Below are 144,179 nucleotides of genomic sequence, written 5' to 3' on the forward strand. Positions count from 1 at the left end.
TTAGTGTCAAGATGCAAATTAAATTTGTTCTTCCATCTGTTTTGAAAAGCAACCAACATTAGTTGGGTCATCATGTCTCCAGCTGCGTGTTACAAGGATACGATGAATGCAGGGCTGCTGTGCAGTGACTGGAATTCCAAACATGTTGTATGTCTCTAAAATTTGGATTGTGGCTGCAACATGCCTGGGGATCCTTGTTCAATTGCAGAGCACTTGGGGGGAGGGAAGAGGGAGAAGGTAACTCTTCCCAGCACTGCAGCCCTTCCCAGCAGCCCTTCCCTGGTCATTTTTTTGGCTGTTCTGCAGGCTGTTTTTAGGGTCACATTACCTATCTAGAGTTCCCATTGCAGAAGTCCAGCATCACATGAAGTTTGGTCCTGGGAAGAGATACAGCATATTGTGACTACAGTATTTTAGAAGTTCAGATAGAAGAACAATTTCAACAAATGTTATGTTCACTTGCAAAGACATCCACTATCTCTGCACATCATACAAGCGTATTGGGTTGGTGGGTTATTTCCCGCTGGTGTAAGGGTGCTTCCAGCAGTGCAGAGAGAACAACTTTTGCCAATTTTGGGGAAGAGGGGTGGATTCTCCAATTTGAGGGGGGGAGGTTTCCACAGTATGTGTACAATAGCTGGAAAAATCCTAGTTTGTTTGCTCTCCAATTTCCCCACCGTTTATGTGGACATTCAGAAGTAGGTTCCTCCAGAAGATATGAAATAACATGTAGATTCATCTAGGTAAAGCTGCTCCTTCAGGTTCCCTGGACTGTTTAAGGCTCTAAATGTGATCACCTGCCCTTTGAATTTCACTGGAGAACAAATTGGCAGTCAATGAAGGTGAAACAATAATGGAGTTATATACTGTGTCCATGATGGACAGCTGTCAGAATCTCTGCCTCTGTACTCTGCATCAGTTGCATTTTCTGAACATTTTTCAAACGTGGCCCCACTTTTGCGAGCACCGTGTTGATTCTGTATGGTCAAAGGGTCACAATGCACCGCAACGCTCTTTGTAATTTGTTCAATAATTTCTTGTTCTTGGTCACTGTGCAGGTTCACAGTTTGCAATTTATGGAATTTGCAGAAGTAGAAAATCACGATGATTTTTATACCACAGAAGACGCATACATTCACACACAGGATCAGCGAGGGGTTTATGTGATGTATGATGTTGCTCTCCAGGATCTGAAAGATCTAGAAAAGGAGCTTTTACTCTTGGCAACACAGTGCATCGAAACGGAGAAGGGTAAGATGGCCGCATGATCCCCCAGTTCTGCAATATCTTCAGTACAGACATTCAGAAGGGGACAGAGTTTGGGTGGGGATACTGATTGTACAGAGCCACATTCTGCCTGATTGTTTCCTTTACTGCACTAACTCTTTAGGTTTCTTTAGTTTGAGTTTGTATGTGTGTATAAACATCTGCATATCATTTTGTGAAAATGAATGTGACAGGTTCTGCATGCATACAGATAAAGCTGCTGAGGTTCTTCAGGATAAGATGTATGAAACAGGCAAGGCAATGCCTTTATTAAACCATCTTTTGTATGTGTAAGATTTTGAGAGCTCTATCAGAAAAACTTGCCTCCACCTTCCTGTAGCAATCAAGTCCATTAAGGGGTACCTTTATCTAGTCTGCATTTCCAGACAGCAGCTTCCTCCAGAGGGTGAACTATAGGTTAATTTGGCAAAGTTTAGGGTTGCCATTTTCTCTAGGTGAACTGATCTCTACCCGTTGTAATAGCAGGAGAACTCCAGCTAGTACTTGGAGGTTGGCAACCCTAGCAAGGTTCCCAAACCTATATTTGCCATGGCAATGTGACTAAGCAGGCATTGATGGCATGTTGTAGGAGGGAACTGGCAATGAAGGTTGCTTAACCCTTTCTGTACCTACCAGTTCTGCATGCAACCATACCTCAGATATGCTTGTTTCCAGTCTGGACAGGACCCAGGTGAACAAGTGGGGGACACAAGACCTTGGGTAACTTACACATGGTTGTTTACCCCATCTTGGATGGTACTTGGGAAGCAGGTTTGCTCCCATCTTCCCACCATTGTTGCACTTCAGTGCACCTCTCAGGTTTTCCCTCTCTTTCTTGTGATCTTTCCCAAAGATGCTTTGTTCCAACACTTTGTGGAATATCATACATTGTGGAAGTGAAAGTCCAGATCTTCCTGGTCCCACCCACATTGGCACCAGTTTCCGTGCCTTCGTTCCCCATCACCACCACTATGGCCGTTTCCTTTACCCAAGTGGAGGGCTGGTTTTTTCCCCCCTAAAATCAATAACTGAATATTGTTATAACATTATGACTCTGTCTGTCAGGTTCTCTGAATTCATAGCTTTCATGAAAAATACAAGTATTTTGTGGAGATACGCCCCAGGGAGTAACTATTTACCCCGCTGAGACATGTGGGTGAGATGAGGAGTATAAAATGTGATTAGGATGTATATATAGACTGCTGATTTATGATGAATTGTGTAAAGCAAGGAAGCCTTTTGCCAAGAAATGTGGATGTGAAGAAAAAAGCTTGTTCATATTTGAAATAGACATTATTACCTACAACTGGGTGTGATTGTTTCTGTGGAAGTTATTGTTGTGCTATTCTTTTTCTTTCAAAGACAACACAACATGCAGCGATTCTAGTAATGGTGCCTATTCTGGGTGGGCACATGCGTCTGTGGATCGATCTGCAATACTGCTTGACCTATGGACTTGTGAAAAAACTTTCTTAGAAAATAAATGGCAGGTAACACATATGCATTGATTCATAGGGTCGCCATGAGTCAGAAGCGACTTGACGGCACTTAACACACACACACAACACATATGCAACCCTATTTTGATTTTAAAATGAGAAATCTGAGAATCCACATTACAGTTCATTTGATAGATTTACCTGTGTGTTATAAAGCACATACAAAAAAGCTACACTGACTATCTTTTGTTGTGAGCTAAGGATGGGTGCTCAGAAAAATGGTTGGAGGAAAGGGGTTAGTCAGCACTTTCTCTTCCCTCTCCCTGCAAATATTCCACTCAAGATCCCATCTTTCTGTGACTGCTTTTGGTGATTATTTCCACGTTGTATGGGAGGAGCTGGGTAGAAACAAACACACAACTGTGTGAAATGCAAAAAAGTGTTAACTCTGAGCAATGGATGTCAATAAAGAGCATTTGTGGAATATAGTAATTTTATCCAAATTATTTTGGTGGGTTTTTTTTCCATTTTTCTATATAGACCAAAAGAATGCTTTAAAAATTATTTTGTTTTGCATATCTCTTCAGCTTCTGGATAGTTACTTTGAAGCTTATAATCATGCCTTAGATTCAGAAGAAAGATTTGCTTTGGCCCAAGTAATAACTGACATTATGTACAAACGCCCTCGATTTGATTTCCGCCTTGGATATTTCATAAACATCTATAAAGATGAGTGCATTTGCCTAAGGCTTCACCTACAGCTCATAAAGGATATATTGAACAAACAGGTAAGTATAATCTGACTTTTAAAAAACAGTATTCATGATTAATCCAAGACTGGACGTAAGCTTTGCAACTTGTTCTGAGTTCCAGGAATGGTTCTGATATTAGAATTTCCCCTTACAATAAATGATTATCATAGTGCATGTTTGAATTTCTGAAACTTTCTATTAGCAATGTAAATGTTAAATATGTATCAATCAATAAATCTAATTCTCAACATGGACAAATCTGTGGATCCGAAGACTGGGCCACAAACACAGAGTTTTCTACAAACCTGAAAAGAGCCCTGGGCTTGCAGAAAAATTTGAAATCTATAAAAAAATTACACTTGGTGTGATTTAAGATCCCCAAAAATAATAAGAAGCAGCACCTGTAGCTTTAAGAAACACTATCCCAGTGGCCATTATAGGGACCACTGTATTGCCAGCCCTCAAGCCTTGGTTTCCATCAGTAAAAGGCAGGGGTAGGGCTCTTTCCAGGACTGTTTTGGTCTTTGAAGAATGGTTTATAAGGGCCAAACCCAACAGCAACCACTGGGTAACTTGCTACCCATGTATGACTCACCCAGGCTTGGCAGCTCGCCAGTTTTCAACAGCAGCCATCCCCAAAAGCCAGTGTGGTGTGATGGTTACAGTTTCATAGTGGGATGTGGGAGACCCAGGATCAAATTCCTACTCTGCCCTGGAATCTTGCTGGGTGACCTTGGGCCAGTCGTACATTCTCAGCTCAACCTACCTCACAGGGTGGTTGGGAGAATAGAATAGAGGAGAGGAGATGTAAACTGTTTGAGTCCCCGTGAGGAGAAAAGTGGGATATAAATTAAGTAAATAAATATAGCTGAAGGAGGGGAGCAGATAAAAAATTGGTTGGTGGGTGGGTGGGAAGGAAAGAAGGAAGGAAGCAGGAAAAGGGAAGGGGCCATGGGGGCTTTCGGGGAATGGAAGAAGGAACTAGCAGGGGAAGGAAAAATTAGATGCTCCCTGCCAAGTCCTTGCAGGGCCCCCATTTATATTTATTGTTTCTCAAAATATTTAGTGATAAAGAGTATGGAAGGTGTTTTCACTAGTTAATTGCTGCAACTTGATTTTAAATACTTGTGCTGACATACCTAGAGAGCCACTGTGGTGTAGTGGTTAACAGTGTCAGACTAGTATCTGGGTGAACTGGGTTTGAATCCTCACTCGAGCCATGGAAGCTCTCTGGGTGACCTTGGGCCAGTCACTCTCTCTCAGCCTAACTTACCTCACAGGGTGGTTGTGAGGATAAAATGGAGGAGAGGAGAATGATGTCAGCCGCTTTGGGTCCCCACTGAGGAGAGAGGTGGGGTAAAAATCAAATAAATAAATAAATACATTCTTGCAACATCTCTGAAATACTAGCAAAATATTATGTTTTTTAACATTTCAAGAAATCCCTTCATTTAATCTTATGAAATATTTTTGTTTGGTTTGACTTGCAGATAGATAACCAGCGTAAATATAATCATAAGATTTGGCGTGATGGTCCCAAAGATGGCATCAGTGAATATGGTTTCCCCCCATATATTATTGCAAAACAATTAATTGCTGTGAATAACAGTCCGTGAGTAAAGTCAGTCTGTTTGGCTAAATGAGTCATGTGTATTATAACACAATCTGGTTTTGCTATCCTTGCTTAATTAAAATCTTGCAAACTCCCCAAAAAGTCTTGTTATTTACTACTTAATTTAAGCATCTCTGGATAAAATAAGCTGCTCAAACTGATCAACTGATAAATGGATCTCTCAGTTTAAGCAGTGCTATTTCTCATGCTTGAATTTTTAAGAACAATTCACCACTGGTAGGTGGAGTGGTGTTACTTGTTTGCCATGTATGTACATATACAATTATGAATTGATGCATATACATACATACATAGATACATACATACGCATCTTATTTTATAACTTCATAATCTAATTAATCTTCTTGCATGAAAATCTTGCATTTCAAGGTGATCCAATTAAAATTATCATGCTTGTATCACTCCATTTAAGATAAACTCATTATATAATGCCTTATTGTTCTCCTTTTGGGTTACTTTATTCAGTTCCTTTATCCTGAGCTTGACTAGGAAGATGATACACCATCCCAAATGTTTGTCCCTCCATTATATTTTAAAAGGGCCCTTTCTTTTTTTATTGTTTTTAAAGTCCAGCTTTGAAGAATATTTATTTGCTGGAGTTCCACCCCTCCCTTGGCCTGGTATCTTTAATCTCTAAAGCTTTGGATCACGTCCTCCAGGAATTCAACCAAATCTGTAGGCCAAAAACTGCCAGTGATGTAATTAATCTGGAGAAACGTGTACTGCAACTTGCATTGGATGAGTGGATGACCATGGAAAGTCCAGCGTCTTTTTATGGCCCTCAGATCCAAAAAGATGTAAGTTTTCCTTGTATCTCCTAAAGCTGAGGAAGGCTCATATTATATTTAAGCAACTTGATAATTTGCAGCCCAGTTCACAGATTATGATGTTTACCATAAGGAAAACTTCCACTTCGTGCAGTAATTGCAGCTATTTCATCAAGGACTTCAGAATAGTACTACACTGAGCCACTTTGAGTCTGAGGAAACAAGGTGGGATATAAACATTAGAAATAAACTGAAATAAATTGAAATTGGACAGGATCCCTCTATGTAGGAGGGATCCAACTTGGATTGGGTTACAGCAAACGAACAAATATGAGGTGAGATCCAGTCACTACCTTCCACTGAGTTAGTCTTCTTCTGATAGGGAAAAGGTTTCTCAGTCAGTGGACTGGGCGAATTCAGGGCTTTCCTTTGCTTGTGATGCTTTAAAATTCTCATGGCCCCTGTTACTTGCCACCCGCAACCACATTACTTCTAATGAAGATAGGATTGTCAGGTCCCTCTTTGCCACCGGTGGGAGGTTTTTGGGGCAGAGCCTGAGGAGGGTGGGGTTTGGGGAGGGGAGATACTTCAATGCCATAGAGTCCAATTGCTAAAGCGGCCATTTTCTCCAGGTGAACTGATCCCTATCGGCTGGAGATCAGTTGTAACAGCAGGAGATCTCCAGCTACTACCTGGAGGTTGGCAACCCTAAATGAAGAACTGATCTTTTAATGAAATAGCATATGAATCTTTCTGTTTCTTTAGTTACTTTGGCATCAAGCAAGGTCTTCAGAATAAATCTATATGTCTGTGAGCTCTTTTTTAGGGTGGCATTGCCATTAAAATAAACCAGAGCTTTCTCTACTAGGAGAGATACTACTATTTGTTTATTAAAACCTCACCAGCATTAACTGTTTAGCGGGAAACTGTGATGGCATTAAGATGCTTGATTTGTTTTTATGTTCACCAACCTAGTTCATCTTTTTCCAACAATGTGGGCAGGATTTTAAAAAGTTAGTGACAAAAGTGTATTAAATATTCATTTTTCTTGATTGTTTATAACTAGTATGCTTTCCTGATAGTTGTTCATGGATGTTCTGGTTGAAGATCCTTCTCTTGTAAGAGAGATTGCTATGTCAGCGCTGACATCCACAACAGAAGAAGAACAGAAACAGGGCAAAGAAAAACACACATTTGTTGTGAATATTTTTTCAAGGCTCCTGGAACTTCTAACTCTTCGTCATCGACTGATAGAAGCAGCAGTAGAGAGTGCACAGCTGGGCAGGTTAGCAGTGGCCTCTGAAGTTGACAATTATGGAAGTTCTACCAAATTTTCTGTGAATAAATATTGATAAGCATTTTTCAGCTTTTACTTCCATCTTTTTGCATCTTTTTATAAAAATGTGCATTCTGGTTTTGACCAATTATTATACTAGCATTCTTGTTGATATTTATTTCTCTCCTTTCTTATACCCTTAACTAAAATGCCCCATAGACACATGAAGCTGCCTTATACTATATCAGACCCTTGGTCCATCAAAGTCCGTATCATCTGCTCAGACAGGCAGCGGCTCTCCAGGGTCTGGGCAGGGGTCTTTCACATCACCTACTTGCCTAGTCCCTTTAACAGGAGATGCCAGAGATTGAACCTGGGGGCTTCTGCATGCCAAGCAAATGCTCTACCACTGAGCCACAGCCCCTCCCCAAATGAACACATGAAGTTGCCTTATATTGAATCAGACTCTTGGCCCATCAAAGTCAGTATTGTCTACTCAGTCTGGCAGTGGCTCTCCAGGGTCTCAGGCAGAGGTCTTTCACATCACCTACTTGCCTAGTACGTTTAACTGGAGATGCCGGGGACTGAACCTGGGGCCTTCTGCATTCCAAGCAGATGCTCTACCACTGAGTCACAGCCCTACACATTGATTCACACCCACTATGATTTTTAAAAATCCTCCTTTGGCTCTAGTGCTTGTAATTCACACCCACTATGATTTTTAAAAATCCTCCTTTGGCTCTAGTGCTTGTAATACAAATGTTCACTGCTTGTAGTGCTTTCTTTTGATTGCAAGTTGGGTACTTTTACCCTCAAACTCTTGTAATTAATAATTATGGTTCCCAAGCAGCACTGGAAGAACAAGCACCCAAAGTTATAAGTGCATTTAGATCTCTTTTTTTAAGCAACCATTTTCAAATTGTTCACTTAGTAAGCTTGTAATTTGCAGCCCACATATGATTCAAGTGGAGTTGGATTCATCCATCACTATTTTACACCCTTGTTAGTAATCTTATCAATATTAATGGACAGCCATCATGGTGTAGTGGTTAGGAGCGGTGGACTCTAATCTGGTGAACTGGGTTGGTTTCCCCACTCCTACACATAAAGCCACACCTGCTTGATGACCTTGGTCTAGTCACAGTTCTCTCCAAACTCTCTCAGCCTTACCTACCTCACATGGGTCATTTATGCTGGATAATTAGTAGTGCGTTCCAGACTGAAGTGCCTTGCATATTTTTTTGAGTTTTTCACACTGAACCGTCATTCAGGAAGTGACTGCGAAGCCAGCGCATACCTGCTTTGCATTTCTTAAGAGCCCCTTTAATGCAACCTTTTGTGTTTGCTCCGCCCCCACCTCGAAGAATCCCCTCAAAAAAGCATGCAAAATCACAGCCACGAGTTAGCTATGCAAACGGCAGTTGCTAATGGAAGGAACGAAGGAGCAGGCGAGTGGGGGGGATTTCTCATTTTTCGTCGGAACCATTAAAAGGCATTTTAAAGGTCACATTTTTAAAAAGAGCTTTGAGCGAGCATCAAAATTGACCCTGCATAAATGGCCAAGGTGTTTGTTGTGGGGAGAGGAAGAGAAGGTGATTGTAAGCTGGTTTGAGACTCCTTAAAGGTAGAGAAAATTGGGATATGAAAACCAACTCTTCTTCTTTAAATACATTTTAACAAGGTGGACATTGTCAGAAGAAGCAATACTTGCTATATTCTTGATGACACTGTTAGTAAGTACAAAAAATTACAAAGTGAATCCTGTTTTGTATGAAAAATATTACAATGGGTTTTGGAATATGTGCATGTTTCCTTTCCTGTAGACTCTACAAAGAATTTGCAGGAGAAATGGGTTTTGATGAATTCCATTTGTACTTAAGGCCTGTGTTCTTTGAGTTTGCAACTCACAAAGAGAAAGCAGATCATCTCCCACCAATATTCATTACTTCTCTTCTTGAGGATGACAGTGGTGTGGATAGGTAAGCTACGAGTTTTTTACACCAGACTCAAGAGTTTTAGTCTACTTCAGGATTCCTTGCCCAGCAATATTTATTAGCACAAACAAGCTGAATGCTCGTTCCAACTTAGGTAGAGTATAAAAGAGAGTCTGGAACAGTTGTTGAACCTTGGCTGGTTGTACTCTGAATGGAAAGTCCATGCAAATATAAGTACACTGGAAGTCAAATATGCACAGCTGCCAGTACCTAACCTGGCCACCCAGCCAATGCTCAGTTGCAACAAAGGGCCCTTCACTATGGCCATTCTATCTGCATGCCAATGCATCAGGTTATGGCTTTGCCCCCCCCCCCCCGCCCTTTCAGGAATGGGCTGCCTATTCTCAAGTTGTTTAGGAAATATTTCTCTCTTGCAGGTATATTCCATCCAGCTTAGTGTTAAGCATCCAGGATATTGACAGTCAAATTGGAAAATTTAGCTTTCATACAAGAGAGAGCGTTCTTCAGGTGACAATGTTTTTCTATTAATCACAACACTGCACAATAAGTGTATTTTATTTCTTCCCATGAGGGTCTGTTTTGCATGCAGCACTGTAATTTGTATTATCTTTTATAACTGCTACTTGATAATTTCAGTCAGCTTTTGTAAACAAGGTTGGTACAAGGAGAAAGACTGCAATGTGGAGCATCTGTATCCTTCGACAAGTGTTTTTTGTCTGTCCTGAATCTATTGTCCATCAACTACGTTGGGTGGCCTCAAGTGCTTGTATTAGGGGAGGGAGAGAAAAAGTTATCTCTATCTACTTTCTCTACCCCATGCACAATTTTATCATGTCCTCCTTCCCCTGGCCATCTTTTTTCTAAATTGAAAAGTCCCATACTTTTTAGCCTTTCCTCAGAGGAAAAGAACAGATCATTTTCAAAGCCATGCTATAGAACTACGCAGTCCTTCTGGATCCTGCAGTATAAATTCAAAAACTACAATCCAGCCCAAACTGAAAACACTTCTTTTCATGGGAAAATTCACTGTTTAATTTGGTTGCAATTTTTTTAATCCTCAGTTAGAAAGAAAATGAGTTGTGAGTGTTTTCCACAGAAACTAACTTTAAATTTCAAATGTAGCACTTATGAGTTGAAGTAACTAATTATATACAATTAACACATAATAAATATTGCGAACAATATGGAATAGATCATGTCTCTTGTGGGCCTTCCTTCTGGAAACTACACCAGAAAAGTTGTGATCTTGGGGAGGAAACATTCATTATTCCCTGAAGAAAAAAATAATGCCTGAATTACCCCCTGCTCTAAATTGCCATTAGAAATTTTCTTACTTATACTTCTGATTTATTCCATGTCCTTTTCCCACTTTATAATTTTGTGTTACATTCTAAATTCCATATTCCCAGAATCTGGAACATGAAAAAGACATATACTCCTTAAACATGTTTATAGCACTTTTTGCGAAACTGAAAGTTTATGTAGCAATGCCATGGATGCATTTTGTAACTTTGCATTATAGATATATAACTATCCATCTTTCTTTGCCTCTACCTTTCAGCTCTTATTGCACTCTGGAATAGAAAACTTGCAGATCACTCTTGCCTGTCAAGTCACTCAGAAAAATACGCTCCTTGTTGCTGTTCAGCAGGCTGCATTGTGCCATATGATGCAGCCCACACAAACTGTAGACGTGAAGGTAAGTTGTGTTTGCAGAATGCGCCTCTCCTTCCTGCCGAAGCCTCCTGCATCCCCTGAAAGGCAGGTCCTGAGGCATGGAGGGCCCTTAAACAGCTTGAAATGCGGCCCAGGTAGCTGGAGAGGAATTGGCAGAAATCCCATCTCCCTTCGTGGCCACAAATATCACATAGGATCGCTTATCTGTCTTATGTAATAGGCGGTGTTGGTGTTCTGTGTAAAGATGGGATACATGTCCCTCAAATTTCAGGAAGGGAGCCAGAGCATGAGGAGTCAGAGCAGCTCAGCAAGTGAAAGAAGTTCAACTGTCGGGACAGAAACAGAAAACCAATTCCTGGCAACAGCAGCACTGATCTCTTATTCCCTTGTGCGTTTTGCAGCTGGACACTTGAGCGTAAAGAGGTAGTTTGATGCAATAATGGAGTACAGAGACCCTTCCAAGCTTGTTTCTATGTACATAACTGCTCATTAAGATTTCATTGTGAGGCTGTAATTCTTAGTGTGCTTACCAGGAAGGGAGTATCATCTCTTCCAAAAAGTTAATCAGCACTTGCATAGGCCCCATTCCATTTACACTTAACTCAACAGCATGTGGGAGTTGCATCCCCATGATGCGATCTTAGGATCTATGAAGGACTGCTGGGGCTGAGTGGATGGAGCCCGTTGCCTGGGTCTTTGCCAGCTGATCATTGTCCTAAGGCTATGTGAACCACGATTAATATCATTTAATTGCATACCAACATGAATATAACTGGAACTGCATATGTGATGGAAGTGTTAGCATAATTTATTCATAGCTGCATAGAATAGACCAGCGGTTCCCAAACTTTTTGAGTCATGGAGCATTTTTCAGGAGAGAAATTAGTCACGGAGCACTAATTTTCACCTAGCACCTATATACTAAACTGAATGACAGTCGTATTTTTCTTTCTTATCTCATCACAGAGCACTAGGAGATGTTTCCGTTTGGGAACCACTGGAATAGAGTATATGGGGGAGTACAGAGTTAGAAAACAGCAATTGGGATGGGAGGAGAGGAAGATGTTAAGGATCTTAATAGATTTATTTAGACAGATAAGGAATTATTAGAGAAACCAGATAGGGCATCACGGGTTAGCTGGGGCTGAAAGATTCTTTGTACTGATTATGTGTTGCAGTATGAGAAAGTGACTTTTACATGGTTTGAATGAGGCACATACATATATGTTCAGTCTGTTTAACAGCATAGGTATTTAAAATCTATAGCTATCCGATAAATATTCCCAGCTTTCAAACATCCACCTTGCCTGCAAACAAAGTCTATATTTCCAGTACTTATCTCAAAGACAGCGCTTCCATTTATTTTCCAGATCTCCAGAAGCTTTTATTTCAATTCAGTTGGAGAAACAAGGTCCCCGGGACATTATGCTGAACGCATTCATTCAAAAGAAACAAATACTGGGAAGCAGAATGCAAAATCCAGTAAGTCAAGAGATTTTTTAGGCATTTTAAGAGATCTTTAAAATACCCTAAATAGAATTGACAAGTATGTTCAGAATTTTGAATGTTTAAAGAATCATATCAAGTCAATTCTGTCGTCTCATTTACAGTAAACAACCACAAACTTCTTTTTAAAAAATAGAGCTAGATCAATTATACAGTATTTATCATTCGTATAGGATAAAATTTTATAATTCTTTAGTTGGCACCCACAGGAAGAATATTTAGATCAGCTTAAAACTAGCTGCTTTATACACGTCAGCCACTTTCTGCTACTATTAGAAAGACACCTTCACTGTTACTATAGTAAATCTGATATCCATGTTGTCTTTATCCATTTGTCTTTATCCTAACAGCTGGGGATAATTAGTGCATCTTTTAAGGAAGGCGGGGTACCAGACAGTGAAAGGTTGTTGGCCCCCACTGAAAAAGCTGCACCTTGAAGATTTACTAATCAGATATCACCCTGTTTCCAGTATTGTCTCTTTGGACTAAAGTTGCGTAGTGAGTTTTGGCTTTATGGTAGCAAGACAGATGTCATCACCCCACATAGAGAACACTGCAGTAATCTAATCTAGGTGTAACGAGGGCGTATGCCACAATGGCCAGATCATTTCTGCCCAGGAAAGGCCATGGCTGACTAACCAGTCGAAAATGGTAAAAGGCACTCTTGGCCACATCTGCCACCTGCTTATCCAGCAGTAGCACTGGGTCCAAGAGCACCCCCAGACTATGGACTTGTTCCTTCAAGGGGAGTGCAACCCCATCCAGACCAGGTGACACCATAAATCTTGCATCAGACCTTCCGCTCACCAGTAGCACTTCCATCTTGTCAGAATTAAGCCTCCCATTTACTCCGCATCTACTTGAAAACTGCCTTTAGGCATTGGTTTAGGGTTTCTACAGTCTCCAAGGGATCAGCCAGAAGTGTGAAATAGATCTGAGTGTCATCCGTATATTGGTGACAACCCATCCCAAATCTCATGATGACATCAGCAAGCATTTTCATGTAGATGTTAAAAAGCATACGGGGCAAGATGGAACCTTGTGGGACCCCACAGCATGGAGGCCAAGGGGCCAAACAGCAGTCCCCCAGCACCACCTTCTGAAACCTACCTGCCAGGTAGGAATAGAACCACTGCAGAATGGTGCCTCTCAACCCCAGTCTGAAAAAACGATCCAGAAGAATACCATGACTGATGGTATCAAAAGCCTTTGAGAGGTCCAGGAGAATCAACAGAGTTCAATGAATCATAGAATCATAGAGTTGGAAGGGGCCATAAAGGCCATCTAGTCCAACCCCCTGCTTAATTCAGGATCAGCATTGAGCATCCCTAACAAGTGTTTGTCCAGCCTCTACTTAAAGACTGCCAGTGAGGGGGAGCTCACCACCTTCGTAGCTAGCTGATTCCACTGTCGAACAACTCTTACTGTAAAAAAAGTTTCCTTAATATCCAGCCAGTACCTTTTCACCTGCAATTTAAACCCGTTATTGCGAGTCCTATCCTCTGCTGTCAATAGGAACAGCTCCCTGCCCTCCTCTAAGCGACAGCCCTTCAAATACTTAAAGAGAGCAATCATGTTCCCCTCTCAAACTCCTCTTATCCGAACTAAACATTCCCAAGTCCCTCAGCCTTTCCTCATAGGGCTTGTTCTCCAGCCCCTGATCATCCTCATCGCTCTCCTCTGTACCCACTTGATTCTGTCCACATCCTTTTTGAAGTGAGGCCTCCAGAACTGCACATAATACTCCAGGTGCGGCCTGACCAATGCAGTGTACAGCGGAACTATAACATCTTGCAATTTGGATGTTATGCCTTTGTTGATGCACCCCAAGATCTTATTAGCATTTTTTGTCACTGCATCACACTGGCTGCTCATATTTTACTTAATGTTCACCTGTATCCCAAGATCTTGTTCACACACACTGCTACCCAGAAGTGTATCCCCCATCCAATATGCATGTCCCTCATTTTTGTTACCCAGATGTAGAAATTGGCCCTTATCCTTGTTGAATTGACTCTTGTTCACATCCACCCACTTTTCCAATGTGTTCAGATCTCGTTGAATTCTATCTCTTATCTTCTGGTGTGTTCGCCGCTCCTCCCAATTTGGTGCCACCTGCGAATTTAATGAGTAGTCCCTCCACACCCTCATCCAGATCATTTATAAAAATATTGAAAAGTACAGGGCCCAGAACCGAACCCTGTGGAACCTCACTAGACATCTCTCTCCATTCAGATGAAATGCCATTGACAACTAGTCTTTGAGTGTGGTTCTCCAACTAGTTCCCTATCGACCTAACTATCCTAGGGTCCAGTCCACAGTCCTCTAGTTTACCCATCAGAACATCATGGGGAACCCTGCCAAAAGCCTTACTGAAATCCAGGTAAACAACATCGACCACATTCTCTCAATCCAGTAAGCTCATCACTCAATCAAAGAAGGAAATGAGGTTGGTCTGGCAGAACTTGTGGGGACAAATCCATGCTGACTTCCCTGGATCACCAAGTTGTCTTTCAGATGCTTGCCGACTGATCTCTTTAATATCTGCTCCCTGTGTCCATCTTTGGGTGCTGGTCATCTGCCCAGGTGACCAAGGCTGTTCAGTCCCATAACCAGCTGGAAAGGATCCAAACAATTTGCCTCATCCAAGAAAACTTGAAGTTGTCAAACCACCACGTGTTCCATCACCTTGTTCAAGAATGGAACATCTGAGACTGATCAGTAGTTATTGAGATCTCCTGGGTTCAGGGTAGGCTTCTTTAGAAGTGGGTGCACGACAGCCTGTTTCAAGGATGAGGTGACCACCCCCTCCATCAAGAAGGCATTAACCATCTCTTAGACCCAGTCAACCCTCACCCCAGGCAGATTTAATTAGCCAGAAAGGTCAATGCGAATAGGTGGTAGGCCTTGAACCTCCAAGGCTACTGTCCACATCCTCAGACTGAAAAAACTGAAAAGTATCCCAAACAACTGGTCTGGTTGGCACCCTGGCACCATCTGATCCTGTCACTGCTAATGTAGAGTTCAAGTTGGGACAGTTATGAGAGAGCTAGATTATCTCAGCGGGCCAACTCCTCTTGTATGCCAGATCCCAACAGGCCTCTAACTTCCCAGAACATTTCTGCTGGCCTACACTGCACACACATAATGGTGGAGGAAAATGTTATTTCTTTGCTGCCATCATAGGGTTGCGGGTCCCTCTTTTCCACCGGTGGGAGATTTTGGGGGCAGAGCCTGAGGAGGGCGGGGTTTGGGGAGGGACTTCAATGCCATAGAGTCCCATTGCCAAAGCGGCCATTTTCTCCAGGTGAACTGATCTCTTATCGGCTGGAGATCAGTGGTAATAGCGGGAGATCTCCAGCTAGTACCTGGAGGTTGGCAACCCTATACCTACAATGAGCTTTTGCCCATGTCTTATCAGACTCATTTTGAGTCTTTCTCCACTGACTCTCTAGCCACTTCCTTTGCCTTCTCATCAGCAGCAGGCCCCTCAGTAAACCAAGGAGCTACCTGACACTTGAGAGAGTGCTTGTGGGAGCCATCATGTCAATCACTCAGGTCATTCATTCCAGAAGTCCACCGGGGCATTGACAGGAACAGTCTATTCAGTCTGAATATACTGGGTTTGATCCAGTTCACTACACTGAGATAATATTCCTTGAAATATGTGATGTGTGTGTAGACCTCATATCCCCTGAAACAGCCTGGCATTCTGAATGACTGTGTGGTGCCCCGTAAGTATTCTTTTGCAGACAGGTGCTGTACCCACAGCTGATCAGTGGAGGGGCATGAATAAAAATGTCTATGATTAAAACATAATTTTGATTAGTGCATGAGAGATTAATACATTTTCTGGTGAAACTTTCTCTTTGGGATAGTTTTTCTTTTATATGCATAATTATGTAAAATTGTAGGACTCTTATGCAAAGAATAAACGATATAACTAATTACAGGATGAAGTTAACAAAGTCAAAAGGGAAGTGATTGCTGAATACTGTCATAAGTAAGTACATGGAATATATACAGAATATGTCTCCAGTAGTCATCAGTGTAAAGTTTTGTTTTGCTGCGATAGGAAAAACAGTTTGCAGTGTTACCAGAACAGGGTTGTCATCCAAAAATGATACCTTGGTGCCAAGGTAAGAATCGGCCTTCCTTCAGCAACCAGGAAGTTATATGTTCTCCACTTCTCTGATGGCCTAATTTTCATTTTACATGTCTCCTCCCTGGATCCTCTATGAAGATTTTCTACTGGATATCAGCTGTGAGTTACCCACTGGGAGCTCAGCTCCCAAGTGCGTGGGGGCCTGGTTTAGATTGCAACCACAGTGCAAGGAGAGAAAGGGCTTAAGTTCCCCCCCCACACACACACCATTATCCCTATGATCTGAAATGGCTCCAGGGAGCTACTGTTTTCCCAGCTGTGTGTTCCATGTGTAATTATTAGGGTTGCCAACCTCCAGGTAATAGCAGAAGATCTCCTGCTGTTACAACTGATCTCCAGCCAATAGAGATCAGTTTCCCTGGAGAAAATGGCCGTTTTGGCAATTGGACTCTATGGAATTGAAGTCCCTCCCCAAACCTCGCACTCCTCAGGCTCCACCCCCAAAACCTCCCACCGGTTGCGAAGAGGGACCTGACAACCCTAGTAATTATGAGGATGTACTAGTTTCCCATCAGGACCCTGACTGTAAGGAAATACTTGAAGTGTGAGGTGTCCTAACTTGCATTTAACATGTGACTTGGGAATCACCTTAAAAATAAATTTGTTTGGGGGGGATCAGCTCCCACACATGGCTCAGCTGCTGGAGGAGCTTCAGCGTTCCCTCCTTTCTACCCAGTATGCTTATGCTAGAAAAAATAGCCATGGGCCGGTGTAGTCAACTGTTTGTTCCACTGCCAGATTCTATGCCAGTAGAGCACATATGAAGGAAAAGATCTACTCCTGCAGGTCATCATGTAACATTAGTGCCCACCGAGAAACATTAACATTGTTCTGCCACCACCCACAAATTGTCACTTTTGTTCAAACTTATAGTCAAACACAAACCCATTATTCACCAGTAACCAGACAACAAACCCATAGCACTATGCTAGCAATTCTGGATCAGGGTGTACAATGGGTAGAGCACAGAAATGTGCCCAGAGACACAACTGGCAGCCAGTAGGAGCTGTGTCCTGGAGAAAAGATCTGACAGTGGGAGATTGTAAGTTGGAAGTTAGGTTTTAGGTGTCAGGGGTTAGATGTGATAAGTGAGAGGGAAGGGTTAGTTTATCAGTAGTGTGAATTAAAGATCTGAGGAGATATTTGATCTTTGGTTAAGTTTCCTTGTCCTGGGAACTGAGTGTACAAACCTATGCCAGCAGGGCTGCTAGGTGGGGTATGTAACTTAGTTGCAGCAGAATGTAATAATTAAATGTATTAAAACTGCTAGGGATTTGCACAGTTTAAAGCCTATCATTCCATAACTCCTGTTAATTGTTAATAAATTTATTTATCTCGTTTGTGTGTTTCTTTCTGAATTAACTTTGTTCTTATTTGCCTTTAAAAAAGCAAATCATCTCATGCCTGCCTGTTTACCTGGGGCCATTTATGCAGGACTGTTTCCCCATGGTCACCTCCATGGACTGCTTCGGGGCTTCCTTTTGATCATGCATGCCTTTCCCAGCCATCGGCAGTCACCTTGCATTCCTCATGCATTTCCCCTCGTTTTGCCCGTGTTTTCTGGATTCTGGCTAAAACAGCATCCAGAAAACTTGGGCAAAATGCGTAAAAACATGCAGGGAGAGCGAGGCGACCTCTTACGGTTGGGAAAGGCATGCATAATCAAAAGCAGTCAGTGGGGTGACCGTGAGGGAAACAGCCCTGCATAAATGGCTTCAGTTATCAATCCTGGTTTTGGTGCATATCTATTCAGGCCCAGATTTTATCCCCTCAAACTATTTTTTTTAATTTTTAGTTTATTTTTATATTTGCAGTGGGATAGGTGGGAAAGTGTGTGACAGGGGGAAAATGTGTGTGGGGTTGTATCTGGCCCCCAGGAAATATGTCACAGGGTATAACTGGCAACTTATCCAGCTAGTTAATAATAGAATAAGTCCAGATGCATAAGTCAAAGACAAAACATATTGCCAAAATGTAACAAAATGCCACAAAATGTTTAGAGTACCATCAGTTCATAAGCTGTTTACACATCTGATACACAAAAATCTGTAATAATAAATTACTTGGGGGCAATTAAAAGTGTAGATGCCAGTGAGAGTGATCCGGGAAAAGCAAACTTAATTGTGACAATCCAAGGGGTATAAACTTCAGTTCTTACAAGGTGAAATGTTTTCATTTGAGACATTGATTCTGGATCTTGTAATGTCACTGGCAATGACTTGTGGTCTTGGTGTTACAGAAGCCCGAAGAACAATGCCCAAGGGCACATGAGAAAGCTGTGGCCAGAGAAGGGCTTTGGGTACTGTTACAAGCTATATAATGTTTTGTTAATGCTAGTTTTTGATACAATTTAGGGTTACCCGTCGTATGTCACAATACTCTCTTCGAAGCCAGATCATTGCATATTACAACAGTATAAAAGCTTTGCTAGAAGATTTCCCCAGTGTGAGAGACAAATACTTCATTATGGGGTTACCACAAGAGAAGAAAGGGGGAAAGGAAAAACTTGAGAACGATCCCAGGTTTGTAACTGCTTGAGTGGTTGTTTCTGGTTTCTACAGACATATAAAAAAATCTTACAGGATTGAATGTATTTACTGCTGCTAGATTGGAAGATAGCTGAATGCTGATGAGTTTTTTTGAAAATGGAGGATTTCGTGGGAAAATAAAGATGAATAGACCTTGGAAGTTCTATTCCTAAAACAGGTTGAACACTTCAGTTTCTAAATGGTTAACTAGCACACTTGTTTTCGGCCTTTTATGCATGGCTGTTTCCCTCACTGTCACCCCTCTGATGACTTTGGGTCTTTGCTTTGATTATGCCTGCCGTCAGGGGTTGCCTCACTCTCCCCCGGCATTTCTGCGCGTTTTGTCCGGGTTTTCAGGGACCTGTTTTATCACAAATTTGAAAATGTGGGCAAAACGCGGGGAAACGCAGGGGGAGAGTGAGGCAACCCCTGACGGTCGGAAATGGCATGCATAATCAAAACAAAGACCCAAAGTCGTCGGAGGGGTGATAGTGAGGGAAACAGCCATGCATAAAAGGCCATAGAATAGCAGAGGAAGAGGTGGACCATGGAGAGGGGCTGTTATGTTTGTTCATTTGCCTTTTTGTAACCAGCTCTTTCTTGCAGAAGCTCAAAGTAAATTATAAAGCTAACAGAAGTCTCCCATTTAGGCACTGATCAATTCCATAATGTTTACTGAATCAGTGTCCACAGTACATTTGCTTGGTCCGCTACTTTAAACAGTCCTCTAAAAGGATTAGGAGAAAAATCCAGGACTTTGGCAAACTGAGCAGCTTCACAGAAGCAAAATTTTGGTGCCTTTCCCTTTCCCCAGCAGCCTTCTGAAGAGCTGTTGCTGAGGCTCAGGGGACCTTTCATGACCATATTCTACAACAGGGGTGGGGAACCTTTTTTCTGCCAAGGGCCATTTGGATATTTATAACATCATTCGCGGGCCATACAAAATTATCAACTTAAAAATTAGCCGACCAAACCCCAAGCAGGCAGCTGCCCCAGCTGCCCCCCCCCACAGGCAAGCAGGCAGGCATCTAACCAGTGGTGCACTTGCCCGCCTGGTGGAACAGGATGGTCTGTTGCACCAGCCGGGCGTAGCCATCCAGCCACACGCTGGAGTTGCTCCTGCTCCGCATGGTCAGGGCCAGATTCTACAGCCGGCTCCTGCTACCTTCGCCTGCAGGGATGAAATGAGGACACGCTGGCTAAGAACTCCCCCCGCCGCGCATTCCGGCCCTGCACCCTTTAACCCCTTTATTGTCTCCACCTCCACCCCCAGGCCTCTTGTAGTACAGAGGGAATATGTTTCTCCATGGCCCGGGTGGGAAAGGGTTAACACAGTTTCTTGGGTGGTCCTAGCAGCTCCATAGCTAATGACTCTTCTGCAAGTGGGGAAAAAAGGTTCCTTTTCTCGGCAAAACAAACTCACATCCGCCTTGAGATAGAGGCTATTCCTGTCCGCGGGAGGGGGCGGATCACCAGTCTTAGAGCCTTCTGAGCTAGAGAGTTGCCAGGACCCACAAAGGGCCAGACCCAATGATTTCGCAGGCCTTAAACGGCCCCTGGGCCTGACGTTCCCCACCCCTGTTCTACAATATAGGAGGCTGCAAGGGTAAACAAGAAAAACTGGTCAAATTAGCCATTCTTCAGTCTTGCATGAAGAAATGTTTGCTCCATTAACAGAGCTTGCTTTGCCTGCACAACAATGAGGGGGCAATTTTGGCCTATTCATGTTGTTGATGCAGCTCCCTGATTGTCTAAGTAACTCAGATTCCTTTTGTAACAATTCAGATCATTCCATCCACGCCCCCGATGTTTGCTGTCTGCTGATGGACGATCCTTTTTGAATCTGTGGTTCATTCCCCACCCCTCAGAAACGCTATTTATGTTTAAAATGCTACCAGAGAAGGTTAGTATGTTTACAGGCCTCGAAACAGTCAAATTATAGAGATTTAACCAGTCTGTTTCATGCATATAATGAAAATTAGTATGGCTTGGCACAAGAAAGGTTGAAAGTTCAACATTGGCATTGGGATTCTAGCCATAGTGTTCTATAGTTGAGATATCATAGTGTATAAAGATTCAGAGATATTCTGGTGCACAGGTATTCTGGTGCCCATGTGGAAACATAATTATTTAAGTAATTGATAACATTTCACTGTAACTGTAGAAGCAAATTTGCTTTCATGACTGACATAAGGTTTAGCTATGCTATGCATAACTCTATTCTGAGAAAGAATAGCTTTCCACAACTGACACAAAGACCCGCAAATTATAATTGTGCAAATCTTGTTTCTCCTCAAGGAGTTTAAAAAAAAAGCCCCCCACATGGAATCTTGAGAAGGCTGTGTCTCCCACAACTATGCCAAATGTGTTCCCAAATTTCTACAATTATACATACAATTATATATGTGTGTAGCTGTCCTAAGAAAGCGACATCTTTTGTTAACAGCCTTGCTCAGGTCTGGCAAACTGAGGGCTGGTGGCTTCCTTGATTGAGTCCATCCATCTTATGTTGGGTCTTCCTCTTTTCCTGCTGCCTTCAACTTTTCCTAGCATTATTGTCTTTTCCAGTGAGTCTTTTCTTATTATGTGACCAAAGCATGATAGCCTTAATTTAGTCATTTTAGCTTCTAGGAGTATTTCACAGTATCCATAACACTCTCCGCCAACACCACATTTCAAATGAATCAACTTTCTTCTTGTCAGCTTTCTTCACTGTCCGATTTTCACATCTATACATAGTAATGGGAATACTATAGCATGATTTTTTAAATATATTTTTTATTTTTCAAACAGATAAACAAAACATACGAACATACACATCAGATTCTTACATTATATTGGACCTTACTCTATCATTTCAATTCGATTATACATTCTTTGGATTATTATGTTTTTATATTTTACAATAGATTTTTTTTACTTAAATTCTTACATTCTGTTATTTTTTATTAATTACTATAGCATGAATTGACTTGATCTTGGTCACTAGCAACATCCTTACACTTAAGAATGTTTTCTGACTCCTTCATGGCTGCCCTTCCCAGTCTCAATTGCCTTTTAGTTAAAGATTGAGCCAAGGAATAGAAAATCTTGAACAATTTCAATTTCTTCGCCATCAACCTTAAAGTTGTATAATTCCTCAGTAGTCTTTACTTTTGCCTTCTTGATGTTCAGCTGCTTTGGAATGTTCTGCTTCAACTTTCATCAGTAGTTGTTTCAGGTCTTCCTTATTTTCTGCCAGTAATGTGGTATCATCTGAGTATCTCAAATTCTTAATGTTCCTTTCATCAATTTTCATTCTACCTTCACCTAAATCTAATCTAACTTTTCTTATATGTTCTGTATATAGATTGAAGAGATGGGGAGATAAAATACATCCTTGTTTGACACCTTTGCCAATTGGAAAGCACTCTGTTTCTTCATATTCTGTTGTAACAGTAGCCTTTTGTCCAGTGTATAGGTTGTGCATCAAAACAATCAGGTGTTGTGGCGCACTCATTTCTTTTAAAACCAACCATAGCTTTCCACGATCCAGTGAACATAATCTATGAAACATAAGCATTTTTTTTCTTCTGAATTCTCTCGTATTAAGTGAGCTTGCTACTCTCCCATGCGGGATTGCACAGAAGCCACGAAAATGAAAACAAGGTTGCACTTACCTGTAACTGTTGTTCATCGAGTGCTCTTCTGTGCAGGCACGCATCCCTACCTCCTTTCCCCGCTGTGGGCTTTTAATCTTTTTTATAGTTGTCGTTGCCTACAGGTCCTCTGCCATGGCGGCGAAGGGAGAACTGAGGGGAGGAGCGCTCCCTCCCCCTCCGTCATGTGATTGTTTGGGTGGGAAACCGCAACCTTGTTTATTCTCCAGTTTTTTGCCGCCAAGTCACATCTGATTTATGGCAACCCCTGGTGGAGTTTTCAAGGCAAGAGACATTCAGAGGTGGCTTTCCATTGCATGCCTCTGTGTCACTACCCTGGTATTCCTTGGAGGTCTCCCATGCAAATACTTGCCAGGGATGACCCTGCTTAACTTCTGAGATCTGATGAGATCAGGCTAGCCTGGGCATTCCAGGTCAGGGCATTAACCATCATAAATTTGCAATATGATCTCTAGTGCCTCTTTCTTTTCTGAAGCCAGCTTGAACATCTGCTATCACTTGTTCCATATTTGGTAACAGTCTTTGTTGTAAGATTTTGAGCATCACTTTACTCGCCTGAGAAATTAATGCAGTGGTCCAACAGTTGCTGCAGTCTTTGATGTCTCCTTTTTCTGAATTGGAATGTGGATTGAGCATTTCCAGTCTGTAGGCCATTGTTTTGTTTTTCATATGTGTTGGAATATTCTTGTCAAGATTTTGATGGACTCTGTTTCTGTGGCTTGAACTAACTCTTTTGATATCCTATCTTCTCCTAGTGATTTGTTTCTCCCAACTGCTTTGAGTACAGCTTTCACTTCACTTTCTAAAATTGCAAGTTCTTCTTCAAAATATTCTTCTTGGAAGGAATCTGTCATCCTTTCATCTCTCCTGTATAGTTCTTCAGTGTATTGTTCCCATATTTCCTTTATTTTGTCCTGTTTAGTTATTACATTTCTGTATTGATCTTTCAGCACCCCTAGCCACACTGTAAATTTCCCTTTGTTTTCTTGGATCTTATGGAAAAGATCTTTCATCCTTCCTTTTTTGTTGTTCTCTTCTATTTCTTCACACTAGTTATTATAATGGCTTTCTTTGGCTCTATGTGCCAGTTGCTTGAATGCTGCATTTAGACTTCTAATTCTGTTCCTGTCATCTTTACTTTTGCTTCTCGTCTACCTCCAGCAATTTTAAGAGTTTCATCAGTCATCCATTGAGGCTTTTCATTTCTTTGGCTATAGGAATAATCTTTATGCATTCTTCCTTGATAATATCTTTGGTTTCAACCCATAGTTCTTCTGGTTCCCATTCACTTGAACTTGGTAATGCCAGTCTGTTCTTAACATGGTCTTTAAATTCATCAGAAATGTTGTTTAGATTGTATTATGGCATTATGAATGTTTTAGTGTTTTTCTTCAGCTTATTCTAATTTTTTATATTAACAGTTCGTGGTCTGTACCACAATCAGCTCCTGGTCTTGTTTTAGCAGACAGAATAGAGCTTCTCCATCTTCTGCTTCCAATTATGTAGTGATGTCCCCATATACAATCGTCTGTAAGGTTGCCTGAAACCTGTGTTCCCAATGAACAACTTGCTATCTTCACAGAATTGTGTGAGTCGCTCTCCTGCTTTATTTCGTACTCCTAGTCCAAATTTTCCAACAATATTTGATTCTTCTTTGTTTCCTACTTTTGCCTTCCAGTCACCTATGATTATCAGCACATCTTGTTTATGTGTATGATCAATTTCTTCCTGGACACTTGCATAAAAACTTTCAAGGTCACCCAGCTGGCTTCATGTGTAGGAGCAGAGAAACAAAATCAGTTCACCAGATTAGCCTCCGCCGCTCATGTGGAGGAGAGGGGAATCAAACCCGGTTCACCAGAACACACTCCACCGCTCCAACCACTGCTCTTAACCACTACACCACGCTGGCTCTCATTATCTCATTGCAGAGTGGCAGTGAGAATATTATTGAACTTCTTTTTAAAGCTCTAAACCTGATAAGATTCCTGTTTTTATATTTTGATAAAGGAACAGGAGCTCTCCCCACCAAACAGGAGGGTGAAATCATGTCAGACAGGAAGAAAGAGGTTGTGTGTGGAATAAAAAATATATAAGAAAATTTACAGAATAAAAGAATGAGACCTCAGAAGCAGAAAAAAAACAAAGATTTGTTCCGTGGACAGGGTGCTTACACTAGTCCAATGAAGGCTTTGTGGTTGTGTTTTATTTATCAGACATATGTCCTGCCCTGTTTCAGGAACTCAGAGGGCCTTGCTCAGTTTTTCCCCTAGTGCAAACATTTCTGTCCCTAAGAGGCTCACGGTCTAAATCTGTTTGTACAATACACTCCCATGTTATGTCAGAGATTATTTGTAAAACTCCCTTCCCTTGCCATTAAAACGTTTAAAGGCTCCTTGGGATCACCATCAGAACTATTTTCATGGTTCTTTGGATTGTGGCCATGCCTATCTCTGTTTTTAACCGTAAGTTTTATTCTACTTGGGCAAGAGGTACTTTCACTTGTGCAAGATTTCCACCAAGTTCCTCCTGCGATTGCCGACCGCCCCCCACCCACCCACTCACTCTATTTGCAAGAGTCCATGTCCTTGGGAACTGCATTTCAGGGTGCACTGCAGGTCAAAGTGGCGTGGAAAAGCTCTATTCAGTGAGTACAGCTCTACTCACAGTGCATGGGGTTCGGCCCATCTCCTAAACCTGGTGCAAGGTTCAGCAAAAACTGAAGGACTTGTTGAGTCCAACCAGAAGTGACTGAAATTTCATTCCCAGTTTCCCCTCCTCACATGCATCTTTGTGAAATGGATTTTGAGCACTTAATGGTGGGAATCAGTTCTAGGGTAGATGGAGCAGCCATTGCTAAACACCAACAATATGATCTGTGAAGATTTTAAAACATTTTCCTCCCTTTTTTGTCTTTTCTGTAGGCTGGCTACAAAGCCCTGAGACTGACGCTGCAAATTGTAGCTGCTTTTCATGACATAGTCTCGTACATTTTCAGCTTTGCCCAACTAGGAAGTGCTCCAGGCTGCTTTGACTACCTCTGTCTTGAGCATCTGACTGCAGACTGGGGAGGGACTGAACAGATTGGTTAGTGGCAGTTGCTCTGCTTTTAGAAATGAGAGTGTCCAGTTTTAGATGTGCATTTCGACAGAGTATATTTTTATGTTGTCTGTGTTGATTTAAAGAGATAAAAACATCCAAATTATTTTTAAAAAAATATAAGACCAGAATCAAACATAATGCCTGTTTACACAGTGCCGTCCAGATAGATCAGTTTGTGACCAGTAGTAAGGGTAAGTCAGAATGCAGCAGGATTAGCAACACATTTCGCTGTGGTCTGCAAAGTGCTGCTTTATTGATTTTTTTAAAATTATGCGTCGCCTCTCATCCAGTGGCTCTTGAAGCAACTTACAATATAAAATAAACATCAAAACCAAGTTCAAATACAATGTTGCTTGGATGCCTTCTTGTGACTTTCTTCCTTGGATCAGTAGAGCAAAAGACTGGCAGTGTTTTGTTGTCAATGGTAAAAGTGAATAGATGGAGTTCTAGAAAGACACTTTATCCTCATTCACCAGTCAGCATAGACTTCTATCAAAACACAATTAATTATTTATACAAATCACTTTCGTAGAAATGAATAAAGTAGTATAAAAGAGTCATTCCCCTCCTCCCTTTCCTTCCCACTGTTCTTACCTGAGAGGCAGAGGGGAATCCATGTGAGGGGGCTTGCCCCACTTGCCCTGTACTGTCTGTTGTACAAGGTGGTGTGACCCCACTCAAGCTTGCCCTTCCTTTTTCTACCCACAGCTTGAGTCACAGATAGGGGCAACGTGTGTTCAGATGTGTGCTGTTCTGTCTCCTATACCTCCTGCCCCCTGGCTAGCTGTCTATAGAATAGAATAGAATAGAATAGAATAGAATAGAATAGAATAGAATAGAATAAAATCATAGAGTTGGAAGGGACCACCAGGGCCATCAAGTCCAACCCCCTGCACAATGCAGGAAATTCACAACTACCTCCCCCCTCCACCCCCCTTGTGACCAGAAGATGGCCAAGATGCCCTCCCTCTCATCATCTGCCTAAGGTCACAGAATCAGCATTGCTAACAGATGGCCATCTAACCTCTTCTTAAAAATCTCCAGGGAAGGAGAGCTTACCACCTCCCGAGGAAGCCTGTTCCACTGAGGAACCGCTCTAACTGTTAGAAAATTCTTCCTAATGTCTAGACGGAAACTCTTTTGATTTAATTTCAACCTGTTGGTTCTGGTCCGACCTTCTTGAGCAATAGAAAACAACTCGGCACCCTCCTCTATATGACAGCCCTTCAAGTACTTGAATATGGTTATCATATCCCCTCTCAGTCTTCTCTTCAGGCTAAACATACCCAGCTCCTTCAAACTTTCCTCATAGGACTCCGTCTCCAGACCCCTCACCATCTTTGTTGCCCTTCTCTTGTCTACATCTTTCTTAAATTGTGGTGCCCGAAACTGAACACAGTACTCTAGTTGAGGTCTAACCAGAGCAGAGTAAAGCGATACCATCACTTCGTGTGATCTGGACTCTATACTTCTGTTGATGCAGCCCAAGACTGCATTTGCCTTTTTAGTTACAGCATCACACTTAGCTTAGCCAGGAGTTTCTGGTCTGCTCATGGAATGAGCAGTCAGGTGCATAGGTGAGATTTTTCATCACAGTCTGAGATCTCTAAAAAGGAAAAGATCTTTGATCACTAAAATACGCTTTCAAGACACTAGGGCGCAAGGCACTGAAAAACTATATCAAAACACTACAGTGTATTACAAATTCAGAAAAACATAAAACATATGAGGCTAACTAGGTTACATAGTCACTAGTATTACCTTAGCATTCCCTTCCTTGGAATGGATGTAAGCCCGCAGGAACTGTAAAAATAGAGGCTGGACAAGGCTTCACTCCATTTGTTTCCTGTTCCCAGCCCTTTTTGGAGGAACCCCTGTAAAGTAATAAATTCTTTGTCTCTGGCTTCCCTGCCAGCTTACCATTTGGGGGTATAAATCTAGATCTTTTGGCCATTCATAGTGTGTGTGTTCTGGATCCATGCGTGCACCCCCACTTGCGAGCGGGCTCTTTCCTTTCCTCCTGGAAATGCTGGTCCTTTTTCTCTTCAGCATTGCTTTCCCTGGACGTCCCTTCAAGACTGGTAACTATCGCCCATCCTTGAAACCATATCCAGCTTCCTCCCGGTTCTCTTAGTCAGCTCTTGTATGCTTCATGTGTGTATGCTCATTGTTATATATTTCTTGGTTTTATTATTTAATTCTTTAATTTAAAAAACTCTGTCAACTTTACAAGCACCTGTTCATTTGAGATTTTTTGCTCAGGACTATCCTGGCATACATAGGTTGTAGATCCCATTTACCCCCTCTCGGTCTCGGTCACCAGCTAATTTGCCCAACTTAACTGGAGACTGCCTACTCAGGGTAACAGCCTGGCTTGCAGTAATAGCAGTTCACTGGAAGAGACACATTGGATGTAGGCATATGCAGCCACTAGCTGGGTCTGAGGCCCATGAGGTGCTTGTTAGCTCTGTTGGTGCTTACATGGCTCAGGAAGAAGTGTGTTGTCTTTCAGGCTCATGTTGGTGCCATCAATTGGGGGTAGGTAATAGGATGCCTCAAATTGACCCCGGAACAGAGCTGATTTGTTGCAGTCTTTGAAGGATGGCAATAAGTTAGAAGCCACCAAAACCATCTCAGACTTGCTTCCTTCTATTAAGCCTTCAAGTCTTAGCCCTGAATTGAATTAGGTAAAAGGCTTCAATTTGGAGATAAGACCAATAAATGGCAGTGTACATATTGCTCTGTTTGGCCTTTTAGGAATGGAGTTCCAAGAGCTACAGAAAATGATCGACAACCTTCATAATCCCTCAGATCCAAACAAAGTTGCCCAGATGCTGAGCTTGCACAGAGAAATTATTTTTCTGCGATTTGATGCAGCCCTACGACACTCTATGCGGTAAGAGACCACGGTTGCTCACTTCTTCAAATCCTAGTTGACGGATAAGTGTATCAAAGGCTGGTTGGGGTTTAGCATAGATCAAGAATTAGGATGTTGATTCAAGTTGGGGGGGAAGTGAAAAGGAAAAACTGTGTTAATACTAGATGCAACACACAACTGCATGCAACTTTTATCTTTAGAAGGCTGAATATCTGGGTAGAAGAACAATGAGGGGCAGGGGATAACTTTTATCTTTTCACCTCCTGCTATCTGTGTGCTTAAAATCATACTATGACTTTTTTTAATACCTGAAAGAGAAAGTACACCAGTATCTTTTTTCCCTTTTCAGTGGAAAAGCAGTGGAGAAAGAGGAAATTTTAGGCATATAAAAGGCCTGAGAGGAAAGGGATAAGTAGCTCCTCACCTATGCTGTTCTACCACTTACATCTCTAGCTTCCCAAGGCTATATTTAGTTTTAAAGAGATATTGGTGGGGGTGGCATTTTCTATCTACTTTCAGGCTTAAGAGATCATTGTTGAAGCACCTGGCTATTTATGCTTTCCTTTTATTGGGAACTTCTAAAACACTATAAAAAGCAACTTCGATACTTTGTACTGAAGCCACTTGATAAGATGGGATATACTTCTGTTAAATTACAGTAGTGTATAATCAGGTGTCCCTGAACTGAATAAAACAGAGCTTGAAAACACGTAGTAATTCTTTGAATTATATATTTCGCTATCTAAGCTCATTCCCACACTTTGCATCCAACTGCATCCTGAAATGCAAAGCTGCCACTCATTGGTGGAGACATCAGTAAGCATAGATAACATCACTTCCTCCTAAGGAACTGCACATTTTTTTTGAGCCACATTGCAGCAGAAAGTTTTTAAGTGCACTGCTACCTTGACCAGTCATCCTATCCCTAAACGGTTAGAAATTCCAGATAGATAATCACTGCCGGAGTCCTAGGGTATAGCTACACTATAGAATTAAAGTCATTCCCTTTCCCCAGGGACTAATAGGACATAAAGTTATTTGATGATCTAGCAGAATTCTCAGCATGCTCACCAAACCACAATTCTCAGATCTGGGGAGAAGAACCCAAGGAGTTATAAAAGCATAAAACTTTTATAACTGCTTCATAACTTGTATAAAGCATTATGGTACAGACATGCCTCCTAGTCCAATAAGGCATTATAAAGACCTACTTTTTATCACCAACATTGAGCTGATTAGTATTCTAGTGGACTACATTTGACAAGGAGAAGATTCTGCTTCAGGAAATGACAGATTGATTGCTATGTTCACGGGGAAAATATTCTCTCTCATTAAGACCCAAAATTGGTGTCATTTCCAAGAAGGTCTTGTTAAACAAACCTATCCCGCCTGACAACCGTAGACTTTCAAAAAGCATCAAAATACACTACAATAAAACTTTAAAAATCACTTGTTAAAACAGCATGGCCCAGTATCAGCACAGATGCATCTTTCAAGCCTGCAGCTCCATTGAGTTGCTTTTAAAAGATGGATTCATGGAGGCGTTTTGAAAAGCAAAGAAAATAAATTACATCATTAGTTTCTAAAATGTGATCGTTATTTTCTGTGATCCTTCAGAAAAGCATTTTTATCATCTGGAAAAGTCTCTGCCTATCAGAGTGTTACAGACCACATCTACCATGGGTTACCTCCCCTAAGTAGCTGCGTGGTCAGGAGTGCCTTTGCTTCCCAGCTCCTGCTTCCACAGCCACTGGATCCCTATGGTCACAGGGTGAGTACAGAGGAGTTCTAAAGATTTCCCCCACTTTCCCCCATAGCCTTTTTCTTCTCATTTGTGTCACTGTTCACTGTGTAGTGACAAACTAGTATGGGTCTCTCTATGCCCTGAAAAATGCCAAAGCAAAAAAATATATTAAAAAAGAGTGTAGTGGGGGACATTTCCATTATGCTGCCCCTATGTGTTTCACCTATGATTCTTCAAGGAGATCTATAAGAATACAAATAAAAGCAAGAATAAAATATATTGCCATTTTAAAATGGCTAGGAAAAGATACCGCATACTGAGCATGTGAAAAAGTGCATAAATGGATACAGAACCAGACAGATGTCATACAGGTAAAATACATGGTTGGATACACCGTTCCTAAAGCAAAGTTTGTGCACAACACTCCTGAACTTTCACAGGTTAGAACAATATATACGTTAAAAATGACCTGTATAATAATCTCAAGCAGTTCCCATAGCAACAGAATTTTAGGGAGGGAAGCGCTCTAGTCTGGTTTGGTTCTTTTCTCATATGAGCAATAACAGTTTGAGGCTCTCGTTGAACCCATGAATGACCAGAGTTTTCAATCTTAGGATTCACTCTGCCTCTTTTTTCAGTAGCACTTTATCCCTAAGGCATTCACATTTGAAGATAGCTCAGAATGTAAATTCTGTTGGACCCTGGTTATGTTCTAGGAAATGCTGAACCAAGGGGGTCACTTGTTTTTCAAGATGGATGTTGCTTTTGTGTTCTGCAATGCATATTCTAAGTTTCCTCGGGGTTTCACCGATGGACAATTTCTCAAAAGGATGTTTAAATATACACTACCCCAGAAGAGTTATCTCAGTTTAAATGGAATCTCTGTTTTTCTTCACATCCTGTTTTTAACCAGCAGTGATAAAACTCCACCTGCAGTAGCCATAATTAAAGTTCTGATGTAAGGAAGATACAGGCTGAACCTTTCAATTCTTTTGGCCATTTGGTTGCCCTCCTTATGGTAACCAATGCTCTCCTCTCCTATGGCAGCTCCTTCCTCATAATGAGCAGGTGTCCCAGTTATTTTGCCATGAGCAGAAGCTGTCTGTCTTTCCAAACCACATTGGTATGGGTTGAGTAGCGGCGTATAAAACTGAATCTTCTGTGCATTGTGTTAAATCTAATAAACCATTCATTATAGGATGGGAAATTTCATGGGCAGAGAACAATATTGGGTACAAGGCAGGGAGATTTGCGTACTGGCCCTTAGATATTGGTAAGAGTCTAAGAGCTAAGCTTCAGCAAAATCACATGGTAATCCTTATTAGTGTGTACTGCTACAGATTTCATTTTTGAATGCTCCTATGTGTCATAAACATCTTGCTAAAAAAAGTTAGCACGCCAGGGAGAAAGGTTCTAGACAAGCTTTCTCTCTCTTGTGCTTGTTTTCTACTTGCATTTTATGTGAGGAGACATTATAATATGCCATATGCTTACTTGTGGTCTGAAGTGGTACAATCCAGGAAGGATTCTTAGCTATTTTGCTGGATTTTGCTGGATGTGTACGTCTTCCCTAAAATAGCAATAATGACCGACAAGAATACAATTTTTAAAACTGGGTAGAATTTAAAAAAATAAAAGCTATGCCAGAGACATAGGATAATGAAATTAACAGTACTCAATAGCTGGGTACCAGCTGACTGCCCCTAAAGTCTCTCCGTCTACCTGCAAACCAATTCTCAAAGTCCTGTGGGAACATCCACATAATAACTCATCTATTTAATTGCAACAAATTCTTTACTGCCATTTTCTGCTTAGCCGAGACTTGCACAAGCTTTGGTGTCAGTGGAGATTGGTTTAAGAATGCCAGAGTGGATTGCAAATTATTGTGGTTTATATTTCTGAACCTGCAATTCCTTGCTGCAGACCCTGATGCTGTTTCCCTGGAGAACATTCCTAGCAAATGGAGGTCCATTCCCTGTCATCATTAGCAATCTAAATCCCATAAATAATAACATGCAGGTAATGTACTTTTATTCCAAGTTTGTTTTTGCACATCTTCCAGTTTCCAGTTGTGCTGCCACTGGACTTGAATGAAATAAATTCCTTAATATTACTATCAGTGCCAAAAGGATTTTAACCATCTTAATTTCCCTATACTATTTATTATCAGCCTCTTAAATAAATATTTTCTAGTTGAATTTACTATACATGTCTTGAGATTCCCAGGGTCTCCCATTCTTTCTAGTTATGCCTGTGTGGTCTGAATGATGAAGATCGAAGAGCTGCTCATGGGGAGCTGGTTGGGATGCAGTTTGAAATGGAGGACATACTCCGGAATAATTATGAAGTTCTGGATGATCACGGAGAATGCAGAACATCTTTTGCAAAGGCAAGAATATAGATAACAGTCCACTCATTTATTTACTTAAGTTAATTCTCTCTCTCTCTCTCTCTCTCTCTCTCTCTCTCTCTCTCTCTCTCTCTCTCTCTCTCTCTCTCTCTCTCAAACTCTGTTTATTTCTAGTGCTATAAGACAACAACATTGGTGCCTGGAACTATGTTCATGTTGACAACTGTACTTAAATTACTGATAGTAGAAACTAGCAAGAGTCCAGTAGCTCCTTAAAGATCAACAAAATTTTTGGCAGGGTATGCGCTTTTGTGACTCACAGCTCACTTCTGCAGATAAATTACTGAATTTTTTTTTTTTTTACTCCTGTACTGTTAACAAAAGCCAAGGGACCAGCAGAACTGCAGAGCTGTTAGTGGACTTGTACCACCTCAGATGATTGTGGATGGGATTGTACTTTTGAGTGTTCCACCATAGAAAAACAACTCCGCAGATTACTGATTCAATGAGAGCGCCAATGAAGAGAAGGGTTTAAGTATGCAGCTTTTAGCCATTTGGCATAGCTGTTTGTGGATAATAATGACATCCTGGAGCTCTTCTATCTTTTATAAAATATAATTATTTTTATTGCAAGATAGAAAATACGCTGACATCCAACTCACAAAAAATAGTTTGAGTACATTATGGTGAAACAGAAAAAAATAGAATTCCGATAGTCAATATAAATAACCCACAAAAGAGGGTTTCTTCTAGTTGGTAGGTAATGTAGTGACAAAAATAGAATACACCTGACTAAAAAGAGCAGCTTTGTCTTGATGGAAAGAAAATACCAGGGTCAGGGTGATCACAAGGGAAAGGCACCACATTTTATAGAAGTTGTCTGGTTCAGTTTTATTGCTCGCTAATTTAATTAGAAAAGTAATTTTTCAATCACAGTTAAATACCATATTTTAAAATACCAAAGGTTGTAGGTTGAAGATGAGTACAGTTTTCCAGAATTGTGAAATTATTTGTCTTACAGCCAAAAATTGAATTAGTTCTTTGTGAGATAATACACTGGGACAATTTATATAAATTCCCAGAAGAGCTAGATACAAACGTGAGCGATGTCTGTGCAAAGCATATTACTAACTTCTGGGGGGGGGGGGGGAACTCGGCACATTTTCGAACCTTTGCTCATGGGTCAAAAACTCAGCCTTTTGTTTTCCATCGGCTCTTTTAGCTTTTAAACATAAGGTCTTCTACATTTTCCATTCTGATGACTTTGGCAAATTTTTAAAACCTACAGCTCTGATTAATGTACAGGGGCTTAATATTCTCTTCCTAAAAATGCTTCTTGATGATACATTTACCCATAACTATTTCAGCAGGGTTCAGGAAGACTTGCTGAAGTAAGCGGAAAGCCTTCTGGAGTGCGGCTGGAGCTGCCTGATTCAGTGGCCTCATGTTCCTTGTTGAAATCCTACCTCCTATTATGGAAACAATTGGAAGTGTCCAAGACAGAATGGGGAAGACTCAAATTGAAGGCTGATGATATCAACACAGTTCCTCTATACAAGCAATTTTCTGAAGTATACAAGTAAGTTTCTTGTTTGAAAAGTGATTAGACATAAAGTGCAATTCAAAACAGTTACACCACCGCAGCGCAAGGGGGGTGTTCCCGGGGCGAAAGTGGAGAGAAAGCTGCCTAATGGCAACTCCTCCCCCAGGAGTGCCTCGGGAACACCCCACTCATGCCACTCATTTCCCTTCTGGGAAAGCCCTGCCAGGGTGGCTGCGCTGGCAGCGGGGCCGGCAGTGCCGGGACGCAGGCGTATTTGCTCCCGTGACGGCATAGGTGCTGTGATAAGGTGGCACCTATGCTGGTGCGGGGTCACGCTGGCTCCTAAGGAGCTTTGGCCCCCTTCAGGTATGGGCTCTTAATCTCTGCTTAACAAATAGAATGGATGGGGGCAACTATAGCATGTGCTATTTCTGATTGTTGACAGATAATCTCTTTACCATCAATTCTGTCTATAAGGTGTGGGGTCTCATGACAGAAAGCTGCTCCTTCCAAAAACAAAACAAAACTCCCTGCCTGTTGGAAATTAACATCATGAAGAAGCCAGATTTTCTCCCTGGCGTTCTAGTTTTATACTTTTATTAGAACATTTATATCCTAACTTTTCCCTTGCTCAATGCATAATTAAAACATTGTGTGTGTGTCAAGTCGCAGCTGACTTATGGCGACCCCTTTTGGGTTTTCATGGCAAGAGACTAACAGAGGTGGTTTGCCAGTGCCTTCCTCTGCACAGCAACCCTGGTATTCCTTGGTGGTCTCCCATCCAAATACTAACCAGGGCTGACCCTGCTTCGCTTCTGAGATCTGACGAGATCAGGCTAGCCTGGGCCATCTGGGTCAGGGCAATTAAAACATTAAACATCAGTAAAACACCAAATTATTCCCACTCCAGCCTAATAAAGCCTAATAAACAGAATCTTCTATGTATGTGGATTTTTTTTGTATGGGGGAAACATTCAATCATGCAAATTCCTACTTGAAGACTCAAAGAGGTACAGGCCAGACATAGGTTTTCCTCTGTGTCTATTATTTGTCAACATTTAGGCTCAGTATCTGTTTGGCTTAGTTTTTTGAATCTGGATATCATTCTCACAGCTTTATTAATTGAACTTTTTACTGTAAACACCCAATGGAAACAAAACTAAAATTATATTGGCTATTAATGAGAGCCAGTGTGGTGTAGTGGTTAAGAGAAGCGGACTCTAAGCTGGTGAACCAGGTTTGATTCCCCACTCCTCCACATGAAACCTGCTGGGTGACCTTGGGCTATTCACAGTTTTCTCAGAACTCTCTCAGCCCCCCCTCTCCACCTCACAAGGTGCCTGTTGGGGGGTGGGAGGTGATTGTAAGCCGCAGATTCCTTACAGTAGAGAAAAACAGGGTATAAAAACAACTTCTTATTCTTCTGTGAAATTTCCCACAATGAATAGCAAAATTTAGGGGGGAAACGGTAAGACAATACATAGAAATATATAATATTGAGGGCATGAGGGAAGGTAATTACAAAATAATTAGGAAATAGTGAATTTATTTATACATGCAAATGTGTACAATATCTGTAACTCTGCATTTTTCTAGCGCTGAAATTCTTTATCCAGCTATAAGATCTGTAGCCATACATCTGGGTATAGAAGATGAATTTGAAGGATTTGTTACTACATCTCAGTGTATATGTCCCCTTAAAGAAGTTTCAGAAGTTGAACTCAAAACACAGCAGGTAAAGCAAAATAGAAGACTAGAGGAGGTTGTTAACTTTATATTCTGTGAAGCATAAAATATGTTCTTTAAAAATATTAAGGAGAAATCCAACCTTTGTCATATCTATAGTATTTGAATGTCTATCTAAAGGTCTGAAACTGATTATTGGTTGATTATGAAGTGCAATGTACTCTTAACGGCACATCAATACTCTTTCATAATGATGAAGTAGTTACTTGCGAGTCAACTGAGTGTATGGACTGTATTAAACATCCAACTAGGACAAATGTTTTCCATCAAAAGTAGCCCTGTACTCTGCCAATGTGGATACTAAATGTCAGTTCCCTTTGTATCTTCTTGTCTTACTAATATACATAAAACATCTTCTGATTCTAGCTTAAAAAGCTCTTGGAAAGTCTAGAAATACATATGATTCATGATGTGCAAAAGAAAATAAACAAAGAGGTGACACTGGTTATATCTGAAAAAGCAAGAGAAGAGAGAAACCTTCCTACTGGTAATGATGGCAAATGTTCAATATCTTGCTCATTTTAATAAGGTCTCTGTTATCTTGTGCTAGCCAAATCAAAAGATAATGGACAGCTCCACATAATGAACACAGAGCTTGTCAGTTTGGAGTAGCAGCCCCACCTCCAGTTGTTAGAGAGGTACACCAGACTGCTTTAGAGACCAGCGGGGGGTGGGGAGGGAGACGGACAACACAGACAGTTGTTAATGGTTGACACAGATGGTTGTTGACGGTTATGATCTTTTTAACCGTACAATCATACAAACACTGTGTATTACTCTTTGCTAAGGGGAAGGTGAAAGCCCCAGAGGCTATTCACCCACCAGAGCCCTGGGTAAAATTCCTTCCTCTTCCTGTTATCTAGCGAGCCCCTGCAGACTTTGCAAAGGATGGGTAGCCACACAGAAAATAAACTCTGAAATCATGGTGTGGGAGGGGTTGCGTCTTTGTCAGGAGACAGTTCCTGAATGCTCAATGCACCTTTAGCCCGTTCCTTTTCAATCTGAGCTGCAGATCAGAAAGAAGCCTGTAGCCCCCAGGTCCACTGCCCCACCCTTCCCAGCGATGGGCTGGCCCCTGGGATCAGGCTGCAGGAAGCTGCTTGACAGCTACCTGGCTGAAAGATAATTGTTGTAAATCAGAGTCGAAGAATCATGATTGTGGTTACAGAAGAGTCAGATCAGAGCACACAACAAAACAGAGACAAAGATTTTTGTCTTAATTAAACAAAATTCCTTTACTTATCTAACAGGATGGGGTACTGGGGTTCAAACACAATAAATCCTTTCTACATGACTAGTTCCCTACAAAACTTGTTAGTTTGCACTAACTGTTATCTACAGGCTTAAAATCCATTGTTTGTATCCCAGCTCAGGAGAGCTGTGACAAGCATCTTTCTGGTTTGAGATTCAAAAGCATCAGTGAGAAAACTTTTCCTGTCTTAACAAAGGAACAGGGCAATAAAACACAATTGCCGCTACGTGACTTAAGGCTCATTTGCAATGGCGATTTGCCAACCAATAGAATACTGACATTTGTTATTACATCATCTTCTTGAGACTAACTTAACTGTTGACACAAACAAATTAACTCTTTAACTGTCTTGACAGAAATGGAACTCGCATTGTATCCCCAACAATAATCCTGGGCCCAACTGTCCAGAATCATCCTTGTTCCCCCCTCCCCTGGCCAACACAAACAATGCTCCATCCTAAGGCTGGGAACTAGACTTTTCCAAACATTTTGTTTTCTATAGTGGGGCGGGGGGAATCTCCCAATCAATATGGCGTTTTTCTATACATGAAAATCCTGTTCTCTGGAGGCAATTGCCATTGGGAACACTGAAAGAAGCCTCCATAATAGGCTATTTTATATGCAACAATGCTGATGATTTCAACGAAACTTTCTTCAAGTAATTGGTGTTGAAGATTGCAACGTCTGTTGTTCCATTATTCTGAAAATTGCTGATGAACTTCTTTTCTCTGTTATGTGGACTCTAATCTGGAGAACCGGGTTTGATTCCCCACTCCTACACATGAAGCCACCTGGGTGACCTTGGGCTAGTCACAGCTCTCTTAGAGCTCTCTCAGCCCCACCTACCTCACAGGATGTCTGTTGTGGGGAGAAGAAGGGAAGGACATTGTAAGCTGATTTGATTCTTCCTTAAGTGGTAGAGAAAGTCGGCGTATAAAAACCAACTCTTCTTCTTTCAGAGCTCTGGAAACATCGCAGCATGCAAGAAAACTTCTCAGTTACTAGGCCAGAAATAGTTGAATCATTTATACAGAGGCTAATGGAAGATCACCAAGAAACGGATGCAGAGGTATTCAGGTTATATTTCTTTACTAGAGATTTGGCTCTCATATGGCAAAACCATTTAAGAAGTTATAGAGTTGATGAGAGAGAGAAACAGAGACTTCTAATTAATTAAATTGATATTAATTGACTACAATAATGGATAGAAAAGCAAGGAGGGATGGCACGGAGGGAGATTTTATCCTCATTTTATAATCTAATAGCAAAGATGGCCAAATTTTTGGATACTTAAATCCAGTGACTGGAACCGTGAACGGGCAAGACAGATCTTTCTACAAACATGAAAAGGGCCCCAGGTTTGTAGATAAATGTGAAATCTAAAACAAACAAACAAACAAGAACTTTGGGGAGTTAAAAACCCCAAAATGATAAATGGAGTGCCTATAGCTTTAAGCAATGGCTTCTGTCAGTGACTGTTGCTTGGCAACCACAGATTCCAGGCTTGGTTGGGTCAGTAAAAGGCAGGGGGAGGGGTCAGGGCTCTGTCTAGGCTTAATTCACCCTTTCAGGAAGGACTTGGAGATAAGCCTGGCTAGGGTTGCCAGTCCCAGGTGGGGAAATTCCTGGGGATTTTGTGGTGGAGTCTGAGGTGGCAGGGTTGGGGGAGGAGAGGCCTCAGCCGGATATAATGCTGTAGAGTCTATCCTCCAAAGCAGCCATTTTCTCCAGGAAGACAGATCTCTGTCGTCTGGAGTTCAGTTGCAATGCTGGGAGATCTCCACCTGGATGTTGGCAACCTTAGGCCTGGCAGCTGCTTCCAGATGATGATACCACCTGACTTGCCTGACTCAACTAGGCCTGCTACAATTCAACAGCAGCCACCTCAGGGAAGCCAGTATGGTGTAGTGGTTAGAGCTTCAGAGTAGGGTCTGGGAGACCCAGGCTTCAGTTCCCATCTTGCTGTGGAAGCTCGCTGGGTGATTCTGGGCCCGTCACATACTTTCAGCCTCTCACGGGGCTAATGTGAGGATAAAAAAGAAGAAAGGAGAATAAAAGGTAGGTTGGTAAATGGCTGATTAGGGTTGCCAGGTCCCTCTTCGCCACCGGCTGGAGGTTTTTCGGGCAGAGTCTGAGGAGAGCAGTGTTTGGGGAGGGGCTTCAGTGCCATAGAGTCCAATTGCCAGAGCCGCCATTTTCTCCAGGTGAACTGATCTCTGTTGGCTGGAGATCAGTTGTGATAGCAGGAGATCTCCAGCTAGTACCTTAGGGTTGCCAACCTCCCGGTAATAGCAGAAGATCTCCTGCTATTACAACTGATCTTGAAGTGCTCCTGTATCATTTAGTAGCCAATGATGAAATGCCTGTGTTATAATATTAATTTCGAATCAATATAACACAGTGGGAGGTTGATAGTTCAAAGCAGTTGTTTATTGAGCCCAATATACATACCGGATAAAGCTGCACAAATGCGCAGGACAGTTTTTCACACAGAACAAAGGATTGCAACCCCAATTATAACTTCTGGTTAGGGATGTTCCAATTACGTTGATTCACTAGATATTGGTTGTCTACCTTACTTTAATTAACATAGTATATAGGGATTGGTAGAAGCTGTCTCTAAGCAAGCACTTGGTCTTGTGATTCACATTCCTAACAGTGAAGGTAAGACACTGTTTTTCTCTACTGGGGAAAGCCTGTACCAGGCAATGTGTTCTGTTGGCCTCTTATAGTTATGGATGCCAACGTTCCCAAAGTTTCCATGTGTGGGCAGAATACATCTGCCTGATGCTATCCTCTATTCTTGAGCATAGCACCTCATCAACCTATGAATGTTTATACATATGAAAGAATATATGTTTTCCCATAAATGAAGTTTATAGGCACTTCAATGATAAATAATAGTCGGAGGTTGGAAGATTAACAATCTGTTTATTGTGGCCAAAATAATGCAGTCGGGTGTGATTGCCCCAAAGCAAGCAGGGCAATTCACACACCAGAACTTTTATAACCTCTGGTTGAAGTGTTACAATATACGTAATACAGAGCATAGACACACAAAGACCCAATGATGGTCACCTTTGGATTAGCATAGGCCTATCAGTGGGGGTTGAGGCGGGGATTTAGGTAGCTACATGATCTGGGATGGGGAACCGAAACTTAACATTCCTTAAGCAGTAGGTAATTCTGGGCCGTGTATTGGTGGAAGGCTGTACCAGACACAGAGAGCCTGATTTACTGACTCATGGCTCCAGGGTGCCACCTTCCCAAAGCCTTCATGTGTGTGCACATGAATACATAGTGTTTCAAACCAGCTCTTATACTCTAGGCCTAGCATTTCCATAAAAGCAAGTATGCAGACTGAACACAAAAGCATGCAATCAAATAATAATAATGATTACTGGCATTACAATCTCCAGCCGATAGAGATCAGTTCCCCTGGAGAAAATGGCCGCTCTGGCAACTGGACTCTATGGCATTGAAGTCCCTCCCCTCCCAAACCCCTCCTCAGGCTCCGCCCCAAAAACCTCCCGCCGATAGCAAAGAGGGATCTGACAAACCTATAGTACCTGTAGGTTGGCAACCCTACTGACGAGAGAATGAGGCAGGGGAAGGGAAAGAGAAAACAGTGTGGGGAGGGAGATCTAGGGGAAAGTGAGGTGCCACCCCACAAGTCCTTGAGGATTCCCTGCCATGCAAGTGGGCCTGGCCCAGTGGCTGGCACCACAAAACTGGGCATTAGCTTCCTAGGCAGAGGCTGTCGGGTGTGTGGGGGAGAGGGAAAGTTTAAAACAGAGCAGCAGATAAAGGGGCATATTTGGGGGGGGGGGCTGGGAAAAGTGGGGTTTGAGGAGGGAGGGACCTCAGAAGGGTATTGTTGAAGTTCTGGAACTGACTTATTCATCTGCTACCATTCAGAGGGATAGGATCGTTGGTTATGGCTTATTGAAAGTAAGGATGAGTCATGCACACACACAAAAGCAAAGTCATTTGTCTTAGTAAAAACTAATCTTTACTAGATTAACTCAAGGGATGGTTCACTAGGAGGTAAAACAAATAATCCTTTCTACATTGCTAAGTTTCCTAACCTTGCCAGAAGCTGGCAAGTACTAAGCTTACACACGAGTAGTCATTCTTGGAAGACAAGATTGCCTCTCCATCCTTTCAGGTTGGTATCAAAACTCCGACTCTATACTGCTTTCTCTTTCAAACAAAGGATGTGGAAAGGCAGTAAACATGCAGATTGCTTGTGTAAGTGACTAACAAACAGTTTGCAATGGATACTCTCTGACCACTTGGCTAATTAACACATTACATCATTTCCTTGAACTGGTCAGCATCTATACATTCAATATTAACCCCTGACTGTCTGACATGTAACAAAGCTCGCTACTTAATGCCCAACAGGTATAATGCTACAGACTCAGCCCTCCTAAGCATCCATTTCCTCCATGGGAACTAAGGTTTCCAACCTCCAGGTGGGGGCTGGAGATCACTCATTATTACCACTGATCTCCAGATGACAGTGATCAGTTCCCCTGGAGAAAATGGCTGCTTTGGAGAGTGGACTCTATGGCATGATAACCTTCTGAGGTCGCTTTCCCCACCACCCCAAACCTCACCCACCCAAGCCTCCACTCCCAAATCTCCAGGAATTTCCCGACTTGGAGCTGGTAACCCTAAAAAGGAAGCTGAAAAGGGGAGAGGCTATGGGGTTTTTTACAAAAGGGATAGAGGAAATAGTGGGGAGGGGAAAATGAGATGCCTCCTGCAAGTCCTTGCAGATTCCCTCTTGCCTATATACTAATAGTCAAGTCAGCCAAATCTGAGCATACTTAAATCCAGTGAGTGGAGCTGTGAAAAGGCAAAACAGATCGTTCTACAAACCTGAACAGGGCCCCAGGTTTGCAGAAAAATGTGGGGACTGATTAACAATATCTAGTGCAATGTTGAAGCTAACTTCTGGATACTTGCATTTTTCTTGCATTTCTTCTTGACCCAATGATAAGCCATAGTTTAGCTCCTGGTGGAAAACCCATTTGAATTTTAATGCTCTTTGGTTAAAACTGAAACCAGGTAATCAATTCTATTTTGTTTTAATAGCTGATGCACCGTTATTGCTGAAATAAACTTTTTTTAAAAAAACAACAACACTGTTTCTCAATTTCAAGAAGACTTTTCCCCATGTTGGAAGTATGAAATAAACAATTTCATTGTTTTATGAATGTACCATTGGTATGTTGTATTGCGAGTTTAATGCTCATGGCCAAAATCTAGTTCTGCTTTTGTATCTTGGTCCCTTAGATTATGGTCTTGGGGACTGGATGGAGAAGCTTGTGTGAAGCATGGCATGGTATAAAGCCTTCTTGCCAAATCTACATACTGTTTGTATTAGCAGGGAGTACCTGGGAACTCCCTGAGAATGCAATACTTGTAGCCCAGTGTTACATAATTGGTAAAGTGACATCAGCTTTCATAAAATTAGGTGCTAGCAAAAAACTGGATTAGTTTATCCCAGTTGCTGTATATTTCAGGTCACCCCATAACTGGTCTGAATGTGGACAGTATATTTGCTTCATTTTGCCAACTACTTTCCATGTTAATGTGCATAAAGTTAAATAAAATTCCATAAAAAATACATCAGGATAAATGAATGGAGTATGTAAATCAGCCCAAAACAAAATACACTTTCCTTCCATCAGCAATATACCTTATTCTCAACACAGCCAAATCTGTATTATGACAACCTATAAGGGGGCGGTATTAGATATACTAACGTTGTATAATACTAATACACGTATTTATCTTTATATATATTTTCCCTTTCTTTATTTTCCCCTTGCCCCTCTCTCCTTCTGTATCCCATTTGCTATTAAAAACCAATAAAAATATTCATTAAAAAAAAGCACAGCCAAATCTGCATATACGTAAATCTAGAGACTTGAACAGATGGCACAGCTCTTTCTACAGACCTGGAAAAGCCCCAGGTTTTCAGAAAAAAACAACGAACTCTAAAAAAGAATACTCAGGGAGGTGGTGGCTGGAGATCTCTCAGAATTAATGATCTACAGCTGACAGGGATCAGTTCCCCTGGAGAACACGGTTGCTTTGGACGTTGGTCTCTATGGCATTATATCCTGCTGAAGTCCCTCCCTCCCGAAACCCCACCCTACCCAGGCTCCAATTCCAAAATCTCCAGAAATTTCCCAACCCAGAGCTGGCAACCCTATTGAAATGGGAGTGGTGTCCCTGTGGCAGCCATGATGATGCCATCACATCTAGTTTGGCTCAGAGGTTTTTTCACGGAGGTTTGGGGTGGTTTCATGTCTGTTTTACCACGCTGCTAATTTTTTATTTTTCGTGACAGCTTCGGATTTGGCCAAAAAAATCGCGTCATCCCCGCGTCTTCTCAAACCTGTGTGGGTGCGATCTTTGATTTTGCCGCGCGCAGGGCTCCATGAAAAAAATTCCCCGCCCATGCCGGCTAATTTCTCCTTCCCTGTGAACAGCGATTGGCTGGGGGAATTTCGCGCTCAGACAAGAATACCGCCCCTTTTGTTGCCTGCTTGCCTGCGTGGAGTCCTGGCACTTCTCTCCCTCCCTCCATCCCGGAGGCAGGCGGGCGAGCAGGCAGCACGCCTTCCCCGCCCCTCGCCCGGATGGGCCTTGGAGCCAGGCCCACACCTCCAAGCCCAGGGGGATGTGCCTCGCGCACCGGGGGGTGTGGGCAGCTCGGTCTAGGGCAGCAGGACTTGCAGGGGGGGTTGTTCAAGGGAAGGGGCTGTTGGGCCCCCTTACCCCAGCAGGGAGGGGAGGGAGGATTTTTGAGACTTCGGATGGGAAAAATGTGCATCCTAAGAGTGGAAAACCCAAGGCAAAAACTCCCTTCTATCACCCTTCTGAAGAGGGGCGGCCAGTCTGCTCTGGGTCTGCCTCCTCTCTCTCTCAATGCACTGGGGCCGGATTGGGGCCGGCGCGCAAACCAGGGGCCCTCTCTGCTCTCTCTCACGATGCACTGGGGCCGGATTGGGGCCGGCCCGCAAGCCAGGGGCCTTCTTTCCTCTCCCCCCCCCATGCATCCTGTGCATCCCCAACCTGGTAAAAGAATCAAACAAAGGAACTATTGAAATCTTGGGAAAGGAGGACAGCAATGTGTGCAGATCAGCATGCTGCGAATGGAAGGCAAGGGAGAGTGTTTGGCCATTTATGCATAGGAGCATGGTAAATAGAAAAATTATATAAGGAAACCAGAGGGACTGGTGCTTTTTTTTTTTTTTTTTTTTTTTTTGGAATGTTGTGGGGGGACATACTCTGGGAAATCGCTTTAATGCAAGAGGTTTACAGTGGCCATTTATGCATGGGAGGTTTTCCCTTGGATTTGCCGCTCTATAGATGCACCTTTTCCCCATCCATATTCTCAAAACTCAACAATCAGCCCCCAGGCAGAGTTTTGAGAATTCGGATGGGGAAAATGTGCATCTAGAGAGCGGGAAATCCAAAGCACTCCTCTTGAATTGGCACAGGTTGGAGCTGCTCCATTCCCACTTTCAGCTAAATACTTCTCTGGGCACATGGATGCAATTCCTGCCCCCCCCCCCAATCCTGCCTGTCATTAAAGGGCAATGGGTTTTACACTTATAGAAAATAGAGGGAAGCTTTGAGGAAAGTGCTGCCTTGCCCCCTCACCCATTGGAATCTGACTGTTCCAAAAGCAGAACAGAGCGAGGGTGGAAGAAAAATGTAGGAGACCAGAGGGACTGGTGCTTGTTTTTTGCGCTGGGGCCGTGCCCACATGAGGTAATCTGCTGGGTGGAGTTGGGGGCGGACATAAACAATGAGCTTGCTGGAAGGGGAGGCCTCCTGCAAAGGGGACAGACCGAATCCAGATTTCTGGGCAAAAGAGCCCTTTTATACTTTTTTTTGTTGGGGTTTGAATTTAGGAAGGAAAAATGCAGTTTTTGCTAGAGCTATGAGGGGCTCCTGAAAGGCTGGCATGGTGTGTTGGGAACTTGACTGAATTAAAATGAAAAATCAAAGGACTAGCTTCAATGGGGGTAGACAATGACCTAATTAATGTCCTGCTTCTCTGGGCAAGACAGGATACCTGCTTTCATTCTGGGTCCAATTGATCAGTTTACTGCTCTAGGAGGAGAGTGCATCCTTCACAGGTATTGGCCGAGGGGAATTAAATTAATTTCCAGGCATCCTGACAATAGGTGTCTTGGAGCTCTATTGGGGTTGGTTGGCATTTTATTTCCCCTGTATGTATGGCTAGCTTTAATGACAGAGAATATGCTTTCCAAAAAGGGGCAGGAACCCTAGTGGCCGTTTCCCTTCATCTAATATGAGGGTCCAAGGGTGGGGGCCTCCTGGGTGGCTTATCCCCCGGGGGGTGCCTTCTGGGCAACAGTACTATAGGATGGGGTGTTGTGGCAACTGTGGGGAATCCCGTAAAATTGCATCTTTTCCCCTGGTTTGCATCAGCAGAGGAGGGAGAGGGAGATGATTCAACTGATCATTGCAATGCCTCATCCTTTTTTAAAAATAAATTTTTATTAAGTTTTCAACAACATAAAACACAACATACAAGACAACATACATATTTAGTAGCATAATTTTGCACTTCTTAGACATATATATATCTAAGATATGAATATCTGAAGTGGGTCTACAATCAGCCTAATTTCTATTATTCTTTAAAGATCTATCATATTTTTAAAAAATATAATTGAAAGTATATGAACTTAATTCTAAACACTAAAATAACCTAAAGGTAAAGGTCCCCTGTGCAAGCACCGGGTCATGACGTCACATCCCGAAGTTTTCTAGGCAGACTTTGTTTACGGGGTGGTTTGCCAGTGCCTTCCCCAGTCATCTTCCCTTTACCCCCAGCAAGCTGGGTACTCATTTAACCGACCTCGGAAGGATGGAAAGCTGAGTCAACCTTGAGCCGGCTACCTGAACCCGACTTCTGTCGGGATCAAACTCAGGTCGTGAGCAGAGCTTTTGACTGCAATTTCTAATTATAAATCAAAAAGCCATGTCTTGATCTTATGCTCAATACTAACAATGAATGATATTACTGTACATGTTATAATGAAATAATAAAGTATCACAGATTACCTCTATATCATAACTATTTGTAGTTATTACATAACTACCACACTAGAGCCGTCTCTACTGTAACAATTCGTATTAAGTATTAATGCCTCATCCTGTGGAACGTTTTGCTTGCAAGACTCTCCCAGTCATCAGAGAGGAGTTTTGGGACCAGTGGGAAGTTATGTGGGAAAGGAAGGGAAAGATCCACCCCATCAACTTCTTCTATGAATTCTTCCACTGGGTCTAATACAGTGATCAATGTTTTTAATTTTTTATTTTTACAAGCATTATTTTGTAATTGCATCAGTGACTTGTTGGGGATATAAGAAACAAAAGAAAAGAAAAGCAGTGGTTTATCTGCAAATAGTAAAAGTACTTAATTCCGCCTTCCCCCTAAAAACAAGAACTGATACTTCAGAATTGATTCATGAATAAAGAAGAGGAAGTAATAAATTATGTTGTACATGAAAGATACAAAAGGAGAAGTGGAATCTTTGCTGAACAGGGTTCATGTCTGAATAAATGTATATAGCAGGATCTTGCCCTTGTTGAACTGTGAGTAATATAGCATTACATTGAATGCCATGTGGAACCCCAGTTTTAGCCCTGTTTGCAACTGATTGCAGACGGGAAATGAGTGAACCATGTAAGAGTGTCCTAGTGTTGAAGCATTGGTGGTGGTGGGGGGATTATACATCTAGCCCATAGCTGACAAAGTGGTCATCATTTGGTATCAGTCTTCTGACCTTTAAGTGGAGAATATGGCTTCAAGCTAGCATTGCCAACTCTGGGTTGGGAAATTCCTGGAGACTGGGGGTGGATCTGAGGGGGTGAGGGAAGAGGAGGGACTGCAGCAGGGTCTATTGCCTTAGAGTCCCACCCTCCAAAGCTTCCATTTTGCAAGGAGACTGATCTCTGTTGCATGGAGATCAGTTGTAATTCCAGGAGATCTCCAGCCCTAACTGGAGGTTGGCAACCCTACATCAAACATTCAAAGTATGTGATGTAACATTGGCAAAGAAGCACTAGAAACAAATTTGCAAAGCAATGCACTTCTAGGAAAACTAACATTTGGATTGTTCTGGGATGATTTTTTTTTCCAGATCACCATTGGAAAAGACCACCTACGAAGATGCCTCACAGCTCTAGGTTGTGACATCATGGCCAGAGAGCGCAGCAACTTTGAGACCTATTCCATGTTCTACGAAAATATCCTGCAGCAGCAGCAGCAGCTACTCTATCAAAAAGAACAAGTATTTTCACACCATTGGTTTCATGTGTTGCTCTGTTTCCTCTTCACTTGGAAGGGGTTTGCATGGTTGCTGTACTAATCAAGGAGAAAGATGGTGATTTTTGGTGGAGATGGAAGATGCTTTTTAATTCTCTTTCAGGAAATGCATGCAACAGAAGACAAAGACAGAAATGCTGAGTTGGGGCTTAGCCAGGTGGGTGGCAGTAACTGTGTTATTTTTATTCAGCTAGGTATGTCTCTTGTTGCTAGTTGTGTATAGGAGTGTTTTAAACCTATCCATTATGGTTCTAGTAGGTTATCCGGGTTGTGTGACCGTGGTCTTGGTATTTTCTTTCCTGACGTTTCGCCCACAGCTGTGGCAGGCATCTTCAGAGGAGTAACACTGAAGGACACACTACTCCTCTGAAGATGCCTGCCACAGCTGTGGGCAAAATTCAGGAAAGAAAATACCAAGACCACGGTCACACAACCCCGATAACCTACTAGAACCAATGAACTCTGACCGTGAAAGCCTTCGACAATATATTCTATCCATTATGAATTTAGAGAGAGATACATACATACATACATACATACATACATACATACATACATACATACATACATACATAGTTTTAATTGCATTTTCTCTTGCTTGTTTAGGTAGCTGAACTGAGCCACGAGATGATCATGGAAATAACAGCCCTGAGAGCTAAATTTGCTAATCTACAAAGAGAAGATTTCAGCCTCAAAGAACAAATAAGAAAAGAAGTGCAAGAGGATTATAGCACATTAATACAAAACTTATTTCTGATGTGTTTGCAACTGAAAGTAGGTATAAAAGATACATGTGTGTGCAAAATGCAAGCCAATTTAGTCTGCTTATTCACAGACAACTTGGTGAATAGGATGGGGGAGGTTAAAAAACATTTGTTAGATTTTGTTAACAATCTCCTGAAGCCCGGACCAGACCTGGCTAATAGGTACTCTGCACAGAACAGTCCAACGCTTCAGCTACTGTTCCACTACAACTCCCTTGCCTTTGAAATATAACCTTTCACAGTTCTTTCCACCTTCTCGCCACTTCTGCCCTCCTCTCACTTCTCTTCCATCTTCACCTACGACGTGTGCCACCAGTGAAAACAGCAGCTGGCTAATTGGATGCCGGCCTCTACTCTGGTGTCGTGCATGAATGGAATAGTTTCATCATAACTCTAGCTCTGTTAGAAAAAGTGGAAACAGATATTCTCTGTTTACACAGTTCAGATGTCAGTAGTAAGGAAACAATGGTGACACGTGTGTTTTAAATGGGGAAACCATTTGAATTTTTCAATTCAATAGGTAAATACTATTTTTTAATCTGCATATGTAGCATATTAAAACTACAAAGCCATTTTCTTCGGCAAGAACAAAAGAAAAGTCCTTAGCACACTTATTATAACATAACTCTGGTAGGCGAAAGCCAAATAAATGTGTTAATCTTTAAGGTACCACAAGACTTTGCTTTTGCTGTAACAGATGGCTTCCTCACTAGAATATCTTTCATTTGAGCTACTGAGAAAACAATTGTAAATTCATCTTTCACCCACCCCAAAATCCATAACACTTTTTAGCTCCCATGACTGTAAAAAAATAAAACTTACAGTATTTGCTAAAAGAATGAGAGACTGAGGGAATCAACATTTATGTTGCCATTCAAATGTCTTGCCTTCTTCTTTTGTGACTATTTAAAATTTGCAAAGCCTGGATTCCTGATCCCTTCAGAGTGCAACAGGTGTATAGCTGCTGGGAACTGTTCCCTAGGAGTTTATGTGATGCCTGCAAATAGTAGCCTTTCCAATCTTTCTTCCACGTGGAAAAAAAAAACAAACCCAAATTGTTATTCATTTATCATGGGGAGCCTTGTGTTTGTCTTCAACTGGACACTTTGTTTCAGAAATAAAGCACAGATTTTTATAGCTAGGAATATCAGTTGGTGCTTCTACACAATTGTGAGTGCAGTATATATAACTGCTGCAGGAAGGTCAGGAGCATATATTAGGTAGTGCTTGTGACATCAAACAAGTATGCCTTTGTGCCCATGCCATTTTCTGCACCTTAAGTTCTTTTCAACTCCTATACAGTTGTATAAATAATTCTGACCTCTGACTGTGGTTTCAGGGAAAACTAGATGAGTATCGCTTAAGCATCAATCGATGCATGTTTGAGATCATCAGTGAGGTGAGAAGAGATGGGGTGGACAAAATGATTGACTTGAAGAAGAAGTTTGGCTCCATTAAAGACAACAGTGGCCTCAGAGAACATTTGGCTCAAGTAAGCGGATGTGTGTGAGATTTTTTGAATTTGTTATAGAAAAGGAAACAGACAAATTTCAATATTCAACACTGAGAGGAATTAGGACAGTGCATTCAGTATAGTGTTGATACAATTAAAAGGTCCCCTGTGCAAGTACTGGGTCATTCCTGACCCATGGGGTGACGTCACATCCTTACGTTTCCTAGGCAGACTTTGTTTATGGGGTGGTTTGCCAGTGCCTTCCCCAGTCATCTTCCCTTTACCCCCAGCAAGCTGGGTACTCATTTTACCGACCTCAGAAGGATGGACGGCTGAGTCAACCTTGAGCCGGCTACCTGAAACCAACTTCTGTTGGGATCGAACTCAGATCGTGAGCAGAGCTTGGACTGTAGTACTGCAGATTACTACTCTGCACCACAGGGCTCATACAATTACCTGTTTTTAAGGCACTTTCTAAATAATGAATGGAAGTGACTCAAATGAAAAGGTATAGGACGGTGATACTGAAAAACATATCTAATCAGGAACCAACCCCTCATTACGGTAATTTCCTAGGACTCAATGATGTTGCTAACCCACCAACACATGGGAGAATATAGCTTATCCCTAAGATTGTTGGAGTGTCTTTCTTGTGAGAAATTTCTAAGTTCGTCTTCCAAATCTGCAAAGGTCACTGATAGAGGCATGTACAGACGTATTCCAGCAGGAAAAATATACTTTGGTGTCTTGGCTGTGTGTATGCCTCATGGCAGATTTTGAGGAACACTAATGTGCAAACACTTATCAGTGTTAGGAAACTACCATCAAGCAGGTGTGAGGCATGCAATGCCACAAACTAAGGCTGATTTATATTTAGTGGTGCTCAATTCAAACAGAGAGGGGGAACAGAAATATGTTAAGAAGAAAAATAAAAAGCTTGGCTTGATATGCTGAGGCACAAGAAAAGGCTGAGAGATACCACTGTATCACTTGTGTTAACACAGGCCTGATTCGACCAAGGCTAAAGCACTTTCCTGAGGGACTTCACACTCACAAAGCATCTTGTTTAAACTGGGCTGCCACCCATGTAAAGCAGCTGAGAGGCATGCATGGTTGCTTTGCACAGATGGCAGCCAGTTTACATGAGATGCTGTTTGAGTGCAATATTGATTGTGTGTGTTAAGGGCTGTCAAGTCACTTCTAATTGATGGCAATGCTATGAATTAATGTCCTCCAAAACATCCTATTGTTAACAGCGTTGTTCAAGGCCTTGCAAACTCCAGGCCCGTGGTCAATCCATCTCATGTTGCATCTTCCTCTTTTCCTGCTGCCTGCCATTTTTGCTAACATTATTGTCTTTTCCAGTGACTCAAGTCTTCTCATAATGTGACCAAAGTACAATAGGTCTTCAGATTATTGACTTCATCAGAAAGCAGATATTCTAAAAATATAAGTATAGCACAAACGGAGGGAACTTAACTCAGACTTATCTCAGAACTAGAGGAATAAAAACCATCCTAGATGAAATGTATGTTTCATTGTGGTAGTGTTATAATGCAAAAATTCATTTTTCAGTCTCCATGTGATGTCAAAGCCAGTTTTGGATAACTTTGAGTAGTTGCAGGCAGAATACTTGGATTTCATTTAAGGGGACATTATTTATACACTGTTTCCCATTTTTTAGATTCTGCTTGCATCTTTTTTTCCTTCCACAGTACAAAGTCTAATGCTTAAACTTGCACAGCCAAACAGCTGTGGGGGAAACAGTGGATTTGTCAGATGGGGAATTGATGGGGATTATCTGCCTTTATTAGCAGGGGCAACTGCAGGAGCTAAGGGATGAAAATAGCCGTTTGGGCAAGTTGGTGTGCAAACTGAAGACCATGCATTGCTGGAAAGAAACAGTCCAAAAAGCACAATTGTCTGCCTCCTTGAGAGAGATGGAGAAGGTGAGACCCCAAACCCTCTTTCTTTAGTAAGCTTGCTGAAATAAAGTCATTCTTGATTATGATGATGATAAAGCATTCTAGTTACTCATAAATTAGAGGATAATTGTGGATTGCAATATTTAAAGATTCCATTTCTCATTTTACGATTTCAAGTTTACCTTGATTGAGAAGGGACTATATGACTATGAAAAAGGATTTTGGATATGCTTATATGTGAGGGTAGAAACATGCATCTACATCGTGGGTCACATATGACCATGTAAGCACAGTGGACTGCAGACAAGTTAGCTGCCTCACTTTTTGTAGAGGATTGTTGGTTTGATGAATTTGTGAACAAGACCTCAGAAAGTCTTTCTTTCTCTGCCAGTGTTACTTTGATAAGGGGGACTATGGAATGAGTGAACATGGCTTACCTGTATTTTCTAGGCTGGGCAAATTGTCACATGAGTTGTCGAAGGCTTTCACGGTCAGAGTTCATTGGTTCTTGTAGGTTATCCGGGCTGTGTGACCGTGGTCTTGGTATTTTCTTTCCTGAGGTTTCGCCAGCAGCTGTGGCAGGCATCTTCAGAGGAGTAACACTGAAGGACAGTGTCTCTTACAGAGGAGTAACACTGAAGGAGACACTGTCCTTCAGTGTTACTCCTCTGAAGATGCCTGCCACAGCTGCTGGCGAAACGTCAGGAAAGAAAATACCAAGACCACGGTCACACAGCCCGGATAACCTACAAGAACCAATGTCATATGAGTGTTTCAATACACAAATCCTGATTTGTCATGCCACTGCCAAGTTTAGGCTGAGCAACAGATGGCATGACTAACTGTAGCCACCTTATACAAAATCAGCTGGTGGGCAGGTGCTGTGGTTGTGAAGTGACCACACCATGTCTGATAGGGTTAATTTAAACATGATTCTTGGTGAGCTGAACATAAGAAAAGCCCTGCTGGATCCCATCAAGGCCCATCAAGTCCAGCAGTATGTTCACACAGGGGACAACCAGGTGCCTCTAGGAAGCCCACAAACAAGACAACTGCAGCAGCATTATCCTGCTTGTGTTCCAAGGCACCTACTATAGTAGGCATGCTCCTCTGATATTGGAGAGAATAAGTATGCATCATGACTGGTAGCCATTTTCAATAGTAGCCATGGATAGCCCTCTCCTCCATGAGCATGTCCACTCCCCTCTTAAAGCCTTTCAAGTTGGCAGCTGTCACCACAACCTGGGGCAGGGAATTCCACAATTTAACTATGTGCTGTGTGAAGAAATACGTCCTTTTGTCTGTTTTGAATCTCTCACCCTTCAGCTTCAGCAGATAACCCCACGTTCTAGTATTATGAGAGAGAAAAGCTTCTCCCTGTCCACTCTCTCCCTACCATGTATACATTTTTTAGAGAATTTATTAAGAGAAAATGAGAATATAACAATAAAAGAAAATGGAAATATAACATTACTAAAATACTCATAATACAAATTCTTGAAAAGAAACTAAAACCCTGCTGCTAATATAACTAAAATACCCATAACAGTGAACCAAGCAATACTCCATCCATTTATCTAAAATCTGCATGATTATTACATCACTCCCTCTCTGCGATTTACACATTGGAGTGTTTTTTTCCATCCTTGAAATAGTTAAATTCCAGCAAGTGTCCAGATCTTCTGCATGTGCTTAATTATCTACACATGCTTAATTAACCCACCAGTGCAACATCTTCCTAGCCTACAGAGCTCTGGCGTGCTAACTAAGCACACTTTGCTTGGGTAGCAGCTCAGTTTAAATAAGTAGGGTTGCCTGGTCCCCCTTTGCCACTGGGGGGATATTTTGGAGGCAGAGCCTGAGGAGGGTGGGGTTTGGGGAGTGACTTCAATGCCATAGAGTCCAATTGCCAAAGTGGCCATTTTCTCCAGGCGAACTGATCTCTGTTGGCTGGAGATCAGTTGTAATAGTGGGAAATCTTCTGCTGTTCCCTGGAGGTCCCTATAAATAAGACATTGTGCAAACACAAACTTTCATGGGTAACTGCTTTTGCCTTGCCACCATCATGTTTAAATCAAGCTTTAGGGACATTTTGCCCCTTAAAAAATGGAAGTCTTGTGGCACCTTAAAGACCAACACAACTTTATTCCAGCATAAACTTTTGTTGATTAAAGCCCATTTCCACAGATATACTAAGTGGATCCTCACTATGCAGTCATTTAGTTAGGAAAATGTGGACAAAAACATAGCAGCAAGGCCAGGAGCTTTGAAATGCAGGAACTACAGTGTGAAATGTCATTATGTAAAATTCAAATTAAGAAAAATACAGAGACCATCCACTAGTTAAGCGAAGCTAACTCACTCCTGTAGTGGGGGGTGGGGAATTCCCAACTAAGATAGTTAGCATGTTAATGAACGAGGAATCCCAAATCCATGTTCAAACTGGGGGGGGGGGAAGTAATATGTTTCTTTCTTTTTCATACTCTTACATATAATGATTGCATAATGAGGATCCATTCATAGAACATGTACTCAAAGAACATGAAAACAATTATCTAAGGTAACACTATATATAATTAACTTTCATTTTCCAGAGGAGAGAATATAAATTTTCAGACAAATGTAGAAATAGCACAGAAACTAAAATAAACCTAAAACTTTAGGGTCCTTATTTATTTATTTATTTATTTATTTATATCTTTATCCCGCCCTCAATCCCCGGCCAAGGCCGGAATCAGGGTGGCTAACAACATAATACTTAATACATAAAAATGCAGTAAAATACACTAAAATAACGATATAAATATAAAACAATTTAACTGCCCCATAAAATCATCATAGTAAATAATGAACAGAATAATAAACAGATGGCGCTCATTTTTAGGCATGGGGACCGCTGATGCACCTGAAAAACAGCCAGGACCCCTACATTTTAGTTGAAACCGTTGACAGCAAACGGGGGTGGGGGGGAGGCCAGCTCTGATGGAAAACTGTAGCTGCCCTCAACTGTAGGCCTGGTGGGATAACTCTTTGAGGTCCTGCAGTGCCCTGGTCCCAGAAAGGGAGTTTCACCAGTGAGGACAGGAGGACACTCCTTGGGCTGGGGACCACCAGGAAGTTGTTATTAGTGGAGTGAAATGCTCTCTGGGGGACATACCAGGAGAGGCGGCCCCCTTGTTCTTTTTACAGTAAGTACAAAAAACCCACAAAGGGGTTAATTACAGGGCACACAGAGTTATCTTTGTAGAAATGCTTGTGGCCATGAATTCTCTATTTTGCATCCTGTTTTTGCACTTGTAGGAGGCCACTGAAAACAAAAAAGAGTGTCTGAAATACAAGATGATGGCGGAACAAGAGGTCGTTTTATTTCGTCAACAATTGAAGGCTGCCAGGAAAGCTCTGGCACAGTCTCAGGCGGAGAATAAAAGGTTGAGGCAACAGCTTGACAAACAGGTTTGCTACCGAGCTCTGACGCAACCCATTCTAGCTAGAAAAAGGGAATTCTCTTATTTTATTGATACCGTTGCTAAAGCTGGAGGGTGAGAGATTCAAAACAGATAAAAGGAAGTATTTTTTCACACAACACATAGTTAAATTGTGGAACTCCCTGCCCCAGGATGTGGTGATGGCTGCCAGCTTGGAGGGCTTTAAGAGGGGAGTGGACATATTCATGGAGGAGAGGGGTATTCATGGCTGTTAGTTAGAATGGATATTAGTCATGCTGCATACCTATTCTCTCTAGTATCAGAGGAGCATGCCTATTATTTTGGGTGCGGTGGAACACAGGCAGGATGGTGCTGCTGCAGTCGTCTTGTTTGTGGCTTCCTAGAGGCACCTGGTTGGCCACTGTGTGAACAGACTGCTGGACTTGATGGGCCTTGGTATGATCCAGCAGGGCCTTTCTTATGTTCTTATGCTCCACTAAAATAAATTTGCTCCTTTTATATTATCAAGGTATGACTGAACATATTCTGCATTTTCATTTTTAATCTAAACCACATTCATGTCTGTAAGAAGTATACTTTGCAAAGTTACTAAGCAAGTTAGTCTAACCCTCAACTATATCCTCTGGGGGATACCAGTGACCAGTGAAATCACAAAGAGAAGTCTAACCCTCAACTATATCCTCTGGGGGATACCAGTGACCAGTGAAATCACAAAGAGAAGAAGTAAAGATTGGCATTAATTAAGCAAAACTGATCAAGAATATCATTCAAGCTTTAAAAAATAATATTACAGGGCTCTACCACAGTGTGACTCCCAGTCAATGTAAATTTTAAAGAAATGAAGGTCAAACAGCCTCTGCCTAGGACTTGCAAAGCAAATACATAATGCTGAGAGCGTGCCAACCACTACACCAAAGACAATTTCCTTATTACATTCTCAATAGCAAACTTCTCCGTGTTGTTTACAACAGACGAAATAATAAAATCATAGCCTTGTAAAATGTACAATGTTTTATTATTTTAAACGCTGATACTGTCACCTAGACAACATTAAAACCTGGAATTTACTGCAGCGAAAACAGTGCAATCAGTAAATGCTCTCTGAAATAAAACTAGACTTCACAGGGCCTGTAAGGTGGAGTCGTTCTGCCAGGCTTACTGTTGAGGGCAGGTGTGCTTATGGTCCGTCTCTATTTATAATCTGGGATTGGCTGGCCACTGGCACTCTCATGGCAGGTCCTGCCTCTCTCACCTTCTTCCCTCCCCCTCCCCTTCTCCTGAGTATGATGGATGTGTTCCTGGCTTTATAGAGGTTTTAGCTGTATTTTTTTTGTATTTCTTTACAGGTTTTTTTAAAAAAATGTTCTTATTGTACTTTTATTGTAAACCGAAAGGTATTTTATTAATTGTTGTTAGCCACTATGAGCCCCACTTTGCTGTGAGAGGGTGGGATATTAATTGAAATAAATAAAAATTAAAATTAAAATTAAATGGAGGAGAGGAGAACAATATAAGCTGCTTTTGAGTCCCGAAGGAGAGAAAGGTAGGGTATAAATGAAGTAAAATAAATATAAATTAAGGTGTGGCAGTCCTACTATTTGAGCAATCAGGAGCACACAAGGAAATACAATATGCAACACATCAATTGCAAATACGTATATGACCAACTGTGGTTAGTTCTTACAGACCTTAGGCTTTGGCTTTAATAAAAGGGGAAGCTGTTATGATTACATTAGAAATCAGATCAATACAGACCATGTTAGCCCACTGCGAGGGCACTTTTTAAAGATTTTTGAAATCTTAATTAACAAGGAGGAGACACTCCTTCAGATATATATTACCATAAAAATGTAAGCAGCTATTTCTCTGTGTTAGCTTTGCTAGGACTTATTACTTTTTAGTGAAGGAATTAATTTGTGTGGCCGTCTTTAAAAAATTCAAACCACCTAAAAGGCAACACTAGGAAAGATGACATTAGTTATCTATACCAAACTTACTTTGCAGATTTTTACAAACAAGCTATTTACATACTTTCCAATATTTCACAAATGAAAATAGGGTTACTTTTGTGCTTAAGCAGTTAGAAATGAGGGTGGGTCTGGTAGATGGTTAGCTGGGCCAACAAAATCCAGGCTTACCTGCCATAAGCAGAAAGCAGGAACTGCTTACCAAGAGTGATTCCAAATGACAAAAACAATGAGGCAAGTAAAGTACAAACACACTATATTGCATTGATACCATTTATTATACTACTACTAATAATAATGATTATTTATATGCTGCCCTCCCCTTGCCAAAGCAGGGCTCAGGAAAGTTTACAACAAGATAAAAACATCAACAATGCAATAATAATATAAAACATAAAACACAATAAATTAATACAGTAAAATAAAATTTTACAACATTCAAAAATGGCACTCACTTGTCAGTCAACCCCTCAGCTGTTAAGACATTAAATCAAAGTCCAACAGCGTGGGGGAATTGTCAAGAATCCAGACTGGGTAAAGGAAGAAGGGAGGCTAGAGGAGGGGGGACGAGGAGAGCTAGAAGGAAGTGACCAGCAGGAGGGGAGCACAAGAATCCAGGCTGGTGAATAGATGTAAACCATCGCTGCCCTCAACCATAGGCTGGCGGAACATCTCTGTCTCACAGGCCCTCTGGAACTGAGAGCCGTCTGGGTCCGGGTCTCCTTGGTCCGAGTTCCACCAGACAGAGGCCACTGATGAAAAAGGCGTGACCCTGGTTGAGGGTAGCCAGATAGTCTTTAGGCCAGGGATGTGGGAATTGGGAGAGTGAAGACAAAGACTCGGTGTCAAGGAAAACAGACCTCTGGTCACAGAGCTGCGCTTTATTTATAGGAAGCTGGAAATAAGTAACTTGTAACTTGCAACTGTTGTGAGTAACCATGGTAGCGGCAGAGATAGCAAACTAGGGCAGCCGACCAGATAACACCTTCCATATATGGTGTAGGAACTAGAAGCCTTTGTCTATTGTTCTAAACCCCTCTGCAGAGGGGCAGCCTATGGCAATGCCCTGACTGTGGTCTGCCAGCCCGCCAGGAGCAAGGCCTTGTGGCTAGGTGGTGGTGTGCCAGCCCACCTATAGGCCACCTATGGGCCACGTACCCATAGGCCACGTACCCTACACAGGGATAACCAGGTGATTGTCAGAGGAAGAGCGCAAAGCTCTTCTAGGATATTGGTCTCATTTTATAGCTAAGAAACGGAGGCCCAGCAAAAAGTGATTAGTCAGACGTCAGCCAGTGTTTCCATGGCACAGAGTTTTTAACCAAGAATCACAACTATTGCATTTCAGCAGATGCCATGCTTTTTCCTCTCCACTGAGCAGCTAGAGTCCCCCCCAGTCCTTGGACAGATAATTTTATAATTTGGAATCACTCCTTGGCAAGAAGCAGGGCTCACAGAAAAATGGTGTAACTCCCACACTGGTTACAGTACCACTGATTCTCGATTAATTGACTTCATATCCGTGGCCTTCAAAAAGAGAACACAAAAAGAGAACTTACACGATCTGTTCCTTTTCATTCAGCAATCTATCTTCTGTCATTTTCTAACATTTCTCACCAATGCTATATCTTTCTTATTTTAGGCCAACTCTCCAGACTAAGTACTGCTACATAATTTGTGTCCATATCATTGGTATAGCTAGGATATTTGGGCCTGGGGCAAAGCACATTACTGGGCCCTTCCTGCATACATGCACATGTGCAGAACAACGACATTATTTCAAAGTTGTGTCCATATTTAACTGCATGCTCACTCTTTCAATTCCTCTCTCCCCTCTCCCACCCAGAGAAGAGATTAATCTTCTCAGTTTCCCACTCCAGGAAATCTCCACTGCAGCTCTGACCAGCTTCTCCAGTCTTAGCAGGATGACATGAAGAAGTAACCAACAGAATTTTTAAAAACTTGCATTTAATATTGTACAAAAGAGGGGAAATGAGTAAATTCATTAAAATAAAGTATGCTTCAGTTTTGCATACTTTTCAGACTTCACCAGTTTAGGTATGTGATAACAACAGGTTAGAGTGCTACTGAAAAATGTGACATCAAAATATAGAATTAAATATACCCCTTTTAACCTGTTGCACTACCTTTACTGTTTTTGAAGTCAGGGGTATTCAGTTTTTTAATTTTCTGTTCTCATTGTATATATTCTGAATTTTAGTTTATCTCCTGGTATTTTAAAACTATGTTGTTGATCTCTGATATACTTACTTTGTGCCTTGGAATCACAGATTTGAGGGAATAAATGTGATATGAATTTTGGAAATAAATTAATACCAATAAGAACATCTTCTATCACATTATAAGTGACTTTTATACAACTTGTCGCTTGACCTGCATAGGAACACTTGCTGCAAGAAGCAGAGCACAGGATGAATCAAGCGGTCCACAGAAGGCAGAAGCTTGATCAGATTAAGACAGAGAACTTGGAAAGGATGCTGGAGGATCTTGGAGAGAGAGAACTGAAACTGCGGTGCCTTTCAGCAGAAGCTGATAAATCCTCAAAGATAAGGCAGCTTCAAGAAAAAAAAGTGAAAAAAGAAATTCACCAAGTAAATACATCTTTTCAGTGAATAATATCAGAACAAACAATGTTCATCAAAATATGTACCAGCATTAATTTATTCTCTCTCTACTTCAATACTGCTTCTTAACTTACTAGTTTTATGCTGTTGTTGTTGCTGTTGCTGCTGCTGGTGGTGCTACTGCTGGTGGTGGTGGTGCAGCAGCTTGCCCTCCCCTGGCATACTGGGCTCAGGGTACTAACATCATAAAAATACAATACAATCACAAATTTATAAAATATAAATACAACATAACCAAAATCCATTAAATTCAATCTCATCCCAATGGCATCTAGAATCTCCACATTTAAGAAAAATTTTATATAAGGTAGTTGTGCCTCCATGTCCTTCACTGATATTTCTCAATCCTGGCAGGAATGGGGAGGCTGTGGGGAGGATGGAGATGGAAACCATAACAGCAAGGAAGGGAAGGGAGAGAGAGAAGGAAGGAACAATAAGAAAAATGTTTGAGAGAAAGGACTCGGGAAAGGGAAGGGAAGAGAGGCCAGCTTTTTGTGTATTCCCATCACTGTCCTCAACCATAAGCCTGGCAGAACAACTCTGTCTTACAGGCCCTGCAGAACTGGGTTACATCCCGCAGGGGCCAGGTCTCATTTGACAGAAAGTTCCACCAGGCTGGGGCCAAGGCTGAAAAAGCCCTGGCTCTGGTTGAGGACAGCTGAGCAGTTTTTTGGGCCAGGGATCTCCAATAAGTTTGTACCAGCACATTGTAGTGCTCTCTGAGAGATATACTGGGATAGGCAGTCCCGTATATATGATGGTCCCAGCTAGGAACTCACCTGGAGCCAGTACATCTGATGAAACACCTGTTGGATGTGGGCTCTAAATGGGCTCTTACTGCTGCATTGTGGACCAGATGGAGCTTCCGGATCAGTCTCAAAAGCAGCCCTGCATAAAGCGAGTTACAGTAGTCTAGTCTGGAGGTGACCGTTAAATGGATCACTGTAGCTAGATCAGTGCAGGACAGGTTGAGGGGTCAATTGCTTAGCCCAACAGAGATGGAAAAAAGCCATTTTGGCTGTATGCATGACCAGAGCCTCCAATGATAGGGAGACATCCAAGGTCACTCACTCCCAGACTCTTGACAGAGGGAGCTGGTACTATCTGAACCCTGTCAAGAGTGGGAAGCTGAAGACGCCCATCTGGGGCATGCTGGCCCAGCCACAGGACCTCCGTCTTCGATGGGTTCAATTTCAGTCGGCTCTGCTTCAACTGCTTCACCACAGCTTCCAAGCATGTAGTCAGATTTTCCAGTACAGTGTCCGGCCGTCCATCAACAGATACAGCTGGGTGTCATCTACATACTGATGAAAGCCCAGCCCAAATTTCCTGACTAGCTGGGCAAGGGGGCACATATAGATGTTAAAGAGCATAGGGGAGAGGATCGCCCCCTGAGGAACCCCACATACCAAGGGGTACCGCAGCAAAACCTTCTCCCCAACTGCCGCCCTCTGTCCCTGGTCTTGGAGAAATGCGATCAGCCACTGTAAGACTGTTCCATGTATTCGAGCACTGGTGAGGCAGTGGGTCAACAACGTATGGTTGACCATGTTGAACGCTGCTGAAAAATCAAGCAACAGGCGCAGCGCCGACCAGCTCTCTACGGAAGCCGTCTGTGAGGGTGCCCAGCACGGTCTCTATTTCATGACCAGGCTGGAAGCCAGACTGAAGTGGGTCCAAGGCTGATTTGTCCTCCAGGAAACCCTGTAGCTATTCTGTTGCCACTCTCTCAACTACCTTGCCCAGGAATGATAAGTTCGATACCAGGTGGTAGTTGGCAGTATCAAGAGGATCCAAAGATGGTTTCTTTAAAAGTGGTTTCACCACCGCCTCCTTCAACATTCCCAGGAAGACCCCTGAAACCAGGGACAGATTGATAATGTCTTCCAGGGAAGTTGGTACCCACCCCCCCAGGCATTAACCAGTCAGGATGGGCACAGATCAAGGAGGCAAGTGGTTGGCGTCACAGCTGCCAGAACCCTGTCTACATCAGCCTGGGAGAGCCAACTGAAATGATCTAATACCGGACCCGAAGACAGCCAAGGGACTTCCAGTTCACTTACTGTATCACAATTGGCGGGCAGGTTGTGGTGGAGCGACAAGATTTTATCCCTGAAAAAGCTTGCAAATGCCACAGCTAATAGTGAAATTACTACTATTTTGGGAATCCCCTGAAAGGGATGTAAGGGATCGAATTACCCTAAGTAAGAGAGCTTGGGGATGCAACGGAGGCCGCATAATAATCCTTTTAGCCTTTTAGGCTTTCATACACGTCTTATAAGATGCTCTTGCTGCTTAGTCATGCGTACGCCAAGCCCGCTGTAGTCGTCTAAGCCCCCTTTTCATATCTCTTAGCCCCGAGGTGTACCACGGGGCAAGTTTAGAACAGGGGTGTGGAGGATGTCGGGGAGCAATCCGATCAATGGTCTCCAAAACCCCATCTACAAGTTTATCCCAATGGGATAATCCTCTGTAACAAGCTGAGGTGTCAGAGTGCATTAATTTATGGATAGTTTTAAAAAACCCTCCTCACTCCTCTATACAGAGCTTTATAAAGAAGCCTCTGAGATAATTGGACCTTTCATATGAAAGGTTAGCAGTTTCCTGTTCTCTATGCATGACTTTCATAATAGGAATGGTTTTGTTTGCATTAAAAGGTTGTGTCTTTTTAGATAAGAACCCGACTGATTCAAGAGCGCAGTTTAAAACTGGATGCCTTCCAGAAGGTAGATGAGCTTCATAGTCAGCTTTATGACATGGAAGCTGCAACATCCCAGAGAAATTTATCTGCAGGTATGTATGTAAGTTTGTATGATATCAACCTGAACTACACAACAGGCAGTGTCAGGTGTATTTATCAGAGATATGCTTTGAATCAACTGTGGCAGCTGGAGGCTGCAGTCTTGTGCAGATGGTAGCCATAAGAACAGCTACTCCTTTCTATTTCAGCCATTTTTCTACTCAAAAGAATCCTACCCCATTGGTTTTCTCCAGGTACACACAGATAATTCCTCTGGCCCCCATGAGAATCAGCTGCAAGGGAGAGGGAATTTTGATCGGGGAAATCTCAGTCTTCTACAGCTGCTAAAATACTGGGGAAAACACATACACAACTGTCAGTGCAATTTTTTTTAAAATAAATTTTTTATTATTTTCTTCATTTAATATATCAACATATACATCGACATCTATTTACTAAAAAATTGATAAAAGTAGTAAAAAACAGAAAATAATAGTAATTTAAACTTAAAAGGACTTCCCCCTCACTCTTTTCCATCTAAAGATAAATTGTATATACTTTTGCTAACAAAATTAATCCCCATATTATTTAATTAATATATACTTATCTTGTTAAAATTTAATTCAGCACCTTAATGTAAACATCATACAAAATATATGAGAGGGATTAAACCAAATAATATCCTTTAAACAGTCCCATTAAAAATTGATTTTCACAGTAAATTCTCCACTCCTCCCATTCCCCCCAAAATTGTACATTATCATTCTGGTTTCGCCATCTCTGTCAATTCCAGCATCTTATTTATCCAGTCATTTTTAGTCGGTAACTCGCCAGATTTCCATTTGGCTGCATATATCACACGTGCAGCTGTGGTGGCATATATCAAGAAAGTTCGATGGGTAAAAGTAGTGTCTGGTATCATACTTAATAGCATCATTTCAGGTGTTTTAGAGATACTTTGTTGTAAAATCTTCCTTATCTCATTGTGTATCATCTCCCAAAATTTCTTAGCTTTTTCACAAATCCACCAAATATGATGAAAAGATCCTACTTCTTTGTTGCATTTCCAACAGTTTGGTGACATTGAGGGAAATGGTTTTGCTAATTTCTTCGGTGTTAAGTACCATTTATACATCATTTTATATACATTTTCTCTGAGTAACTGCGAGGATATAAGTTTCAAATCTTTTGTCCATAACCTTTCCCACTTTTGTAACATTATTTCATGTCCCAACATTTGCGCCCAACTGATCATAGTAGGTTTTATTCGGTCTTGTTCACAATAAAGTTCTAACAGAAATTTATACATCTTAGATATGAGATGATCATTTGTATCCAGTAATAGTTTTTGCAAAGTTGATTTAGTTTTAGAAAATCCTGTCTTCAAATCTTGTAAATAAACTGAGTTTATTTGATGATACTGGAACCAGGATAGTAAATCTTTTAACTTCTTCATACTCTTTAAGTGAACATTTTGTACCTTCCCATTTCAAAAGATCCTGGTAAATTACAAATTGAGCAGGTCTTAATGGGCATAAAGTTAACATTTCTTGTGGTGAAATCCATAACGGGGTTTTTGCTTCTAATAAATGTTTATATCTAATCCATATCCTGTAGAGGGATGATTTAACCATATGTTGCTGAAATGTTGCATGAGTTTTAGCTTTATTATACCACAAATAACCATGCCATCCACTTCTATTTTCATAACCCTCCAAGTCCAATAAACGAATGTTTTTTAAATCCATCCAGTCTTTCAGCCATACTAAAGCAGCCGCTTCAGCATATAGTTTAAAATTAGGAAGTGCAAGTCCACCTCTCTCTTTTGAATCGATCAAGTATTTGTATGCAATCCTTGGTTTCTTACCTTGCCAAATAAAATTCATTAAGTCTTTTTTCCAGGTGTTAAAGTACTTTACTTGGGATATAATAGGAAGATTCTGAAACAGAAATAATAATCTTGGTAGTACATTCATTTGTATTGTAGAGATGTGGCCTAACAGGGATAAATTCTTATTTGTCCAAACCAACATATCTTTCTTTATTTCTTCCCACAATTTGATATAGTTGTTAGTAAAAATATCCACATTTTTTGTAGAAATCCATATTCCCAAGTACTTCACTTTAGTCGCTTTCTGCCAGTTTGTCGTTGCAATAAAGTATTGTTGTTCTGAGCTAGAAACATTCTTAAAAATCGTTTGCGTTTTTTCTTGATTAATTTTAAATCCTGAGACTTTACTGTAAGAGTCCAAAATCTCTTTCAAATTAATTGCAGATTGATTAGGATCATCTAGAATCAATAATAGATCATTAGCAAATGCCCTCAATTTATATTCCTGTTTATTGATTTTTAGTCCCTTTACATCTTTGGATCCACGAATCTTACAGCATAAGGGCTCCAAAACCAAAATAAAAAGTAAAGGAGAAAGTGGACATCCTTGTCTCGTCCCTTTCTGTATATTACAGTCTCCTGACATTGATTCATTAACCAATATTTTTGCTTGTTGTTTAGTATATATAGCATCTATACCTCTTCTACATTTTTCTCCAAAGTTCATTACTTCCAAAGTCTTTTTCATATAATCCCAAGAGACCATATCGAAAGCTTTCTCTGCATCTAGGAAGACAAAGGCCGCTTTATGTTGAATATTCTTTTTGTAGTACTCCAAAGCATCTAAAAGTACCCTAACATTATCCTTAATTTGTCTTCCCGGAACAAAGCTTTGTTCCGGGAAGACAAATTAAGGATAATGTTAGGGTACTTTTAGATGCTTTGGAGGAATATAAATTGAGGGCATTTGCTGATGATCTATTATTGATCCTTCTGTTCTTCCATCACTTTTTTTAGTTATCTATCTAATGTCTTCACATCTGTTTTAATTGTATTAACTTGGGTTTTTACTTCTTTAAGATCTTCTATTAGGTCATTCATTTTCTGAGTCATTGTCTGAGTTGAGATCATCATAGTAGTCATTTGTTCCATTTGCTTTGACATCTGTTCCTGTTGTTTTGACAGCTGTTCCTGCTGTTTTGCAAGACTCGTTTTGCTTAGTAAACATGTCCTGAATTTTTTTCTCCATATTTGCTTCTTGCGAGGGTTCTTTAGATTTAGATACTGCAGGTGATACTGTATACAATGAACCGGATCTTTGACGAGTTGAAGACATTTAAAGTTGATGACTTATTTTTAGCAATTTTTGCAGGTCTTAGAAAAGTGTTTTTCCAGGGTGTGGGTAGGCTAGAAGTTAATGCTGAGCATAATCGCTAAAATATTTTCGCAAGAATCTTCAAAAAACAGTAAAAAATGAGGTTTTAAAATTTAAGATACCGAGTTTCTTATAGACGCTCTAGGTCTGCAAGCATCAGGAAGTAGGAAGTTAGCCGGAAATAGTACAGCCGTGGACCTTCCATCGTCCTCTTTTTGTAGTTTTCAGTGGCGAACCTTTTAATCGGTGCACCCAGGGAGTTCACTTCCGGTCCTGCGTGGTTCTATACTTCCCTTCTCCCCGTTGTCGGCAGGCATACTGCAGCACGATAATAATCCTAGAGGTCTCTGTCAGTGCAATCTAATGCAAAGTTACTCCAGTTTTGAATAGCTTTATTTTGACTGGAGTAACTCTGCACAGGATTACACTGCACATGTTGCATCTAAGTAGAATGGGGGTCAATCTGCTTTCTCACCCTAGGCTACATACAATTTTGCCATCCCCTCATTACTTTCTAAATACTACAACATTGGCATCTGAAAGTCTCATAATAATTTATGTGTGCGTAAAGTGCCGTCAAGTTGCAGCCGACTTATGGCGACCCCTTTTTTGGGTTTTCATGGCAAGAGACTAACAGAGGTGGTTTGCCAGTGCCTTCCTCTGCACAGCAACCCTGGTATTCCTTGGTGGTCTCCCATCCAAATAATAACCAGGGCTGACCCTGCTTAGCTTCTGAGATCTGACAAGATCAGGCTAGCCTGGGCCATCCAGGTCAGGGCATCATAATTTATACCTGTCTTCAAAAACTGGAGATACAAGTGCTCTCCCTACCAGGATCTCATCTGTTGGTGAAAGTCTACAAGGTTAACTTTTTAAGCAGAATGGAAAGGTAGCTCAACTCTTAGTTTCATAAAATATTTATTGCTGTAAATACTTTCAGTGGGTTTAGACTGGAGCAAGTCTGCATAGGATTGCACTGTTAGTGAGTTAGTGGCATGATAAGAAAATCTGTATTACCCACATAGTCCAGCACATTCACTAAGGATGAAAGGCAGATAATTCTTATAAACTATAAATTATTTGTTCACATCTGCTTTCAATAATATTGGGCATTTTAATTGCTAGGCATGTCTTACGCATAACTAAAAAATCAGAGGGCTTAGATATGAGCAAAATGCTCACTTAAAATTTACTAACCCCTGCATTTGTAATGTTTTGTATAATTTTTTTCCCTCACAGATTATCTAACACTGTGGTATTACTTTCACAGGTTTAAAAATGAGGTCTGCTAATCTTTCACACAGTGCCAACAGCACAAACCTTTCTATTCCAGGTAACAACATACTAAACTTCCTGCATCAGCTCTTATTCTTTAGCATGAACTCTTAGAAATTCCAAACACCATCTAGAAGTTGTATTTATCTAAAAAAGGCAATGTGAAAGAAACTGATTTATACCTTTAAACTTCCTATATTCAGGAAAGCATACCAGCTTGTTTGCCAAGAAGCCTGTTCATGCAAAGAAACGTGGTGATGGGTATTATCAAAGTGTACTCAGTTCACCTGGAGTTCTAGGCTTTTTGGCTTTTCCTACATCCAGTGTGAACTGAGGGTATGCCATGATCCTACACCTTGCTCTTCCTGCAGCTGCTTGTTGCACAACAAATAAGTGGTGACATGCAAACTGTTCCTAAAGGAAGCCTGTTCCTTATTACTGATCATCTTGAGGATCCCCCATTTGAAAACTTTTAAGCAAATCTGTATGCACTTTACTATCTCTGCTGCCAGTGTGCAGGCCATACTTTAGTTAGGTAAGCTGTGCTTCTACAAACAGATTTTTGTTAGTTCCATTTTCATTCACATTCCAACCACCTTGATTGTCCAGGTATTTTGGGCAAACATGCCACTTACGTTCTTGGAGTAACTAGTATTCTTCTGTACAAACATCAGAATATGGTTATTCTGGAAAGAGTCGCCATGATTCTTTTAGCAATTCCAGGGCAGTCCCCTGGAAGGGGGCTGGAGAAGGAGTAAGCAGGCAATATTTGAGTAATAGCCTAGCAAGGCAAAGCATAGTGAACCTTCTTCCTTCCTCAGGAACTGTTACTTGCAGAGGGGACCACAATAACATACCAAGCAGCTTCTTAGCATTCCCATCCTTGTTTTTATTGATACCTTATGCTTTGTTACCAGACAAAATACTCTTCAGAATGGTTTGTTAACAAAACACATTTTGAGTTCTCTTCTGTGAGGTATTTTGCTCCAAATCTTCTAACAGGAACCCATACAACTGTATCACACTGCAAATTCCTAGCTCCCATGCTGATAAGCAAAAGCCGCATAGAGAGAGTAAATATGAACGGGAGACAGAGTTCTCACATCAGGTGTGCAGAAAGATAGCTAGTTTCCCATCCCCTCTACTCTAAAAAAAGGGGTCACTGCAGTTTGACCTTTACTTCTTCCCACTTCTTGTCTAAAGCGGCCTGTTTTCCCATCCTCATAGAAACACAATCAGTTGACAATATCTAGTAAGCTGTTTTGTTAGAAATCACAAAGTGAGCAAAAAACCCTATCTATTTAGAAGTATTTAATGTATGAAGAATCAAATGAGGTTCCATTAAAATCTAAGCCAAATTGTAATGGCCCTTCAAAGTATTTTGTGTACTTTGTTATTTATATTTTAGGTTCTGCACCATGGGTTCATAACACAGGAATATCGGTGTTCACATTAACCAGGGATTTCAAGCAGCACAGTTTGACTATGGACTCTATGCATGGCAACAACTGTGCAACTGAAAAGAGTCAACGACCTAAAACGGTACGGATGATTTTGGAGAACAAGTGTCAGCGTAAATCTCTACTGGATGACAAAGTGAACTACTTTTATAAACACATGCATTTTTAATAGCAGTATTAGATGTACAGTGAGGGAAAAAAGTATTTGATCCCCGGCTAAATTTGCCTGTTTGCCCTCTGACGAAGATATGTCCAGTCCATAATTTTAATGGTAGGTTTATTGTAGCTGTGAGAGACAGAATAACAGGAAAACCCCCAGAAACCCAGAAGACAAAAGTCAGAGATTGAAGTGCATTATAATAAGTTAAATAAGTATTTGATCCCCTATCAACCAGCCAGATTAGGGTTAGGGTTCTGCTGTTGACAGAAGCAATCAATCCATCAGATTCCAAACTAGCCACCATGACCAAGACCAAAGAGCTGTCCAAGGATGTCAGGGACAAGATTGTAGACCTGCACAAGGCTGGACTGGGCTACAAGACTATTGCCAAGCAGCTTGGTGAGAAGGTGACAACCCTAACCCTAACCCTGTCAACCTCCCTCGGTCTGGGGCTCCATGCAAGATCTCATCTTGTGGAGTTGCAATGATCATGAGAACGGTGATGAAGCAGCCCAGAACTACATGGGGGCAACTTGTCAATGATCTCAGGGCAGCTGGGACCATAGTCACCATGAAAACAGTTGGTAACACACTACGCCATGAAGGACTGAGATCTTGCAGAGCCTGCAAGGTCCCCTTGCTCAAGACAGCACATGTACAGGCCCGTCTGCAGTTTGCCAATGCACATCTGAATGACCCAGAGAACTGGGTGAAAGTGTTGTGGTCAGATGAGACCAAAATCGAGCTCTTTGGCATCAACTCAACTCGCCGTGTTTGGAGGAGGAGGAATGCTGCCTACGACCCCAAGAACACCATCCCCACCATCCAACATGGAGGGGGACATATTATGCTTTGGGGGTGTTTTTCTGCTAAGGGGACAGGACACCTTCACGGCATCGAAGGGACGATGGACGGGACCATGTATCGTCAAATCTTGGGTGAGCACCTCCTTCCCTAAGCCAGGGCATTGAAAAGGGATCGAGGATGGGTACTCCAGCATGACAATGACCCAAAACACACGGCCAAGGCAACAAAGGAGTGGCTCAAGAAGAAGCACATTAAGGTCCTGGAGTGGCCTAGCCAGTCTCCAGACCTTAATCCCATCAAAAATCTGTGAAGGGAGCTGAAGGTTCGAGTAGCTATACATCACCCTCGAAATCTTACTGACTTGGAGAGGATCTGCAAAGAGGAGTGGGACAAAATACCTCTTGAGATGTGTCCAAACCTGGTGGCCACCAACAAGAAACGTCTGACCTCTGTAATTGCCAACAAGGGTTTTGCCACCAAGTACTAAGTCATCTTTTGCAAAGGGATCAAATACTTATTTCACTCATTATAATGCACATCAATCTCTGACTTTTGTCTTCTGGGTTTCTGGGGTTTTTCCTGTTGTTATTCTGTCTCTCACAGCTACAATAAACCTACCATTAAAATTATGGACTGGTCATTTCCTCGTCAGATGGCAAACGGGCAAATTCAGCAGGGGATCAAATACTTTCCCCCCTCACTGTACTCTTGTACAAACACACCTCCTTCAAAACCACCACTTGGGTGGTTTCCACATGGATGTTTTATTCTGCCTTGGCTTTCTTACAGCAACCCTGTTTTCAAGAGCATCCACGTCCCCCCCCCCCTTTGCTGTTATCTTTCCCAAATATGATTTGGTATGATTTTTTTTTAAAGAGAACAGTCAAAGCACCTTTGAAAAGGTTGGTATTTTTGCAGGTCTTATCCATATTGTTGCCATTTCCATTTCCTCAGTTGCCACTGCTACCATTCTATTCCCCGTAGAGGACTTTTTTCAGGCTTGGCTAAAAAAAAAAAAAGCAACAGCTGTATCTCTATAGCTTTACAACATTGTAACAATGTAGTTTTTCCAAGCTTTCACTTTTAGAAAGAATTTGATTACGGAGTTAAAGGAAGAAACATACTGGCTGAACATTGCTTTCTGTAACTCTGCAAACCAAAGTGCTAGAGATTTTTTTAAAGCAGGGAACCAAGTATATTGTGAAAACATTAGTGCTGTATTGCTATAGCGTTAACTTTGTTAATGTCTAAAAGGCTCTCTACTGGCAGCAGGTAAATAGCAGCTATAGAGAGGTCTGGGGTAGGTAGAATGCAGAGAAAAGTTTTCCATGTGATACTCTGTTGCCATTGAAAATACAGCAGCAACTAGAGCTAGACAGAGAATCATCTGCATGGAAGCAGCCTGAGTTGACTTGCTTTGCCCTTCTTCCTGGGAAATACCTCCTGTATCTAACAGTATTATTACAGTTTTCAGGGGGCAAAACCTCACAGCCCACTAGTATTTATTCATGGACATACAGATGTAAATAATACAATTATTTATATTTCCAGGTACCCAGTGGATGGAGAAACAGAGTAGTAGATGCTCTCTTGCCAGATCTTACAGAAAACTCAGATTCTATCCTACCTATGCAGTTTTGTGAACAGAGGAAATCTCAAAGCTGTTTACCAGGGCAGTCACATCAGTAAGTAGAAAGTGCTCCAGCTGGAAACTTGGTACTAGCCGGAATTGCAAAAGGAATCTGTTGTTGTACAACCTGCTAATAAAGTATTTTCCTATCTCCTCTCCCACCCACACACTATATTTTTTAGTGGGTTAAAAAAAAATCTGCCAAGTAATGAACTTAGGAACTTCGAGTACACTTAAGAGTACAACTGTTCACAGTATGTAGAGGCTCCTTTCATGAAGGCTGAGCAAAATTGCACCAGGCCAAGGTACATGATGCTTATCTTCTGTTCTCCCTGAGGCCTGCAGCAGCCCAGTCCACGAGTACACAGGGCAAGCTCACCATGATCAAGGCCTGAGATGTCCACAGCTTTCAAAAACAGAGGCGAGACAAGAAACCAGTCAGCAGAGAGGAATGTATTAGGCTAGCATACTCTTTCCTTCTGTGTGCAGGTCCTTCAACCTGCAGAAGGACAGCAAGATTGTATTCTTCCTCTGTAGTTAAAAACACAATCAAAATATTTTTGAAACTAAATTCTTAGCATAAAACATTTTTATAGTCTTTTAGCACATGCCCCAGATGCAAATTTATGAACAGATGCACAAAAATATTTTAGTAATCATTTATTATTTTTGGTTTTGTGATTATAAGTTTGCATTTCTTCTACTGAAGACAACACATACACAATACAGTAATGTCTTAACATTCCATTCCTGATGCAATATACTTGCAAACCCGGGGTTTTGAAACAATCCAGATAAGACTGAAAGTCACAATTAGCTGTTTTAGAGAGACCATATGATTAGATGTTCAACATAGACAGGTTTTAATATATTTTTAAAACCCCTTATACTTCAAACAGGAGACAGATGCTGTGAAAGTTGTCCTAGGTATTTGCAAGTTATCCAGTTTCCGAAACTGCAAATAAAACATTCACCCATCCATTTATAGAAGGATAAACGGCAATCCCTCACAGCTTGAATTTGGTAAGCTGCTGATCAAACATGATCTAGATAACAAAGTATTTATGCCACTGCATGAAGATAGTTTTCCTAAATACTACACACATGGCTGGCTATATGGTAGCCAAGTAGAAAATGCAAACTTCCTGAATAGCAGGAGGGGCACCTGAATTTCCTAAAGTCCTTGGAAAACAGCACTTGCTGGCACTGGGGCATGTTTAGTGACTAAGATTCCCCTCCTCACATTTCTTCAGACATGAGGCCAATCATTAAGAGAGTTTAAGGCACTTAAAATAGGTTTCATAATTTTAAGATCAGCACAGAATGCATGGCTGTTCGATGTTGTTTAAACAGTAATTATTCCTGCGTCAACAATATTGGCTTAATTTTCAGTTGTGGAATTGCATGTGGCACTGTTTGTGTCTCAATTCCTTCCACTGCAGACTCACAAAATAAAGTAACAGCCAGTAAGCAATCAACACTAAATTGCTTTTAGGAGTCTACTCATCTTAAGGATAAGCTTATGGAGGGTACATGTTGTCCTTTTCAACAACTGCCACCCCTTTAGAAGTGCATTACTTTATACCTATACCGATTATATTTTATACTATGTTCAGATCCTCAACTTAAATTTATGGAACTATAAGAGATAGGGAACTGGATTAAGTGACTGTTGTAAGGCCATAAGTACCAACCAATTTGGACATGTTGCTTGCTGGTCAATTTACTGTTTCATACACCTGAGCTGATTGTCTTATTTTATTATGAGTGCATTTGCCTGAACATTTAAGTTACAGTACTATTTGCTATGTATTCTTATAAACAAACTTTTTATGCAACATTATTGAAGTAAATACTATTCAAGCTAGAAGGGTCAGAGGCATAACATACTTTCCCCCACAACACGCTGTAAATTCAGATATTGCTATGGAGCAAGCTTTGCTTCCTATGTAACCTTCTCTAGTTTCACAAGGGCTCATCCAGGAGCAGCACTTAACAGTGAAACTGTAAACTGAATTTATAACATTTTAAAACTACGTTCATCATAACCTGCAAAATAAACACTGATCATGAGCTAAAGTAGCTCCAAGTGCTCAATCTGCTTAACTGTATTGCTATATGGGGACAGAATTTCAAACAATTACCTAAAGAATTACAATAACTTTGAAATATCCAACAATGGTAAGCACAAAGGCTAGCAAAAGAAAATAGTACTCTCAGTAGAGAGAATGCTAATGGAATTTTTCAAGGCAAGTAATTTAAGGGCTATGAAGACATGGCAACAGAAGTAGCACGTGCATGAAGAAAACAGATGTCTCTTTCCATCTCTGCTTTCTTTAAAATTAAGGTTAGGATTAATTTTCAAGTTTGTATCTAGTGGGGAAAAAACTGCTGAAAAGTGGAATGACACTGTACCTCAAACTAGTAAGATAGCACAAACATTTTTTAGTTTGCATTGTATTCATGAAGGCACTGGACTTTCTCCCAACACACAAAGGAAAAACATATCCTTTGTTAATCAACTTCTTCCTATGGCTCCTTTAATCAGGATACAGTTTTCGTTCTCTTATCATCCAATGTAGAAAAATACAGGGTTACACAATAGGGGGAGGGAGAAGAGATAGTATTTACTTCGACAAATCTGACCCAATTTCCTAGCAATACACTATATAAGCCATAGTTTTCACAAATAGTGTTTTATGCCAAGTCATCAGTAGTTCACATTTTATTAACATCATAAGGGGATACTAAAACTACGGCTAGCTAATTTAACCACTGCAATTATCTACTGAGACACGGTGGCATTGAATACAAATCTACATTTTGGCATTTCAGGTAGAGAGAAAAGATTCCACAGCAGCAGCAGCCACTAAAGTAATTTAATACAGCCAATAAGGGTTCATGCAGAATATTGTGAGTATTCTTGCAGATTAAGACATGATTCACACAGCCTTCTTCCAAGCATGTTGCAAAAATATTCTTTTAAAGAAGTCTTCTTGTAGAATAAGAATATTTCAAATTGCAGTCTTCTATAAGTAATAAAGATGTTTTGATTCAGCTAACCACAGATGTTGAGCTATAAGTCCACTGAAAAGCAACATCCTAGAGGGTATGGTAGTTTTGATCTTTGGACTTGCAAAATTTATATAGGAAGAAGATTACTGCTTGAAGACCCAACACAAGGACAATCCCACCAATAAAACTGGAAGCATCAAATGTGGATTTGCGGGGCGTCGGAGTGCCTGTCAAAAAACATTTATTTATTAGGGATGGTTGTTAAACTACATTGCTTTCAAAATCCTCTTTTCATTTTATAAAATCAAAGCCCCACACTGTAGCTACATTGTTCCATCAATGCAGATCCAGGAACAGCCCTGCTAATGCAAGCATAGCTGCAAGAGCAATTCTTTTTCAGAGACCTCAGAAAAGAGCTAGTGTCTCCTTGGGATTTGGCAACCTGCTGCTATTTCATAGTATAGATGGGGAAAAAAGATCAGAAAGGAGCCTAATTCAGCAGCAGCATTTAAAACTAAATATTCAAAATTTGAATTGTCTACCTTGCTGATCACGCAATATAGTTTACTTCTACATATTACAAGACAGCTTTACCATAACATGATGTTGCCATAATATGATAAAAGAGTACCTGGTACAGTAGTAGTGAATCCTGTAGTATTAGCAGTTGTTACTCTAGGTAAATCAGTCTGTGTTGTATTACCTGTTTAAAAAAAATTCCACTTAAGTTGAAACAAACTAAGTGAATTTATTTAACTTTAAAATTTATTTAACTTTAAAATCTCTGTATATAGTTATGGAATATAAACATAACGAGTTATGCATTCAGTATCTGTTCTTCCAATAGCAACCTTGATGGTCCCATGCCTATCAGCAGGGCAGAGAAAAGGAGAAAAGGAGCCACTCACAGAGAAGGCAAGGGTTTCTCCATGCTTAAAGGAGACTTCTCAGGTACCAGATATTTACAAAGAAAAAACATGGCCCAAGCACAAAGAATCCTCTTAACATTGCATAGCTCCTGGAAACCAGAAGACATTTGATCTTCGAGAAAGGAAACATAAGGAGAAATTAGTCTGCTTAGCCCTTAACGGCTTATGTTATGCTTCAGGGGAGACTGTAGCCAGGGATTAGTTAGGCCACATACACTATAGCACTAGACTGTTGGGATTCAGGGCTAGGGGGGAAGAAAACTACTCATCATCATCTCATTATGTCTGTTTCTAAGATATCTAAATCCGCAGATCGGGGCCATGCTGACACTAAACAAGATTTTTCTGTAAACTTGGGGACCTCCAAGCTTTGCAGAAAAATCTGACACCTTTAAAAAAGCTACATTGGGGGTTAAATTCCCACCAAAACTAAAAAAGTATTGCCTGGCAATGCACAGACAATGCACTTTCCTTTCTCTTCAAAGCTGTCGGTGGTGCCAGCGACCAGAACCCACTCTGGGTCCGGCTGTGCCAGTGACCGGGAGGCAGCTCCCAGACTCTGCTGCCGCCACAGCCAGGCCCAGAGGTGCACCTGGTTTGATGATGGGGAGTTTACAAAAATCCAAAATGATAAAAGGAGCCCCAGTAGCTTAAGCAAATGGAAGCTCACTAGCTATCCCAGTTACATACTTTTTGCCTGATCTTACCTCACTGGGTTGTTGTGAGGATAAAAAAAGAAAAGAAGAGAATGAGATAAGCTGTTCTGGCCCCCACTGTGGAGAAAGGCACGGTATAAATGAAATAAATAAATAATAATCATAGCTGAAGATGGAAGGCAGGTAAAAGGTAGTTTGGTGAATGGCTGAGGAGAGAATGAGGCAGGGGAAGGGAAAGAAAATATGGGATTGCCAGGAGGAGGGAAAGGGGAAAGATTTCCTAGATAGAGGCTGCTGGTGGGGAGCTGAAGATAGAGGGCCAGATAAAGAGAGTTTGGTGAATGGCTGAGAAGGAGAAAATGAGGCAGGAAAAGGAGAGAGGCTATGGGGCCTTCAGGGAAGGGAAAGAGGAAATAGTGGGGAAGGGGGAAATGAGATGCCTCTCACAAACCTTTGCAGGTTCCTGCTTGTACAGCCCTAATACTCAGCCATGTCACATTCAACATCTTACTGGGGGGGTGATGTTTCATCCCCCCCACAAACACACAATTCCTCATGGACCACCCAATTCTGGCATAGGTTTACAGTTGGATAGTATGAACTTCTCTCATGAAAAGCTGTAAAAGTGGAAGGATAGGTGACAACTGAGAAGCTGAAATTCCACCTTCTTGGGAAGTTAAGCGAGAGATCTCACCCACCGCTCTTAATAGATGAGGGAGTTAATAGCATTGCCTAAATATAGATTATCTCACACAAGAACTAGAAACTTGTTTCTATATCCTATAAATATAAAGCAAATAATTTTTGTTACCTGGGGAAGTAGCGCTGGTTGTGTTGGTTGTGTTAGTGGGAGCAGGAGTGGGAGGAGCGCTGGTTGTGCCATTAGAACCTAAAGATCATGAAGTATTATCAAAACAATTTAGTAGGGAACCTGGAAGATCCATGTTATCAGTAGCCATCCCAGCTGCAGAAATTCTTGTGAAGACATAATGTAAAATGGTGGGCAGAAGATCACTAAGAGTAACCAGTCAATCTCCAAGCAATAGAAGTAACTCTCTACTTCCTGTTCCTTTCTTTCAAAATTACCACAGCAGCTTCTCTCCTCTCTCTCTTGTAAACGGAAATCTCTACTCTGGATGGGAAAACAGCACCAGCCTTCTTTCCCATCCTTTTCCACCCCCACCCCCTTGTGCTCTGCATGGGCAAGGAACATAGTACTTGTTTCTTCCTCCCCCTGAACCAAAACTCTTCCTCCCCCTGCACCAAAGCTCTTTGACTTTTCCAAGAAAATATATTTCTGTATACTGTATATATTTCTGTAACTGTATATTTTCCCCCTGCAGGACAAGCTAAAATTTGGGGTGGTGGTGGCTTGTTTTGGGAAAAAGATCAAAGAAAAGGTTTTCCTCACCCAAGCACTGCAGACCTGATCTGAAATGCTGTGATTTTTGTACAAGCTTTCATTTTGTGACTGGCTGCACCCACTAAGCTGCTGTGGTGTGGCTGGTAGCTCTCAAGACGCTTCAAACAATTAAGCAGCTTACAGAAACAAACTCTAACTGCCCTCCACAGATATAAAACACACATGGATGAGACAAAACCATTAACTGCCATGGATGCGATAAAACCATTAACTTCCACTGTTAGGTATATTACCGTAGGAACATCAGTCTGCAAGGGTGACAACAAGGCAACATTCAGAGCGGCTAAACAAGTTCAGGACATCCTATCCTTAGCAGTGTGGATATATGTCAGTCAAATGGAGCCACCTGCTATTTCTCAACTGTTCAGATAGTGGCACAGTATAAAATCACTTGAAGGACTGCCCAGAACGTGGCTAGGCTGCTTCTGAGCAGTACGTTACTTACTAAATGTTCCATTCCCACATTGTAGAAGGAATTCATGTTATGAGAAGTTGCTGGATCTTATACAGTTTATGAGAATTGCTGGTTCATTTGTTTTAAGATTTTAGATTCTCTACAGTTCTATTTTAATCCTTCTATTAAGAAAAGAAGTATTAAAAAGGGAACATTAACTAATTTTCAAAAACAGGTCTATGTAAAATCTGAGCACAGCAGTGGGTATGCACAAAACCCAAACCTATGAGATACACTTGAAGTATCATGATCACACTTGTCCTTAGTTCAATGGAGAGGACATGCCACGAATGTCCCTACAAAGAATAAAGTCCAGAAGCAAAATGCTAACATGCTCATATCCTGTGCTACTGGGAAATGTGTCATACAAGAGTTTATAACTAACCTGCTTACCGCCACTGAAAGACTGGAAAGTGGAAGATTAAGAACAGCAGATACCGAGTGTGCACAAGATATAAAATACAGGAAATTCACCACCACTTGAAGCAGTTAATAACACACAAATCAGAATCAGTTTTTCTTCCCACAGCAATGAGAAATCACAATATGGCACTGATATAACAGAACATTCTGTATGGTAGTTGTCAGCTTTTAACCAAGTGGTTAATGGAATAGATCAGAGCACCTCAGGATCACTATAGGAAATTACATGGATAGGAGTAATGTTTCATGTCCCATGTTACCACCATCACAGCAGAGAGGTAACCTAGACAGGAGTGCTGCAAGGTCACAACTCAGAGTACCAGTCTATGTTATAAGTGAAGGTACAGAAACTATGCAGCCTCTGCACCCACCTTGTTCCTCCACTAGACCCTTCTCCATTATTTTCTATGTACTAAAAACAAGGTTCTGCTTGCTTTAATGGACCATGGAGGAAGACAGGTAAGGAGTCCTGCAGATTAATGAACACAACAGATGCCTGTTGTCCTGCTACCTTGGGGAGTTCAAAGGGACAGGATGGATCTCCAATTGCAGTATGGAAACTTTAAATGAAAGGATCTGTACAACAATAAGCAGCTCTATTCATTCTTTTTTTTATAATATAAAATCTTTTAAGCTCAGCAACTGTGGCAACTTTCCCAGTTGCCTGTTTCCTAAAATAATGAATTTTAGGCATGAACACAATATTTAAATACTTAATATAACACATCCATACAAGTATTTAATTACTTACCCAAACATTGATTATGATCTGTAATATTTTTACAACTGCCATTTCCTTCTGTTTTATTTGCACAATGGGACATATTCATCCCTGCCAAAAAGAAAAATATTCAGCTTATAATTTTAAAAAATTAAAGTAAAGCATTTAGCAAGATATGCTGACTACAAAGTGCCTCTGAGGAATATTTTCTACACTCTTCTAGAAATATTTTTACAGCTATTAGTTTGCTCTACTTGGGTAATCTATTTTTTCCACACTAGTTCAATTCCCTGGATCAGCCAAAATGCTGTTTTTAAGAATAGATGGGTTAAGTTCTTGTAGGTTATCCGGGCTGTGTGACCGTGGTCTTGGTATTTTCTTTCCTGACGTTTCGCCAGCAGCTGTGGCAGGCATCTTCAGAGGAGATGGGTTAAGGATTCTGGTTGCTAACCAGAAGGCTGCTAGATTAAGACATCTCATCCTTCCACCACCCCTAAACACCTGTGAAAAGCTCTACAACAGAAGTCAAAGTACAGCCAGTGGCTGCATAGATAAAGAACAACTGTTCAGCAAGCAGAGTTCACAGGTCTCAGTCATTCCCAAGAAAAACTAAAGCCTACAGTTTAAGAACTGGGTGCTTAGTTCAGATCCCATTCTCCTGGTTCTTGGCCCTTGATGTCCCTTCAAGGCAGCATTAGTAGCCCCATACAGCAGACACTGCAGCAGCAGCTACAAATGACAAAATCCCTCTTACTGTGTGATCTTAAAGGAATAGCATATTTGGCTGGTCCTAATAACAGCTATGATGTGGATTGCTTTCTGCCTTTTTTGGATTTTACTTTGGGACCAATACAGCTGCCGTCAGCGTCTAAGTTCTAAGATGGCCTAGGAATCCCAGCCCTCTTTGGTGTCCTGGCTCACAGCCCCCAGACCTTCCTTGCCTGCCTTCCAACAATATATAGCCCCTCCTGTTTCCTACCCATATGATATTTGGCAAACTTTGGTTATAACCTCCTATCTTCCACTACTGATGGCTCCTTCAACTGTCTACCTGATCTCACTTCCTTTAGCTAGCCTGTCCCTCAGCCAGACTTTTCTACAACCCTACTCCTGCACAGCACATAGCTTCTCCTGCCCTTAATTACTCTAAAGTTTCTTCAAAGCCTCTTCTTGCCTTAATTCTAAACTTCCTCTGCAACCACTTAGAAGAGTTGCTACCTGCACATCTGAGATCATCATACCACCGAAGATGCATCACCACAATTCCAATATAATTTAGACTTTGTTCTCATTGCAGAAATAACCAAGAGTCTAGATTTTCACCTCTTCAAGCTGCAGGCATATGGAGGCTCATTCAAGTAAATATTCCTACATATAGCATAAAAAAATTCCTACACACATACTAATCAGGCTAGAATGCTTCTTCCCGATATGCTACCTGAGAGAATGTTTAAGTAGGAGTGGTTTGGTGGGGAATAACTTCATCATGTGAGCCTACCCTTGAAGTTGGTAAGCATGACACAGTATATACATCCTTTCCTCCAATTTTTGGTAAAAAAACCAGAACAAAAGTAGCCTCTGAGGCACAGCAGGGTTGGGGGCTAGTTAAGTCCTTCCCTTCTGGCTGTTTTCCCACTCCACTAGTTGACTTTCTTGCCATGGAAGAAGAGATATGGGTAGAAATATGAAGGCCTGGAAAAAATGTTTCTCCCCTTTCCCCCCCCTGCTCAAGGACTTTTTGGGGGGTAGCTTTGAAAAAAAAAACTCCTATGAAATATTTTCTATTTGGAATGAATGAAATGCTGTTAAACATGCTAGTTTCAGAGGGTAGCCATGTTGGTCTGCAGTAAAACAGTTAGATTCGAGTCCAATAGCACCTTAGAGACCAACAAGATTTTTTGAGTATATGCTTTCGAGAGTCAAAGCTCCCTTCCTCAGATAAACATGCTGTTACTCATTCAACGTTTGCAGTATGAAGACTTTTATGTATAACGATCTACAACATTAAATATTAATTTCTGTGTATACTGTAGTCACATACAATTTTCAATTGTAGACACAGTTTTCAAAAATGTTTGACAAATTTTGTCCACAATTAATAGGAAAAATGTATGACAGTATGCTATTAAAGACTTCAGTGTTTTCTATGTTATAGAGTTTAGTAGTAAGTATGTTACTAGTCCTATGTGACTGTATGAAACTATTTCTTGCCCCCATCAATAAATTTATTTTGTTCAATACAAAGCTGGGGTTTTCTCCTGCCTCGTAGATACCAAAAACTAAAATACATGGGCTAAGGCTACATAGGAACTCTTCCCAACTATTGGGTTTATTCACAATTTTGCTTGTAGACAGCTAAGACACTTATAATTCTAAATTCAATAAGTATGCAAACAGCAAAAATGTATATGCTAAATTATAAATTACACGTTTTATGGCATTAAAGCAGTACGATAAGTTTAGACTTATTAAGAAAGTTCACACACAAAAATTCAAGAAATCTTAAGAAAGTACTGCATATATTCTAATTTCCACCAAACTTTGTGTGCACCCTCTCCCCAAGAAGAAAAATCTATTGATTCCCATTGCTTCCAAATTTTCAGAAAGGTTACATCGCTACATGGGTACCCATCTTTTCTAACACATGGCCAAAAAAAAAGAGCAGAAGTTGACTTTGAGTAAAAAAGATGGTCTGAGCAGCCTCTGACCCCAATTTTTACAATTTACTTTCAATTTTAAAAAGCTGAGAAAAAATGTACAACACTATTTGCAAGATGAGGTTGGGCTCTGAATAGTACAATCCTGATGCAGATCAAATAATTCAGGCAGAACCTGGCCAGTAATTTAACTCTATTCGCAGTTATAATGTTTTATCATGTCCAATTACAAGGCTATCTCAAGTACTTTAGTTCAGTTGAAAGTTGGATATAGCCATCAGTTGCCTTAGCGCTTTAAGAAAGTCATCAATGTTCAATGTTACTGATCTGTGATAAAGAAAAAACTGAGTATCAAAAACTATCCACACACATACTCTTAAGGAATTCAAAGGAAGTATATATAAATATTCTTAGAAATCATAGATTCTGAGCACATGCCTGCCTGCCGAGCAGATAGCTAATAGGTTAGAGTTCCAGAGGTAAAGTTTACAAAGTAACCAGAGTTCAAGAAGTTTGAAAAAAGTTTACCTTCACACTCAAGCCACTGACAGCTAGAATTTAACTTGGGGGTACCAAGACAGGAACTGCAGTTGAGAGCGCTTGCACAATCAACTGAAAAGGAAAAACGGGTTATTTATTTTCTTTTTAAAAATCAGATGGTTAATAGGGTCAGTAGCAACAGTTCAATAGCTTCAATAAGTAGTACTTTAGACCAGAGCTTACTGCCCCACTATCGCCTGGAAGTATATTATGTGAACTGAACCACAGAAACACTGGAAACTAAGTATTTTTATTTGAAAAGAAAAATAGGAGACAAAACCACACAAACCACACAATAGAAAATAGGAGATAAAAACACAGAGGTGTGAACTGTAACATGTTACAATTCCTCAGGAAGAAAGTAAAATCAGTGAGTAAAACCTTGTAAGACCTCTCAAAATAACTCCCTGCCTGCAAGGACCAGGCTTTTGAACAGCAAATCCTAGCATTTTATTCTTTGGATTAACACAAATCTGATAAATGGCCTTATGTCACTAGAGCAAAACAAGCAAGCGCATGAAACTGCCAGTTTTACATAAGAAGAGAGCTTATGTTTTTCTCTAGCAGAATACTCCTAAACTTTCAGTTGATGGCAGTGCATATGCATGAACAACACCAGGCTTTTATACCAGAACGTGCACATCAATTATCAGTCTGGGGCCTCTGGAGGAACACATCAGAGGAACACCGACTCCAACACCACCTCCACTACATCACAGGTCTCTTTCAAGCCTGCAACCACAAGCCTACAGGATCACCAACCTTGCCTCCCTTCCACCTCCTGCAAATTTGCCACCTAGAAAGGGGTTGGGCCATTGCCCTGCCAGCCAAAACCCACCTACCTGCCAAGGGTAAAACAAATCTAATCTTCAGAAAAGGTCAAGCGACTAATCACAGACCAGTTGGGCTGGCTCCCACGGCGTGTTAAAGTTGCGATTTGTATCCAATGCGGCCTCCTCGGTCAAACCGCAGCATGGGAGAGAGGGGTGTTCCACTCTCCCTCCACCCCCCCCATACCCCCGGCTAATACTAACCCCCGACACTTTATACACGGCAGGTTTTGCCGTGGATTTGCATCTCTTTAGATACACATTTTCCCCATCTGAATTCTCAGAGCCCAAAAATAAGCAGAGTTTTGAGATTTCGGGTGGGGAAAAACGTGCATCTAGAGAGCGGCAAATCCCAGGCAAAACCGTGCATAAATGGTTAACTGTGATTTGCCCGGGATTTGAACTACAAGGGAAAGACGCTGCCTTCCCCGCCCCCCCCCCGCCGCCCCCCCAATCCACGGCAATGCAGGCAGCGTGCTGGAAGCTTCGTCCTCTCGCGCTCCGTGGCCCCGCCCCCTTCGTCCAACAAAGCTCGCGACCCGGACCCTTCTTCCTCGTCCCCCCCCCGCACCGGAAAACGCCGCCTCAGCTGCCTTCCGCCCGGGAGACGGACCAAGGCCGCGGCCGCCCCTGAAGCGCAGAACCCGTCCCCAACGGACAGCCGTCGCCTGCGCGCCTCCGCCCTCCTCGCTGGGACTCTTCACCAGGGCCGCTGAGGGGGCCCCCGGGCCCCCGCCGCCTCCCCTCCGAAGCGAGCGCTGCCCAGGCGGCGCCGAAACCGCCTCCGCGGCCAGCGCGGCCCTCACCTGGCTCCCCCTCCGCGGCCACTCCGCTCAGGCAGGTGAGGCAAGAGGCGGCGACGAGCAGCAGCAGCAGCGGCGCCGAGGCCGGGGGGGTCGCGGGGCGGCGGGAGGCCATGGCGCCCAGAGCGGCGAGGGAAACGCGAGGCGTTCGCGAGCGGCACGAGGCGGGAAGGGGACCGTTGGCGCCGCCGCTCTCCTCACGCAACGCCCTCCCGCGCCGCTCGTGCGTCACGCCCCTCCCCCGCCGAGCGCGGGTCACTTGACGTGGCCGTTGAGGGGGGGGGCAGAACGCTCAGAAGAGCTCGAGGGGAGCGAGCGCAGAGAATTATCTGGTTTCGTCTGTTTACACACCCACCCTCGTGACGATGGTACGCTCCCACTCCGAGGAAGGCGGGGCCTTCCAATGGGGGGGGAAGGCGGGCGGCGCGGAGAGGTGGGCGTGGCTGCCTGGAGGGCTGCGTGACATCCGTTGACGCGTCAGTGCGTGCAAAGATGTGTCAATGTGCTGCGTGAGGGAGGCGTCTCAGGCCCGGCTTAGGGCCTTTATTTATATCTATATATATCTATATATATCTATATCTATATATCTATCTATATATCTATATCTATATCTATCTATCTATCTATATATATAAAATTTAAAATTATAATTTTATAATTATATAAAATATATTTTATATAATATATATAATTATATATAATAATTATTTTTATAGAATAGTTTTTATAAAATAATTTTTATACTTTTTATAAAATTATAAAATATAAAATAAAAACAACAAATTATAATTAATTTAAAATTATAATTTTATAATTATATAAAATATATTATATGTAATTATATAATATATATATAATATGTATAATTATATCTATTATAATTATAATTTTTATAGAATTTTTAAAATAATTTTTATAAAATTATTTTTATAAAATAAAAAAACAACAAATTATAAATCACATAAACAAATAACTAACAAACAAAACAAAAACACAATAATACAAAAAATACATAAAGAGCGCTTGTATTACAGTTTTGCCTCTTCTTTTATAATATTATAAAATAAACAGTGCCCAAATACCCACCACCCAACTTAAGTGAATGTCCCACCACCACTGGACTTCCGGAGAAGTATTCTGACAGAATTTAAAATTACCTCAAACTATCATTATATATACTACATTTATCTATAATTCATTAACTATACTTGTAAAATTCATTTTTGCCAGTTCATCTCAAAATGCGATGGCCTTTGACCAAGTTTTTTTAAACTTCCATATCTTTGTAAGTTTGAGCTTAGGGCCATTTATGAAGCTCGTTCAAAGCTCTTTTTTTTAAAAATGCGACCTTTAAAATGCCTATTCATGGTCCCGGCGCAAAAGGAGAAATTCCTCATGCACGCACGCACTCACTTGCCTGCTCCTTGTTTGCATAGCCATTGGCTATGCATAGCAATTGCTGGTTGCGTAGCTAACGCGCAGCTGTGATTTTCCATGGCCGCTTATGCACGGGAGGTTTTGCCTTGGATGTGCCGTTCTCTAGATGCACATTTCCCCCCATCTGAATTCTCAAAACTCTGCATAGGGGCTGATAGTTGAGTTTTGAGCATTTCGATGGGGGAAATGTGCATCTAGAGAGCGGCAAAACCTCCCATGCATAAATGGCCCACGTTTCCTTGAGGGAATTCTTTGCGGCAGAGCAATCGCAGAAGGTTGGGTTAAAGGGGCTCTTAAGTAATGAGTAACAGGTATGCGTCAGCTTCGCAGTCACTTCCTGAACTCAAAAAAAATATGCGGGGCAATTCAGCCTGGAACGCGCTGCTAATTACCAAGCATAAATGTCCTAGGAGAGAGTTTCATCCACACAGTAGCTTTTCTTCAACCGCTTTAAAAAAGCACATTTTGTTATTTGTCAATTCATGGACCTAACTCTTAAGCAAGAATCTAACACGGACTTGTCGCAGCTTTAACTGCTGGATTGCCAATGCTAGTTTGGGAAGTTCCTGGTGATTTGGGGGCAGTATCTGGGAAGCAAGCTGAGTGGGAATGGGGTGCCCCAGGGTCTGCCCCTCACCTCCCAAAGCTACCATTTCTTCCGGGGGAATGGATGGCTGTAATCTGAAGACAAACTGTAATTGTGAGAGATTACCAAGCTCCTCCTCGAGGTTGGCAGCTGTACAACCCATGTGTTTGTAATGTTTGAAGCACTGATGAAAGAGCTGAATATGGCCTGTAAAATAACACTCACTGGTACTATTTGTTTACATATCATTTTACTTGCAAAGTGGTCTGCAAGAGGCCTATGAAGCAGAAAAATAACCGCTCCAGTTACATGCTGGAGGAATCACAATCAGCCCAGAGCTGGCTGGACAGGACAAGAAAACCAAGTTGCTTACGGTTCCAATGTAGTAACAGCACCATCTTGTGAGCCAAGTGGTTGGCCATAGGCTCCTTTGTAAGGTTGGAGAGGATCCTAGTGCACAATTGTTGGATTGCAGGCATCCAGGGCTGATGCCCAGAGTTCTCTGCAACATTGCCAGAGAGCCTGAGGCTGCTTTCATATGGTGATTATTCTCTGTAGCTCTCTTTAATGCCATGAATACAGGGGTGTCCACAGGGCAGTTTTCTCCACACTTTCCTTGTCTTAGCCCTTGTGGCCACCACCTTCCCCCCATGCCACAGCAGTTTTTTTTTTAAATCAGCAGTTGCTAGCTCCCAATAGTGCAACAATCTAATAATCTGTTGCCATGATCTATCAGCGGCTCTAAATTTCCAGCTTTTTTAAAAGTAAAACTCTAGCCTTTTTCATTGTGGAGATATAAAGGGTGTATCAGGCAGATGCTTGTACGTCTTTAGTCAGCTCTTCATGATAGAAGTGAGAAGGTAATCAAGATCTCCCAGGTTTCAGCCCAGAAAGTTGTGGTCACTAGTGGCTCCGCATGATACTCAAGGCCATCTATGAGTCTTTTCCCACCTTAAAAATCTTTAAGGTATCATAAGACTCCTGGTTATGTTTGCAGCAACAGACTAACACAGCTACCCCTCCTGAGAGGTCTTGAGCCACTGTCCAAGTGCTATGGTTAAATGGTTAAGAGCAAACAAGTTGAAACTGAATCCTGACACGTAATGCTGGTTGGGAAGACTGAGCTGTTAAAGGATTTTCTGCTTCTCACATTTCATGGCATTCAGCTGACCCTTGGTGTCTTTAGCCCTGTTCACAAGTTACAATGAACGCACATACAAAGTATGGACAGTGTACACTTGATTTTTCTTTTTACATGCATTGAGTAATTCTGTTACACACGTACAGTTGAAAGTGTGAATCAAACTCCACATTTATTTATTTGCTTAGAAAAAGTTTATGCTGCTTTTCCAGGAACCTGCCGTTGGTGGCTTACAAAATAAAAAATAATAAAAACAAAACGTTTAAAGATATAGATGAAAGCTATCAGGTACTGGTCTTAGTTTCATTGGTAAAATGAATACGCGTTGGCTCTTACCAATAGAGATATGCATGCATGTGTATGAATGCATGTGTTCATGCATTCACGATAAGGTGTATAAAAAGGCTTCAGTTAAGATCCTTGCGGTTTTACTGGATAACAAACACTATTGCTAGAGAAGCAAGTTAGTGCAGCTACAAAAACTTTTTCTTCCTCTTTCATTTAGCCTGGAAGGTCCACCCTCTCTTGTAACTTGGCTGATCCAGCCACCTGGACGCACTCCACAGAGACCTTGAGACTAGACTATTGTAATGCATTCTACATGAGTTTACACTTGATGTCAACTTAGAAGTTCAAGTTGGTATAGGGTGCTGCAGCTCAGTTACTACTGAGAGTTTGGCAGACCATGCATATTACACCCATTCTCCGGTAACTCAGTTAATTACCTACCAGTGACTGGGTTCAATTCAAGGCACTGGTTATTACATACAAAGCCCTTCATAGCCTTGGATCCACATATCCGCAAGACCAACTCTCCTATAACGTTCTGCTGTAATAGCTTCATTTATCTGAGCAAAGCCTTCTGAAGGTGCCACTCTGCAAATGGATGAGATTGATAGCTGCCTGTGCCAACCTCCAGGTAATAGCTGGAGATCTCCTGCTATTACAACGGATCTCCAGGCAACAGAGATCAGTTCACCTGGACAAAATGGCCACTTTGGCAATTGGACTCTATGGCATTGAAGTCCGTCCCCTCCCCAAACCCTGCCCTCCTCAGGCTCTGCCCTAAAAATCTCCCACCGGTGATGAAGAGGGACCTGGCAACCCTGCTGTGCATGTTCACTCTTTGTTGTTGCTCCCACCTTGTGGAATAACCTGCCTGAAGAGATGAGGAAGGCTCCCACACAAATTGTATAAAATTGCATTGTTCAGGAGGGTCCTTTAACAAAAGGAATAGGGCTGTAGTACAATGGAACAGTTCAGGAGGGTTAAGGGGAACAGGAGTGTTGTCTGTTCCATTGTTTATTGTATGTATTATCTTGCTCTTACTGCATTGCCTTCTACTTTTGTTCCTGCATAGTATATACATCATGTCTGATTGTTATTTTTTGCATTGCTGTCTAATTTTTGTCATTCTGGTCCTACTGCACCGTTTATTGGATGTCTCATGTTACCTGATTGCTTTGTTTTATACTGTGTAATACTCCTTTCAGCAAAAAAGGCAGGGTATAAATAAAGCAAATGAATAAAAATTAAAGACACATATACCTTTAAAACAATACAATTCAGAAGGGATGCAACATCTATTAAAATAATGTTCACTATTCTCACATTGCAAACATGCTACTAGTCTATGACAATTTCTGAGCAATTTCCCTACGTGTGTTTTTATAAAGCGTGGCTATAAGGAAAAATAATATCTGAAGTAGCACTTAATTCAAATAACTTATCTGCTGTTGAGTAAGAAATGGGAGTGGTGTTGCCCCATGCAACAGATGTCCACGTCATATGCTTGGATATAAAATTATTTGTGTCGATTCCTCACTTACTTTCAGGTGGTTACATACTGGTGTTTCAACTCTTTCAGCTTTGTCGGTTTTCCCCTGACGCAGGAAGTAAGCAGCAGCTATGATCTCAATGTAGTTTTGGTTTGCATGCAGTTTCAACTTCTATTTTGGTGAGAATTTGCCCAGTGTTACCTTGTTATCTGATAACACAACAGTAATTCTGTATGAGAATTGGAGTCAATAGGTGTAACTCTGTTTAGGACTGCATTCTAGATTGCAGTTTAAACTCCATTGGTATAAATGGAATTTTGTATTGTCCCTGTGTGCACCACACAATGTCCGTATTCGTTTGGTTCCATTTCTTCTGCTGTTCTTCTGCCCAGTTGAAGGGAAATCATCTTGGAACTCCCCAAAAGTAGGGCTGTGATTTTCCCTTCCTGAATAATTTGTTGCCAATTTCAGACTTGGCTATATCACTGTTCACCCATAATGTGAAATCTTTTAGGAATCCTAAATAGGCCTGGCCTTAATAAAGACTGAAATGCCTGTTTGTCTTATAGTCCAATGATAGACAACCAGGAGAAGGTTAAGCAACAGTTTTTTATTTAGCTAAACACAGACCTGGGGTGAAATAACCACAGATAAAATGCAGGGTTACTCACCAGAGAACAAAGCATAGGATTGAGTCTTTATACCACAGGATCGGGGGATGGCATTTGCCTTACATGGTAGTATTTCGTATAATAAAGAACCAATAAACATTAATAGCATCTTCTAATAAATTAACATACCCCATGAAAATGGCCCAAGGGCGTAGCATAGGATAATGTCTTGTTTGTCTCATTAGGAAACAAAACTTTACTTTCTTGCAGGTGCATTAACTCAGACCTGTCATTTTCAAGGTCATACCGACCTCTAAGCAGTGCACTCTGCTGGCAATTCATAATAGGGATTGCCAACTTATTCAAACTCTCTATGTGAGTGTACATGTGTGTGTGTATATAATATAATTACTACATGCCTTTATATAATCAGGCATTACAAGACCTCTCTAATTTTCGTTGTGAAGACTAGCAAATTCCATCATGGTAGAGACCACTGCTTACTCAGTGCAATCCTAACATTTTCCTGGAAGTAAACTCTACTGAATAGACCCAAGTATACCTGCTTAATATGGCACTGTGCTACAGTAGGTGGAGCTGATGCTAACTGCTAAGTGCGTAGTTATAAAGAAAGAAGAAGTAAACATATTTAAAGGTCCTTTATTTTCAGCAAGCAAAATGCATACAATAAGAAATTAGTAACAGATTTTTAAAAATTTCCTTGGGAATCCAGGGAATTGCCACACATGGCTTTATAATTTCTCAATAATAGCATTTGAGAACTATGGCTGTGATCACACATGACAAACAGTCTTAATTGCTGAACTTAAAATGGGACAATTGGTTTATCAATTGTTATTTCTTATGGCACTGTCCATACACTAATTTCTTCATAGTAGTCTTTGAAGGCTCTGGTATTCCAGAATGTGTGCTCGCAGACTGAGGCAATATTGCACTGTAGTGTATTTAGAAACAGCTAACCAAACAACTGTTTCCCGTTAAGTGGAGTAGTAGTTACTGTAAAGAACTCAAAACAGTACATTACGCTTAAAGGAGCTCTCCGGAGTGTAGCCACACTGAACCAGCCTTGGGTTCTCAAAGACATTGCGTTATCAAATGCAATGAACGTTTCTAACATGGGAAAGGACACCAAAAGATTTCAATTTATTTTCTAAAAATGAAACAAAATTATTTTTATATTAGTCAAACATTTTCCAATAATCGTAAAATCTACAGTTAAAAAAAACTATTACGCATTAAAAAAAACAATCCTAACCATTATAATCAAGGCTCAAAAATTCCACAGCCAATAATTTTACATTCTACAACCGGCCTCTCATTGAATGTTTCTGTTGCTTCCAGTTTCTGGAGAACCTCTGAACCCTCAATTAATTGCCTGGAACAGAAAAATCTCAATAAATACTAGGAAGTCACATCAGTTATTTTCAATAACAATCACTGTCATAATGCTGTTCAAGTTTTTTTAGTTATATTTATTCAATAAAATTAACAACAGCAAAAACAAAACAAAACATATAGAAAAACATATAGCAGTCTTCATAATTTAAAATACCATATATGTGTGTGTGTGTGTGTGTAAACTTAAGAAAACACACACTGACTTTCTATATTACAGCTTCACGGTTTAGTCCTCTATAAAATAGCTAGACTGTCATCGCAGAAAGTTGTCCTTTCCCACCCTTGATTTAAGATTTTCCATTTTATTTACAGTTCGTAACCATAGCTCTTCTAGGTTCATTGTATCACTATTTTTCTGATATGTTGTTAACTTAATTAATACATATATTTCTTTTACTTTAGCCAACCATTCCTCTATCTTTGGAGTCGTTTTTTGTTTCCAGTGTCTGGCAAAAGTCATTCTAGCAGCAGTTATCATGTGTAACCCCATACATTGTTTATCTTTAGTTAGGTTAGGGACTAAATTTAACAAAAGTATCTCAGGTTTACATGGGATATCAATCTCCATTCCAACAGACAGACATTTCACTATTTCAGTCCAGAACGTTATAGCTCTCTCACACTTCCACCACATATGAATGAAGTCTGCTTGCTTTTTATCACAGAACCAGCAACTATCATTCATTGATTTGTAGATTTAACTTATTCTAATTGGAGTTAAATGCCACATATATACCACCTTAATTAGATTTTCTCTTTATTTGCAAGCTGAGAAATCCAGTCCCTTTCAAAAAATATATTCCCATTCTTCATCGCTCAATGGTTTATCTCAATAAATGTTCCATTTGTTCCTATAGCCTAATGTTGAATTTAAATTTTCTTTTACTAAAATTGCATATATTTTTGAAGTTGAAACTTTATCTTGAAGCATTAATTTCTCAAACTCAGATTTTTCTCTAATTTCAGTTAATTCTTTTTCTTTTAAATTATTCCAATACTTTTTCATTTGTAAATATTCTATAAAGGTAATATTAACTACTTTTTAATCCAAAAAATTTTCTAGAGGTTCTAAATTATTATTATTTTTAATCCAGTAATGATAATCATTCTGTTTATCTGTCTTTATTCTGCGAGGGAGTTGGAATTCTGAATTCTCGGCTAAGATGTTCCAAAGGATGGAAGACAGTGGGGAAATATCTGGGGCTAGTTTCTCTCTTAATACATCCCATTTTTTTAGAATGGTATTAATGCAGTTATTATCTTTATTATAAAAAAAATTCCTATCATTTTTTTTTACCCATGGCTATCTATTTAGTGAAAATTTAACAAAATCTTGTTCAATTTTAATCGTTTACTACCTTTTTCATCGTTTACTACCCATGATTTTAACCACTTTACCCTAGCAACCTGATAATATACTAGTAAATTTGGCATTCCTATCCCACCTTTGCCTTTAAGTTCATATAGATTGCTATTTCTGAATCTGTTTTTTTTAATTCTGCCAAATAAATCTATTACAGATCTTTTGCCATTCTTCAATCATTTTCTTTGGTATATCTACAAATAAGTTATTGAAAATAAAATTTATTTTTGGTAAGATTATCATTTTAATTAAATTGAAATGCTGTTCAAGTTTAAATGCTTTATTCTGTCGTTAAAGCAATACTGCCTCCCACATTTTAATTATAATACACGCAACACGTAGTAATTATACCTTGAATTTCTCCTCAATGGAGACCCAAAATGGCTTCCACTATCATTCTTCCATCCTCCCTATTTATCCTCACAATAACAGAGTGGCCCATGGTTACCCAGTGAGATTCCATGGCAAAGTGGGGATTTGAACTTGGGTCACCCAGATTCTAGACCAGGGGTGGGGAACCCCCAGCCCACGGGCCGGATACGGCCCACAAGATTATTTTGTCCAGCCCCTGGCCCACCTGCCAAGGCCTAAAGCTCCACGGAGCTAGCTGTCACTAGCCAGGCCCTCATCTCAGCACTTCGGGCTTCACCGGGAGGCTGGAGCGTATGCACACAAAGCTGAAGGTTGATTGGGTGATTGTGGGGGCGTTTCCCCCAAGTCTCCCTGCTTCCTGTTCCTTGCGAGAGAGAGAGAAAACATGTGCCTGGCCAGCTCTCTCGGCATCCCAACTTTGTTTCCTTGGCACCCCCCCCCTTCGCCCGTGCCACACCGGCTTTTTCCAGGCGAGTGAGTGGCTTGCCTCGAGTTCTTGGGGTGGCGAAGCCCCTGCCTCCATTCCCCCCCGCTGCCTGTGCACTTGCCCCGCCACGGCCTCCAGTTCTTGGAGCAGTCGAGCCCCCTGTCTCCATCCCCCCCGCCGCCTGTGCACTTGCCTCGCCGCGGCCTTGAGTTCTTGGGGCAGCTGAGGCCCCTGCCTCCATCCCCCCGCCACTTGCCGAGGGACCCCGCCCACCCCTCCCCGTGCTCTTCCTCAGCCTGTGCGCTTGCCGTGGTGCCACGGAGGGTACCCCCCCAGCCCACCCCGTGCTCCATTCCCCAGTCTGCGCGCTTGCCGCTCTGCCGCCCAAGGGTCCCCCCCAGCCCTCCCCATGCGCCGTTCCTCGGCCTGCGTGCTTGCCGCTCTGCCACCCGAGGGTCCCCCCCCAGCCGTCCCCGTATATATGCGTGTGTGCGCGAAATCCCCGGGCCGCTGGAGAGTCCGTGTGTGTGTGTGTGGGGGAAGCCTCCCTCCCTCTCTTTCCTTCCTTCCTTTTTTACTTTCTTTCCTTCTTTCCTTTCTTCCTTTCATTCCTTCTTTCCTTTTTTTCTTTCTTTCCATCTTCCCTTCCTTCCTTTCCTTTTTTTCTTTCTTTCCTTCTTTCCTTCTCTCCCTCCCTGCATAGCCTCTCCTAGGTTTGCAAACCTCCAGGTGGTGGCTGGAGACCTGGCAACCCTAGCCTCTTTCCCCCCCCCACACGTCGGGAGATCTATGCCGGTATGGCCCCCGAATAATGTTCTAAATGTGCAAATGGCCCTTGACAGGAAAAAGGTTCCTCACCCCTGTTCTAGACTGACACTGTCATGATGCTCAAATGTGTATTTGAGATCTAATACAGAGCTATTATACATACCCAAAAGCCACATATTTGTCATTCAAATACGGGGCTGGCTGTAGTGTGATGTAGAACTGGGATCCATTGCTGTGGCGTCCTTTGTTGGCCATTCCAAGAACCCCTCTTTTGTCATGTGGAACAGCAAAGGTTTCATCTAGGAAACATGCACATTTAGGTATAATGGCTGCCATTTTCCTTTCCCTGGTTCGTGTTTTTTTCTACATTGAATGTACAATTTCCTTTTTCATAGCCAAAGACAATATGTAATTTGTTCTAGTGTCCAACGTTAATATAAATTGTATGTTCAGAAAACGTACTGATATTTGTCCACATTCTCAAAGGCTGGAACTACACCCTAAGACTTGGGTCATGCTGGCCAAAGTGGCAACGTCATATCTGTCAGGGGACAGGGCAGATCCCAACTCCATCCATGCCCCCATGGTGGTGGGGAGGCAACAGTGATCCCTATTTGGGTGGCTACCACTGGGAACAGGCCCTTTAAAGGCTCTACAGGGTCTCAGGCAGAGGTCCTGTCACCTACTGCCTGGCCCTTCTAAATGGATATGCCAGGGATTGAACCTGGGACATTCTGTATGCCAAGCAGATGCTCTATCACTGAACCACAAGGAGCTCTCCAGGCTCCACCTAGAGGTTGGCAACTCTACTTATAACCTTTCCCCCTGCCTTGTAAATCAGCAGCTTAGTATTGTAATGGATACATTTACCTTATGTTTAGTGCTAATTACTGAATATATACTTTCTATTTGGTGCCAGTTACTAGATACAAACTCAGATCTAATAAGAGAACATATTCAGTTCAAGGGTATTAATACAAGAATAGGAGAGTGAAGAGCTGGAAAGTGTTTTAAAAGTGAATAGGAAATAACCTATTTTTTTCGTCTTTGGCTCCTATCTGGTAGAACTCTTGTCTAAGGAGACCCGCACTCTGTCGGATTTCTGTCAGTTTCGAAGGGCCCGTAAAACTGAGATATTCTGCCAGGCCTATGGTTCAGGATAGGGAGGACTTACATATTAGGGTTGCCAACCTCCAGGTACTTGCTGGAGATCTCCTGCTATTCCAGCTGATCTCCAGCCAATAGAAATCAGTTCACCTGGAGAAAATGGCCGCTTTGGCAATTGGACTCTATGGCATTGAAGTCCCTCCCCGCCTCCTGCCCTCCTCAGGTTCTGCCCCTAAAACCTCCCGCTGGTGGCGAAGAGGGACCTGGCAACCCTATTACGTATACAACAATCTTAACTGCTGGTCTGGATTATGAACCTCCCTCTTGCTCGGTTTCCTCCAGCTCCTCTTTCCAGCCCCCTCTTTTGTCTTTAACCAGGCTGTGTACGTTTATCTCCCCATAATGTTTAGAAGAATATTTAATCTTCACACTGTTTTAGTCTTGGAGAGTTGCTGTAATTTTAGCTGCCATGTTTTAGACTTACGGTGTTTTTTATGTAAGTATGCTTTACAATTATTATTTATGTTGTAAATTGTCCTGTAAACGTTTTTATCCTCATATTGTACACTGCCCTGAGCCCCACCTCGGTGGGGGGGGGGAAGGGGGATATAAAAATAAAAAATAAATAAAGTATGGACATTAAGGCCGAGGCAGAACTGTAGAGTATAAAGCTGATGTGAAAAGGAAGAGGGGGCATGACTGGAGAGAAAGCCATTTGGGTTTTTAGTGAGCTTTTTTTTTTTTTTTTTTTGTATTTCATCACCCTTTGCTATACCACAGAGTGGCACAAAAGTAAAGAAACTTTTCACAAATACAAAATAACACTGGAATGATTTATAGCTGAGAAAACATAGGTGACATCCACAGTTTTTACAGTAATTCTCAGTATGAGACACATGGGGTTACCAAAAAAAAAGACTGCTTCTCATTTTCATATTTTCATTCGAACAATACCCACATTCACCTATATGTTTTGCCTGTGCTGGGAGGTCATCCAGAGTTGGAAAGAGGAGGCTGTGCTGTGGAACCCAAATTTTCCCAGGTGCCATTGCTGGGAAAAACATGGGGGCTTCTTGATGGCTGCCCCTAGATTATGGAATTCACTCCCCTAGCAACTGTATGTGGCCCCCACTTGAGAAACCTGCCAGCATCAATTAAAACTTATTTAGAATACTGTGATCCCTGGATTTTAATTTTTTGGCCTATACTGATTTCATAGTTGTTTTACGTGTTTCATTGTATTAAATCAGCATGGGCATTCATGGTATTTTTTTTTAATGGAAAGGTATCCTAGAAGTTTTCTAAATAGGCAAATAAATAAATGTGCAGGCAATTTTTAAAATGAACATTGCCTAGAACTGAGCCAGGTGATGATAATGCTTCTAGTTAAGGAAGAGAAAATGGTCAAATCTCTTGTGGCAAGCAGGACAGAAAAATAAAACACCCCAAACAGGCAAGTTAAAAATGAGGGATGTGCAGAAATCATCTTGGTGGGAAAGGCTTGTTATGTGTGCTTTGTTCCTCAGAGGCAAGTAGGACTTGCAGGCCATTTATGCATGGCTGTTTCCTCATGGTAACCCCACCAACTACTTCGGGGCTTTGCCTTGGTTACGCATGCATTTTCCGACTGTCAGAGGCCGCCTTGCTCTCCCCAGAAAATGCAGGCAAAATGCACAGAAATGTGAGGGGAGAGCAAAGCGACTTCTGATAGTCGGGAAATGCAGGCATAATCAAGGCAAAGCCTCAAAGCAGCAGCAGGGGTTACCGTGAGGAGGAAACAGCCATGCATAAAAGGCCGCAGTTTGGAAGGCTACAGGTCCTTCCAAGTAATCATTGGATGGCACAACTAAGACATCATTCTTGTACATTTGTTATCAGTATCCTGACATCTTCCCTCAAGGACATGCTTATGTTTCAAGGATATTGCATTTCCTCAGCATTCAGACCACAAATCTGTGGTGAAAGGTGGGGAATGTCTGAATAAACAAATAAAGGCAGCTGGGGAAATTTCTGTCTTTCCCTAGCTTATGTGGTCTTGGCAAATTTGGAATACTGCCTGGAATGTGGTTGCATCAGTTTCGAAAACATTCTGTTATATAGTTCCTGTGACATCATGGTTGAAGAATGACACATAATACAATCCTAAACAGTTACACCCTTCTAAGTCAATTGAAGTCAATGGGTTTAGAGGGGTGTAACTCTTCTTAGGACTGTATTGTCAGTCCCTTCCCATGTTCGTGATAGGGCTGCAACCCTAAGCCCTGTCATTGGCCCTGACCTCAAGCTATGAGTCTTTTTATTTGGATTTAAAACTTCAGTCGGCCTTGCATCAGAAATGAAAGCTGACTAAGGGCTTCTCTAGATTTTGCCGTGAGACGTTTTACTTACAGGTCCCATCAGTGGTGCTGTTAGGTAATTTTAGACTATGGAATTCCTGGTCATCCCTTTAGAAGGCAATATGTACTGCTTTGCTCATTTCAAATGTGAAGCACAGAATGAACATTCAACAAGCTTGTCTCATAGTCCACCATCTCCACAGATTAGGGTTGCCAAGTGCCCGGTGATGGCGGGCAAAATCCTGCCAATCCACTGGGCTGCCTGCCAACCAGCTGAGGGTCGGCGGGCAAAAAAGATCCCCCAACAGGGGGAGGTACACACTGCATGCATGCGCGTCCCACATGCCACGCCTACGTCACTTCTGGGTTTACCTGGAAGCGATGCGGACGCAGTAGCAATCTCTGTGAAAACTCTAGAGAGTTTTGGTGGAGATTGCTAGAGCATCCGTGTCGCCTCTGGGTAAACCTGGACGTGATGTAGGCGTAGCATCCCGCACCTAAAACTACGCCCCTGAAAAGCTCCTGTTGGTGGAGCAAGGGGACCTGGCAACCCTCCCAAAGATAGACATAGGTTATGTATCCTATGAATATTTACTCAAAGTAAGTCCCATTGTATTCAAAAGGACATATTCCAAAGTAAGAGTGTGCATAAGATAAAAGCCATCGAGAAAGCCCAGCTTTCCCATAGAAAAATATATGGGAGATGAGACACCAGAGGGAAACAAAACACAAAAAGGCAGGAAGGCATTTTCTCCCTGTCCCCCACATGTCCATCCCCCTAGGGTGTGGCCAGTAGTAGAAACTGCCCTCTCCTCCCCTGACATGTCCACATTTAAACACCTATTTAAAATGACAAGAAAAAAAATACTGAGGCCACAAATGGATACCATCAGTATATATAATTCTCCACAGGGCCAAATCTGTGGCTACTTAAATTTGGAGACTGGAGCCATGAACAGAAAAGACAGACTTTTCTATAAATCTGAAAAATGCCTTAGGTTTGCAGACATCTAAAAACAAACAAACAAACAAATAAAATGCACTGAGGGGTTATCCCCCCAAAAATAATACAGGCAATGCCTATAGCTATAAGAAATGGATGCCTTCAGTAGATGTTGCTAGGCAATCCACACAGCATTTAAGCCTTGGCTTATGTTAGAGAAGCATAGGGGGAGGGGGCAGGGTTCTTTCCAGGGCTGTTTTGGCCTTTGATGGAAGACTCACTGGGGCCAGGCCTGGCAGCAACCACCAGGTGACTTGATATCACATGATTTACTCAGTCTCAGCTGCTGGCTGTTGTTCATCAGCAGCCACCCCATGAAAGCCAGTATGGTGTAGTGGTTAGAGTTGTCAAGAATAAACAAGCATGCTGTATTATTTTGACAGTACAGCTGAGAAGGAGCTGTCAGATCCACTTGATCTTGCTGATGCAAGTTGTAGTAATGAACTGCCCCAGCAGAGTGGACTGGAGAGAACTGGATGGAACCGGTGGTATGATGCAATACCTATAGGTGGCCAGGCAATTAACTATACCAGAGATATGTATATAAGGAGCGCAGCTTCTCGGGTTTAGTGTTGGACTGAATATACTGCTAAGCCGGAGGCTCTGCTGGAATTTTGTATATAGAGAATACTAACTGCACTGTGAATAAAGAAGCACTTTTGTATAAGCTGTCGTCTGGAGGAGTTTCTTGGGCATCTGATTAAATCCACTGAACTCGCATTAAGAGTTTCAGATTAGGACCTGGGAGACCCAAATTAAAATTACGACTCTGCCATGGAAACTCACTGGGTGATTTTGAGCCAATTACACATTATCAACCTAACTGCTCACAAAGTTGTCATGATGATAAAAGGGAGGAGAGGAGAATGATGTAAACTGCTTTAGGCCCTTACTGTGTAGAAAAGAAGGTATACATGAAATAAATATTGCTGAAGGTGGGGGTGGGAGATGAAAGGTGGGTTGGTTGGTAGGCAGGAAAAAGAGAAGGAAGTGGGGAAAAGTGAGGATATGGATTGCCATGAAGAGGGAATAGTGTAAGGGAGGGGATACAGATGCCCCTTGCAAACCCTTGCAGGTTCCCCACCATGCAATTGTGGTTGGCTTAGTGGCCAGCATTGTCCAACTGGGCCATAGATTTCCCAGGTAGAAGTTGCCAGAGGGAGGGAAGGAGGGAAAGCTGATGGGAGAAGATAAAGGTAGGTTGACTAGTGGGTGGGAAGGAGAAGAACAAGCAGGTAAAGGAGAAATACTATAGGGGCTTTCAACGAAGGGAAAGAAGAAAAAGTGGAGGAGGGGAAATTAGATGCCCATTGCAATTCCTTGTGCATCCCCACTTGTCAAGATACCAAATTCCCAACATGAACCCATCTGTGGATATTTAAATCCAGAGATTGGAGCCATAACATACAAGACAGAAGTATCCACAAACCTGAAAAAGCCCCAGGTTTGCAGTAAAACCTGAAATCTAAAACTAAATAAAAATAACACCCATCAGGGGTTAACCTCCCCAAAATAATAGAAGTACTGCATTTAGCTTTAAGAAATTAATGCCTTCTTAGTGGTTGTTGCTAGGCAACCACAATAGCACTGCTGGCCTTCAAGCCTTCTTTCTGTCAGTAAAGGCGAGGCCATTTCCAGGGTTGTTTTAGTCTTTAGTCTGATGGGGGACCCATCAGGCCCAGGCCTGGCACCAACCACTGACAACTTGATACCACATTACTTGCAAGACTCACCCAGAACTGGCTGCTTGCAGTGCTCAACAGCAGCTATCTCATGAAAGCCAGACTAGGATCTGGGAGATCCAGGTTTGAATCACCAAACTGCTATGGAAACTCACTGGGTGCTCTTGAGCTAGTCACACATTCTCAGTCTAATCTACCTTACAGGGTACATGGCGGATAAAATGTAGGAGAAAATGATGTAAGCTGCTTTGGGTCCCAACTGGGGAGAAAGGCAGAGTATAATGGAGGAAAAGCTGAAGACGGGGCTGATAAAGGTACATTGGCTGGTGGGTGTGAAGGCAAAAAGGAAGCAGGAAAAGTTATGGGGGGGGGTTGCCAGGGAAGGGAAAGAGGAAATAGTGGGGGAGGAGAAATGAGATGCCTCCCACAAGTCCTTGAGGGTTCCCTGCTTGTATTAGCAAGGGGCAGACATAATCTGAAATTTCGGGTATGCTGTGCAATGCATGTGCTGAAAGCTTTTAGAATAAAGTAGCAGCTGCATGGAAATCCTAGACTAGCAGAAAAGGGAACATTGTTGGTGGGGATAAAAGGGAATATTGTTGGTGGGGATACGTATTTGTTGCTGAAAGACGGACAGTTTTGTTTCAGAGCACTCTGGGGATGCTGAGCTACCCTTACTAAACACTTAGATCGTTACCCACAATTTGATGCTCATTTAAAAGACACCACCTATTTCAGTGTATCAGGGTGGTATGTATATGTGCTGAGTTGCCTGTTAGGTACTATTTCACCATGTTTTGAACTCTGCATTGTGAATCCTCTAAATTCACATGCTCAGTTTGCTAATCTGATTATGTGAATTAGACCTTTGTAGTGGGCATGGCAGACTGCAGACTGGGAGTTAAGGGTCTGAAGTGTGATTTGGCAAGCTTATCTAACTGCTTCCAAATGGCTCTGGTTAAAAACTAGAAGGAGTCAACCTTTGGCCAGCAACAGAGACTGCTCCAGAAATATAAAGCAACCCACGATTGCTGTTGTTGAACAGTTGTTCAGACAGAAATGCAAACAAGAACTCAAAAGTAGAGTGATGAAATACGTGGAGCAGTTGTCCAGGACTGATAAAATAGCTGCCTCGCCTTTACCAAGGAGCAACTGCTGTCCATAACTGCTGCTGTTAAGCACTGGGTTGGTGTGCATGAAGATATCCTGCTTGGTCAAGTTTTGTGCTTTTATAAAATATACCACCACCAAGGGCAGTTGAGTGACTTTGCAGATGCCAATGAAATGTGATACCAGCCTGGCTGGAGGAGTCCTGTAGTTCAGCATACATCGACTACAAGAAAATGCTCCAACCCTAACCAAATCCAGACTACATTTCAAAACACCATGCTTGTGGAAGAGAAAGCAAGGGAGCACCCATGCTAGTTAGCCATTCTGACTAACATTAACATTTGCATTAAAACCTAATTACACCAAGGGCCGCTTTAAGCCTCATGCAAAAACACCCCAAATCCTCAGTCACTGACACTGATGAGTTTCTAGAAGACAGCTAACGGCTTCCCCGTAGTTAGTTTCCACCATGTACTTGACCTTGGGCTGTTGAATCAAATGCCATTTCTATTACAGTAGTACTTTTTGTATTCCGATAGTATCCTCACCTGTATTAATAATGGCTTCTAGCTTACTGTCACCAGGAAATTGTAATACCCTCTTACCTTCAAAGACAGGTCCATATATAGACTCGCCGCCATCCCCTTTCCCTTCTTTTATGTCTGTATATTAATTGGGGGGAAAATTAAGGTTATAAATCTGTCTCTTTTGTATTGGAAAAAGGAACACAGAAACTTTCAGCCCATTCCTGAGAACTGGGCCAAAACGCTTTAGGAGGAGGCGTCACCTCGCCGCCAGCGTAAGTACGTGTAATCGCGCGATTACACGTTCTTATCCTGGTGGCGAGGCCAGTCCCAGCAGCGGCCAAGCACCGCAGGACCGTGCCTCCCCCTCCCCTGGCGCGGCCTCTCCGTGGCGCCAGCAACACCGTGGAGAGGCCACGCCGGTGCAGGGGGGCATTCCGGGGGGTGGGCCAAGGGGAGGCGCTGCCGGTTAGGCGGCTCCTTATCCCCTTTTGGCCACTTCCGCCGGTGCCGGGAATGGTGGTGCTGCACCTGCTTTTTAGCAGGCGCAGCCTAGCTATTCCCTATGGGGTGAAAGGCCCCGGTTAAACAAAAAAAAGCTGCGAAACGGCTTTTTTTTGTTTAACGGCGTACGGGGAGCGGCTTAGAAAGAGGCGCCGCTGCTCCTCTTCCCTGCCATCCCCATACGCCTCAGCTCAGGAATGGGCTGTTAAAATGATATCCTGTAATATTCACTAAGAAGAGTAGCAATTAGGCTTCAAAGCTTTTAGCAGAAATCTGTACTTTGTAATTAGGGTTGCCAACCTCCAGATACTGAACACAAACTGATGAAGTGAGATTTAAACAACCAAATCTTAATTACCAAGTGCAATGTGTGGAACTATACAACATACATATACAACATAATAAATACAAACTACCTAACTAGATATCTAACAACCAGTCTTATATCTACCAATGATACAAATATAAAAAACATGCGAAAAGTTAAACAACAACTGGCAACAAAAAGTTCCTATATCCTTATATAACAGTTCTGTGATACTTATCAGTATTCCTCAAAACAGTCCATTTACTGGCGAAAGATGCCTTGTATTATACAGCCGGTAGGCGTTAGGACCGAAATGGAATTCCTTATGTCAGTTTAGGAGAAGGAATGATTGCCTTAGTGACTTGGTGAAAATGCAAGGGTGACTTAGTGAAAACGCAAGGGCTGAAGAAGCCATGACCTGGTGAAAAAGCTGACCAATTCTGGAAGACATGTTTCCCAATTGAGGTTTTTCACCTTCAATGGGATTGTACTAAACCCACACTTTCGTCAGTTGTTTAAATCTCACTTCGTGAGTTTGTGTTCAGTTGTCGCTTAGACTTGAGCATGGGTGCTGCTTTCTTGCTTATTTTTACCTACATGCCGCAAGGCTGGTGGAGATTCTTAACACAACCTCCAGGTACTAGCTGGAGATCTCCTGCTATTACAACTGATCTCCAGCCAATAGAGATCAGTTCACCTGGAGAAAATGGCTGCTTTCACAATTGGACTCTATGGCACTGAAGTCCCTCCTCTCCCCAGACTCTGACTTCTAATACATTACTTTGTGTTGGTTTTGAATTTTACATTAATTTGTACCATTTATTGATGCTGTTGGATTTTTAGTTAGTCTGGATTATTATTTTTTGCTGTCAAGTCACAGCCGATTTGTGGCAACCCCATAGGGCTTTCAAGGCAAAAGACATTCAGAGGTGGTTTGCCATTGCCTGCCTCTGGGTAGCAACCTTGTGTTTTCTTGGCGGTCTCCCATCCAAATACTAGCCAGGGCTGACCATGCTTGGCTTCTGAGATCTGATGAAATCAGGCTAGCCTATTAGTGCCAGGGCAGTTAGTCTGTAAACTGCCTTAAAAACTGTAGTTGGAAGGTGAGGTATACATAAATAAACAATAATATAATCACCAAATCTTATTTTTTTCTGATGGATGAACAGCTATACATACTGAGCCAATAAGTTACCTTTTTTTTCTGAACAGCTTCTAAAACCCACCTCCTCCTTGTATCCATCCATTTTTGACAAGTCGATGAAAGATAGAACCACTGTAGGTGAGTGCCTGCCCAGTTATAGACATCCCTTTCTCCCCTGTGCACAAACATGTGAAGTTCTTGCATGTCTTGGGGCATATATCAGAATAGAGCTGCAAAATGAACAGAGAAGACTACCCGTTTCTAAAAACTGAAGTCCTAGAGGCAGTTCCATTTTAATATCTTCTCTAAGTTGTACTATTCTAGCCTTATGACATTAAATATGCCACTTTTTGTTCATTCTTTCATTCTCATAGTAAAACTTGCCTTACTAAATTGTAATCTGATTTCAGCATTAATGCTAACTTATTTGTAATCATTAATTTATCTTATTTACTTTGCCAGTATTGATTTATGTCTAACCTTTTTCAATTCTATTTTTACATATTTTACCACACCTGTGACTAATACATTTTCCAATTTTTTTGGAACTCTTTGCTGAGTCTTTTATTCACTTGGTTTGTCATCTTGGCCATCACTGCATACTCTGCTAATTTATCTTTCCAATCTTCTACATCCGGACAGCCTTTTGACTTTCACTTTGTGGCGAGCACCACTCTTGCAGCCATAGTCATATATCTAAACATCTCTTCCGAATACTTCACAATTGCAGATGGTACAATTCCTAACAGCATGGTATTAGGATCCATTGCAAATTTAGCTTTTAAGATTTTTTGAATTTAATATGGACTTCACTCCAAAAACTTTTAATCTTCTTGCATGACCACCAGGTATGAAAGAAAGTCCCGTCCAACTCCTTGCATTTGCAGCACCGTCCACTCACATCCTTATTTATTTTCTGGATGTCTTTTTGGCATAATGTACCAACAACAAAAAAACATTTTGTACCAGTTTTCTCTTAAAGGTTGACGTGCTGTAAATTTAATCGCTTTGGTCCATAACTGCTCCCACTGTTGCATCGTGATCTCCTCTCCAAAGTTCTGCATCCCTTTCACCATGCATGGTTTGACATGCTCAGACTCAGTGTCATATTTAAGTGGTTATAAATCCTGCCCAGGAGATTATCTTTGTTTTTCATAATCATGCTTTCAAATTCTGTCATATCTCTCCATTTGCCCGTTGCCAGGCAGTCTTTTCTTAATCTTGAGACCAGTTGGCAGTATGCAAGCCATTTTATGTTTTTATTCTCTTTAATTGTCTGCCACATTTTAATTTCTCCATGTGTATTGGTCATATCCTGATGGGTTATACAGTCATTAAGTTTTCTTTCTGTACTGTCATAATATGCTTCTGTTGGAGACATTAATGGTGACAGTTGGGATAAGCCTCTTTTTATTTGACGCCCATAACCTCAATAGGCTGTCACTGATTACATGTTCTGTATCCTGCTGTGCCAAGGCTCTCAGTATTTTTGTCATCCATAGATGATTGTGTAATCCTTCTTTCATATCCGCTTTCTCCAGCTTTATTAAGCTTGCTTCTGGGTTTTTGATCCAATCTGATATCCACACCAGTCTGGCCGTTTGATAATACAGTTTCAACTTCGGTAGAGCCAGACCACCTCTCCCTTTTTCGTCCTGCAGTATTTTAAACCTGATTCTCCGTTTCTTGCCATTCCACACAAATTTGTTTAGTAGTTGTTGCCAATGATTCAAAGTCTTTTATTCCAGGTGAATTGGCAGCATTTGGAATAAAAAATTAAGTTTTGGTAAAACATTCATTTTAATTTTTGAGATTCTTCCCAGCCATGAAATTTTTAATTTTGACCATCTCACCAAATCCTTTTTGATTTCCCCCCATGTTATTTTATAATTGTTTTTAAACAAAGTCTTATTTTGTTGTGATATTTTTATTCCCAAATATTTTATTATTTCATCTATCACCTTGCATCCTGTGATGAGTCCTATTGCATCTTCTTCTTGTCTCAAATGGTGCTTTAAAATTATTTTCGTCTTGAGTTTATTAATTTTATAGCCTGAATATTGGCCTTTTTTTTTTATTTGTTCCTTTAGATATCCCATTGATTCCTGAGGATTAAGAATGGCCAGCACTACATCATCTGCTTAACATTTCAATTTGAATTATTCTCCTTCCACCTGCAGGCCTTTAATGCTGGGGTCTCTCCTTATTCTGTTTGCAAGCACTTCCAGTACTATATTAAACAGCAGTGGTGAAAATGGACAACCTTATCTTGTGCCTTTGTTGATTTGTAGCCCTTCTGTCAGTTTCCCATTAATCAAAATCCTTGTGTTTTGTATAGATACTCTGAATCCACTTAAAAAATCTCTCACCACATAACTCTGTTTTCTGCCTCAATCCAACAGTATTTATTCCCAACCATCATTACCTAGGGCCAATCAAAGCCAGGGAAGCCCTTTTCCCAGAGCCTTCTCACTACTGGAATTTCCTGCCTAAGAGGATTCACGTGCTATCCATCCTATTGGCTTTTAAGAGGCTGGTCAAGGTTACAAAAGGTTTCGTTGAATTAGATTTTAAACGGAAGAATCTGATGTTTTAATCCTAGCTGAATTTATTTTTGACATACAAGTATTTGATTCTTATATTTATTTTGTTTTGATATAATGTAGTGCTTTACCAATTTTTATTCTTTGTGTTATCTAATTTTAGACCAAATGCCACTGTGAACCATGCTGAAGTTTAGGTTCAGGTCACACAAGAGGAAGGAAGGATCCTGTTTGACCGTCTAAAAAGTAACACCAAGGATTTTTTAATTATATATATTTATTAAAATTTACAGTACAACATTAAAAAAACAACCTTCTTAACAAACGAACATCGACCAGTACTTATAAAACCTATAAAATGTATAACTTTCTAAGTAATCACTCTCTTTATGAGCCACCACCAACAGAATCTAAACTTTTAAGCATGGTCTCCATCCTGGATATAGTGGGATCCCATATTCTATCCAATTCCTTTATGTTTTTGTTATTTTGATAGTAAGTTAATTTAATCAACACATAGATCTCTCTTACTTTGTCAAACCAACTAAAAAAATAAAAATAAAAAGTAACACCAAGGATTGTGGAACCTACAAAAGGCACAAGGGATGGGGCTGCAGTGAGGAGAAGAATCAGGGAAGATTGCCTTCCTTGTGCCGGTAGAAAAACTGGTAAGGAGTGTTTTGAAATCTGGTGTTATAAATCGTATAGTGCAGCTTGTGCCTTTTAGCAGCTTCTATAAACAGCATCTTTCGCCCCTACCCACAAACACATTCTGGTTGCTGCTTGCTGTTACTAAGCAATAAATATATCTCTTCTTCTTCAGCTGCTATACAGCAGTGCTAGATTGCAACTCTGGCATTAAGTGATGTTGCTGCAAGCTGCCCTTCCTATGCCCTGACCTCCCAACACTTCCTTGTCTTGCACCATTTCAGTCTTTGGGGGAACAAACATTCGATCTTCTTTCTGAAGGCCAAAAATTCAACCTTCTACTAGTTTTACTTAGCAGTATTTTTCCTTATTCAAATGTCCCTGCAATTTGCTCAGGGTGCAAAGAAGCCTTGACTTCTGTCAGAGCTTACAACATCTCTTTCCCCTCAACACTACCTTTTTATTATTATTATGTTTAATCCAGTCTGATGAAGAGTTCTTGAGAACTCAAAATGTTGTACATGGTTTTGTGTTGATTGCAAGGTTCCTAATGAAAGGTATTGTATGGCTTTTCTTTTTGGATTTTGATTTAGGCCAGCGGGCCTTCCTGAAACCATGAATCCCACACAAATCAATCCTGCATTCAGAATGAAAAAGCTGAAGCATTAAATGTGCTATTTGAAATTACATTTAAAACATGGGCATATTTGTTTAATCTGAATTATTTACATTTCCTTAATAGAAAACCCAAGTCTTGTTAAATGCTGAGTACTGGGCCCAGTGCAACGATTTGATTTCCTCCCTTCAAACTTACCTCAAACAGCAATTGTCCAATAAGCACCTCCTGAATAGCTACATTCAAGCACACGAACACATGCTGCCAAGATAAAGAAAGAAAACCCAGTTCTCAGATACAAAATATCCCCTTCTGATTCTTACAGCGCATTTCTGAGCTTTCGGCGTGTGGGGACGGCGGGGAGGAGGCGCTGCTGTGGCGCCTCCTAAGAAGTTCCCTGCACACTGAAAGTACAAAAAAAGCCTTTAACCGGCTTTTTCGTGTAAAATGGGGCAAAAAGCCTCATCGAGAATAGCGAGGCTGCGCCTGCAAAAAAGCAGGTGCAGCAATACCATTCTTGGCACTGGTGTCTGGGACTGAAAGGGGACAGGAGGCTGCCTAATGGCAGCTCCTCCCCCTGGAATGCCCTGGGAACGCTCCCGGGACGCCAGAACACCCCTCAGAATGCCGGTGCGGGCCTTTACACCGGTGGGACACCAGCGGAAGGCCCTACCGGCAATCTGGGGTGGCACTGCCGGAGACCAGCGTCCGGGCCTCCATGCTGGTGCTGGGGCCACTAACGCCTGGGTGCATAAGTAGCCCGGGTACCGGCGTGGAGGGCCCCAGTGCTGGCACAGCACCTTCCTGCCCTCCTAAGGGCTTTTGCCCTTAAAGATCAGGAATGCTCTGTGAGTCATACTTCTAAAGGTAAAGGGTTGAATGCTGGAAAATAAGGAACCAGGGAAATTGTTCTAGATTTCTCTGAAGGTATGGTTTTTCAGTTTCCTGCTTTCCACAAACCCTTTACTCATCAACTAGTCTGCTAAGAAGGATACTGGTATTCTATTTATTTTATTGTTCTGTTCCCCCTCCAAGAAGTTCTGGGTGGTATACATGGCTCCCCTTCCCATTTTGTACTCACAACAGCCTTGCAACCTAATGGGGTAGATTAGACTGAAAGAGAATAATTGGCCAACTATCACCCAGTGAGCTTCATGGCTGAGTGTGAAGTTGAACATGGGTCTCCTCAGTGTGAATCATGTGCATGCTGATCTCCTTGGTTGCTGGTCTTACCTTAATCCTATATGATCTAATGATGATAATAATAATAATAACGAACTATATTTATAGTCTACCTTTCTCACTGAGACTCAAAGGAGATTACACAGTGTAAATTGATAATCGTCCATACAAAGAGACATCTAATAAGCACAGTGTAGGCCAATGCAATCGATATGAGGTGACATCGAATCAGCATTGTACTAGGACTAAGATCAGTGAAATCAGAATGATTATAGGATATTAGGCATGATTCAGAGTGCGGGTATAATTAAGAAAAAAATCAGGAAAGCACTCGGGTTCATGTGCACCTTCCTCATGTGCTGATGCCCTTCTCCAGTTCCAGTTTTATTCTTATTGTACTTTGCTGTAACGTCCAAAATGGATTTGCAAATGAAGTGAGAGATTGGAGGTTAACACTATCTAACCGTTGCTAAATGATTTGGACCTCATAGCAAACTGGCTACAGCCGCAAAAATTAAGAGGATCAGTTTGCAGGACGGGAGGCACAGAGGCATAGATCATGGCATAAACCTCCAAACTCTGGTTTGGATCATCATCTGAACTGTGCATATAAGTAAATAAATAAACAGGAGAAATGCCAATCTGTACTCAAATCTAGTGATTAGTGCAACTCCAAGCTTAATAATATTTTTAGTCAGTCAGGCCTAGAGTTGCCAGCCTCCAGGTTGTGGCTGAAGATCTCCCGCTGTTACAACTGATCTCCAGGCAACAGAGATCAGTTTGCCTGGAGAAAATGGCTGCTTTGGAAGGTGGATTCTATGGCATTCGCCACCCCTAAAAATCTCCAGATATTTCCCAACCTGCAGCAGGCAACCCTAGTCGGGCCCCAGTTCATCACAAACAAGTTTCCTGTTGAAATCTGTGACCTTACCTTTTTGCCTCTCATGTATTTTGTGAAGAAATCATCTGTAATAGCTTGGTAAAGGGCTATAGGTTTAAAATCTTTATAATCCCAAACATCATAAGCCCATTTCAGCAGCATTTTTTCATCTCCAACAAGCTGGCCGTCAACAAAACACATCACGATGGAGGGATATTCCCATACTTCTCCTCTCAACTCCTGTGTTTAGAAGGCGAAATAACAGGGTTTCTGGATTAGTTGCGTGTTTAGCGTAAAAGCCCCCAGTGAACTAAACATGCAGAAATGTTGAATGGTGAGTGGGCAAATTACCAACATACGGAAGAATGGATCCCAAAATGTCAGATGAGTTTTCCATGAGAGGTGCAGACACTTGCGAGCTGTCCTGGACCTCTGTGTGTTTTGATGGGTCACAAGCAGTGTCTATCTATTGACACCTATGGACACCTATGGACCTATGGTGCTCCTGATTAGTCTTCCGCTTCATAGTTTTTGTATTAGAATAGGAAATACCATCTAATTCAGGCACAGCTCATAATTTTGTCACAACAACCGAACAATCTGGTCGGATGTTACAAGGGAAAATGTCCTCTTCAAATTTGCCCCTTGTTGGCGTCCCAACCTACAAGCAAAACCCCTTCTGCTGTTCTGAGAATGAGGTATCTACCAGGCGCCCGGCATTATCGTTTTGGGCAGCACACTTGCAGCCTAGCAACAGAAGGCCAACAACATGATCAGCCCTTCACCTGTAGTCGAAAGCGGCAATGTCCAGTCACCTGCCTCAGCACCCTGCCACCTCATTCTGCTGCCGGGCAGCAGAATGAGGTGGCAGGGTGCTGAGGCAGGTGACTGGACATTGCCGCTTTCGACTACAGGTGAAGGGCTGAGCATGCCAAACCTTTCCAAGTAACATGGTTTAATAATTCCCTGTAAATAGAAAACTAGCACAGTATGCAAAGGGATAAAATAGGACCATTCTCCCTGATTTGCTGAATTGTAATTGTCAGGGGATTTGTACATGAGGGACAATTAAGCATGTTACCCCCCTAAGGTTGCCAACCTCCAGGTGGTGGCTGGAGATCTCCTGGGATTACACCTGATCTCCAGGCAACAGAGATCAGTTAACCTGGAGAAAACGGCCTCTTTGGAAGGTGGACTCTATAGCATTCTACCCCATTGAAGTCCCTCCCCTCCCCAAACCCCGCCTTCCTCAGGCTTGTCCTCCAAAATCTCCAGGTATTTTCCAACCCAGAGCTGGCAACCCTATACCACCCCTTCCCTGCAGCCAGCATTACAGAATGCGTACAGCCCATTCTAACTCCTCAGAATTCTACTACATTCTGTTGCTGCTGCATGTGTAGATGAGGTCTGAAAAACAAAGGCATGCCATTAAAATTAAAAAAATTAAAAATTAAGCACAAGCAATTTAGAGTTATTTAGGCATTTAAAATTACTTGTGTACCTACCGTAAGCATTTCTTCATTTTTCTATATTGCAAGATCAAGACTTATTTCCTGAAAAAATTGGATGAGCAGAGTTTGGAGAATAATGCAACATTCAGTTACAGTAAGAGTGGCGATAAGAACAAAATCACACTAATCTGAGCCACCTCGAACCAAGAGAAAAGGTAGAATATAATTTTTTTAATAAATAAATTCTACTTTGGAAGTGCTGAAGTAAAACCCACCTTTTTTTTCTCTTGTAGATACTCAGCCCATGCAAATTCCAGCAAAGGAAACAATTTAGGCTCTGCGATCTTGGTTGGAAAATTCTTCCTCAGAGCCTAGATAGTCAAGATAAAAAATACCACCCAATGATGCTTTATAATGATGTTCTTTACCACATATTATTGGTGTCGATGTAAGTGGTCCAATTAGAATTATGTATCTCTTACTTGGGGGCTGAATCATATAACCATATTTCCCTGGGTTTGTAGTGAAGTGGTTGTGAGAGACAGCGTGGTGTAGTGGTTAAGAGCGGTGGTTTGGAGCAGTGGACTCTAATCTGGAGAACAGGATTTGATTCCCCACTCCGCCACATGAGCGGCGGACTCTAATCGGGTGAACCGGTTTAGTTTCCCCACCCCTACACATGAAGCCAGCTGGGTGATCTTGGGATAGTCACAGCTCTCTTAGAGCCCTCTCAGCCCCACCTACCTCACAGGGTGTCTGTTGTGGGGGGGGGGGGAAGGAGATTATAAACCGGTTTGATTCTTCCTTAAGTGGTAGAGAAAGTCAGCATATAAAAACCAACTCTTCTCTTTCTCCTCCTTCATGACCTCACACCCTGCAATTCTACTGCCATTTATTGTGCAACAGTAAAACGGATGAAAGCAAGCTGAATAACAGGATGGTTGTGGCTAAATGTATGAGCTGAGAGCAGTGGTGGGCCTACATTTTTGGGGCCCTGAAGCCTGAACTGTTATGGGGGCCCCTTCGCTACCAGCAACAATAGGGCAACATCCAACAAGGCCCTGGCCCCAGCCTGATGGAATGTTCTTCCAAGTAACATTAGGGCCCTATGGGACCTTCAGAAATTCTGCAGGGCCTGTAAAACAGAGCTTTCCCACCAGGCCTACAACTGAGGGCAACCACAGGTTGTCATCATTACTGGCCTCCCTCTCCTCTCCCTTGGGGCTTCTGACATGAGGATTTGGCTGCTTGGCTGGGCCTCCAATGGCCCTGTAATTATATGAGTACCATCTTGTTAACTGTATTGAATGGTTTTTATTAATTTTATTGATTACTTATGAATTTTAGATATATATGATTTTATTATGATTGTTGTTACCTGTTGTCAGGTAAGAGAGAGGAATGGGGATCTTCGGTAGCTGCCACCACTCTGGTGTGGGCCTAACTTAGGAGGGTCCAGAGCACCCTCCCTGCCCCTGGCTGCTTCTTCTCCCAACAGGGTGTACTTTCTAGGTGACCAAATGAGGCGTGAGGGCCCAGGCAGAGTAACAAACAGTTTATTTAAAAGGTCTAATAGTGATGATAACTCAAGCCACAATAGGATGACAAAACCAGTAAAGGCAGGCAATCAAATAAAAACCCTAACACACCTATCTTTACTGTCCCTAGCCGTCTCCTGGCACTAGGCCTCAGGCTAACTCACCCCTTCCTGGATGAGGGATCCCTCTGTCTGCAGCAGCCTGTCCCCAGCCCTGCTCCCTAGGAGTGAACCCCCTCCCTTTTCAGGCAAGGCATTTTATTCCGTGGGGTTCATAGGGTAAATCTTTCCTTTTGAGAGTTTTCCGTCCCCCACCACTTCTGTAGCGCAATCGGTATTCCGATGGGGGGGCAACTCATCGCATTCACGAACATCAAACACATCAGCAAAGTTGGGGTGGCCTACCGGGTGGTAGCTCCACCGCCGCAGCCGCCGACGCCTTGGGGAGAACCCAGTCCTGCTTATGCCGGTCACATTGAGCTTGCGAGAACATTAATCTGCGTTCTTTCCAGTCAATAATGGGACTGTGACCTAGCAGCCAGTTCATGCCCAACACAACGGGGGCTTGTATGGGAGCTATGGTGAAATGGATTTGTTCCCAATGTTCTCCCACTCCCAAGGCAACCCTCGCAGTCCTATGAGTGACAGGACCCCCCTTGAAATCGCTTCCATCCATCTGGGAGAATTTAACAGGCTCAGGCAGCTCGACCCGTTTCACTTTTAACGCCTGGGCAGTCTCTTCGTTTATTAAAGTCCGAGCACAGCCCGAATCCACCAGCGCAGTCACCCGCAGAGCTGGTCCCCCTTTGGGCAACATGAGGGTCACCTCAACATACACATTGTCCTCTTGATCGCTTACCATCGTTGGAGCCCCCTGCTCACGGTCCGGTACAGTCTGCCGAGGAGCTCCCTTTACAGCAGACAGACGGCGTTTTTTGCTGGCAGTCCTCCCTCCTCCCCATCGCTCGAGGAGAAGGAATCTGAATTTGTAATCCGTGACTCCGCTGAGTCAGAAGGCAGGTTTGTAATCCGCGGCCCCGATGGGCCGGTTGCTTTCGGCTGGTCCCGGTCGAGATGAGCTTGCATGGCCGAGGGTGTACCCTGCCTTCCCAGTAGGCCGCTACGGCGACGGGACGGGGCTTCGGTGCGTGCTCTCTCGGAGTCTCCTACCGCTGGCTGAAAAGGTCCCGGTCTCTCGGATCGGGACGGACAACGGGCGGCGAAATGCCCCTAACCTCCGCAAATGAGACAAGCCCCAGACTCGAAGCGTTTGCAGCGTTCAGCCACAGACTGCCCCCCTCCCTGGCCGGGACGGAAGTCCTTAGCAGAACCTGGCTTGTCCCCACGGGGTTTGGTGTCCCGCGCTGTACGTTGTTTGGAGATCTGCAGAAGCTGTCTGCGGTTCTCAATGTCGGCTGCGTGCTGCACCCACCCCTCCACATCCGGAGGGTTCCCTTGCATGAAGGCCCAGTGCTGTAACTCAGGATTAAGGCCCTCACGGAAATATTGTACTCGGGTAGCCTCACTCCAGTCCAGAATCTTACTGGAGAGCGATTGGAACTCACTTGCATACTGCGCCACTGACTTAGTCTCTTGGCGCAGCTGCAACAGGGCAGTCTTAGCCCGCTCCCCCCGGTGCGGGTCCTCGAACCGGTTCCGGAGAGCAATCATGAAGTTGTCAAGACTTCGCAACACTCGGGAGTGGAGTTCATATTGCTGCACCATCCACGCCGCGGCCTCCCCTTGCAGCAGCGAAGCAACATACTGAACCCGGCTTTCATCGGAGGGGAAGGTCTTCCCCTGCACCCGCATAAAAACGTCCACTTGGACCAAGAAAAAAGACAGCAGGTCACTCGACCCATCTAACGTTATTTTCAAGTCCCGTCCATGGGGCGGAACTGGAGCAGGGCGATCCCCAGGGGGCGGCGCAGGTACAACCGGCTGTCCAGCCCCCATGGGCTGCTGCGGCTGTGGCGGCCTCCGCCGCAAGTCTTTCAGTTCCCGTGCCATGTCTTGCATCACAGCGTACATAGCATCCATACGATCAGACATCTCCTGTCTCTCAAACTGCATATGCCAATGCTCCTCTTCCCACTTGTGCCGTAAGAGGGTCTCTTGTCTGGCCACATCACTTTCCAACTCCTCCACCCCGGAGGGCGCCAGCTTCCGCCGTACGGTAACCCTCGACGGGGCCCAGGAGGGAGGAGAGTCCAGCCAGGCGCTGATCTGGGACACCTTCTGCCTAGTCCCTGTGCCTGCCCCGGCCGGTTTCTCTTCCTCCGGCTTCCCTTCTGCCGGCTTCTCCTTCCCAACGTCAGGATCGGGCACACCCAGAGTCGCTTTGTCTCTATCGGCTGGGTCATCCCCGTCCCCCGCCATAGCCACCCTAACGAAAGGATGGGAGCGAGAGCGGAGCAGATGATTAGCAGCTTAATGTCAGGTTCTCCAGCCAACCTGGGCAATTCCCAAAAAGCCACTCACTCAGACAGCCAAGTCAGAAGCAGGTAAACTTTATTGAAGAAGCATCAGGTACAGCTAAGGTAACTTGCAGGTTTCAAAGCTGCTAATGAGCGAGCCAGACTACAGAGCATAGCTTAAACGTGGTAGCAAGATTACATCACAGGTGCACTTTCTAACAAGCCTGGGAAAGGGATTGATAACAATGTCTGGGGGGGGGGGAAGAGGGAGGATGAAGGGAGAGCGGGAAGACATAGCTTGTTAGCCACTCAAGGCTACAGCAACAGGTGGAGGGAAACCGAGAGTGAGAACAGTACAGCAAATATGTAAACATCCGCAACCGGGCCTGTGCTCATGTCAAGAGCCTAACCGCTTGTATGGGTCGGCTCCAGCATGGCAGAACAGAGCAACACAAGGCACTAGCTAAGGAACGACTGACACCTCTGACAGCCACTTCCTCTCCCACTCTCAGTCTCTATCTGCAGTATGGAGATAATACTACTTATCTACTTTACAAGCTTGATATCCGGATTACACAACCAAATCACAGGATGCATGGGGAAATTGACACATTTTCTTTCCTGTGCTTTGCCAATATGCCTTGCATCCCTTGATGGCTGTAGTGATCAATGTAATATGCTCTACATTGGGTTGCCCCTGAAGACAACTCAGCACCTTTCTCCAGTGCAAAATATGGCTGCAAGTTTGCTTACAGAGCCAAGCCACATTACATCTGTGTTAAACTAGCTGAACTGGCTTCCTGTTTGCTTAAAGGTTCAATTCAAAGTGCTAGCTTTTACCTTTAAAGCCCTTCATGGCCTAGGGTTCACATAACTGAAGGGCCACCTCTTCTGGTATGAATCCTCGCACTTACTCAAGCACCCAGCATTCTCTTCAGACCGTGCCATCTTCTTGGATGGCGAATGTTTCCTATGTGAAGAATACGATTGCCAACCTCCAGGTAATTCAATACAAATTACAAATTTGTTCAGAATTGGATCAGGGGGAGGAATACAGATCCATGGTATTCATTGCGTTTCACCTAAGTCTTAATCAGCCTCAATTAGTTTCTCAAGTTGTTTAGTTTACATCAGTCAATTTTCAAAAGTACATGCTCAGAAGAGCTAAGTTGGTTTTCTAAGGCTTGGTTCTCAACAATTTGGATTCAGTTGTGGTCCCCACCGGACATTTGGCATTACCCTTTTAAGGGAATTTCAAGAAACAGATGAAGCCAGACACTTTATTTTGAGTCTACGGACACTATTAGTATCAGTAAGCTGAATAGCTTGATGGATGTATCTGGTGGTGACTATTTGTTATAAATATTGTATATAGTACACTTTTGTTGTTCAGCACCATTGTTTATGTGTATAGTCCTTGTCTGTGGATTGTTGCTTTGAATACACTTGATACGGTTTGATTAGTATTGAGCCTATTGTTGTAATTTGTATTGAACTATCTCAGCACAACTAGGAGTAATTTTGTTTTTGGTGGAACCTCCAGGTAATAGCTGGAGATCTCCTGCTATTACAACTGATCTCCAGCTGATAGAGATCAGTTCGGCTGGAGAAAATGGTCACTTTGGCAGTTGGACTCTATGGCATTGAAGTCCCTCCCCTCCCCAAATCCTGCCCTCCTCAGGCTCCGCCCCAAAAACCTGCCAGTGGCAAAGAGAGACCTGGCAGCCCTAGTGAAGAATCAGGCCTTTGCGTCCATTGCACCAGTTCTATAGAATGGCTTACCAGAAGCCGTACACCAAGCCTCCAGTGGCTTTTAGAGACTGCCATTTTGTTTTTGGGGGATGGATTACCAATTTTTTCGATGAGGGTTCCCATCCTCCAGGTAATAGCAGATCATCTCCTGCTATTACAACTGACCTCCAGCCAATAGAGATCAGTTCCGCTTTGGCAATTGGACTCTATGGCATCGAAGTCCTTCCACTCCCCAAACCCTGCCCTCCTCAGGCTCCACCCCAAAAATCTCCCGCCAGTGGCGAAGAGGGACCTGGTAACCCTATTTTCAACTGATTATTGGCGGACTTACATTTAGATGAGTAATCTTTCCTTTTTACTGTTTTGTGTAAATATTTTTAAATGTTGTTGCTATATAAACTGTCCTGAGCTTTTCTGAAAGTCAGGAGATATATTTTGTTTCCAATAAAATCAATAAATAATCCCATTAGTCTTCATTGACCTGGCCTTTTTAATCCCTCACCTTTCAGTTCCCTTAGTTTAGCTCTATAGGAAGGTACATTATACTGACTCAGAACGTAGGTCTAGTTGACACAGTATTGTCCATTCTGACTGGAAACAGCTTTAATTGGAGTATCTTGGAAGTTTAGGGTGTCCATTGTGTTTAATAATTAAATCTAGTCTGTACATAATGGAATGCTCCAATGTTTAGACATCCAGATTTTACGAGTTCTACTATATTCTAAGGTAAGAGCCCCGTGGCGCAGAGTGGTAAGCTGCAGTACTGCAGTCCAAGCTCTGCTCACGAGTACCCAGCTTGCTGGGGGTAAAGGGAAGATGACTGGGGAAGGCACCGGCAAACCACCCCGTAAACAAAGTCTGCCTTGGAAACGTGGGAATGTGACGTCACCCCATGGGTTAGGAATGACCCGGTGGTTGCACAGGGGACCTTTGCCTTTATACTATATTCTAAAATGCTAAGAGGCTGGCTCAGACCAGGAATGGCCAGATTTGCCTTGAGGGGGAAGATGTGTGGAAGAGTTTGAGTCTGATATGTGACAAGGTGCACAAAAAAGCTGCTGCTTCTCAGAGGTGATATTCAGAACATGGTGGCTAAAAAAATCACGCTGACATTAATTACTGCTAGGAAGTCACGGTTGAATAGATAGATTTGTCATTTGTCATGATGTTTCATCCCTTTCTCCAACAATGGGGGCATATCCACAGGGAAATTTGCTCAAAAATTTCAAGCTAAATTAATAACATTTAAGAGCTTTACTGAAATGGATTTTTTTTTTTGCTCCGGCTTTAATTAAATGACAATATTTTCCCCTCTGACAGATGGGCATGCCACCCACTTTCAAACATAGGCTGACACATGCTATACTTTCTAAACCAGGTTAGATGCTAACACTTCACATATAGATTTGCTTCACAAAAGACTGGATGAAAGATATTTTTTTTAAAGGTACTTTATAATTACACACTGTAGATTATAAACCAATGTTTTGCTCTTGAATAAACCATGTTTATCATTTGCCCTAACCACAATCATGGTCTCGAAGGCTCGGCTTTGAACCTAACTTTAAGCATTTATTTGTGATGTAACCGCTCACTACATATGCTATCCAGCTAACAAGAACAGAGCACTAGGAAAGGAAAAGAGGGCTGAGTTTACCTCTGCTGCACACACTGCCATGTGAAAGGAGGGCTCTGTGAGAAGCCCGGCAACCACTATCTCTTGCAGGCCCACTGTGGTCCCTTTAGTCCCCATCATTCAATAGGATTCCTTTTCCTTGTCTGGCTGCGGCTGCTGCTGCTTCGCTTGTCCCTTCCCCTTGCTAGAGGAGGAATATAAACAGTTCCATTCACCATAGTAACTCCAATCAGAGGCATCTATGATGTCATGCGCTGAGTTCTGCTGTCCTTTGATTGGTGTTCGGTTTCTTTTGTATTTATAAAGCACCAGATAATGCTAAAGCATTCACCTCGTGTGTTATTAAAAGTCTGATTTTGGGAGCTGATATATATTCTGGATTTCCAGCTTTGATTGCAGGAGTGGCGAGACGCTGGCCGATTCCATGAGTAAAAGTAATTGTTACACTGATTGATGTTAATAACATTGCAAAAACTGAAAGTTCACTCTAAACCAGTGGTTCCCAACCTTTTATTGACTAGGGACCACTAGGACTTTTTTGTTCGGTGCAGGGACCCCAAGGTTCAAAATAAAAATTCAGAGAATTTGAAAATAAACTTTAATCATAACTGTTAGTTAAACATTAAACTTAGAATAATATTTGAATATATATTTTTATAATAGAGAACTTTTAATTGAAAATATTAATTTGTTTCGGGTTTATAACTTTGTTTCGCGGACCTTAATTTAGTTCTCGCGGACCCCTGGGGGTCCACGGACCCCTGGTTGGGAACCAGTGCTCTAAACAGTTCTTATCATCTAGGGGTGCTTATTTTTAGATCTGTAGAAATGAATTACAGTCTCAAGCAGTCTTAAGAAACATAAGAAGTGCTTTCAGAATAGAGTTTTAGCTATAACCATATTGTATTTTCTCTGTATTATTGCTGCTCGCTCTTTTGACTAATAGTCTATGGTTGAAGACCTAAGAATACTTTCCTGGGAATAAGACACAGTGAATAAAATGGTACCTATTCTCTAAGCCTGATCATACTCAAGCACCATAGGACCAGAGTGCAAAGTTCAGAGTGGAAATGTAAATAAAATGTACATTTGCATTTTAAAATGAAATGTGTCGATCAACATTTTCAGAATAATTTAGGCAATACAGTAACCAAAGAGAAAGTGGCCTTATCAGCTTATTCCACAAGCATTTCTGGAAAGCCAGTTGTGATATAGCAACAAAACGGGGGGGGGGGGGAACTTAACCCTATGAAACTAGAGTAAGGTACCCAAAAGGTAAGGAATCAACATGAAACCATGGGCTAATATTGATACAAGTGATTTTGTGAATAATATATAGTAAATTTAACACAGACACAAAAATATAAATCATAGAATCATAGGCCATTTCTGCATGGTAATTAGCAGCGCGTTCCAGGCTGAATTGCCCCGTAATTTTTTAAAAATTTTCACGCTGAACCGTCGTCATTCCAGAAGTGACTGCGAAGCCAGTGCATACCTGCTTCACATTACTAAAGAACCCATTTAACGTGACCTTTGGTGTTTGCCGCAAAGAATCCCCTTGAAGGAACCATGCAAAATAACAGCGGCGGGTTAGCTATGCACATGCTAATGGCTATGCCAACAGGAACAAAGGAGCAAGTGGGGGCTGGAATTTCTCCTTTTGCATCGGGACCATGAATAGGCATTTTTAAAGTCGCATTAATAGCTGAGAATTAAAGCTCTGGGTTCAATGATCCGTAAAAAGATTTGTGGCTATGCAGGCAGCTATATAAGATTAACACAGATAAAAGGAAATGAACAGCTGTTTGGAATAGGCCTGAAGTGCAACGAGGATACTGGCTCCCATTGTTAAACGTTATTATTGGAGATGTGCTACCAAGGACTGGGGAAGTTCTATTTGTGAACCTTTCCTTCCCTCTGCAGATTTCTCCCTTTATTTCTCCCAGTTTGCCTTTTCCTCAGGAGCAAATCATACATAATTAGAATTCTATGATAAGGACTCCAGCTAGGTTATTGTCCCTAAAGAACAGCTACAGGGATAAGGGAACAAATGAATCAGGGTACTGGAGCAAGACTCTTTCCCTCCGCTCACCATTTCCAGACCTGTAGAGATAGGGAGTCACTTGGGAACAGTATACCTGTTGTGTGGAGTTGCCCTTTGATCACTGCCTCTGTCTTTCCTACATGAGGAAGGGAAAGGAAATGTGTCTTGATGACTGCAAATTTTACCTGTAGGAAACTGTTTTGTTTAAGTGGTCACCAGGGATTGGAAGAATGGAGTTTCCTCTCTGGAGAAAGGGAGCAGGTTGTCTCTGTGTGACAAGCAGTTTTAGATGCTGAAAGGGACAGCGAAGTACTTAGGGAGGGTGCAAAGTCTCTCTCATCTCTCTTTCTGATGTGCAGTGGCAGATGTTTAGCCTGGAGGATTGCCTACCAAATGAATTTTGAGTTGCTAAACCCATCCTAAACAATCAAATAAGAACATAGTATTGGTTCTTGTAGGTTATCCGGGCTGTGTGACCGTGGTCTTGGTATTTTCTTTCCTGAAGTTTCGCCAGCAGCTGGCGAAACATCAGGAAAGAAAATACCAAGACCACGGTCACACAGCCCGGATAACCTACAAGAACCAATGAACTCTGACCGTGAAAGCCTTTGACAATATTAAGAACATAGTACCTTGCATTCATGCTGATGGATGGCAAAAATGGATGCAGTTTTGCATTTTTCAGAAATTCAACAGCCCAGATGATTATGTGTGTATAAAACTATCACAATGAAACATGCTAGATACACTGTTCACTAGTAGGTGAATTCACAGAAAAGTAATTGCTTGATCCATCTGCACGTAGCAGATAATGGGCATGGGAATTCCAGAACAATGGGAAATTTTCTGTTTGGCCATCAGTTATTGTTGCATGTCTGCAAAATCTGGCATGCTTCAATTTTTGTTTTTGAAAGAGATTTAGCAGTTCAGAATGAGGCCTTAATGACTATTGAAACAGAGCACGTCTCATTCTCTGGCAACAAGAGCACACATTTTGAACAATTTTTAGAGGAGCAGAGAATAGATTAAAAATGTCTGTAAATACATTTCAAAATGTATAATCCTTGAAAAATTTCAAAATCCATGATGGTGCTTGCAACCCCATGGTTGATTTGGAATGGAATATCTGCATAGCCTTCTAAAAATTTGCCAGTCTACAGTCCCTGTGAGACCATAATGGCACAATGGGGGGGGGGAGGGGTAATAAAATTGTGGTTGATTAGAATTTGCAAACAGGTTCCTATTGGCAGCCAAAACTGTTTTGAATAAACAACAGGTAGCATGAAATATGTGAATATGCTCTCCCTGTGGTATCAGCACATTCGGCTGAAAATTAATTTCTTAGGAATTTAGACTCTCTAAATTGTGGTGAGTCCCATATCCTTTTTATCATCCGGCAAAGAATAAGGGACACTGAGGAACAGATTATATCGGCAGGCTCCAGGACAACATGCTCCCCCAGTTTTCACGGATTGTTGATCTATACCCCAGGGAGAGCCCCTTACATTCAAAACATCACCAATCCCCTCCATCGGCGGGCTTTTATGCTCGCCAGGCTGAATGTCTTTCCCTCGGCAGTCCTTTTCGGGAGATTTCATAATATCCCGTTTAAAGAGAGATTATGCAAATACTGCCTCCTTGAACCTGACTCTTTAACTCACATTTTACTGCTCTGCCCCTCCTTTTCTAGTCTAAGAAATCGCTTCATAGACCCAATTATTATGAATTTCCCTGGCCCAGTGAAGAGGACCACCCAACTCTTATTAGACGATAAGTGCCCCTACTTGACCGAGGCAGTTGCCGAATATTTGGCAAAATTTTTACCTATGAATCTCTGCACTGGCAAGCAATAGCTTGTCTATTGCAAACGATACTTATGTTTATAACGCTTTTTTTACTACTGTATTTTTTAACTATTGTATTTTACTACTGTATTTTATTGAACCCGATGTTCTGCATTGCCTTAACCTGCTTCTTTTATGCCATTAAAGGTTTGATGTAATGATGTATATATGTATATGCCTCATAGTTTTTTAAAATTAAAACCACTTCATTTATTTGATAATGCAACAAAGATCAGCTGGCAAACATATTCCCAGCTACAGCTCATTTGTGTTAATGCAGCTTTTTAATTTTTGTTAGCAGAACCATAACAAGCAGTTTTTTTCAGATAGCTGTTTTATTTTTCAGTTGATACTTGCTATGTTCCAGCTATATGCAGGGTTTTTCTATGGAGAAATAAATCAGATTAACTACATTTTTGTAGTTGGGGAACTATTCTTTATGTAAAAGGATAATGCCCAGAAAAATGAGTATGCATGCTTTTTATACAAATTGCAGCAGCTGAGGTTTTTATTATCAGGAAGACTGAAAATGAGGATTCAAAATCCCTGGGAATGAGATTCTGGCTAGCTGGTAGCATACAGGAAAGCCCTACAGAGAAAAATGCTAGGTGGATCTGTTTGGAACACACTTATGCATGCTTCTCCCACCCTCTTATTTTAAAGCAAAACAGTTTCATTTTACAAAGAACATCTGCACATAAACAAGCACCACCTTTTTAATGCTTAGCTGGTAAATCTGCCTATTTTTTATTTATCAGTTTAGTGATTTATTTAGCACCTGCATCAGTTATAGTAGAAACATCAATGCAGTTGGAGAATTGTTATCTGTAGTGGTTGAATTGCTAGGTAATCTCTTTTTGCTGAATAATTTGAAACAACATTCTACATGTTATCCACAATAATTCTGGCACATATGTTCTACTTTTAACAAGTCAGCCAAAAAATACTTTTACAGGTTTTAAGAAACTGACTGAAATGTGTTTTCTGAAATATTAATTATGTGGTGTTTTTTTTTGGGGGGGGGAGAATCTTTATTAACTGCTCAACCAGATTGTATGAAGCTATTTTAACCAACAATAAAATATATTTCACAACAAAAGAGAATGATTTAAAAATAACAGCTGCATTTTATGGTAAAAATATCCTGCGCATTTTAGAACTTTCTCATCTGAGAACAATCAGAGGCAGAGGCAATGACTCCTTATTTCCATTTTGCAGTTGTAAAGGCTAAGGCACAGAATGTTTAATTTGGCTATGGTTCTAAAATACATTGATGGTGCAGGCAATAAATGAACCCACGCTTCCCAATAGTTTATTCTAACCAGCCAATACTATCACCAATGCAGTACATACATTGGGATGAGCTCATATAAGGAACAAAAAGCAGCTGCCCTGATCTGGCAGTTTACATTGGAATTCACACTCATATACAGTTCCCATGCACGCAAAGGATTCCCTAATTGTGTAAAAGAAAAGGGCAGCTCTGTATGGGTGCAGAACTGGCCCCTTCGCAGAAGTGAACCGGATGCCTGTTTTGCGCAGTTCTAGGTGTGCCGCACACTTTGGGCTCTGGGAGGAATAACATCATCACAAAATGACAGATGCATTGACTGCAGTTAAAGCATACAGTTTCAGTTTCTAGTGAACTGGAGACAACAGAAGCCCAAGGGCTAGCGGAGATATGATGTGACAGAGCTCTGGCCTTTTAACTATCATTCAAGTATCAGAAGTCTGCATGTTGTTTGCCTTCTTTCTTCAGCATCAATTTCCAGTGCTTTCTTTCTTCATGTGTGTGTTAAGTGCCATCAAGTTGCTTACGACTCATGGCGACCCTATGAGTTCAGTGTTATTTCTAACTATTAACCATGGTAACACTAGGAATGCCACAGTAATCTTGCAAGGTTCAGTTTCCAACATGGCTAATGTAATGCTGGTACAGATTGTTACTGGACCCCTCCATATGCCTGATTCAAACTGGCAACCGGCAAGTTCTTGTGCATTCTAGGGGGAGAGAGCGCACAACAGAAGCTGAATGTACCTCAGAAAGTGTGGCTGACTTTCACCATTATGTGGGATGAACCTTCCAATATGCATTCCCCTTCACAACTAACCACATGTAGCTCTGCGTTACTAGGACTGGTTCAGGGCATATTTTTTGAGCTTGTAACTGCCGTTTTCTAGAATGCTCTATGTGCATATGCTGTTTGCAGATCCAACTTTGATCGTCTTCTCTTTTCACCTTGCACATTGTCTCACTTATTAAGGCAGGGTTGCAAAATGGACTGGAAATTGTGGACAGCAGTCTGCATGCATTTGTACATATAGAAAGTCAACACGCAAGGATCAGCCACTTATGGTTATAAGCATCAGTTTGTCAAAATGCTCACTCGGGGGAGGGGCAGAGAAAAGAAACTCTCCAAAATGTATCTAAGATGCTTCGTAGACTGTGAGGATATCCAAGAGCATAGGGAGGCAAGAGTGAGAACTCAACAGAAATGAAAGGTCAGCTTTCATACATCCCTACTTCATATAGACACAAGGACATTTCAAATCTAGTTGTTTTGCCATACGGGATTAATCTAGGTCTCCACTGGCATCAATCTGCATACAAGGAACACAAAAGAGAAAAAACATTAAATGTATCTGCTTTAAACTTTGTTGAACCTATACAGCAAGATCCAGCCCAAGTGAAGAACTTTTACATCCCATCAATTTCAATGGGATAGTTCAACAGAGCTCTCCCCCATTAAAATTAATGGGATTGTCAAAGTACATAGCTTTGCACAGATCATGGTCATAATACCTCATTACTCACAGCAATTCAGGTGAAACAAATATGGAATACACACATGAAACCATCCTATCAATGTTAAGTAAATAAAGCTCTTTGGGGAAAAAATCCTACTTCAATAAGGCATCCATCCGTGTCACCAAAAAGCAAAGTTAAAGAGTCAGCAGACCAAACACAATGCAGTTGGTATGAAAGAACTCTTTTTACTCCTGTTAAATAAATAACTAAGAAGCAAATCAGCCTGCATTTTAAAAAGCCTGCCTCTCAGTATGATGGTCACCAGATGACCGGTCTACAGGCAGGGGCAGCTGAAGTGGTTCAGAGACATGTACTGTTTGGGCCTGCTCTTTGCTCATGTGTGGAGGTAGGGACCGTATCGTGACCAATGCGAAAGGGACTCAGTTCTTGGGCTACCTGCAAATGCTGGGCTGGATGTGATGCTCCCGTTGCTATCTGAAGCACCTCTGCTGGACTTTGATTGGCATGGAGATGTTCCAGAGCTTCTTTTGACAGAGTGATGACATGCATTTGCTCGGCCTGGGCAGGCTCCAGCTGACCGCTCACCATATTGATACTCTGCATCTGGTCCGTTGGTTCTGGCTGGGATGAAAGAAGCAGGTTCTGCAATTGCTGTGGTGGTTGTGTCAGAAGGGTGAGACTGCCAGAATGGTCCGTCATCACATTTTGGGACCCATCAGCAGTGACAATGCTAATACCTTGGTTATGGCTAGGCATAAAATTTATGTTGTGCACTGAATCTGTAACCAGCAGCTGGATCTCCTGAGCACCAGTGGTGGACAACTGATACTGCTGTAGCTGAAGGATGTTCCTGACGTCCTCTGGAGCATTGCTGTTGGGAGCACTGTTCACTTCCTGCAATTGCTTTTCTTTGGTATGAATCTTCAAATGAGACTTCAAATTGTCCAGGCGCGCAAACTGCACACTGCACTCTGAGCAAGAGAAAGGCTTTTTGCCAGTATGTAAGATACAATGTCTCCTCTTGGCACTGGAATCAGAAAAGGATTTCCCACAAATCCCACACGAGTATGGCTTTTCTCCTCTACAACAGAAGAAGACATTTGGCTTTATCCGGTGCATTACTTTTTTTTTGGAGGACACAGATAGTAACATGAACAACTGAACATGGATACCATGTGAGTACTTTTTCTAGATTGTATTTTTACTGCAACTGCAATGCAGGTTAAAATTAGCTCAGTGCTGGCCAAATTTTCCTGTTTTTTAATACCTGTACCACAAGTCATAAACACAGTATAATATGAGTGTCACTCCAGCTCATGCTGCAATGCCTATTCTGCCTGCCATTACTTGATATTCCTCCAGTTGGCAGAGGAAGAGGCAGACGGGGCCACAGCCAAGCCTACAAGCACTTCTGTTCCCATCTGCACTTTCCACAAACCCCTTCCTTCTTGGCACTCCACTCACCCACCACCCTTGCTGCTCTCCCCACCTACCTTCCAGGAGGTGGGTAGCGGGCGGCGAGGATTTCCTTCCCAGCTCAGTGGAGGAGCCCCTGCAAGACTCACAGGAGGGGGAATCCCATCTCCCCCTTTCTTGCCAGGCCTGCTGCAGCTCCCAGGTTGGCGGGGCCCAGCATGGCTCCTGGGCTGGGCCATGTGTGCTCTTTTATTTTGAGGGGAATTTAAACCCCAGACGTTTTCTTTTCAAATGTCAGATTTTTCTGCAAACCTAGGGGGTTCCCCAAGTTTGCAGAAATATCTGTTTAGTACAAGCATGGCCCCAATTTGGAGATTTAGATATCTGCAGATGGCAACCACACTTGGGAAAAAGTATATAGAAATAATAGCCCACTGATATGATGGAAGGGAGGTCTTGCGGATGATTAGCAGTGCATTCCTAAGGACAGTTACTCCAGTCTAAGCCCATTGAAATGAATGGGCTTAGACTGGAGTAACTCTCCTTAGGAATGCACTGTGAGTAGGGCAAACTAGATTAAGTGCATAGGTCCAGTCCAACCACGAAGTTAAAGTGGAAAGGAATGGCCAGAGCACATATGCAAACAATTTTACACTTCTCTTGATTTTGCTTCGTCCTTTGCCTCTAGCTTCCCAACCTTTAGTTAAAGGTTACCAAGACACTTGTTAAATGACCAAGAGACACTACATTTTTATACATATGATCACATCTAGCAGCCTTATAGAATGCATCAGGAAATATTCCTGCTTCTTCACATCCACTTTCTTAACTTTTAGTGCTGGGTTTCTCAGGGACTTGGTGAGTGACCAAGAAAAACAACATTTTTATACATGTGATGGTATTCAGTGGCCTCACAGGTTACAGTTTTTACAGTTTTTTTGTGGAAAATCACATCAGAAAACTGCCGCCAAACATTTCTAGTGCTATTTTGAGATGTAGCTGTGGTTTCATTCCCCCACCACCACAGACCTAATTCAGAAGGATACATAACTTTTTCCTATGCATCGTTTCTCATCTAAAATGAGAGAAAAAGAGCACTCATTTGTTCTCTAACCTGAAGGCCTATAGGTTTGTACATTGAAATGCATGGAGAGTGTAGGTATTAATTTATTTTAATAGATGCCAATATATAAAACAGCATTGTCTTAATTTGTACTTGTAGTCACATGCCAAGCTACTTTAATTGCCCTAGGTAAGTAATATTGAAATGTTTGAACCCAAGAAGTTTTCTATACAAACTCACATGGAATGAAGGAAATGGGTGTGTACCTGTGGATCCTGATGTGAGTCTGGAGAGAGCTTTTTGCTGTGAAAGACTTGCCACAGATTTCACACGTGAATGGTTTTTCACCTAACAAAGATACATCAGATGCTGTATTAGTAAGTGATCACTGCTTAATTAAACAATATCATTACACTTACAGCGCACAAGGATAGGGCATGCAGGTAGCATGCCACTAATAAAATAACGGCAGCTCATTCCTACATTTTGTTTTGCCAGTATACAATTGTTTAGTACGGGGCATATCCAGGAGTCTCAAGAAACACATTTGGTCCAACATTTGGATAGATTTGAAATCCTATAAGGAGTTTAAAGAGCAGTACGAAAGAAGGGATCCTTATCCATGCAAGTGATGCACAACAAATCTTGTACCCAGTACAAGATAGCAGCTACGTTGCTTTCCCCCACCAAGTCCCTTCTAATAAAAATACAGCAGGGCAAGAGCTATGACAACCCATGTCCTTTCCATAGTGTTCCAAGAACATTAGAAGAGTTACTGTGCAATCCTAATATTGGGGGGGGAGGGGATAGGAGCCAGCATGACCCCTGCACCAGTGTTAGTGCCACTTGCACTGACTAATCTAATGGCACTAATGGCAGCTCCAGGGAGCAGCGTGGACACTGGCGCAGCCTTGCCGGCAGCATTTTCCCAGCACAAGAGCTCACACCAGCATCAAAGTGGTTGTTCCTGGGGGCAGAGCTGACTTTAGTCTGCTCCCAATGCCCTTTCGGCCAGGGAACACTCCTTTGTGCAGGCGCCAAGTTACGCCTGCACAAAGGCAGGCATAACTTCGTGAAACTCTATGAAGGAGTTTCACACGGCTTGGGGGGGATTTCATTTTATTTTAGCTTCTGAACTGCTGCAAGCCACTCAGGAAGTGGAACAGCTACGCCGTCCCTGAGCTTGTCGTAGGTACCCCCCTCCCCCCCGTTAGGATTAGGCCGTTTGGCCATATGGGCCCATAGAGCAGAGCCAGCCATCTATTTTCTCAACTTCAGAGCCCGACTTCTCATCAGTAAAGTTCTGCAGTCCATGGATACAGCACTGTAAGGACTCACAAAAGAAGAACTCGCTACAGTACTGTCAATTCTCTTGAGTATGTTAAAACATAAGAAAAGCCCTGCTGGATCAGACCAAGGTCCACCAAGTCCAGCAGTCTGTTCACACAGTGGCCAACCAGATAACTCTAGGAAGCCCACAAACAAGACAACTGCAACAGCATCCTGCCTGTATTCCACAGCACTTAATATAATAGGCATGCTCCTCTGATCCTGGAAAAAATAGGTATGCATCATGACTAGTAACCATTTTTACTGTTGCTGCCTCTGACTCCATTTGTGCATCAGGTTTCCTTCTTGTAGAGGATGTGCCTAGCTGATACTAGACTCTCCCAGTAGGAAAGCAGGCCTCTCCTTCTGTTGGCCTAGTTACCTAATCCCATTTACTTGAGTGCTCAGCTGCCAAAGCCTGTGTGTGACACCACTGAAACAACTAACTTTGTTTTAAAAGAAAAACAGAGTAATATTACCTGTGTGTGTTCTTAAATGTTTCTTCAACTGAGCCGCATCCATGAACTTGCGATGACATTGGCTACACTCTGGCAATGAATGGCCTTAGAAAAAGAAAACAATCCATGATCTTACGTAAATTTTATTTGAGTTAAAATTTCTACCCAAACAGAGGTTTCTCAAGGTGGCTCACGTTTCTGCTTAACGTTACATATGTGACAGAGCTTACTATGTTCTTCCAGCTGCTAAGCTGGAATCCATTCACAGATTTGACACTTTTCTTTGGCCTTAAGAGAAATTTGGCTTGGTTAAATAATTTCAAACAGTATCATACACAGGCCACCAAGGGATGGTTCCATCTACATATGGGTTTGCTGACTTCTAGTGACTGAAGCTTGTTAATGTCTATTGACTGGTTCAGGACTGATGTCTAGTTACAGGTCATATTCCTTTATGTAAAAAAAAAAAAAAAAACCCAAGAGAAATCTGTGCATAAAATTTCCAACATTTTTACTGTCTGATCAAAGAGTCTCATAATGTAGATATTTGCCACTGAAAGCTCAGGTCTGATAAAATTGACTGTCTTTAAGATGTCCCTACTTCCCATTGTGATTTTGTGATAACAGACAAATACGGCTAAACTTTTAGAGATTTTTACTGTTTATGTAACTCATGCTTCAAATGGATCCATTAGTTCTATGTTTCATGAAGCTCTAGTTTCTTCCCACTATTTATTACTGAAACTCTCGTTCCAAAATAAAATTTGTTGGTTTAAATCATATAAACAGTATTTAAAGAGACAGTAACCACCATAACTTATCTACACCTCAGTATATCAGGCAGATAATGTTTTCCATTTCCAAGGTAAGACCAAAGATGAAATAAACATATTGGTACTGAACATACTGCAATCTCGAACATGTTAAAAAAGCTCTGTGCATTATGTCAAAATGCCCAACAGGAAGTCTGTGAGTCATTCTGTGCCTTAATGGATAACATGCAAAGGAGTGAGATGCACATCTCCCCCATGAAAGAATGGGGGTATTATTTGTAAAGAAAACATACACAACCTGAACATACTTCATTGGAAATGTGACAGGAGGAAGTATGATTCGCACACACTTCCTTTCTTGGAGTTTCCACATCATATGCATTGCTACCTTGTAAAGGTAAAGGTCCCCTGTGCAAGCACCGGGTCATTCCTGATCCATGGGGGTGATGTCACATCCCGACGTTTTCTAGGTAGACTTTGTTTATGGGGTGGTTTGCCAGTGCCTTCCCCAGTCATCTTCCCTTTACCCCCAGCAAGCTGGGTAGTCATTTAACCAACCTCGGAAGGATGGAAGGCTGAGTCAACCTTTAGCCGGCTTCCTGAAGCTGACTCCTGTCGGAATCGAACTTAGGTCATGAGCAGAGCTTGGACTGCAGCCTATCACTCTACACCACTGTTATCTTGAGGTACCCTTAAATCATCAAATCAGAAATAGCCTCACTGACTTTAACTTTCAAAGCAGTTTTCAAAAACTTTGAAATTTTGGTGGTGACTCTTCATTTTTGGAATATTTTGCCTATAGTTTGGCATTGTCAATTTTGCCTTTTATGTGCTAATTTAAAGATTTCCAAATCACCCAGGCATTTTCCTGAATGATATTGGAGATATGTTGCTGCTATTACTGCTTTTTTGATCTTGCTGATTTTGTTTAAGCATTTTATTGGATTTTATGATGTGTTGCCAAAGTATTTTTATGACTTTTTATATAAGCCAATTTCAGCATTTAGGTAGAAAGGCATGGTAAAAAGCAAGAAAGAACAAGCAAACAAACCCAAATTTTGAAGACTGTAGCTTCAAAATATATACTCCAAAATTAGATGGCTTCTAATTAGAAGCTTTAGATCAACTGCATTATGTAGAAAAAACACACCATAAAACTGAATTTAAAACATGTTCCTCCTTAATATAATACTAGGGTATTAACATTCACTGCTTCTTTGTCAGACTTTTACATCTACCTTTTTTAAAAAACAAAAACCTAAAAAACAGCATTATACTTGAAAAGTTTTGATTCAAAGACATTTTTTGGAATTCATAATAAACAATTTCTCCTTGCTACTACCCCTCTGCAAATCACACCAAATCCAATCACGCTTGCTAATGTCGTTTACTTGCTTTTGACATTTACATTGCCATTGGATGTCTAATTCACTCTTTTCTACTTAAGGAGAGATGGATTCACATTCTAACTGTATCTGAAGACCTGAGCTGTGGCTCATGAAAGCTCATACCCTGCCAGAAATTTTGTTAGTCTTTAAGGTGCTACTGGGACTCTTGCTCTTTTCTACTGCAATTAGAGAATGATTAAGGATAAATGAGACGTAAGTAGGAGCACACTGAAAACTTTAACATCGCAACCATATACATAATGCATCTGATGTGTTATACCTGTGTGAACTCTGTAATGACTTTTAAGTTGTCTCTTCTGGCTGAAGTATTTTCCACATTGATCACAAGTAAAAGCCTTCTGACCTAAAAGACAAACAACTTTTAAAAAAAAGCATTTCAGAGGACATTTTTTAAAAAATCACAACAGTTATTACTGTGAACAACCTATTTAGCTGGATTTAGCCGCTGTACCATTTAAAAATGTGACAACCATTAAGCAAAACTAGATTTAGGAAAACTCAAAACATGCAACTGCCTCCATGTTCACAACCAGAAGATGCAGTGAAGGAGAATATCCTAGATGGCTTTCAAATTCAGGAAGAATAGGTTGATAAATTAGCTAGAATATTCATCGGAACCTCCGTGACTAAGGCAGAGTACCTTTTAAACAGGTTCTGGGGACAAGCAACAGAGGAATGCCCTTGCCTTTGTGCCCTACTTGTAAGTTTTCCAGAAGCATCTATCTGGGTGGCCATTACTGGATGAAGAATGCTGGACAAGATGTATCTTTGGACTGATCCAGCAAGGCAGTTCTTATTTTCTTAAGTAAATACTCTTAGCACAGCTAGACTACTACTGACTTTGGTCGTTATTTACCTGTATGCAGGCTCATGTGTTCCAGAAGTGAGTGTTTTGTTGTTAAAGCCTTACTGCAAACAGTACATGTGTACGGCCGTTCACCAGTATGCATTCGCTCATGAACTTGGAGGGAGTGTTTTTGGGAGAACCCTTTACCACATTCACTGCATTTAAATGGGCGTTCCCCTAAAAAAAATGTATCAGGATTAGGAATAGCAAATAACTTGATAGTTAAAAGTTGGCAGAAAGATGCTTAAAACAATGACAACCCCCAGTCTTCTTGCTAGAAACTCACGCTTACACACACTCGAGTAACATCCAGAGTAGACTAGCGTTATGCGCACTACATGGGGCTGCCTTTCAAAAGTTCTTACAACTTCTGTCAGTCCAAACTGTGGCTGCCCATCAGGATAACACCTACTTTGATCCAGTTATATTGGCTGTCAATTTGTTTCCAGGTGCAATGCAAAGTGTTGGCCTTGATCTTTAAAGACTCAACAGTTTGGGGCCAGGGTACCTGAAGGACACCGCCTCCTGTGTAAACTTATTCAGATGCTGAGATCAGCAATGCCTAGCACCATTAGGATAACACCTGCTTTATGTGCCACCCTTTCCATGAGGTCTTCTCAGTGGCAGGACTAAGACGGCAAAAGGTCCTGTCCAGGGAAGCTCAGTAGCCATCCTTTTTGGCAGGTTCTAGAAAGCCAGTTAACACACTTATTTCACCTGGCTTTCTCAGCTGTCTTATTGGTTTCTGTAAGTCTTAACCTTTATCGATTTTTAAAAAATGTTCTATGTCATTTTATTATGGCTTCTTTTATTCCTGGTTGTTTTTGTCATATTAATAGTTGATACTGTGAAAGGTGCCTTGGGTAAATGTGTGGTACCAAAAAGTGGGATACAAACCTGTTAAATAATAAACTTTAATAATATTTAGAGTGTTTGAAGTGGTTTGCATAAATTGCTCTGGTGATCCTTACAAAAACCCTGTAAGCTAAATTCCCATTTTACAGACAGAGGGACCAAGACAAAAGAGAATCAAAGTCCACCTTCTAATTTATGGCGGAGCATCATCCAATTTACAAACCAAAATCTTGTGTGAGGACATGTGGTCCTAACAACAACAATTTCAATGGCAATTCTTATAAATTCAGTGGTGATATCTACACGTCAACATGGGGAAATGCTTCAGTTACCTATACAACAGTTGATGTGGAAGGGTTAGACTTCTTTTATGTTACAAGGTCAGCCCTTGCCTTGCCACAGCGCAGAGGGGCATTGCTTATATTACCTCCCCGTAGTTTACCATCTCTGCATTACAAAGGTGTTTACTGACATCCCTTTTGGGGGGATCTGACAACTCTTGATGCAGGGCACCTATGCATTGGTAGCTGGCCCGTACAAGAGCTGTCCAGTCTTTTGTCCAACCGAAAAGGGGGAGAATCCTTTGACCGGATTATTCTTCTAACAGAAAAATGAAGAGGGATCGAAGCAATGCGTCCTTTGTGGTGGCAGCTCTCACATCATTTGTAAACTCAGCAAATACTTTTTTCGCCCCTATTGTTGTGAAAGGGAATGAATCACAGAGGGGGAAACTATTGAGGGAAATTCCTGGAGATACTACAATTGTTAATCACCTGAAACATATGGTTTTTTATTTCAATAAACCCCACAGCTGAAATAATTAGACCACAGGCTACTTATGATATTTTGATGCAAAATAAGCTATCTTCAGTGCTTACCTGTGTGGCTTCTTCGGTGAATAGCTAAAAAATGGTTATATTTAAACAGTTTCCCACAATCTTTGCACTGGACTTCAGAACCTGTACGTTTCCTTCTCCCCGCAGTCCTATTTTTCAGCCCACTGCCCTCTTCATCACCAATAAGTTTATAGTCTTTTAATTTGATTGATCTCCGAATCCTGCGTTTACTGTATCGACTCTGACCCGCCTGTATACTTTGGGACTTTGGATCACAGTTCTCATCTTTTTCAGTAGCCACCACAGCATCTAAACTGCAAGCATGCTCAACTTCTCCTACACCTTTGTTTACTGTGGTCAATTCACTGGAATTTCTGTCTTCTATGACACCCTTTTTCATAAAATCTTGCTTATTGTGAACTGAGTTGCTCTCTCTCAGCTGTGCATCTTCAGCTGAAGGTGTGTCCAGTTTTTCCTCTAGAATATTCTGAACTTTTCTTGGTCTTCCTCGTTTTCGCTTTGGTGGAGCTTCGCTTTTTGTGTCATCCACAAAAACAACAACAGTGGCTCCATTGTTAGGCGCAGCAGATAGCGTATTATTCAGACTATGACTCTTTTGATGGTCTGTGTATGCCTTTATTAAGTCATTCACTTTGAGGAGATGAGCAGTGGCCAATATTTGCTCTGTACTTTTTTCACTAGCCTGCAGATAGCCTGTGTAGATAAATTCCAACAGGGCACCAAAAGCATCTGCCACCATCCCTTCCAGCATATAGATAGACTGGCCTATCTCTCCCTCATCAACAAACATCATGGAGAAATATTCACTGCTGGCAGCAAGTAATGCTTTATGTGCTCTAAAGTGAACATTTTCTACAATTAAAGTGATATCACATAAAAAGTCTTTCTTCCTCTGATCTTCAAAGTTAGCCAGAATTGTATCTCTGTGAGCTTTTGAATGGATGACAGTAAGCTTCTCTGGGCTGTCTGCAAATGCTTCGTCCATTGCAGCTGGAAACAAACATACAAAAAGAGGTATTTAAAAAGTTAGCACTAAAAAACTCCTGCATAAATCAAAAGTATTTGTGCACATTTAGCAGGCATTTGCAGATTTTCTATTCCAACGGCATCCCTTTGCACCTCATTATGTGCCACTGTGAAGGATCCCCTGCCCTTCCAGAGCCAATTTTCAGGGGGCCTGCAGGGCTGCTGTGGGAAGAGGAAAAACCCAAAGCCCCAGAGCACATGATGAATACTGAATGTGGCACTTAGGACTCCAGCCATCCTAGGATTATTATTTGAACTACTGAAAGATGACTCATACAGATGATTAGATAATGATAAAATCTAATTACAATTATTGACTATAACCCTAGCTCCATTCAGATCAATGGCAATTTCCCCAGTGATTTCTAATAGTCACTATTGATAACGTTCAAGGTACAAATGGAAGCCCTTGTTTTCCTTGGTAAGAAAGAAGTCAGTCTGTTCTAGAGCAAACACATTTATTTAAACTTCTACTGGTTTAAACAGAAGCAATTAGAGAATCTATAATAGAGGTAGGACACGACTGAATATACATTACGGTCACTCCATAACCATATTCCCATTCGCTGTCAAAGGGGAAAGAAAAAAAAACACTCTGATGAACAGAAAGCTGTAAATAACTAACTGCAATCAAGAGTCCAGTAGCACCTTAAACACTAACAAAAATATTTTCTGGTAGGGCATGAGCTTTTGTGAGCCACAGCTCACTTTGAAGAAGTGAGCTGTGGCTCACGAAAGCTCATACCCTACCAGAAAATATTTTTGTTAGTCTTTAAGCTGCTTCTTCGAAGTGAGCTGTGGCTCACGAAAGCTCATACCCTGCCAGGAAATATCTTTGTTAGTCTTTAAGGTGCTCCTGGACTCCCTTTTCTACAATGGAATAAAGCAGACTAACAAACATATTTTCTGGCAAGAGTCAGATACTTAAGGTGCTTAAATATTTAAGGTGCTTAAAAATATTTAAGGTGCTACTGGACTCTTGCCCTTTTCTACAATGGAATAAAGCAGACTAACAAAAATATTTTCTGGCAGGATATGAGCTTTCGTGTGGCTCACGAAAGCTCATACCCTGCCAGAAAATATTTTTGTTAGTCTTTAAGGTGCTACTGGACTCTTGCCCTTTTCTACTACTGCAGACAGACTAACACGGCTACCCACCGGGAATTAAAGACAGATGGATTCCCATTCTAGCTGTATCTGAAGAAGTGAGCTGTGGCTCACGAGCTCATACCCTGCCAGAAAATATTTTTGGTAGTCTTGTTAGCTGTGGCTCACGAAAGCTCATACCCTACCAGAAATATTTGTGTTAGTCTTTTGTTAGCTGTGGCTCGCGACAGCTCACACCCTGCCAGAAAATATTCTTGTTAGTCTTGAAGGTGCTCCTGGACTCCGGCCCTTTTCTACTACTGCAGACAGACGAACGCGGCCACCCACTGGGAATTAATTGCAATCAAACAGCAAGAATGGGGAAGGGGAGAGATGATGGGCAGCGCACGAGGAGAGGGGCCGCTTTTTCCCACCTGGTGCAGGTGCCGGTGGCGAGGAAGCCTGCTGGAGTCCTGCTCGCAAGGCCACGTCTAAAGCCACAGAGGCCCTGCCAGGAAACAACGCAGGCAACCCGCCGCCGCCGCCTCCCGTCCGCCGGGAGGCCGAGAAGAGCCGCGGGGAGAGGAGGGTCTGGCTCCAAGCACGCCCCCTCCTCTGTTTCTGGCGAAGGCGGGGAGCGCCGGGCCCTCAGGCACCTGGGCCCGGGGGAGGGGAGCCCAACCCAGCGCCAAGGGACCCCCAGAGGCGGAACTCACCGACAGGAAGGGACCCGGCAGAGCAACACGGCCGCCCAGCGCGAGATGGGCGCCCGTCCCGGAAGTGACGCCGCCGTAGCCACGGAAACAGAAGTCAGAGAGTGGTGGTCGCTAGAGCGGCATAAACACGGCTGTGATCAGAGAGGGGGGCGGGAGGCAAGGCAACCCGTTCCTCGTTGGCGTGCAGCTAAACCGGAAGCGGGTGAGGCCGCTTATATGTGTGTGAAGTGCCGTCAAGTCGCTTCCGACTCATGGCGACCCTATGAATGAAAGTCCTCCCGAATGTCAAAATTTTTGTATTTTTTGTTTTGCTTTTTAGTTATTTGTTTATGTGATTTATAATTTGTTATGTTTTTTTGTGAAAACTAATAAAAAATTATATATATATATATATATATATATTTCTGGCAGGGTATGAGCTTTCGTGAGCCACAGCTCACTTCTTCAGATACAGCTAGAATTTGAATCCATCTGTCTTTAATTCCTAACTTATATATATATGTATATATATAGATAATTCACAGTGGGTAGCCATGTTAGTCTGTCTGCAGTAGTAGAAAAGGGCCCAGTAGCACCTTAAAGACTAACAAGAATATTTTCTGGTAGGGTATGAGCTTCCTAACTTATATTATATTATAACTTATATAACTTATATATAACCTATATATATATGTCCTAACTTTGACAGCCTTGCTCAGATCTTGCAAATTGAAGGCTGTGGCTTCCTTGATTGAGGTCGCTTATGCACGGGTTCTTTTTGCCTGGGGTTCGCCGCTCTCTAGAGGCCCCTTTTCCCCATCCAGATTCTCCAAACTCAACCATCGGCCCCCGTGCAGAGTTCTGAGAATTCAGATGCGGAAAATGCGCGTCTAGAGAGCGGCGAATCCCAGGCAACCCCCCCCCCCCACCGTGCATAAGTGACCGGAGAGAGGCAGGATGTTGCCAGGGAGAAAGCGCAAGCTCAGGCGCTTTCTGGTAATTTGAGCTGGCTCCTGGTTGTAAAGGAGCCCCGTGGCGCAGAGTGGTAAGCTGCAGTACTGCAGTCCGAAGCTCTTCTCACGATCTGAGTTCGATCCCGACGGAAGTTGGTTTCAGGTCGCCGGCTCAAGGTTGACTCAGCCTTCCATCCTTCCGAGGTCGGTGAAATGAGCACCCAGCTTGTTGGGGGTAAAGGGAAGACGACTGGGGAAGGCACTGGCAAACCACCCCGCAAACAAAGTGCCTAGGAAACGTCGGGATGTGACATCACCCCCATGGGTCAGGAATGACCCAGTGCTTGTACAGAGGGGACCTTTACCTTTTACCTGGTTGTAAGCATTTGTTCCTGAAGCTCACCGTGAAGAGGCCGTGTTCACATTCTCAACTCTGTTTCACGCTTTTTTTGTTTGCCTGTCTGAATTATTGGGAGGAGGGGTGGGGTCGTAAGCCGCTGTGAGGCCCTAGTGGGAAGAAACGTGAAATACAAATACCCAAATAAAATTAAAATTAATGACCGTTCTAGAGGGGAGCTGTGCGAGAGTGTTAGCAAAACCACAGGAAAGACCATCCCTTGAAGGCTGGCTGATTTATCGAGGCAAGAGGTTTCGTGGGCAAAAACGTATGTTTGGTTAACAGACCTATATATACACAGAGCAAGAGTCCAGTAGCACCTTAAAGACTAACCAAAATATTTTCTGGTAGGGTATGAGCTTACGTGAGCCACAGCTCACTTCTTCAGATACCAAGTGAGCTGTGGCTCACGAAAGCTCATACCCTACCAGAAAATATTCTTGTTAGTCTTTAAGGTGCTACTGGACTCTTGCCCTTTTCTTCTACTACAGACAGACTAACACGGCTACCCACTGTGAATTATCTATATACAGACACACAAAGGGCGAAAACGCACGGGAGGTTTTGCCTGGGATTTGCTACTCTCTAGATACACAGTTTCCCCATCTGAATTCTCAAAACTCTGCATGGGGGCTTATTTTCCACTTTTGAGAATTTGGATGGGGAAAATGTGCATTTAGAGAGCGGCAAAACCTTCCGTGCGTTTTCGTCCAAAGAGAATCTCCCCAGAAGCTAAGCAGGGTCGACCCTGGTTAGTATTGGGATGGGCAACCTCCAAGGAACACCAGGGTCATGACGTGGAGACAGGCGGTTAAGTCAGCTATGACTTGATGGCACACGAAAAAAGTACAATGTCTGGATGCTGAGAAGTATCTTCATGCAACTGATTAAGAGGGCTGTAGACAAACGTTTATGCTACATTTAGTCTGTTGGTGCCATGATACCCCTTTCTAAGGATGGTGATGTGAGAAGAGCCATCCTGGATATGGCCAGTGGTCCTTCTAGCCCTGCACTGTTTTCCACACAGAGGCTAGCCGATTGCCCTGGAGGGTCAGCAAACAGGACACAGAGGCCAAGGCCGTACCCTGATAGTGCATCCTAGCATTGTATATGTATAAGAGATGCTAGTTTTGCCATAGTTGCGTTGTCTGTTAGTTTGTTTATCCATTCAGTCAAATCTGGGTATTTCTCTACTTTCCACTATGCTGCCGAGTTTAGTTTCTTCACTGCTGCACCACTCTTCATCAAGCTATCCTACCATCCCAACATCTCTTTCCCTCTCACGTTCCAATTTAGAGAGCTCCTCCTGTAGCTCTTCACTATTCACCTTGATTTTCACCATCTTGAACAATTTGATATCATCCACAAGCTAGGCCTCTATACAGGTCACCTAATTCAAGATCATTTATGAATAAAATACCACTGGTCCCATTACTGATCCTTGTGGGACCCCACTGCTCACTCCCCTCCATTCTGAGAATGCTGCATTTATTCCCACTGTCTGCTTCCTGTCATGAAACAATTTTTAATAAATAAGAAAACTTAATACGTAAGAGGACGTCCTCTGATCACGTGACTGCTAAGGTAACTGGACGCTTTGTTGATGTACCTTCTCAAAAGTATTTTGGAAGTCCGAGTATATAATGTCTTCCAGACCACCCCTTACCCAGTTGTAGCAAAACACTGTTACATGTTTCAGGTGGGTAGCCATGTAGGTCTGCAGTAGAAGAGCAGGATTCGAAGCCCAGTAGCACCTTAAAAGACCCAAAAAGATTTCCAGTGTATAAACTTTTTGAGAACCAAAATCTCCCTTTGTCAGATGCAAGTAACTGTATGTGTCTGTTTCTGCACTGATACTATTATAATATTGGGTCCACAATGGTAGTGAAGAGATTGATGTCTCTGCAGAGTGAGCCATGTATATAATTTGAAATTTTCTATTGACTCTTAGCAGTATAGCAAGCATCAGTGTAGTAAGCAGAGTTTTTTATGTGGCACTATTCAGATTGCTGAGTTGCATCTGCTAAACTGTACAGTTAATTAAGAAGCATTTTTATAATACTCTCAGTAAAATTCTGCTGTTACTAATGAGATTTTATTTACCTGCAGTTTTGAAAGAGCTTGCACAGAATAGGAAAATGTAGAAACTATTGAAAAAAGTATTACACATTTTAATAAATCATTGCTATTATAGTATAGGCAAAGGACACAGTAGGATGGTCCACCTGCATAGATGAATGGATCCAATTGGCTCTTTGGGGAAGTGCAAGAATCTTATCAGGAACTCTGCTGATGCATTGGTTGGGACCTGAAATTCCAGGCTCTCACAGCCAATTGATAGAGTTGTTCCTGGGTGGGTGCCCTGTCCCAATTAGATGGTCAGCCTCCTGGTTAACCAGGGAGTGAGATGATTAGAGCATCAGTGGTGAAAAACTAGAATCCATTTAAGGCCTTTGAGGTGGCACAGTGCAATTGTTTTAAGTTGATTTGGAATTTGCTAATTGGAATTTGACAGAGGGAAGTTGCTGATGAAGAAACTGATGGGAAAATCAGGCTGAAACAGATGTGGGTTATGAACTTCTGTATCGATGTACCGAAGTCTTCTACAATTCCTTTCCCTCCTTCCAGAGGTGATGTTGCTCTACCATATTATTCATTCGCCTGACTGGCCTTTCAGATCTAATTTTATTGAGATGGTAAACTGGTTTGTGGGCTATACCAATTCAGATTTCCGGTTTATGCTCCTTCATTAAAAATAATTTTTTAAAAAAATTCTGGCACATAGCAAATTATAATTATACTGGGTTACAACTCCTTTCTCCTGGCATATAGCCTGCTACATAGAGATAATTCATTGAATGGAGGAGAATTCAGTTATGCGACACCCCCCCCCCCCCCATAGTCTGGGAAGAGGCACAGTCCAGACAGGCTGGTTTACCATTTGAGTGAAAAAGAGGCCACCCATATTTGCAACACATAAAACATCATTGCCTGCTGATATGAGAGGAAGGCAGTGTGAGACAAACAGAAAGCATGCAAATAGCACATCTTGATTGGGTATGTTGACAACCAGAGGAAGTGCCTCTGTGTGCTCACCATCCATCATATGTGCAAATGGAGGGAAGTGCAAATAAGTGCACCCATTTGATTTGCATAGACGTAGGGTTGCCAGGAGATTTTTGGGGCGGAGCCTGAGGAGGGCTGGGTTTGGGGAGGGGAGGGACTTCAATGCCATAGAGTTCAATTGCCAAAGTAGCCATTTTTCTCCAGGTGATCTGATCTCTATCGGCTGGAGATCAGTTGAATTAGTAGATCTCCTGCTACTACTTGGCAGTTGGCAACCCTACATAGAAGTGATATAGCAACATTAAATGTGATGTACTGTAATGTAAGGAGCCCCATGGCGCAGAATGGTAAGCTGCAGTACTGCAGTCCAAGCTCTGCTCACGACCTGAGTTCGATCCCAACGGAAGTTGGTTTCAGGTAGCCGGCTCAAGGTTGACTCAGCCTTCCATTCTTCTGAGGTCGGTAAAATGAGTACCCAGCTTGCTGGGGGTAAAGGGAAGATGACTGGGGAAGGCACTGGCAAACCACCCCGTAAACAAAAGCCGGCCTTGTAAACATCGGGATGTGGTGTCACCCCATGTGGGATGTGTAAGATTTTAATTAATTTAATTCTAGCATATTAGAAAAATGTTATTCTTCTATTATATTTGTAAGCTGTGGTTATTTATATAAGTCAGTAGAAAATAGTCCTGTCTAACTTAAGCTGAACAAAGCAGGTGATTTTTCGTATCTGGAACAGGGTGGTATAAAAAAACAACATGTGACCACGAAGATGAAATCATAACTGGGATGAACTTAGAAGGAGGAGATATTATAATGGCTCTTGAAATTTGAGGAAACAAAGGGATTCTAAAACGTATAAATATGAAGAACTAGGAGGAGCTTGTTAGAGGAAAAGTTTCATTTTGTAGCCTTTGGCTCAAATCTTTCCTCTCATTATTTTTGCCGCAAAAATAATTAAAAATCTCTTGCTTTCAATCCTGAGATTGGGTTTCTTTTTATTCAGAACTTAAATCTGTTTAAAGAAATAAATCTTTTTTATTTCCAACAGATTGATGGCGACCACGAAGGGACTTTTCTGCCCTAGCTCTCCTGGAGAGGTCTGCAGTGACAAAGTACCAGGGGAAGGTGCACCCTGGCGATTTTGCCGGTCCTCAGGGGCTTTTGGATCTTCAGTCTCTCCAGGCAGCAGGAATAGCAGAAGGCCCTCTTCAAAACCAACTCAGGAGAAGCAACGGACTTTAGGTAAGGAACCGCGGGAAGGAATTACGGGACCCTAAATGGTGGGGCAGTCTTAGAGGTAAGCCCTTCTAAGAGGAGAAGGCAGAAGCAACGCCACCATGGATAAGGGGCTCAGTGGGACGCCACTGAGTTGAAATGGTAACGGGGGCTGTAAGAGGATTCAGCCAATGGTCTATTATTGTCAATGGGAAAAGCAGTAGCCAGAGCAGGGATTGTGGAATCCTGTGCTGATCAGGAATTTTTTCAGTTGCCTCCAGGGCACTGGAAGAGGTAAATGCCTAGAAAAGGGAACGTAGTTTTGTGTTTTGTCTTGTCCAGCGTGATTTGTTATATGTCCTCTCTTTCTGTGAAGTATTTTATAAAGGGTTATGTGATTATTTGACAAATGTTAACGTGTTTATTTTTTATGGGGCCAGCCTGGGATAATGGACGGCGTCGGCTAAAAGGAGTTTCCCTCCTCCCTTCATTTTCTTTCTTTTCCTTTTTAGAGTTGGAGTGTAAAAAGAAACTGTGTTGCCAAAAGGGAATCAAATTGTTTGAGTAGTCTGGTTTTGTTGTGTGTGTTTTTTTTCTGTTGTAAATCTGTTCTTTGCTGGGAGAAAAGTAATCTGGTTGTCTTCATTTTTCTCCAATTTTATCTTTCTGAGGAAAAGACTGGAAGAGAAAGAATCCCCCATGCCCCTCCTTTCTCCGCTTCAAAGTGTTTCTGTTCTTCTTTCTCTCTATCAGACTGGTCGTAAATCAAGCCAGCGACACTGTTTTGTTAACAAAAAATCCTTTTTTTTCTCTGAAGTTTAAAAAAAATGGAATTTTAAGTTAACTCTGACTGAACCAGCCCTCTTGCTGAACGCAGGGGGAAGGGCCAAGTCAAAGTGTTTGGAATTTGGAAAGCAGAGTCTTGTGAACTGTATCAAACTTTATAAGAAAAGAAACAGACTGGAAATGCTTATAAGGTGAAAAAGAAATGTGTGTATTATGGTTTTGTAAAAGCAAGTGAATTTTGAAAGAACCTGAGAAAGTTAGAGCATGTTTTGAGTGTGCTGTGAAGGGGCAAGTGTTTTGGCTTAAGAGGGCTGAGGAAAGGTGTTATGTATGGTTGGGAAAGACTTTAAAAGGGAAGCAAAAGGGTTTATAAAGAGAGAGGATAGTTATGGTTATTCAATGAAATGAATATTGGTGATGCTGGGTGCCTGTTTTCTCCAGGAGCGGAAAAATCATGTTAATATATTAAGTGTTTTAAAACAGTCAAATTAAAGCCAGGATATTGTTGAAGGCTTTCACGGTCAAAGTTCATTGGTTCTCGTGGGTTATCTGGGCTGTGTGGCCGTGGTCTTGGGGTTTTCTTTCCTGACGTTTCGCCAGCAGCTGTGGCGGGCATCTTCGGAGGAGTAACACTGAAGGACAGTGTCTTTTTATTTTATGTTTTTGTGTTTTTATGTTGTTATAACATAAAAGTGGCATCATTAATGAAAAAGGTTTAAAAGGTATTCAAATCAGGGTGAAAAGGAAGGCTTTTTCAGCCTTAATAGCTTTAGGTATTATTTATTTTGCACTAATAAATATATATATATATATATTATTATTTGTAAACAAATGCGTATAAGTGCAAGATGGTAATGCAGGCCAAATAATTTTTTTACCCATACAGGTAACCTTTGACTGGGAGTGTCAATATCAGTCAGGATTAAACAATATCCTTTATATTTATAAGTTAAAAAAAATTAAAATTAGTGGTATAACAGTTGCTGACAAATGGGAAAGTAGCAAAAAGGGAAATAATTTATTTGGGACACAAAATAGCATAGAGAACACAAGATCTTTTACCTTCTCACAAAGAGACTATTTGTCGCATGCTACTCCCTCAAACTAAGAAACAGCTAAGGTCCTTCTTGGGAATATTGGGATTTTGTCGTGAGTGGATAAAAGAGTACAGTGAATTAACCAGAGACTTGATGAAGATGTGTCATGATGGAAAACCAGAAGTGCTGTACACAAACTTGTGGGCCAACTAAAAGACCTGTAGTTTATTTGTTCAAACAGCTGAATCCAGTGGCACAAGGGTGGCCTCCATGCTTGAGGGCAGTAGCTGCAACCGCCCTGGCTGTGGAGGAAGCAAGGAAACTGACTATTGAACATCCAATCAGAGTGTTTTGCCCTCATGCAGTGACTATTTTGTTACAACAGAGAGGGGCCAAGTGGCTTGATGAT

The 144,179-nt window shown here is 41.9% G+C and overlaps 5 protein-coding genes across 5 annotated transcripts in view; 2 read left to right on the forward strand and 3 right to left on the reverse strand.

Moving 5' to 3' along the window:
* The window catches only part of LOC130483446 (uncharacterized), a 15,452-nt gene extending 2,744 nt beyond the window's left edge, over window positions 1-12,708 (forward strand). Inside the window, exons 3-14 of the mRNA XM_056856204.1 lie at window positions 1,059-1,251; window positions 2,629-2,756; window positions 3,293-3,493; window positions 4,948-5,069; window positions 5,659-5,887; window positions 6,940-7,142; window positions 8,957-9,112; window positions 9,505-9,595; window positions 10,650-10,787; window positions 11,037-11,188; window positions 12,136-12,247; window positions 12,622-12,708. Coding sequence (XP_056712182.1) covers window positions 1,059-1,251; window positions 2,629-2,756; window positions 3,293-3,493; window positions 4,948-5,069; window positions 5,659-5,887; window positions 6,940-7,142; window positions 8,957-9,112; window positions 9,505-9,595; window positions 10,650-10,787; window positions 11,037-11,188; window positions 12,136-12,247; window positions 12,622-12,708 — 1,812 coding nt within the window. The remainder of the gene's footprint in view (window positions 1-1,058; window positions 1,252-2,628; window positions 2,757-3,292; window positions 3,494-4,947; window positions 5,070-5,658; window positions 5,888-6,939; window positions 7,143-8,956; window positions 9,113-9,504; window positions 9,596-10,649; window positions 10,788-11,036; window positions 11,189-12,135; window positions 12,248-12,621) is intronic.
* Window positions 12,709-18,793: 6,085 nt separating this feature from the next.
* LOC130483447 (coiled-coil domain-containing protein 162-like) lies at window positions 18,794-68,525 on the forward strand (the record flags this gene model as incomplete). The annotated part of the gene is made up of 20 exons (XM_056856205.1): window positions 18,794-18,958; window positions 20,750-20,867; window positions 25,548-25,710; window positions 28,483-28,621; window positions 30,221-30,374; window positions 32,271-32,366; window positions 32,593-32,736; window positions 34,065-34,276; window positions 35,837-35,975; window positions 36,353-36,473; window positions 38,198-38,307; window positions 47,444-47,593; window positions 47,732-47,785; window positions 48,235-48,402; window positions 49,732-49,884; window positions 51,660-51,794; window positions 55,071-55,223; window positions 59,586-59,795; window positions 62,501-62,621; window positions 68,458-68,525. Coding segments are annotated over exons 1-20 (2,763 nt in total), but the record flags the coding sequence as incomplete, so codon positions are not given.
* A 5,190-nt stretch (window positions 68,526-73,715) lies between these two features.
* On the reverse strand, window positions 73,716-83,672 carry CD164 (CD164 molecule). The gene is made up of 4 exons (XM_056856206.1): window positions 83,561-83,672; window positions 81,913-81,996; window positions 76,518-76,595; window positions 73,716-74,357 (listed from the first exon to the last, which is right to left on the reverse strand). The coding sequence occupies exons 1-4, from the start codon at window positions 83,670-83,672 to the stop codon at window positions 74,209-74,211; spliced, it is 423 nt and encodes a 140-aa protein (XP_056712184.1). The 3' UTR covers window positions 73,716-74,208.
* A 6,722-nt stretch (window positions 83,673-90,394) lies between these two features.
* Window positions 90,395-117,955, reverse strand: PPIL6 (peptidylprolyl isomerase like 6). Its single transcript, XM_056856207.1, has 8 exons — window positions 117,860-117,955; window positions 110,772-110,867; window positions 109,097-109,285; window positions 107,182-107,244; window positions 103,259-103,406; window positions 101,303-101,359; window positions 93,623-93,758; window positions 90,395-90,506 (listed from the first exon to the last, which is right to left on the reverse strand). The coding sequence occupies exons 1-8, from the start codon at window positions 117,953-117,955 to the stop codon at window positions 90,395-90,397; spliced, it is 897 nt and encodes a 298-aa protein (XP_056712185.1).
* A 6,883-nt stretch (window positions 117,956-124,838) lies between these two features.
* Window positions 124,839-139,005, reverse strand: ZBTB24 (zinc finger and BTB domain containing 24). Its single transcript, XM_056856208.1, has 9 exons — window positions 138,922-139,005; window positions 136,335-136,445; window positions 135,071-135,098; window positions 133,528-134,496; window positions 131,804-131,971; window positions 131,207-131,290; window positions 128,787-128,870; window positions 127,245-127,326; window positions 124,839-125,580 (listed from the first exon to the last, which is right to left on the reverse strand). Exons 1-9 carry the CDS (start codon window positions 139,003-139,005, stop codon window positions 124,839-124,841), a joined length of 2,352 nt encoding a protein of 783 aa, XP_056712186.1.
* Window positions 139,006-144,179: the final 5,174 nt, after the last annotated feature.

This window comes from Euleptes europaea, chromosome 10, assembly GCF_029931775.1.
Source record: "Euleptes europaea isolate rEulEur1 chromosome 10, rEulEur1.hap1, whole genome shotgun sequence".
NCBI classification, from domain to species: Eukaryota; Metazoa; Chordata; class Lepidosauria; order Squamata; family Sphaerodactylidae; genus Euleptes; species Euleptes europaea.

Bases quoted from the DNA above. Each gene is read 5' to 3' on its own strand.
- CD164 (XM_056856206.1), bottom strand. From the start codon at position 83,672: ATGGCCTCCCGCCGCCCCGCGACCCCCCCGGCCTCGGCGCCGCTGCTG. The intron at 76,596-81,912 runs GTAAACTTTTTT...CATGATCTTTAG, and splicing joins TCAGTGGCTTGAGTGTGAAG to GTTCTAATGGCACAACCAGC. The intron at 74,358-76,517 runs GTAACAAAAATT...TAAATAAATGTT, and splicing joins AACCAGCGCTACTTCCCCAG to TTTTGACAGGCACTCCGACG.
- PPIL6 (XM_056856207.1), bottom strand. From the start codon at position 117,955: ATGGGGACTAAAGGGACCACAGTGGGCCTGCAAGAGATAGTGGTTGCC. The intron at 107,245-109,096 runs GTAAGGTCACAG...TTATCTTGGCAG, and splicing joins AATACATGAGAGGCAAAAAG to CATGTGTTCGTGTGCTTGAA. The intron at 93,759-101,302 runs GTAAGAGGGTAT...CATGTTTCCTAG, and splicing joins ATATGGACCTGTCTTTGAAG to ATGAAACCTTTGCTGTTCCA.
- ZBTB24 (XM_056856208.1), bottom strand. From the start codon at position 139,005: ATGGTGAAAATCAAGGTGAATAGTGAAGAGCTACAGGAGGAGCTCTCT. The intron at 131,291-131,803 runs GTAAATAACGAC...TTTGTCTTTTAG, and splicing joins ACACATGAGCCTGCATACAG to GTCAGAAGGCTTTTACTTGT. The intron at 127,327-128,786 runs GTAATATTACTC...TATCTTTGTTAG, and splicing joins ACATTTAAGAACACACACAG to GTGAAAAACCATTCACGTGT.